This window comes from Brachypodium distachyon, chromosome 1 (genome assembly GCF_000005505.3).
Source record: "Brachypodium distachyon strain Bd21 chromosome 1, Brachypodium_distachyon_v3.0, whole genome shotgun sequence".
NCBI lineage: Eukaryota > Viridiplantae > Streptophyta > Magnoliopsida > Poales > Poaceae > Brachypodium > Brachypodium distachyon.
In genome coordinates, this window is record NC_016131.3 from 44,077,206 (window position 1) to 44,196,871 (window position 119,666).

The window sequence follows — 119,666 nt, forward strand, 5'->3', positions numbered from 1 at the left end:
TGTTTTGATTTAGGTTGTTATGGTAACATATCTAGTTACCACCTCACAATTTTTCTTTATTTATTACCATGCGACACAAAATTGCCTAGTTGGCAGTTATGTTACTATCCAAATTAATCTCACTGTGAGTAGCCCCAATACTATACCTAAGAGGTAAATACACCCGCGGTCCTACTTTTATTGTCGTGGTGTCAGTTTAGTCCTAAAACTATGAAACTGAATATTTTAGTCCTAATTTTATGATAAGTGGTGACGCGAGGTCCTAAGTTCGTTCGGGCGCGTCTGACTCGCTTACGTGGCACGTTGACCTCGTACACGTCGGCTCACGGGTGTTTGGCAGGAGTTTTTCCACCGTGGCGGTTGGGATTTTTTTGCAGAAACCCCCCTAACAGAGGAGGCATCCATTTTATTTCTCCCCGCTCCGTTCCTCTCCCTTCTCTCCTTCGTACACGACGGCGATTCTAAGGCAACGTAATGGCAACTCAGTGGCAACCGGCGGAGGGATAGGTGACGAGTCGGCGAGGACACGCGGTCAGGATAGCCCCTGCACGGAGGAAACAGAGAGAGAGGAAAATGGCCAGGTTTTTATATATATTTTTTAATTTCCCAACCGTCGTGGCGGCAAAACTCGCGCAAAACGTCCCTGAACCGTCGTGTATGCGGTTAACATGCCACGACCGAGCAAGCTTAGGACCTCGTGTGCACCACTTATCATAAAATTAGGATTAAAGTGTTCAGTTTCATAATTTTAGGACTAAACTGACACCGCGACAATAAAAGTAGGACCGCGGATGTATTTATCCAATCATTAGGCTTCTCCCAATGGATATATTTTGACGCAATATCTTAGGCATTTTACTGACATCTCATACTCATTAACGAACAAAGAGAATAAAGTTGTCTCTTACTGGAGATATCACACTTGCAAGTAGACATAGTCAAAAACATTAACTCCAATCGTACGCAAGCATACCTCTAAATTAATTATCGCCAATACAGAAATTTGCCACATGTGCTTCGACTGCCCCTGGACGCATGCTATCTGGGACCGGATTGGCCACTGCTAAAACTTGCCGACCCTTAGGCTTCGACCTTGGTCTCCGACGGGATTCCTATTCGACTGGTTCTGCGACATGACGAAAGGGACGCGGCGCGGAGCAGCTTGTGCAAAATCCATCGCCCTCATTGTCATATGGACGATTTGGCTGGAGCAGAATTGGCGCATCTTCAAGGAGGTTGATCTTCCTATGGAAAAATTCCTCCAGCGCGTGATTGAATCCGTTTCTGTCTGGAACATGTTCCGTGGTGTTTGTCTGATGCAGTGAGAGTAGGCATGTTTGGTTTTTTTCCTTTCTCTTTTTACTTCTAATTTTTGGCTCATCGAGCTATTGTATCTCTTTACCCTGTTTTTTTCCGTCCATTAATGAAAGGCACTCCCACCTGCCCATTTCTAAATAAAAAACAGTAGAAAAGAGAAATAATAAAAACCATGATAATTCCGAGCACACAAGATAAAACGTTTATATCCATTTTAGGGATTCCATAATTTTACAGGCATACAGATATTTTAGTACTAGATACATTGCTGTGGTAGTTCATTATGTTTCTTTAGCCTGGCGACGTGAAAGATCCAGAAAAAGACCGGCCTAGCGAACACCGTGCGTGAAATCGTGCATTAGCGTCACTGTTCTTGTTTTCTCATTTAGCTCCACCATACATGCCCGTACTCAGCGATACGAGTCGACGTGTGCATATTGGATCGGAGCGAGCCCGTGGCTGGACCTGGAGTCACTCATTCTCGCCGTCATACGTATCGGTCCTTTCTTTCCTCGCGAAGGGCGTTGCATCCGGATAACTTATGCTGGCTCGTTCACCGATACGGACGCATCGGCCCCGCGACGGGCACGGCACGGCACCCTCGAAATATAGCCGTTGCCCTTGTTTGTTGGGGTCCCACGGGCCACGGCGCAATCCCCGGAGACCGACGTTGGGTCGAGAACACGAGCCGACGCGCGGGGAGGAAGCAACCGGCTGCGGAACCCGGCAGAAGAAGCCGCCGCAGAACTAGACACGTCGGGGGATGTATGCATGCCCTCCGGACCGGTGACGACGCCGCGCGGACGGCGCATCATGGGTCGCCTGGTCGGCGTCGTCCGCATCGCTCACGGCCGAAACCGCGCAGGCGCGACACGGTAAACACCGTCTGGGTCCCTCCTGACCCGTCGCGATCTTTGACACGTCTACAGCCAAAAACAGCTGGGTTCCATGCACCGAGTTCGTTTCATAATTCAGCTGCCCCGTACAGGCGATTGATTGTTGGCTGGCGACTGGCGTATGACGCGTGCCCGGCACCTCCAAACCATGAGTTCCATCATTTTACCAGCGCTGGAGTACGAGCTACAGAGCCGCAATCATATGCCCCAGCTCCTTCGTTCCCCATTTTGGAGTACCACTGGCAGTCTAGTTGCCATAGACTGAGTTTCTGGCAGTATAAGATCGCAATCATCGCATGGGCAGAGAGCGCCTAGTTTATTGCCCATGACCCGATTTGTGCGCCGCGAACGCATCAACCGTCCCGGGATCACCGCATCGCGGCCGGGTGCCGTGCCGTGCCCATCGCGGCGCCTTCGTACGTGTTCTCGTAGATCCGTGGAACGTCGCCCGGCCCACGGCTCGATCCGGCCACGTGCTGCTTATAGTAGGATCGCAAACATCCCATGCCTTCTGTGCCGTGTGATGTGTTGACCTTTATGCGTGCTTTGTGCCGTGTCATCGAAGCGTACTGGCATGCCTGCCCCGCCGAGGCGTATACCAAGTGCAGATGCACGTGACGCCGTGTGGGGACTGGGGAGAATGCATCACCCACAGATGGACAACGACACGGTCCTCTGCTGTATTTGCAGACCAGATCATGATAGGGTATAGTCGGGTGAGTGGAGAAGTTCTCGCAAAAAAGAAAAGGGTGTGTGGAGAAGTTCACGTTCTTCGCCAGTGATGCATCTCCGGAGTACTTTTGGTCTTTGGATCGGATCAGGTGAGCACACGAGGTCACGATTATGACCCTTAATAAGTGTTTGGGTAAATCGAACATCGGTGAGTTAATTAGTACGGATAGGGTTAATCCTCGGCAGTAAATTCTACAGCATGTTGCTGACCACGACCGAGAATACTCCGCACTTTGATTAACGGTCAGCGGCAGGCTGCGACCTTGCAGGGCATCGGAGCAAATATCCAAGCGAGTCTCCGAGATTTGCACGGCTGCAGGTGGGATTTATTAAGCAAAGCACCACCAGATACTATATTGAGGGGAGAAAAGGAGCAAGTCACGTGACAGCTTTCGAGCAGCCGCGGCAATAGGTGGCGTGCGTGCAGAACCGGCCGGGCTGACCGGAGAGGCCAAAAGATCGCCATGATTGGGTATTCTAGAAAAACAGATCGCCATGATCATGGAGCTTATTCTTTGCTTGCGTCGCGATTTTTTATTTTTTATTTTATTTTTTGGGAATGTATGAGCTGCGGCGAAGCATGGGAGGACCCGAGGGGGGATTTGTTTCGCGGGACGTAAGTTCCAATCAATGCGCGTCCAGAAAAGGCCCATCTACGCTTCCTAGACCTGGGCATACCCTGGACCAGGCCGGGTCTCGCCATCTCGGGCTGGGCTTCATCACACATTTTGGGATTACCTAGCACCCAATGAGGCAATAACCCAAAGACCAGAACAGGGCCAGAATACTGGATCTTTCTCATAGACCTTCATGTAGCGGGCAGTGAACCTGGTGGACTTGTTTCAGCCTGTTCCAATTTCAAAACTGATGGGCTTTAGGCTCGCGGTGGATGCTTCAAATGAAAATTTTGCTTCATGTCATGACAAACCCCATCCAGAGCTATGCCAGTAAACTGTAAACACATCTCAACCCCTCCTCAAAACAAAAAAAAAGCACATATTTATAAGAAAAAACACGTCTCGACTAAGACTTCGAGCTTTTAAATCTTCATACTGGGTTTGTCTGCTTGTAATTGCTATTTTTAATCGCAGTTGCATTTCTTATCCTCTATAATTAAGATGCAACCATCGTCTCATTTTGCGGGGTTTTCAAAAGTTTTTTTTTCCGGGAATCATTTTCCTTTCAAAAGTCCAGGCAACAGAGAATTAGCAAAATGTTTTTTGTGATCTCTGGATGATTATAATAGGGGCCATATCCTGTGAATCCACCATCTTGGAGTATCCATGTATCCATCCATCCGCTGCCTCTCGATCTGAATCCTGCGTCTACAGCGCCTTGGTGGCAATTTTCTGAAAAAACACCCGCCTCATCCAAGTTAGGCTTCTCCAAATTTTTGAAATCCCCCCAGCAAAAGGCATCTTCCCCAACTCCCAGCCTCCCTCTGTTACGGCCAAACTTTCTCGTCTGATACGCTGAGATCAATCTGCAACATGGCGGCAACTAGGGTTAGGGACAGCGAATTTGCTTCAACAACGCCTGAGGCAACCTGCTTGCCCTCGTCCCCTCCAAGACCACGATGCGGCGATCCTGAGATTCATGGCCTTTGCCATAGTCCATATCTCCAAAGCCCTACTGCTATAGATCGTGGCTTCATGACTAGGAGGACGCACACAGTTTCAGGTAAAACACAACAGGAAGAAAATCGATGTTAATTAGTATACATTGTGTATATGTGGGTGCTTCTAGTACTTTTTTCTTTCGTTGTTGAACTGCCTGTGCATATATTCTGTAGATATACATGTGGGCGCTTCAAGTCTAATTGCCTTTATCATGTAACTGCATGTGCAGCTGGGGAGTCACTCAATTGCTTGCAATTTGAGACAAAAGAGGGAGAGTTTTCTACACCCATAAAGCAATCAAACATTCCTCTGTTCATAAGTTCTATAATCTTTCACTAACCATGGTGCTATTCAGTTTAGTGAGCTATGCATAATAGTGCTTCTATGATCAATTCTTTATATTTCAGTGTTCATCTTTTACACCCAAATGTGATGAGAAATTGAAGCCTAAAGTTGGGATGACATTCAAAGGACTCGAGGCTGTGGAGTTCTACAAGTCTTATGCACATCATGTGGGTTTTGGAGTTCGTATTGGACAGCAAAAAAAGTTGAAGAATGAGGTGGTACGTACTAAGCGCTTCGTGTGCAGTAGGGAAGGATTTCAGTCTGAAAAGGGCAAAGATATTGAAGAACCCTCAATGAAAAGGCGTAAAAATACAACCACGAGATGTGGTTGCGATGCTCATATCTTTGTTAAGTTGTGTGCTGATAACACGTACAAGATAAATTCATGGGTTGAGCGCCACAATCATGGTCTTGTATAACCTGATAAGCGTCACTTGATTAGATCAAATCGTCGAGTTAGCGAGAGGGCAAAGAACACATTGTATACATGCCACAAAGCAAGCATAGGCACATGCCAGGCATTTAGGCTCCTCCAAGTCAGTGGGGGTGGGTTTGAAAATGTTGGATGTACGAAGAGGGACTTGCAAAATTACTATCGTGACCTTAGGTATAAAATCAGGAACGCAGATGCTCAAATGTTTGTGGCACAACTAGCCAGGAAGCAAGAAGTCAATTCAGGTTTTTTCTATGATTTTGTTGTGAACGATGAGGGAAAGTTAGAGTATGTGTTCTGGGCAGATGCCACGAGTAGGAAGAACTACAATCACTTTGGTGGCAATGGTGTGGTATCCTTTGATTCAACATACACCACTAATCAGTATGACATGATCTTTGCACCATTTACAGGAGTCAATCATCACTTGCAAAGCGTGTCTTTTGGTGCTGCATTCTTACTAAATGAGAAGACTCAGTCATACATTTGGTTGTTTAAGACCTTCCTTAGAGCAATGGGAGGGATAGCACCTAGGCTCATCATAACCGATGAGGCCGGTAGCATCAAGAATGCAATTGATGAAGTTCTTTCAACCACCGTACACAGATTATGCATGTGGCACATAATGGATAAGGTTCCTGAGAAGATCGGACCATTGATAAGAGAAGAATCTGAATTTTGGAAGAGGATGAACTCATGCGTTTGGGGTTCAGAAACTGCAGCTGAGTTCGAGTCGCAATGGAATTCTATTATATTAGACTTCGGCTTGGAGGAGAACGAGTGCTTGACTAAAAGGTTTAGCATACGAGAGTTATGGATACCGGCCTATTTTATGGATATATCACTAGCAGGCATTCTCCGAACCAATTCTCCGAACCACTTCAAGGTCGGAAAGTGCAAATTCCTTTTTTAACCGTTTCATCCATCGCAAGCTTGCTTTTGTTGAGTTTTGGCTTAGGTTTGACACAGCTTTAGAATGCCAATGTCAAGAGGAGTTAATTGCGGACAACTCGAGCATTCATAGAATCCCAAAATTGTTGAACCCGTGGACAATGGAGAAGCAAGGAAGAGAAGTTTTCACATATGAGGTGTTTGCGAAATTCCAGGAACAGATTGTTGCTGCAAGAGATCATTGTTGCATCCAAGGCTTTGCACAAGATGAAGCAATAAAAATTGTGACCTTCAGAAGTAAACCTCATAAAATTAGGGAGGTCCGTATTGACAAGACAACCATGATAGCTAACTGTTCTTGTAAGTTATTTGAGTCACATGGAATCCCATGCCGCCATATTATACAAGTGTTGAGGGTTGAAAATCAAGATGAACTTCCTGCCCACTACATTATGAAACGATGGGAGAAAAGATGCAAAAGGTATTAAAGAATTTATACCAAAATTAGTATTTCATTTTATTAAATCAGTTGCCTGACATCATGTGTTGTTATTTTCAGGGAGAGTGTTTTTGATGAACAAGGAAATTTACTTGATGAGAAAGCCACCAACTCCTTGGATGCGACTATGAGGAAGAAGATTTCTGCCATACGTAACAAGTTCGAAGATCTACTTCAAAAGGCCAAGCACTCAGATGAGAGCATGCAATTTTTTACAACCAGAGTATTGAACATTGAGGCGCCCTTGGACCAAATGGTTCCTACAGAAGCTGCGAAACGCACTAGGCGAGAGGAATATGAGGCTTTTATTGGTTGTAACATTCCTACTGAAGTGGATATACACCAACCAACTAATGTTCTTACGGTGGGCAGATGCAAAAGAATAAAGAGAGGAAAGGAAACACAAGCCGATGATCAGAAAAAGAAGAAGAAAGAAGTGAAGGAAAAGGTTGCACGTATGTGCAAGACGTGCAACCAAACAGTGTTTCATGATAGTCGCAATTGTCCAAGCAAGAAAGCTCAAGGAAAATGAATTTCGGTTTGCTGCAAGAGAAGCAATAGAATAGTATTCCGTCATGGCGTTCGGTTGCCAAGAACTCGTGACTTTATTTATACATCTTATGAGTTATTATACCAATTTAATTTTTAGGGACCATACCAGTTCTTTAATGTACTGAATTCTTCTAATGGATGAGAACTTGTGTTTCTTTGAAATTGGTTCCATGTTATTTTCTGTTATTTGCTTCCAGTGGAATGGAGTTTACAACCCGGTACCATAGCATGACCTTATTCTAATCGCTAATATATTGAAAGTACCAATTGGCACTTGGGAGAGAGAAAATTATGCCAAGGAGCAGCAGCTAGCACACGGGTGAAAATTATACAGTTGTTTGTATCAGGTGCAAAGCATTAGCAACAAAACATAATTACTTCTAAAAAAATCAGCAGCTTTTCATTGATTGGGCCTCTCTGTTACATTAGGAGCTCAGATTAACTCTAGAGCTTCATACAGCAAAACACACTAGCAAACTGATCTAGCTCATTAAAACATTGATTAACCAAGACAACAGAAATACAATCAAAGCTAGCTGAAGTTGACTTGGTGTCTTCGATAATTGATCCTGCAAGAGATCTATCGATGCATGAAGACCTGAAGTTCTGCACGAAGTTCAGACAATTTGATCTATGACCACTTTCCTGTGTATCGCATGACAACCTGAAGTTCTGCACAAAGTAACAAAGTGCACACCAAACAAACTGCATGATAAACTGAACACCTCAGATCTCAGATAACACAAGCACATCTGCCTCTTGCATTCACCACAAAGAAAGCCCAACAATTGTTTCTTTCGGATATTTTTCTCCATTCACAAAACAACTTGACGTTCAGTACATTCTCCTCCTTGACAGCAGAATGAGGGAGGTCACCTCGCCGCGGGGATGTGGTGGCCACCAAACACGGACCTTAGTCACAGGCTAGTGGTTGCCATCACATCTTCGTCTGGTGGCCGCCTACACTTGTCTCCGCCGCAGGCTGCCATTGCTGGGATGCCGTGGCCGCTAGGGTTCTCCGTCGCTCGAACATGGGTACGCTGGTCGTCACATGTGGGGATCTTCGGGGTTGCCGCAATCGTGGGGATGCTCGCGGGAGGAGCAGTCATGGTGGAGGGATTGGGGATTGACTAATCGACGAGTGAATGATTTGGGGAATTTGGGGAGTCAGAACTCACGAGGTCTGAGAATTGGGAAAGATGCCTTTTGCTGGGTTTTTTTTTTAAAATTTGGAGAAGCCTAACTTGGACGCGGCGGGTGTTTTTTCAGAAAATTGCCACCGAGGTGTTGCAGACGCAGGATTCAGATGAAGAGGCAGGGGATGGATGGATACACGGATGCACCGGGACGGTGGATTCACAGGATATGGCCCCATTATAATACTAGATTGGGCTCCATATCGAAGTTTTTTGCATTAAGAAATTATTCGTCTGAACGAGCTTTCTATCGACCAAGAGAGTGCTGACGGTTGCAGTCTATCTACAGGACTCGATCGAAGTCGTCGCTTCTTCCTGACAATGATAAGTAGGTGAAACCAACTTGACAGCGTCTTTACATACGGATCCAGTCTCTACACTGAGCATGCGTTTCGATTTGTCAATACATGCTCGGCGATGATGCAAGCAATCTGCAGCGAGCAGCCATAGCATGCATGTTTTCCCCTTGACGCGGTCCGTGTTAGCAAAAGCGCTAATTAATTGTCATGCCAAAACCCGAAAATGACCGCACGTAAGAAGATGACAGGATCAATACGGTTTTCCCTGCAAGTTTGAACAGGTCGAGACATCTGCTCGACAGTTTTTAACATTTTTAATTAATTTCGCACACGGCAACAACTAAATGATACTACCAGTAGGCAGGAGTAGTTAATTAAGCCCCGTGTCGAGACTGGGAAGAGGTCCAAACACTCCAAGTCCAACACGAGCGGACGCAAAGGGCCGCGTGTGCTTACGTCTCCAGGTAAAACGAGTGAATTTTCTTCGAATCGGTCCCTTTGTGTGACAAATGTGACAAAATTCACAAGAAGTAGCTATTTTTTAGAACTATACCCACAATCTAGCCTCAAAATTCGGCAGGAGCTGGTGTATTGGCATCACTGGCTTTCGCCGCTTGGCCGCCGAACGTGGCAGCTTACTAGCATACTGTCGGCCTTTGGAATCGATACAGGTCTTCCGCACCTGATTTCCTCCAATTCATATTTTCTTTTTAGGAACGGGAAGAGCACTGTCTTTTCATTAAGAAGAGAGTAAAAAATATTTACAGAGTGGTGACGTTATTTTGGAAGGGGGAACGCACAAAACTCTGACACAACACAACCGAGAAACCTAGTCGGGTTCGGGTGGCAGACCGACGACCAGGAGGCCGAAGGCCAAACTCCGATTCATATTAATTGTCTCAAATTTGTTCAAACATGGATCCATCTAGATACATGTAATATTTCCAAAACTAGTATGGATCGAAGGGAGTAAAAAAGGTTCATTTGTGTATTTGGCGATATTTTTCCTATTTTGACCAAAATTTAAACAAAAGAAACGGGTTCCGTCACTCGGGCCCACCTCCAGCCACGTAATTACGTAAGCCGCTGATCCGGTCCGGCCCGGCCCACCCACTCCCTTCCTTCCTCTGCTCCCCGCAGCTCCGCGCTCACGCTTTTTAACCCCACGGCTCCTTCCTTCCTTCCCCGCCACACCGCGCCACCTCGACCCTCCCCATTCCAGAGTCTCCTCCTCCCCCCATTGCCGCCGCGGGCGCACGACGAGGCGGCGGCGAGATGTGGGTCTTCTACCTGATAGCGCTGCCCCTGACGGTAGGGTTGGTGGCGGCGACGCTGCGCTACTTCGCCGGGCCCGCCGTGCCGCTGTACGTCCTCGCCACCGTCGGCTACGCCTGGCTCTGCTCCCTCTCCTTCGTCATCCTCGTCCCCACCGACATCTACACGGTACGATCCTTGCCAGCCACTTCGTTTCTCCCCGGCACCACGTTTCCATCCCGATTCGCGCTGGCTTTGCTGCTCCTCTTGCTTAATGTTGCCGTGCAATATCATTTTGGGCGTAACTGGAAACTAGGTTGTTCGCGCGTATGTGGATTCGGAGTTAACTGAGATCCTGGGAAGCGCTATGGCCTATGGGGTTGGAGACTAAATTGTGAATATAGATTCTAATAAATCGCGTACGTGAAGTTGTGAACCCGTTGCTCGTGGACTCGTGGGTGTGGGTTGCAGAGTACAGAAGTAAGAATGTGCGGTGTAGAACTCTGTTCGGAATGTGGATGCAAAGTCAATCAAGCTTGAAATAAGTAATCACAAAAAGCAACGGAAATGGAAGGATTTGATGGTGTAAGTCGCTCCATGGCCTGTGGATTCAGTAGTTCGTTTGTTCCTCCAACTTAAGAAATTAATTAACTACGGATGGGTACGGGATGTATATTTAACACAACAGACTTTTAATGTGAAGGCTGACATGTTGTTATACTGGTTTTACATTGTACGCGTGCAAGGTCAGTGAATTAGTTTGCTTCTTCTCTTCCACTATTCTGAGTTCTGACCTCTTATTTTATTATCTGACCTACAGACAATTACCGGCAATCAGAAAAGTGACGTTGGATTCTTTTGGAGCTGGTCTTATTGGAGCACGTTTACCCTTGGGTGGTATGTCGCTGATCATTATAGTTTGTGTTGATTTGTGTGCTAACTGGCTAATGATGAGATGAAAAACTGGAAATGTCCTTTTCATACATGTAAATAGTCTGAAACTGCTGCCTCGGTTTTCAGTTGAGCAATTGGTCAATGATACATATGTTTCGAAAAGAATTGGTCAATGGTACTACAGATGCTTAGCCTTCTTGAGACATGTTGCTTCGTTAGATAGTTTAATGATTTGACCAAACATTTCAGTCGACTTAACTAAGTTATATCCTATTCGACCAAGACTGTATATTGTATTTAGCTTCTCTCAAATTATATTGTAGTCTGTAGACAACATAAGATCGTGACATTTTTTGTAGGTGTTGTTGTTCTTTCTTTTTCCCCGAGAAAACACAACCATTTGGGCATCAGATTTTTTTTAGGCAATCACCGGGTGGGGGAGAGAATCCCCACCTGAATATGTTACTTCAAAGAACCAGAGTTTTACATAGGGGGCTTGGATAATGATTTTCTGGTGGAACTCCTTATTCTTTTCTTTCAGAATTCTCTTTCGACTCTCAGTTAGCTTGTTTTTCTAACTCCATCATTTCACCCTATCCCCATTTGAAATTCTGTTTATTTGAACAGGGCTATCATTCCTACTATTAAAGGCTATGAGGATGCTGGAGATTTCACAGTTAAAGAAAGGCTGAAAACCAGTATCCGAGCGAACATGCTCTTTTATGAAATTGTGGGAGTTATTGGCTTTTTAGGCATTATTATGCTTATAATCATACATCATGATTGGTACGTACTCATGTTTTGAATGCCTACTGAGTTTATATATTGTATGACACATGTTATATGCGCATGTAGTTCAGTCTTAGTTCTGTTTTTTTAGGCAAGGTTTTTATTTGATCTGTTTGGGTGTGCTCTAGTGTATTGTAACCTTTATTACTTGTCAGTCTGAACTTTGTCCTGTTTCAACTACTTCAATCCTTCTCACATTTTTTTCTTTTGTATTCAATCCGTTTTGCAGTAGCTGGAGAATAGGTTTCTTGAACCTTTTTTCTTTTCTTTTCACTACAACAACTTGAAACAATGCCATTGTTTGCAGGCGTGGCGCTATCTTGGGCTTTGCTATGGCATGCTCAAATACCTTCGGACTAGTGACAGGTGCCTTTCTTCTTGGATTTGGCTTGAGCGAAATTCCAAGGAATGTATGGAAAAATGCTGATTGGACTCGCCGCCAAAAGAATCTATCTCGCACAGTTGCAATGATGGCTGTAAAACTTGAATATGCTCACCAAGAATATTGCAATGCAATCGCTGTATGTACTTTTCTGAGTTCTTAAATTGTCAATTTTATGATCATTGCATTCTGCTAAAGGCCTATTTAATTTCCTTGTCTAAGGTTGTTCAAGCCACATCGAAGCAAATGTCCAAGCGTGACCCAGTAAGGCCTTATATGGATATTATTGATAATATGCTGGCTCAAATGGTATGGATGTTCAGATACCCACCCAAGTTGACATTTAACATATTGTAATTATTTGTCCTGACCCATAGTCGCACATCTATTTTCTCAGCTGAGAGATGACCCATTGTTCAATCTTTGTGGCGGCAAATTAGAAGAAAATGATATGGATTATGATACTGACGGAAAAACAATGGCTGCACTTCGACGTCGACTTAGGAGAGCACATGAGGAGTACTGTAGATGTAAAAGGTACGACATGCTAAACTACATGTTGACATCTTTTAGCGTGCATTTATTAGTAAATGTTTTTCACTGAGAACTGTAGAAGATGATCCGGCAGTATATATATTAATAGGTATGAAGTTACAGGGAATGGGGGGGGGGGGGGGGGGGAGCAAAGAAAAAGAGAAATATACAGAAGCCTCTCAAGGCACAAACGAGAACGAAATTTCTTTATAATGCAGAATCATTATTTGCTGCTCTTAGTTGTTAGTAGTACTATTTAACTCTATTTCATTATTTTTCAGCAAATATGCGAATTATGTCATGGAAGCCCTTGAATTGGAAGACACTATTAGAAACTATGAGCAACGTGATGCAGATGGATGGTGCGTAATTGACATTTATTTTTACAGATAGAATGGTTGTGTCAGACTGTCAGTTCGTGCAGAAAGTCTATAGTCAATGTCTTTGGTACACTTCCAGGAGAAATCTCTGATTTTGATGTGTATTTTGTTTTGTGCAGCCATGCAATTATCTAATTGCGGGTATTTTTTGTGATTTATACTAGTGCTAAATGTTCCATTGATTTGATTCCTCGGTCCAGTAGAATGATACATACATGGTATTGCGGTATTGCATATTCAGGAAGCAGGTCTGGTGGCCTTTGTTATCATGTAGGAGAAAGCTGCGAATAACGTAATAACAAATACTTCTGTGACGTTCGTAAAATGTTAGCCTGATTTAGCCATTGGATATACTTGCTCGAATAATGGTAACACGGGTATTTGGGTAGATCTAGTTCCTGGTATTTCAAAACTGTGTTTGTCTATATCAAGTGTATAGTCGATAAACAATATCTCTCTGAACGAGATATACTTGTTAAGTTTACCCAAACTACAACAATGAACATGCATTGCAAGGTGGTTTTGAGTTATCCCCGTGCCAAATCTTTTGAGAGATAAATTTCAAGCACTACTACTTACTTTATGTTTGTTCTTACAGGAAATATGTATCAGGTTTCAGGGAAAATCGACCAGGCACATTGGGGTCCTTCCTTGACTTCACAGGTATGTCCCTCCAATCTAGATTGGATATATCTATTGATATATCTTTACCAATGTACCAATTGAAAATGCCTTACAGGAAGCTAATAGATGAAGTTATCATGCTCAGGAACTTGATATACATTCATGGAAGTGCCATACTGCCAATGCATATGAATTATGCCTTGTTATGGAACTCCTTATTAGCTGAAAAGTTCCAACCCTCATGCATGTTTTTTAGGCCTTTCTGAATTCATCATATAGACACGTCAACAGTTTTAAGTTAATATGTCTGATCTGTCCATAATTGATGGTACTGACTCGCAGACACATTCACATTTTCAGAGTTCATTTGGCGTTGTATACTGAGAAGGCAACTTCTGAGAGTTCTTGCTGTTATCCTGGGCTGCATCTCAGCTGCCATACTATTGGCTGAGGCCACTTTGCTTCCAACTGGTGTTCATTTGTCACTTTTCTCCATTCTCATAAATACTGCAGGAAAGAAAGAAGTTCTAGTGCAGGTAACTAATAAGTTGGCATTGAACTATGTAACATTACCTTCTTGTGTTTGAGTAAAACCTGTAATATTTCCTCCACCTTGCAGCGCAATTAGATGGGAATACTTTTTCTTGTATCTGTACCTATTCAGACAATAATTAATCCTTTAGAAGGTATAGTTGCCATTAATTTTGATGCAAACATGCACAATAACTTCATTTCAAAAAGTAAATGTTCTTTTGTGTAAGCATAACTTATTTTGTGCGGATTGTTTAGTCACATGCATCTCCCATTATTGCTTATACATTCATCATATAAGAAATAAATTTTAATATTTTTAATGTTTTGCCTGCTAACGTGAGTTACCACTTGACAGGTTGTTGCATTTGCTCCATTGATGTATATGTGCGTTTGCACATATTATCCGCTCTTCAGGTTAGGGATGATGGTGGTCTATTCACTGACCCCGGGACATACTAGCTCAGTCAGCTTGCTTATGATCTGCTCGTAAGTTTTCCCATTTCCTATCATTTGGTGTTTCAAGTCCACTGAACAAAGCTTTTTTTGCACGCTAATGTAACTTTTGTATCAAATGCCAATTTTTAGAATGGTTGCAAGATATGCACCTCCTATTTCGTACAACTTCCTGAATCTCATTCACCTTGGTGGCGATGCTAAAACTACTTTCGAGAAGGTAATAGTTTTGATGAGGCACTTTGCGGTATTCTGTGTACTACTTTGTGATAATAAAATCCAGCATGTAGATTTTAACCAATTTCCACGTGAATAGGTTTCCTCCAGTCACAAGGTGAACAAAACCAACAATAATCCTTTAGTTGCATTTTCTATTTTTGAAGGGAAAAGAAATTGTTATCAAGAATTATTTGGGGCATGATAATTGTTCGAGAAATATCTATAGCACAAGTCTGAGCCCGGTATCAGGAAATAGCACAAAAAAGAAGCCACATCCTCTCTCTAGCACAAAGCAAACCCGGAGTTTTCATGCATACCACTTTTGTCCAATTAGGTTAGCAGTTTTTGTTACTATTCAATCTTTCACTCACAGGAAAAAGAGGATCCGTAACTGAACAGAGTGACATATTTGAATAGAGAAGTTCTACCGCTTCATTTGTTTAAGTATACTGTTTACCAGATAAATAAGTCCTAGTTAACTGCTGGATAAATAATTCTTGCATTATTTTGTAGAGGATGGGGAGCATTGATGATGCTGTTCCTTTCTTTGGGAGAAACTTCAACAGAATCTATCCACTCATTATGGTTGTTTATACTCTGCTGGTCGCCGGTAATTTCTTTGGGTATCTTTTTGAGTTCTTTGGAAGCTGGAAAAGGTTCAAGTTCTGGACTGAGGAAGAAGAAGATATGGATGGGTTTGATCCATCTGGAGTGATTATTCTGCAGAGAGGTAAGAACTGCATATATGGGTATCTTTTCTTTTTTTGATGGGAAAATATGGGTATCTTTTCTTGTTACTCCGTGCATATGCTTGTTTTTCTCGTACCGCCTGGTCTTATTTTTCTTTCAAAAAGGAGGAGGTGCCTCCGACCCGTGCATCGACTGATGCACACAACCACATTTTTTGGTCTTATGGGATTTGGATGTAGTTTAGTTTCGTGAATAAAAAGTTCATTGAACTGGCAGCAACACATATCAGGTTCTCACTTTACATGAAAGTTATGATTTACTTTCACATCAGTATTTAGCTGTTCTTAAAAACCATTTATAAAATCATAATTCGAAGTTGAACCATGGCTCTTGCTTTCAGGCCGTTTGATTGTTCTAGTCTTTTGATCCATCTTTTTTGTTGAGACAGATCCTTTTGCTCGTTCACTAGCTTTTCCTGTCAGATATTGCTTAAATATGCTGTATTTATTCTGCAGAAAGATCTTGGATTGAACAAGCACATAAAGTCGGTGAGCCGGTTACCCCATTGGCAAGAAACTTCAGATCTGTAAGCAAAGACGTTGAATCTGGAAACGTTCTACAGGTGCAAATCTATTTGCTTGCATGATTGGTCCTTGTTCATGATGTCTTTAATAGTCTTCTCTCTTTTTGAAGCAGTATCATATTCTTCTTTCCTTTCTCTAGACGTCTGCTGTTTGCTGCTGTGGCTGTATTTCAGCTAAAATTTTAGGGCTTGGAGGTCTCATTCCTACTTCATTCTTCAATTTGCTTTCCACAGGGTGCAGAAAAGGTGGCAATGAAAGAAACAGTACATACTTCCAAAATGGGAGGAGGGGCCCAGTCGAAATCTGGTGTCAACGTTGACCATAAATATTCTTCTATTAGAGAACAAGCCAGCAGTCATCTGTCAGTTAAGCAAGTGCAGAATGAAACTCATTCGACCTCTATTTTGCTTGAAGCGGGGAACTCTGAAAAGCCATCTCCTCTTAGTGTAGCACCAGATTCATCAGCTGGAACCGCATCAACATGGACCTCGATGAAGACGGGATTTCAGAGTTTCAAATCCAACATGAGTTCCAAGAGGTTTCTTCCTTTGAGCCTATCGCGCACAAAATCATCTCCTACAGGATCACTTGATGAGATCTTTCAGAGACTAAAACGGCACCAAAGCAATGCACGTGTGGCTTGCCTTGACGATGACGACGGCACTCATGAGATGAACCAAACAATTGGAGGATCAACATGATAGTCTGACGTGTGACGTATCCAAAGTTAGAAAATAGGATATGAACATGCACGTGTGGCTTACCTTGACGATGACGACGGCACAGATGAACCAAACAATTGGAGGATCAACCAAAAAAAGAAAATAGAAGCTCAGGTTGTAGAGAACTGGGGATCAGTTACGTGAAGAAGGGGAAATACTTTCGACACAGAGTGTATAGTTCCTCAGAAATGGTACAGAAGGCATACAAAGACTAAGGTACAGTATAGGATCTCAATAGAAAACGAAGGCCCACAATGTATATAGGTCACAGATAAACAGTCTGTGTATCAAAGATTAGAACTTAGAAGTTCGCCTCGAAGGGCGAAACAAGAGCTAACAGCTTCAAGGCGCAAGAAATCCTAGGACTACTGTTCTCAATGGCACAGTGTTGTACACCCAATTTTCCGCATGATAGTCTCAGTAGAGGCTCGGAATGGTTAGCTTGAAGGCTCATCCTTAGTTTAGAAAAAAAAAGGCTCATCCTTGGTGTTTAGGGAAACAACCTAGCTCCAGACAGTGATGTATGTTGTCCACCTATGCAGCATTATGAGCTAATATGCCCATTTGCCTGCCTGTTTCTCAATGAAATCAACTATTGCCTCAGTGCCTGCCTGCCCATTTGCCTGTCTGCTACTCCAAAATTTCAAAACCAACGTGCTTGTTCCATGTCAACTTTTTAGTTCCCTCAAGTATCGAGCTTGTTCGGATAATTCCTCATGGAGCTCTTTTACGGTACCTCGAAATTACTGTGGACTGTCTATTCAATCAAATCTAATGGCTAATACTACATGGTACTCCATCAGAAATTTTTAGGAGCACGTGCTAAAAATAGGTGGAGTACCTTACTTACTGTGAAGGGGCAAAACTGTGCCAATGAAAACAACAAAAGTTACGCAACGACGAAGCATGGGCGATCTCGCAACAACAAAAGACTAGCATGTGCTCCGAAAATCCCGGAGTCCCGTTGGGGCGCTTCGCTGGGCGCTTCTGGGCGATCTCGCCGGAATCCGATGAGGACAAGGACGCGGTTACGTTCGAGTCGTCGGAGGAGGACGCTGCTTCGTCTAGGGTCTCCCGTTTCTTGGTCGGCACCCCTTCGCCGGTGAGTTGTAATCTGAATATTTCTTCTTCGTTTTCTAAGGAGGAGAAGAGGAGGCGGAGGAGGTTGGAGGCGGCCACGGCGGTTGCTTCTGCTTTTCTGCAGGTTTCGAGCGAGGTGTGTTCGTCGTCTAGGGATGTCTCTTCGTCGCCTGGATCGGTGGCACCTCTGCAGTGTCGGAGGACTGCTGATCTGGAGCCGAGGGCGGCTGCGCTGGAGCCGACGACATTCCTGCTCGACCAGTTCGATGAGGCGGACTGGACTTTGGTGCAACGCCGGCATCGACGTCCGTCGGCCAGAGGCCGATCGAAGGTGAGTTTTTCCGGTCGCCGTTCGTCGGCGCGTTTGAATTCCGTCCGTTACAGATCGCATGGCCATACGGGCCGAGGAGGTGGACTGGTACGTGCGAGTTCTGTGAAGGCTTCGCAGGCCCATACGGGGCCGGCGGGCCCTGTTCGTTTCGGTTCGCATGGCGATAAGGGCCTTGCAGGTTGTGCGCTTCGTGCGAGTCCTTCAATCGGGTCGCAAGCCCATACGGGGCCTGCGGGCCTTGTCAATCGGAGTTCTCTGTCAGACGGCCATACGGGCCTGGTAGGAACGGCAGGTTACGCGATCTCAGGGATACGTTCTGCTGGGATTGCGTTCAGGCGTCTTCTCGGCCGCGTCTGGTGTAGTTCGGCTCCGCGTGCGCCGACCGTCTCACCTGCCGAAGCCGTGAATGCGTACCGCGGAGGTGGCCGTGGGGGCGGAGAGTTTCAAGGTGGCGATCGATTTTATGATTGTGATCGGCTACGGTGGTGGTGGCAGCCGGGGTAGCTTCAACGACGGCTATGGTGACGAGGGCTATGGTGATGCCCGGGAGGACTTTGGTGGCTACGACAATGGCGATCGCTTCTCCGGCGGTCGCGACGGTGCTGGTTTTCGTGGTGATTTCCACCCGGGCCGTTGGGTTGCTGGTGGCACCGGAGGACCGCCGCGTTACGGAGACGGTGGTGGGAATCGGCGGCGCTATGAGTTCCGCGCTGGTCGTGGCTCTGCGGGCCGTGGTCGTGGTGTGCCGCCGGCTCGCGGTCGTGGCAGCGGTGCTGGCCGCGGTGGAGGTACCGCTGGCCGCGGTGGAGGTGGCGGTACGGGCGCTGGTGCCGCTTCTTCCTCTGCTGGTGCGACGGCCGTGACGGAGACAGGAGCTGCAAATGCCTCTAAGGCAGTGTCCGGGGAAGGCCCAGTTGCAGCGACTGCCACTGCTCGATCCCTTGGTCGCTGTTGCCCCTGCTTCGGCTGCCCTTGTGGCGAAGTCTTTGGGTGCTGCTACGACCTCTCAGACGGGGTTGCAGCAGCCTGGTGGGGGAATGCTGCAGATGGCAGCATCTCCTACTGCTATCGACGCTCCCGAGACGTCAGGGGCGTCCAAGCCGGCCAAAAAAGCTAATAAGGTGAAGTGCTATAGATGCAATCAATCGGGTCATTTCTCTGCTGATTGTACGGCTCTAGTGTGTGATATTTGTGAGTCTGCTGCTCATATTGAAGATGGGTGCCCGCTGCTATCGGCGCCAAAGCAATGCATGGTTTTGGTGAGGAGGCTTTGATGTTTTTTGAGTTGCCGGTGTCTGATTCCTTTAGGCCTCGTCGTGAGAATGGCAGAGTTGGGTCAATTTCTGTGTCAGGAGGGAGTTTGTCTATCGAGCAGGTTACCTCTCTTCTCCAATGGCTGGTGCCGACTGAAACTTGTCGTGAGAATGGCAGAGTTGGGTTAATTTCTGTGTCAGGAGGGAGTTTGTCTATCGAGCAGGTTACCTCTCTTCTGCAATGGCTGGTGCCGACTGAAACTTTTCAACGTGAACTTGTATGAGAAAGATGTATTCAAGGCTGTTTTTCCTTCGAAGGCTGAGCTCCTGCGCTTGACTCGGTCTGGCACCTTTTCAGTTCCTGCTAGTCCGTGTGCTATTACTTTCTCTAATTGGAGTGCGAAAGTTGAGCCCGAATGGAGTTTATAGGAGGTGTGCGTGCTGGTGTCTGGTATCCTGCCTAATTACTTAGACGATTATGTCACTCTTTGGGGAGTTGGATCTCTGTTGGGCAAGACCAAGGATGTCGATATGCCCTATACTCGGAGGCATGGGGTTCTTCGAATTTTGGTGTCTTGTGCTGATTACAGGAGCATAGCTCATGAAAAAGATGTGCTTATCAAAGGCAGTGGCTATGTTCTAGCTTTTCGAGTGGAAGCACCTGCAGGTTTGATTGATCCGGCTGACACTGATATGCTTGATACCCATGATGATTCGGATGGGGGTGAAAGGCCAAGCAGAATGATACCGACGTTAATCAATCTGATCCCAAAGGCAAAGCTTTAGTTCCCGATGTTCATGGGTCCTCGTCGTCATCAGTGCGGGAGGTACAATCCCTGCTGGGACACAAGTAGCTTTTACGGTGCTTCCAGCCATCCGTTTCGGCTCCTTTGCTTTGGAGTCGACTTCGCGGGTCTGTGTGTCGGCTCCCCGTTCCCGCTGGGCTGATATGGTTGAGGAAGAAGAGAGAATTTCTTTGTCCGCACCCCTTTGTGCTCGTTCTCATGGGCTGCGTCGTCAGAGTAGTTGCAGTGGACTGCTTGCTAAGCTCGATGCGCCGACTGGGGGCGGTGTGGCTCCTGCTTTTCAGCAAGATCTGAACGGGCCTGCTGTGGGGCCGGTTCAGCTTGGTGTGGGACTTCAGCGGCACGATGTGATGGCGGTAGCTCCGTCCGTTGGGCTTGTGAAGTCGTACGTGGCGTCTCCTGCTGTGGCGCACCTGCGTGGTGCTGCTCCTGTGTGCCTGCAGCTGCTGCATGGCGCACCGGGTGCTGGCCCAGTGGAGCCCTCATGGCAGGTGGCTATGGGGTCGCCGCCTCTCTCTCCCGGCCTTGCGCCGGCGCCTCTCTCTCCCGCATGTGGACCAGACGGGTCCACTGTGGGGGGTTCGTCGCTGGATGCGGTGACCGCCTTCGACGGGATTCCGGATGTTGCTACGACTGCAGTTCGATCCAGTGTGCGCATCCGTGCTCAACCGGATGCGGATGTGACTCAGCTGGAGCGTGACTCGTCGCGCTCAAGCTCGTGATCCTCTCCCTGTTCCAGGTAACACGGCGAGCTGTCTCTCGTTCACTACTCTTTCAGATTCTGAAATTATTGATAGAACTAGTAGATTAGGGATTTCTCTTGGGAAGTCACATGATCTTAAACGAATTTCTGTTAATTTACTTAAATCGACTGAATTGGAACGGGCGGCTACTATTATTAGAAAGGATGTTGTACCTTCATAATCTTGGGGGGGGTGGGGGCCTGATCATACGGATCTGGTTCCTGAGGTTATCCCGAAGCAGCGCCGTAAGAAAAAGACTTATGACTTGTCTGCAGTCCGTCGTAGTACGTGACAGCATAAGCAAATTTTTTTTTCCTAATGAAAGGTTTGTTTTGGAATTGCGAGGGGCTTCGTGACCCTGCCAAACATCGCCTGATCCAGGAAAACATTCGTGAGCATCGACTTGACTTTATTGTCTTATTTGAGACATGACGTTCAAATTATGCCGGTCCTTTTTTGAATCATCTGGCCAGTGGTTTGGACTATGAGTGGTATGTGTTACCGCCTCGTGGTCGCTCCGGTGGAATTTTGGCTGGCTTTAATACAATCAATCTCCAAGTCAAAAGAGTTGATACGGGAGATTATTGTGTTAAATTTCACTTACGCTCAAAGCTTGATGGATTTGAGTGGGTGCTCGTTCCGGTATATGGGGCGGCCCAAGACGCTCATAAGCCAAATTTTTTGGCCGAGCTTGTTAGGATGTGTGAATCAGAATCGCTGCCCACGGCGGTCGGGGGTGATTTTAATATTATCCGTCGTCAGGAGGAGAAAAATAATGATAATTTTAATGCCAGATGGCCTTTCATTTTCAATGCCATTATTGAGAGCCTGGATTTAAGAGAAATCGTTTGTGGCGACCCCGACCGGAATCTCTGTGTATTCTATACTAGTCCCTGGATCAATAGCTAGTACACACAATCCAAGATGAAATACCAAAAACACATGTCTTAAACGATAAACAATAATCCAGAGTGCATATTTTTACTACATAGCGGAAAAATCACATTGAACACGAATGAGTCCATCAACGCCACAGGCTTGTTGAGTATACCCGCGACCCTGCGTAACCTTTCTTCATACGACAACATCTGCACATGATAGGTGCAGGTCAGTACATTGAATGTACTTGCAAGTAGATACCTGTGTGGTTAGGAGAAATGCAAGCACATGCTTAAGGATAAGTCCTAAATAGGCTTCTACGGTTTCTTTTGCAAAAAGCCAGTTTTGGATTTTGAAATACTCATAATACTTTTTCTTTGGAAAACTCTAACTCTAGAATTTTGTAGAAAATAGTTTTTGAAAACTAATATGTCAAGTGGAATCTGCACCACAAGACTTAACTCTGTGATCTGCCATCAGTGCTTCGATGACTCACAAAGCTTTCCCTTACTATGCATTCTGGGTCAAACTGACACTCACATAGTAACCCTGACTCATTCTGTGGATACTTCCATCGATTCAAAACAGTGAGTTTTGAAAACAAAACTTAGAAAATCTCCTCTTGACCAGACTTAGTAGCTAAAAATTCGCCGTAACCAGGGGCATGGCTAATCGATTAGATTGACACTCTGCAGAGGTTTGTACACTTTACCCACTAGACACAATCAGTCCAAAGTGTTGCCTAACGACAAGCGTGCGCAACAGGTAAAGATTGTGACGAAGTCTTTCACTAGAAGTGCCCTATACTTAATCCTGGCACCGCCCGTTCCAAAAAGCACATTGGCCCCTCTCCGGATGACGATACCCAAGTAAGGGTTTCCCGCCAGTTACTCGACAACGCCAGAGCCATAATAGCAAGTGGTTGTATAGGTAAGCTTTTGGGTTCCATTGGAAAACACTCGAACTTTTTGATACTGGACGGCGGTCCCCACCGAAATCCTGAGCATCTGCAGAGCCAAACTGGATGCTGCCCTTGTCGACAACCAAAAATGATCTCAGACATACCACTCCGCCCAGTGGAAAACATTTTTGGGTTTTATTTCAAAAATATTTTTGCAAAACATATATCGGCTCAAACTGAGCATTTAATACTTTGAAAGTAGTTTTGGGTCCCTCCCGATACAATAATGTAGCAAGCACTTTGCAAAAACATACAAGTAATAACTTAGGGTAATTGGTGGCATTGCAAACAACCTGTAGGCATACTACATAGGTCATAACTAATAATTTGCAAACGCATTTTGAAAATACTTTATAGAGAATAAGACCTACACATGCATTCTTACACTTTGTAGAACAAAGTAGCTTATGCAAAATATTGGATTCTATATGATCAAATGTATCACTTGCCTTGGCCTGTGTTGATACAAACTTCTTCTTCACGACACTTAGCACAATCGCACTCCGAATCATCTATCGCGAAGAACAAATAACAACAATAACCACAATGTTCGATAACTCCAAATAAATCCAAATGAAGAACCAAAAGTGGTAATCAACGATTATCGTTATTGCTAAAGCATAGGATAGGGTTTCGGAAAAGATGGGAATAGTTTGATAGGAATTATGACTAAAGAATTATACTATCCCCTTAATATCCCACATGTTTTATTTATGAAAACATGAACAATGCACAACTCACGATTCAACTAAAGTTAATACAAGATATGCAACATGACAAAGTTATCATGCAAACTATGCATCTTAGGTGAACATGATAGATAATAAAAAGCATCAAGTTAACTATTGTTCTAGCATGCTATGCTACTGTTATTTAGTTAGAGTAATTAATTTCCATGCATCAAGTTCATCTATGCAATGCAAACACAACTATACATTTAATCTATCAATGCAAATTGATTAAGCTACATGAGATTAAATTTTATTAGTTGTTGCTCATTAACATGCAAAGCCTACCTATGACATAAACCTCATGATGCAATTTATAGTTATAAAAATATTTTTATACAAATACTTTAGTGATACACAAACCTGGAAAAGATAGATAAGAACCTAGGGTTTATGACAACAAGATTGAGAAAGAATCTCTAAGTTGTTGGGACAAAATAGAGAAGGGAAAAACTAATCTAGGTGAGTTGAAACATTGACATATTTGATCGGATCATAACATGTGATAGATGCAAAGGGAACTTGGATTAGAAATCGATACAAAAGGCTATAATTGAATTGGAGTTGAAACGGTGAAGTTCTGGCTGTTAACAGATACAAAATTCTATGGATCATGGATACCGTATATGGACATGAAAAGGTTCAAAAAGGGGTTCAGAATGTAGGGTTGGATGGATTATTGTCAAAACAGAAAGAATAATCTAATTTGGAGCAATGGATCAAAAGAAAGGGACTTCGAAATACAACTAATCAATGTTTCAACACAGATAGCATGTAACAGTGTTAACAGATTGCAACTTTGGTTGAGGATGAACTAGTGTAGATGAAATAGAAATTGTGCAAACAGTGCACTGATGTGTAGAACATGATCTGATAGATGATCTGCAGAAGGTTTGAGACCAAACGGATCTATGGAATAGTCTGCAAGAATTGGAAAGGTGGATAATCCAGAAGCAACATGTTGTGAATAGCAACTTCAGATAAAGATTAACTACTGAAGATAATCCAGACGGGGCATGAAAACTGATCTAATCTGAAGAGCACGACGTGATCTAAGCATAGCAGAAGGAATCGGCTAAATAGGATGTACGGTTGATAATCTACAAGCTACAGAAGTAGGCTAATCAAAACAGACTGCAGCTCGAAAAATAGAACAAGAAAGCTCACCGGAGAAGATGAAGTTCGCCGGAGTGGATGAGAGTCGGCGAAACAGAGGTTTCCGAGGCGAGGCTGTGGTGGATGGTGTTCTAGGCGTCGATAGGGATCTAATGGTGGTGATGGCTCGGGCTAATTTGAAGCGAGGCAGTAGGAATTGCTTGCCGGAGTTCGCGTGAAATTGGCGACGAAAACTTGAAATTGGATGCGGGATTGACAGCGGCTTCGATCTCGGTTTCGAGGGATAGGTTAGGGCTCTCGAGGGCGTCCGAGGGGAGGTTATAGGACGTAGGGCGCTCGGGATAAGGCCGGCGTCGGTGGAGGTTTAAACGAGTTGGTTTTGCTTAAAATTCGGAGGAGATAGAGTCCGAGTCAGTTTGATTCTTGTTTGGATAGATTCCTTGCCGTGTGGGGCACGAACTAGAGCAGAAAACGCGGAGGAAAACGGTTCGGGTGATGGAATCCGTGGTGGAGGCGGCCATGGAGTCCGACAGGAGCTTGGGCTCAGGTTGGGGGAGGTTGGGCGCGGGGCAGGAGATGGCTGCGGGCGGCTGGGATCGGCAGATGTGTCCAGGGGCGAGCCAGGCGCTGGGCTTGGCGGCGGAGAGCCGGAGAGTAGCAGCGAGCGGCTAGGGGCTGGCGGCCATGACGCTGCACCCAGGAAGAAGGCACGGGCTTGGCAGCCACGTGAGGAAGAAAGAAGAAAGGAGAGAAAAGAAAAGAGAAAAGAAAAGAAAGAGAGATGGGCCGTTGGATGAGAGATGGATGACAGAGATTAGAACTTACCCCTTCGGGGCACTTAAGTGGAGACAGGTTTCAGCGGAATACGCTTTCACGAAGGGAAAGTGTAGTTCTGAAAATACAAAAGAATAAAAGAAAAGGCATATAAAATACTTTTTTGTGTGTATAAATCGCCATAAATTCAAATAAATCAAATAAAATACCAAAAAGATTCAGAAAAAATCCAAAAATTCTAATTACCTGTTTAGAACGCAATAAAAGTAATTTCCTCATGGAATAAAATATTTCAATAGGTTTTATAGCACATGAACCTCAAATGAATTCCAAATAAATCTAGAAAAATATGTCAAAGATCCAATAAATTTCCAAACGGGATTCGAACACCAAACGAAGCTTATGTGTACCAAATTATATGTTCTCCAACTTTATAATCTGGAGAGTCACATTATTCCTTCTCATTAACAAATAGGCATGTGTTGGAAAATCATATAATTAATTTTAACGCCAAACCAAGAACATGCAGAGTTTTGAAAATGTTTTCTCAACTATAGAATTAGGAAAGTCATGTTATTCCCACTCTTGAATAAATGTCGGAAAATCATCTTCACGTGAGGATGTCAAGTTACCCTCTTCTCTTTATTTGATCATCTCATTTTGAAATTAAAAGAGTATACCAACATAAGAATCAACCAATACATAAATGAAATATTTAATATGTTTTCCAACTGTATACTTGGGAAAGTCATATTATTCCCTCTCTTTATCATTTAATAAATGTTGGGAAACTTCTGAATTGATTTATAAATTCCAATGATGTTCTTGAATGGTCATGGCATCCAAATTGGAAATTTGGGATACCATAAATCCTTTGTAGGATCCCCAAAAAAGGAATAGGACTCATTTAGGTCCTTGAAATCCCATACAATAACATAAGATGCAAAAATAGATCCAAATTAAATACTTTTGAATTTGTAAAAATCTTTCAACCATGTGGTATAATTTGGATAGTCATATTAATCCATTCTTTTGTTATAAAATTCAAATATGGTGAGAAAAATTGAAACAAGTCCTGAAAATTTTAAATTCTTCAGAAATTCACATAACAAAATATGTTCAAATCAAAAAAGTTAGATAAAATAATTAATATTAATTAAAATTCCAAAATGAGAAAATTTTGGGATGTTACATCGTTCTCTCAGGTCGTCAATATACTTGGGCGAGTCGTCAAGCCACCCCAACTTTCGAGAAGTTGGATCGTGTTCTGACTAGTGTTGAATGGGAGCAAAAATTTCCCTTAGTGTCGGTTCATGCACTGAGTCATGTGTGTTCGGATCATACTCCCCTGCTTCTTGACTCTGGGGATCAAGCGCACCTAGGTAATAAAGCTCAATTTTCGTTTGAATTATCTTGGTTGAAGCTGGAGGGCTTCCACGAGATAGTGGCTGCCGAGTGGGTGGTGTGTCGTGGAGGCTCCTCGCCCATTGAGAGATGGCAAAATAAGATTAGACATCTTCGTCGCTTCCTTCGTGGTTGGGCCAAAAATCAAAGTGGGCTTTATAAGAAAGAGCGAGATCGCCTACTACATATCATTGATACCCTCGTATCAAAGCCGAATCCTCTGCGCTTTCTGTGGCTGAGCGGGAGGCCCTGCGTGATGCCAATGATTTTGTGTCCAAGCTACGTCGGGACGAGGAATCTAAGTGGGCGCAACGGGCAAAAGTCAAGTATGTCCAGGAGGGTGGAAGCAATACTAAATTTTTCCATCTTATTGCCACTGGTAAACATCGTAAGAAAAAAATATTCCAACTTGAGCATGATGAAGATACTATTGTGGGGAAGGATAATCTACGTGTCTTTATCACTGAATATTATAAGAAACTATTTGGGACACCGGTCCCGAATTCTTTCTCGCTTATGGAAGACAATTTACAGGGAATCACTCGGGTCTCTCTGGAGGAAAATCATGTTCTTGTTGCCGAATTTATTGAGAAGGAGGTTCATGATGCGATTTTTCAGATGAAGAATAATAGGGCTCCTGGACTGGATGGGTTCCTTGTTGAATTCTATCAGGTTTTCTCGGATGTTATAAAGGTTGACTTGATGGCCCTGTTCGTCCAACTTCAACATGGGGAGCTTCCCCTGTTTATGTTGAACTTTGGGGTTATTACCCTTATTCCAAAGAAAGAGAATGCGGTCCAGATTCAGCAGTACCGACCCATTTGCTTGCTTAATGTTAGCTTTAAGATTTTCACGAAAGTCGGTACAAATCGCATCTCTAGGATTGCCCAACGTGTGATTCGTCCTACTCAAACAGCCTTTATGCCTGGTTGCCATATTCTTGAGGGGGTGGTTGTTTTACATGAGACCATTCATTAGCTTCACCGGAAGAAAATGAATGGTGTTCTCTTTAAGATTGATTTTGAGAAAGCCTACAACAAGGTCAAATGGCCCTTTCTCCAGCAAGCGTTGCGGATGAAAGGTTTCGACCCTAAGTGGTGCGAGTGGATTGCCCAATTTGTGCAAGGGAGGAGTGTGGGAGTAAAGGTTAATGATGATATTGGCCATTACTTCCAGACTCGGAAAGGGCTGAGACAAGGCGACCCTCTCTCCCCAATTCTTTTTAATATTGTTGCGGACATGCTTGCCATTCTTATTGATCGGGCTAAAGATGATGGTCAAGTGGAAGGCCTCATCCCTCATCTGGTGGAGGGAGGAGTGTCCATCCTCCAATACGCTGATGATACAATTATTTTTATGGATCATGATTTAGAAAAGGCGGTTAATATGAAACTGATCCTGTGTATTTTTGAACAACTCTCGGGCCTTAAAATTAACTTTCACAAGAGTGAAATTTACTGTTTTGGTCAGGCTCAAGAGTGTGAGGCGGACTATATATATATTTTTTGCTGTGAATGTGGAACTCTCCCTTTTTGTTACTTGGGGATTCCGATCCATTAGAGGAAATTGCTCAATACGGAGTGGAAAGTGGTTGTGGACCGCTTTGAGAAGAGGTTGGGTTGTTGGAAGGGAAAGTTACTCTCATACGGAGATCGACTTATCCTGATTAGCTCTGTTCTTAGGGGTATGCCTATGTTCATGTTATCCTTTCTTGAGATACCCGTTGGGGTTCGGCAACGATTGGATTTCTACAGATCCCGTTTCTTTTGGCAATCCGATAACCAGAAGCGGAAATATCGGTTGACCAAATGGGATATTATCTATCGCCCTAAAGATCAGGGTGGACTAGGCATTGAGTTGTTACACCTCAAAAATAAGTGTTTACTTAGCAAATGGTTGTTTAAACTACTTAATGAAGATGGTCTTTGGCAGTAGCTCCTTCATAACAAGTATCTCCATTCTAAAATCCTCTCCCAAGCCAAGTTACAGCCAAATGATTCCCCTTTTTGGAAGGGCCTAATGCGGGTTAAAGACGAGTTCTTTAGCAAAGGTATATTTATTTTAGGGGATGGTCGTGGTACTCGGTTTTGGGAAGATACGTGGCTGGGGGATAGACCTCTTGCGCTTCAACACCCATCATTATTTAACATCGTGTAACGGAAAGATGTTCTTGTTGCTGATGTTTTAGCAACGGTCCCCCTGAACGTCGAGTTCAGACGACTTCTTACTGGCAATAAGTGGACATCTTGGTTGCACTTAGTCCAGCGATTAATGATGGTTAATCTATGGTTAATCTATCCGCCACACAGGACAGATTTTGGTGGAAGCTAACCCCCTCTGGGGTTTTTTCGTTAAATCCATGTATAGAGTTATGATGAATAGCACTATGGGTTTCTCGCATAATTATCTTTGGAAATTAAAAATCCCCCTCAAAGTTAAGATTTTTATGTGGTTTCTTGACCGAAAAGTGTTGCTTACGAAAGATAATCTGGCTAAAAGGAACTGGACGGGATGTATGAAATGTTGTTTTTGCGACGTTGAGGAGTCCATTCATCATTTATTTATCTCTTGTCCATATGCCCAACTTGTGTGGCGAATTATTTTTTTTGCTTTTAATTTGCCGCCCCCTACCAATATTTCTAATATGTTTGGAAATTGGTTAAATGGGATTGACAAAAAGACTAAGTCTCACATACGGGTGGGAGTGTCTGCTGTCTGTTGGACTATTTGGAATTGTCGTAATGATGTTATCTTTAACCGGTCCATAGCTATTCACTTTTTGCAGGTTATCTTCAGGGCCACCGTCTTAATCCGCCTTTGGTCACTCCTCCTCCCTGTGAACAAGCGGGAGCTTTCGGCTTGTGGGTGCACGCGGTTGGAGACGGTCGCTCAGGATATCTCCAACCTGGCTGGCTGGCGTCCTGTTGCTAGATTGCAAGATGCATAGAATTGTTTTTCAGGATCTTTGCTTTAGTTGGCTTATTTTTGTTTCAACTTTGTGTGATCCTTGATTTGTGTACTAAGATGATATAATTTTGCAATAAAATTGACTTTGTCCATCATTTCGATGCAGAGGCCGGGAAGAACCCCTTTTTGAAAGAAAAAAAAACTATGCCAATTGGGAGATCGTGTAGGAGATCAGATTTGTTTGTTTCCTAAATTACCGGATGATCAATTTGGAAAGCCAATTGGTAGATCGCATAGGAGAGGCCACTGGCTTGCCGTAGAGTTGCCGGTGTGGACGGAATTAGATCGCTCTGGCCATAGGAATTGAAGAAGAGTAAGTTCTAGAACTTTTAAGCGGACAACACGGTCGATCTAGGCTAAGGAATGAAAGAAATTGCAGGTTGATGTCTTCCCGCCGGCGAGGATCAAGAGAAAACTAGAACTGCGGACAGCGGTGCGTGGCTGCCAGGGCGAAGGGAACACCAGGCCAGGTCGATTGGAAACAAAAAACAGCTGAAAAGTCTATCGTTCCCATATGGACGGTTGGATTTGTTTGCTCCGTTCTGGACGGTTGGATTTGTTTGCTCCGTTCTATACAATGCAGTGGGTACCGTAAAAACTCTCATTTCTTAATCGAAGTGGACACTTTCAAAGTATTAATACTTGAAGGGGTACTTTTCTTTACCACAACGCCATCTGAGTTAGAACTACAAAAGCGACAGACCAAGTTACAAAGCCAAGTTACATCACAATAATGTCAATAAACATAACAAAATACATCGACAGGTTTGATCATGACGGGGAAACAAACGCTGCTATCGAGTCGAGTGCAAGTTATTTCCTCGGTGATCTGTACAAAACTGGACAAGCCATTAGGCTGTCCTTCCAACAACCGCGCACCAACAGGCACAGACCAAAGGAAACAGAGAACTACCGAAAAGGTGTCAGGGAATCCAGCAATGTATAACGTTGGAAGGTTGGAACAGCACACGACCAGAACCTCTCGTCGCTCACTGCACGTCGTCCTTCGCTCCCCGCGGCCCGCGCCGGAGTTCAGAACAGCGGCGCGCACTTGGGCGGCGCAGAGCTCTTCTCCCCGGGCGCCTTGGAGTGCGCCAGCGAGCACCCGTCCTTCCTGTACCAGCTCCCCTGCTGCAGCCTCGTCCAGAAGTTGGCCTTCTTCGTCTTCTTCCCCTCGGTGGGCGCCGCCGCCTTCTCCTCCTCTTGGCCGTGGCGGCCCGCAGCGCCGAGCGCCTCCGTCTCCTCCTGCCGCATCAGCAGCCCCAGCCTCGCCCGCCTCGCCTCGCGGCATGACGGCGGTGCGGCAACGCTCACGCTGCTCGCCTGCCCGGACGAGCGCGGAGAGGACGCCGACGACGAAGAGGCCGAGGTTTCTTTGGCGGCGGTGCCTGTGACGGAGAGGCGCGCGAGGCGGTCGCTGAGGCAGAAGGGGCACACGCCCGCCGCGTGCCGGTGGCTCGGGTGCCTCCTGCACCGCGCCGCGGCGTCCGCAAGTTTCGACTTGCCCCCCGCAGCGGCCATGATCTGCTTTGCTTTGCTTGTTGTGCGCTGGACGATGGCTGGATATTAATGGGTGCCCGTCCGTGTGATCGATGCTGCGGGCGTGTGCAGCCTCGAATATATGGTGGCGGTTCGGGCAGGATGTTTCGCGGATGGTACCGTACCGGATGCGCCGTGCCGTGGGACTGTGTCGCCTGTGGGCGCGGGACGTGACATACCAGAGGGTGGAGTGAGTAGGGATTGGTGTCCGTGTGCGGTTGGAAACCTTGGCTTCGGCGTTTATTGTGGTTCCGTTGGACGCGGCAGTTGGGGGCTACGCCGCGCCGCCACGTCAGGAGCAACGCACCCTCTGCCGACCGCCGTCATTGAACTAAGAGCATCACCGGCAGCAGACCGACTGAAATGTGAAATGTGAGCCACTAAATTTTCATACGGGGGCTCCCTAGTATAAATTGCCTCTTCAAATTTGTCATCTCCACATCAGACTGCCTAAATCTCACTCCCTATAATTCATTCATCCATATTTTATTCATATGCTTCAACCGTTTTTGTAAAAAATCTATATTTCAAACTACTTGACTTGAAATTATATATTTGAAACGCTTATAATTTAAATTGAATAGTTTTATTCTTATATTCATTTAAATACATATCTATACCAATATATTAAATTGGAGTTGGTGGTGATGGTACGGTCGCGGCGATACGTCACTTCACCGAAATTACGAATCTGCCATCAATGTCTCCACATGTGTTTTAATCCCGGTTCCTGCAGTACTCAAGCGAAGAAAAAACACGTACCGCCAAAAAAACCCAAGCCCTCCTGGTACGGATATAGATTTGAGGAGGGTGAAGCAGGGGCTCCTGGTGATGCTCTAAGTACCGGTTTTCACGGTTTCGATGTAAGCCGTTTTTGAACACCCATAGGCCAATCGATCCACGCTGAAACCCAGCGTGCACAGAATCGGAAGGTTCGTGCGTGCAGTGCACAGAATTCAGAACAGTCTTAAACCCAGCATCGGAAATACCAATGTGCTGGTTATCACACGTATCCATTCCATGCACGGCACTTCCCCACGGGTCGCACACTCGCCTCGCACCACCGTGCACGGCACGCCGCAGCGGGCTAGTGCCTGGGGGGAGTTCTCGGTGTCCACCGGCCATCGACGGCCCCCGCGGCCCGATAAAGCGCCGCTCTGCGCGCGTACGGTGTCCCCTCGTTCGACTACCGCGCACCCGAGGCCCCGAGGGATATGGCGTGCGCTCCCAGTCCCAGTCTCCCCCGTCGGTCTACCGGTCGCGGTAGCCGCCGCGACTCCGGCCGGGCCGGCGCATCGAGCCCAGTCCCCAAAACATTCGCTGATTCTGATTCGCCTACGTGCACGCCTCCGTTTACTCTGCGGCATGCACCTGCCGTACGTGCTCGCCCTGATCAGAGCCGGCACGCAGGGCTGGCGCGGGCGCTTTACATCGCCTCCGTGTCTTCCTGTCGCTCGAGCTGGTCTGGACAGCGCTTTTCCTGGTGCACTGTGCCACGGGTGGCCGCGCACTGCGCAGTACAGAGTGGCAGCACGACAGAAACCGCCAGGCGATCGAAGGGAGGAACGGACGGACCGCCTGGTCGCTCGGGTGCTTGGCAAAAGGCGTACATGCGTGCGTGTCAGCGCTGGCTCGCGGAGCTGTGCGTGCGCGTCAGGTTTGGCTGGTCGTTTTGTCCGCGCGTTTCTGTATCTAGCACGGTAGGTGCGTCTAAAAGATGGTTCCCCCAAGCTTTCGATTTTAAAAATGGTGCTCGTGTGAGGTGCAGGGTTCGATCGGATATTATTCGGGTGTCTGATGGAGATTGGGGCATGATTGTTGTTAGATTGGTTAACAGTACTTCATTGGATGGTTAACTGTAACTCATTGGATCGTCACGCGAGGTGTGGTGAATTCTTGAAAAATATACATCAAGTTTTTGTGTGCAATGAGATCGTAACGAGTCTCATTGATGAGATCACGTCTCTACATGGGCTATGTGATTGGCTGCTAGGTGTGAACCGTGTAACCCACACAAAAAATAGTGTGATTGGGAGTCTGAATCATGCGTTGAGTGTAGTCAGAAATCGATAAGCGCTGAAACTGCAGAGGCAAGATCAATGAATTACGAAAGACAACAACTCAAGTTTAAAGAGGTTGTTAAAACTAATCTTATGTACAAGAGCCTAATTTGTTTGTTAATTAGTTCCCATGAAGCAGTAGTTGTGTGGTGTGTTTGAGGCAGTCCTAATCCAGAGGATAGATCTTTTGGTGACTCTGAATCCTACTAGAAGTAGTAGTAGTCCATAGCATATGTTAGTTTTCTTGTTTGGCTGTGTTTGGTCGAGTTCAAATCAATTTGGACATCAAGCAGATTGGTTTGTAACTGATTGCGTGTGAAGTGTTCTTGGCAAATTATTTGTGATCGTTTTGTACGCTTCATGTGAGTCTCAAGGCAAAGGCAACAAACAAGAAACAACGCACAAAATGTAAGTGTTGTGGAGATCGAGTGCAGCAAAAACGGCAGAGGGAAAAGGCACGCGCTTATTGTTGGGCTCAAAATATGGTCAATGTACAGATTCAGTGGTGGTGTTGAGCCGCGCGCAGGAAGTCGAAGGCCACGGCGACGCTGCCGTCCGTCCTCTTGAGCACGAACCTCTCCACCGGCACCGACCGGCCGGTCCCCCGGGCGGCGTCGGCCCGAGCACCATTGCGCTGCTCAAATCGCATCCTCTGCCACACGCTCGTGGACACACCCACCCTCTGCCCCGCAGGTGCCCTGAACGACACGTAACCTGACCACCCGACCGAGCTCTCCTGCCTCGCCTCGAGGCTACCGCCGATGAGCGCCCTAAAGCTGGGCAGCTTCTCCGACGAGACCGGCTCCTCCCAGCGCTGCTCGAGCGTCACCCCGTAGTACGCGGCGCGCTTCATCTGCTCCGCCGGAGAGACGCCGCCCTCCTTCACGTGGAAGAACGGGCAGTACCATCTCCCCACCGCCCGGAAGGCGTCGTCGGGTTGCCGCGAGCGGATGAGCGCAGCGTTGAGGCCTATCGCCTCGCCGAGGTCCAGCGTATAATTCATGGGCCTGGAGGCGCGCGCGTGCCAGTACTTGTTGCTATAGAGCGAGTACGGGAAGCCGTCCGCGGCGACGGCCCTGGCCGTGAACTGGCCCCTCCGGCGTTGGATGATCTCCATCTGCTGGTAGACGTCGGCCGGGTCGAACGCGCGCGGCTCGGCGTGGTTGAAGCGGGTGAAGCAGCCGTGGCTTAGCTCCGACTCGCGGCAGCAGGTCCTGACGAGGCCCTTCTTCCTGCCGGAGGCGATCACGGCGTAGTAGCGGTTGGAGGACAGCGGCTGGTCCAGGACGGGCATGAACAGGACGGTCTCGCTGCTGTCGGCGTCCGAGATCGTGATGAGACGGTTCTGCGGGAACGGGAGGTCGTGCACCGCCGTGCCGCCCATGCCCATGCAGCTCATGCCCTCCTCCTCGTCCTCGCCGTCCGTCGCCACGAGGTAACCCGAGTTCCCGCCGTCCGGCGGCGGCCACGACGCCGCTTTCGGGTTGCTCTTGAACAGCTGGAGCGGCCAGGTCGCATACATGTCTCGGATAAGTCTTGTGCTTATACACGCTGTACACGTTAACATGGTGACTTGGTGTGAATTTATATACGGTTTTGCGATGACGTCTCAGGTATATTTGCCATGGTTTTCACGATATACCACTTTGGTGGATTCGCCAAAACATTTGTCGCTGGCTGATATAACCATTTCGTCAGCACAAAATACTTACGTACGTGCAAAATCAACAAGATTGTCCTCACAATCAACGAAGGATAGCGTAGGTTGAAGTCGGTATTGACATATACATTGACTATCACTCTCCCAATACTAGTATCTAATTAAAGTAGCAGAAAATTAACGGTGTAGATAGTTATCATACGACTGAGAATAAATCAAACAAATGGCTTATCAAGGTATGGGAAACCAAAAGAACAGTGCAAGCGTGGACGTGCAGTTCGTGTCCCTTTTCGATTTCTGACTAAAGGGTTTTCACAATCCAACAACTCACGTATAAGCTATGTCCAGTCTTCCTTAACCCTGTAATCCAGGTGTAGACTATAACATGCAAACGTAGGAAGAACGGACTCACGTACAAACTAAACGGACTCTCGGGCTATCGCAATCGGCACAGCCAATTTGAAGCAAAAAACATGCTCCCTTCGATTCTAAATTCTTAACTCAAATTTGATCAATTATGGATGTATCTATTTTTAAAATACGTTTAGATACATGTAATGTTTCGACAACAAATTTAGGATCGGAGGAGGTATTCCTTAACGAACTAATCAAGCCACGCCCAATTTACGGACTCCAGACAACCAACTCACCATAGTACGCGTACGCGGCCGGGACTCCAATTCGACCAGGACTAAGCATACACGTATTAACAAACGTAAAACAAAAAAAAACTTCAATTGATATTCGTAGCTGGATCTGTCGAGGCGTGCTTCAAGCGTTTCTTCGAAGGGTTTGCTTCGGGCGTTCGCAGCTCTGCCGGCCACGCCGCGAGAGTCGCACGGTGCCGCGCAACCATCTTGCCGTTTCACTCGCATGGGGCCGCGTCGCCGCCAGGCCTACGCTCGCCGCCACTAAGAACCTGCCATCTCGCCGCTGCCGCCGTATGCCGCTGCAGTACTGCCACACCACAGCCCGTTGCGAATATGCCGTCACGGCCGACGTGACCTCAGCCACCCGTCTTCCCCCAACGACGCTGCGGTCACGACCCAGCCGTCCATCCTTACTCGATCGGAGCCGCCGCCGCCTGCCCTCGACGTTGTCAAGGTCAGTGTTTCTTAATGAGATCTTCTATGGTACCTCCAAGTTGATATGTGCCGGCAATTTTCGTTGATCCTAAGGTCCAGAACGATCTATATTGCATATCAAACGCAAGCAGTATATCCTGTTCCAAGGGCAAAACCGAAAAGAGAAGAAATAACATGGCGTAAATGATATGTGTATCGGATGAAAAAACATGACTAGCTAACACATTCTGACTCCCATACATCCACATGTGCATGCACAGTCAGCGAATTCATGCATGCGTCGACATTTGCCGGCCAAGTGTCAACATCGGATTGAAAAAGATAGCACGCTTGCAACGAAAACGCAAACTAGAAGCCAATTTACCAAAGGCACACCCAAACTCATGATCGCAAATTCAGACACCTAAAGTCGACCATCTATACCAGTCGGCCGCCGGAAGCAAAAAAATTACCAGAGACAATATGACGAAATAAGAAGAATTTTCATGTCAAACAAAAAACTCCAAAAAAAGTCATAAAAGCCATCAGATGATGGCCCTGATTGATACAAATTGGCAGATAAAAATCGGTGCATACTGCATCATCCATTAAAAAAATCTAAACATCTATAATCAATTTCTAAAATGGCACTTTTGAAATATCTAAAATAAAAATGTAAATTGAAACAGAACTAAAAACACATACGTTCCAATATAAGTCAACACTTTTCTATTGCACACGATGTTAATAAAATAGAACTCTCTCAATAAAACCTGTAATGAGTATCTAATCTAGGGTATATTGTGTTATGAATTTAAGCTCAAATAAGCATTCGGAACATTTGATTATCATTCTGAAGATATATATCAACAAAAACAAGTAAAACAATTATATACTTTTGTACGTAAAAATATAAAGAAACAAATTTTCAAAAATAAAAACAATAAACAGTTCCAAATACAATAGGTCTAAATTGAATACAAAATGAATCTCTTAGAGAACGAAAATATAAAACGTTACATTATACAAATCTAGCCGCTCCCATGAAAATCAAGGTCTTTTCCTGGTTGTTGTTGAGTGATAGACTTAACACTAGAAATATGCTCAATAGAAGACATTTCAATGTTGGGGATGATTTGAAGTGTGTGCATTGCAACAGTGAGGTGGAGGAAACTTTAGATCATCTGTTCATTAATTTCCCTTTTAGCACTGACTGCTGACTTGAGTTGGGAATTCACTGGCCTTTGAATGCTCACTGTGTGGATATTCTCCATGAAGTTAGATCAAATTTTGGCAACACACTTTTCTTTGAAGTTTTTGCCTTGGCTGCCTGAAATATATGGAAAATCAAGAGAGAAGCAGCATCAATTCAGCTCTGGAGATCTAAATTGAAGGCTTCTTTGATCTTGCTGGGCTTTCGGGTACCTCAAAACCTGTCTCCACATCCTTCTGTTTTGATAGACTCTTTATAATAAGTTTCCTGGGGGATGTCCCAGTTTGTAAATATGTAATTGTAATCTTTTTCGGTATTAATATATAGCACAGTAGGAGTCTCTCCTACTGTTTTCGTTCCAAAAAAAAATCTAGCTGATTGCGCGGGTCACCCCGCTAGTTCAAATGAGAGTATCTCTGCACCTTGCGTCTCGGCTTTGCAAGCAGAAGCCTATCTCATTCTTGCAATATTCACAGGTTTCTAGGTGTATGTTTCGTTTGTAACAAGAGTCGCCCTACCAAATTACCCAACCATGGTTAGCCAAAATATTGGTCGAGAACCACCTGAAGCAGACTCTCTGAAGCTTAATGTGGACGCCAGTTTTTATGCTGCTGATAGCTTGGTTGGGTGAGGCGCCGTGCTTCGAGACCATAGAGGCTGTGTTATTGCTTCAGCCTGGAACCAGATCGACCATTGCCCGGATGCAGAGACCACTGAGGCTATTGCTTGCCTGGAAGGTATCCGTATGGCCCGAAATTGTTCTATCCTTCCTATCATCATTGAAAGTGATTGCGCCTCCGTCGTCCAAGCCATCAACAACAAGTCTCCAGGTTATTCGTCAGTCTGTGGCATTATCACTTATATTCAGAACCTGATGGTTTTTTATCCTGGCATTCAAATTCATAAGATCGATCGCATATGTAATGAAGCGGCCAACGGCATAGCTCGCTTGTCTATTAGAGCGTCGAGTGGTGGTGTTTTGCATGATTCTGTGCCTGCCTACGCGATGAGCCAAATTATGCATGATTGTAATCAAGACATTATTGCTAATATAAGTAACACGTAACCACTATTCAAAAAAAAATATTGGTCGAGAATTTTTGAGCCTTGGATAGCCAAAAAAGGGGAACATTTGTGAAGTGATTGCGATGTGAATTGGCAAGATTCAACAGGCAACCAAAAATTTGGTACCAACCAAACAACACCAAATCGTCACAAGCCGTCAAAATTTCAGTCACAAACCAAACATGCCTTCTATCTCCAGAGAGAGTGCCCTACTTTGCTGAAGCAACCAACTTTAGGAATCTTCAAGTTTATCCTGAGCACTGGATTATCAGGCCGCGACTTGACATCCTTCTCTAGAAAAAGAATAGCAGAACTAAAGTCAAGGGCCTCTTTGGATTTGGGTTGAAGGATTTCATAGGAATTTGGTAGGATTCTAACTTTTTTTCTCGCGGAAATTCTTTTGTTCATAGAAATTCATCCTTCAAAATTCCTCGTCTGTCACATATCAAAGCACAAGTCTATGGCCGGTTTTGATTTCACGTGGGGATATGAGGTTCGGTGATTTTCTAGACCTATGTGAGAATATCTTCTTCTTCAAACGATACCCGGTTTTTTTTTCCCCCACATGCCTAGTTTTTTGACATCTTATGCCTACATTTTAACTATTCTCATATTTTACGTTTTCTTGGAGAATAGTAGTAGTACAAATGTAATAAAACGGAGACGGTACCACCGGGGTTATCTACGCCACCATGTTGGCCACACATTTGCCCCTCTCTCTCTCTCTTATTAATTAATATAGTATTCTTTTAAGTTAAAGGTAGGGATTAACGGGTGTTCCAGTGACAACTTTTTCTCTTGTCTCGCCCTCTCTTTCTTGTGTCTCTTGCATTTTCTCTCCGACTTTTTGCGTGCGACGTGGTACCACATTTTCTCGGTAGCGGTTTGTTTGTGAGTATATTCTAGCATCTGATAAGTACTTTATCAATTTGTGAGTATATTCTAGCATCTGATAAGTACGTGACAGATATATTAAAGTACATAAGAGTACATCAAGGTACATTACAAGTACATTAGGTTAGATCGTGAGTTCATTAATGTATATCACAGATACATCACATGGAAAATACCTCATCGGTTGTGTGTAACATAAAATTAGTACATCATCTCAATACATAGTACATTGTCCGATTCTACATCCTAGTACATAACAAATACATCAAGGTACATGTTAAGTACATTAGGGTACCAAAATGCTCATCGACTACAATTACAATTAAAATTACTAAGTATCTTCTCAAGCATACCTCATCAATTTTTGCTAAGTGCTTACAGCATGGAGAGCCCGAAGAAGGTGTTCATCTCAAAATCCTTGTCAGAGGTGAGGCGTGGGTGCCAAATGAAGAAAAAGATAGAGGTGGTGCCTGAGGCGTCCAACGCCGTCGGGGAGCAATGCTTGAGGCCACGACGGAGGTACCAGGAAAGCGATAAAAAATAGCAAAATAAAACCCCAAGCTTCAGTGCCCAAATCCCTGAAAAAGCCCACCAAATCGTCTCCCAAAACAAAAAGCAACACCTCGAAGATTCAGGAGCCGCCCGCCCTGCTAGGCGGCGGCGGCGGCGAGGGCCGAGATTGCGCCCCGTGGCAGCAGCGGCCTTGCGTCATAGCCACCTGGAGCTTGCTTTGAGAGAGGGGGAGGGGGGAGAGATGGGAGAGCCTGCGCTACGCTTTGAGAGAGATGGGAAAGAAGACCCGTGTGCCAGAAAGAATAGGTAATTAGATGGCAGAGGGATTAAATATGAGGATGGACACGTGGTAGGTTGGGACGGTGGATGTACATAGAGGTGGAGTCACCGGGAGGTTTGGCACAAATGTAGAATGTTATTGCTCATGAATTTGGTAAGAGAAAAAAATTACTATTGCGAAGAAAAAAGGGGTCAGGGCATGGAATTTAGTCCAAAGAAAAAAAAGGAAAAAGAAGGCATAGCGTGAAAACTGAAAACTAAACGCACCGCCGTCTTCTTCCCCTTTTCTGCCCCGTCGTCGGCCGTTTCCCGCCCATACCGCAATCGCCGCCCAAATGGCGCCGCCGCATGACGTGTTCGCCGACGCCGACCCTGACCCCGAGGCTGAAAAGCGTGCGGAATACGTCGGCAAGCTCGCCAAGTTCCTCCGCAAACTCCACTCCGACGACGTCCGCCGCATCCTTCTCCACCCGGAGCCGAACCTCCACTTCCCCCTCGTCATCGAGTGAGTCCTCCTCCCAACCCCGCACCTCACTGCTCCCCCAAACCCTAACCCCGTCCACTCTCGCAGCTTCGCGGACTTCTTAGAGTTCGACCCGGGCTTGGCCAATATACTCTACACCAACCCCAAGGGCTTTCTCCCCTTATTCGAAGAAGCCACTCAACTCGCCCAGGCTAGTAGACTAACTAACCTGCTGTAGAACCTGCATCTCCTTTTTCTCTTCCATCCCCGCTTTGCCCGAGCTTTAATTTTCTTCGCAGAATGTGGAGTTGGGCGTTCTCAATAAGATTGAGGCCTTGGGTAACCCGGACGAGTTGAAGCCCGCAGCCGTGCAGAAGGACTTCGTGCACGTGCGCATCGACATCACCGGGTCGCCACTTGAATTCCCTGGTGTGCTTCCGCATGCTACATTTGTGTTTATCGTAATGCCTGCACGATTGTTTGGTCGTGTGATTTGCATTTGCTAGTCGTTTACAGTGATGCTGTCAACTTTTGCAGAATCGTCGCCCAGCATTGGAAAGGTGAGGGTGAAGCACAGGGGGACTCTGCTGACTTTGAAGGGTACTGTAATCAGGTCAGGTGGTGTGAAGATGATCGAGGGCGAGAGGAAGTACCAGTGCAGGAAATGCAACTACAGGTTTGTGATGCATGTTAAAATGGTAGCCCTTGCGTCTGCAAGTAGTAGTGGTACACCTTGTGAAGCATAACTATGGACTACATACTAGTGTAATTCGGTAAATTTATATGGTCATTTACTGACTAAGCTGGTTAGGCAGAGCCTTTCCTTAAGGAATCAAAGATTTTTTCTTAAGGAATCACCCAGGTTTTTTCTTAAGTAATTAAATATTTTTAATTGTGCTAGCAAAATCATCATCTTCTGTTACATTGCTGGAGACACTGGCTTACTTGGGTGGGCAGTGGCTTAAGCCTCTAAGTCAAAAACCTGGGTGAGCAACTTAAGTCTACCATATGTCTGCAATCAGAGCTTAAGATTCTATTGTATGTAGTTGAAAATCATGGAATATGAGAGGCTTAACTTCTTCAAAGCAGTAGCATAGTTTGAAGAATTGAATGTGATTCGATCAGAGATAGAATCAGTTTGTTGCTTGCCTTGATAAGAGCTTCAGATTTAGAATTTTGTACACCCTTAACATACGATGTTCTCATTATTTTTTACCAAGTGCGTTGAATGTCATGACCAGACGTTTATATCATAAACACACCAGACCTTATTTTATCTGCATCTTCAATAGGTTCACCTGCTATCCTGAGCTAGAGGCTGGGAATCGTATAACTCTTCCTGCATCTTGCCCATCCATGGTATTACATTTTCTTTATTTTTTTTCCTTTGAAACAAATATATATGATTATCTACCTATGGTTTCATTGAGTAAAAAATAGTTTTTATTTTTCTGGTTCTTTCTATATTCATCCACCTTTGGTATTATTCTCTGATGGCCCATTTTTATATTATTCCTTTTTACACATTTCAAATTATAATTGTTTGACACTGTACTCAAACATCTGTGGAAATAGCCACTAATAGTTTTGTATTCATCCAGAGTTCACGAGGTTGTCAAAGTGCTTCTTTCCAACTAATAGAAGATAGCATAACCTGTCATGATTATCAAGAAATAAAAATCCAAGAAAGTGTACAACTTCTGGAGGTTGGGTCTATACCTCGTTCAATGCCTGTGATTTTGATGGATGACCTTGTTGATATTGTTAAAGCTGGAGGTAAGAGCCTCTTGGCTCATCCATTTAATAGGATTCTGTGAGAAGTTGTGTTTTGATTATCTTGAAAAGAAAATCAGAGTGCCTAGTCTTCATATCAGGAGCTTAGCCTTTACCAGATAAGTTAGGAACTTTTTTATGTTGATTTCTCATTGTTCTCAAGCTGAAAAGTGCTTAGTTTCTTTTACATGAATTGCAACCTATGTGGCTGTCTATTGTTGATTTAGCTTGCTTTTCTGTGATTTTAATGTTAAGTCAAGCCTGTTCTTTCTTCAGATGATGTCATTCTTACGGGTATATTATCTGCAAAGTGGTCCTCTGATGTTAAGGATGTGCGTTGCAACCTTGACCCTATGTTTATTGCCAATTATGTGAGGTAATTAACAAGCCGCAATGTGGTTGTTCCCATTTGTGAATCTTTGATTTATGCACATATCATTATGGTTTTACCATCTTTTAGAGGCTTGTTCTTTGAAGCATTTTTCATCACATAGCATGCTTGTTAAGAATCTGCATGTACTCATTCATTCTTCCCAAGATTGATCATGGTAATACCAGTAAGCTTTATCATGTTATTGCCACTTAGGGAAAATTATGGAATAGCTGTTGGTTTTTTGTCGTGCTAGTATGCTGGGTTTATGTTGAAAAGCTGAAAACTTTTTGCGTAACAGATTGTCAATGTCTACAGAACCATATGGTCTCATACTCTCATGTGTAGGGAAGCCTTCCTCTAAAGTTTGTGACCTGAGTCAATGATTTATTTCACCTCCATTCATGGAATTGTAGTTTATTTTTGGATCATCTAAAAAGCTAGTCTGTTGTCACCATGGGTAGCATCTTCTCAGCTCTTTCTGGTTGCTGAGTTCTGAAGTTTGAACAATGTCAGTGTCTTCACTGTTTGCTGATTTTGTATGAATGTCTTAAGTCTCTGCTGCGTTCTACAGGAGAACTAATGAGTTGAAGTCTGGTATAGACATCCCTGAGGAAATTGTCAAGGAGTTCGATCTTTTCTGGGCAGAATATGGGGCTACTCCACTAAAAGGTGCTTAAGTTCCAATTTTTTTTGCCCCCAGGTGTTGTTGTCTGGATTGGTGATTCAAATCTTGCCATACAAAATCTCAGAAACATAATTTTGGACTCAAAATCTGTTTGGCGTGTATTTGCAAGAATTAAGTTGGGCATGCATATATCCAGAATCTCCCGATTGAGATGCACCTGTGTTTGCCTCGTGTGAAGACATGATATCAACAGGAGAATGACTTAGGGTAGAAGGTGTTCCCTATCTGGGTTGCCCATTGGCCCCCAAAGGCAAAAGTTTAGAGAGCTTGGAATCTGGGTTCCACGTGAAAGAAGATGTTAGTTCTGTGTGGAAGGAAAAGAAAAGGGAAAACACTGTAACATCGTGGGTGCATGAGTGGGGATTGAACCCCATCCACATCTTAACATTTCTCAAGTAGCGTTTAACATCAATGGAAGAGTATATTTTTTTATAGTGGATGCCAATCCTTTCATACATAACATAAAAAATTGAATTCAAATTCACCAAAACTGTTTTGGCTGGTTTACTGGTAACTGGATGTCGCTGGGAAATCTGGTCGTGTAGTCGTGGCCTGCCAAGTGTGCTGTCGTTCAACATAATGCATGCCATTACTTCTGACATTGTAAAGCTTCCAGCGGAAAGCTCTCACCTATCCATGCCAGCTATAAGACCCCCATCTTCTTTCCACATGTCCAATTGCATCCTAGAGGTTTTTCGTTGCTATTTAATCGCTACTATAAGTTACCTACTCTTTTGTTTTTGGGTACATAGGAAGAAATAAGATCCTGGAAGGCATTTGTCCTCAGATTTATGGGTTATTCACGGTAAAGCTTGCAGGTATGTTACTTTCTGTCAGCAAGCTATGTTGTTAGTAATTCAGTGCCTTGTCTGACATCCACCTGTCCTGGAGAGTTTTCTAGAAAGAAATCATGCCCTTAAGTATTCCTGTGTGAATACCATTGTTGTATTGCAACTGTTTATGATTCATCTATTTATATTTCAGTTGCTCTTACATTGATTGGTGGAGTGCAGCATGTTGATGCTTCTGGAACAAAGGTTCGGGGAGAACCACATATGCTTCTGGTTGGTGATCCAGGTACTAATGTTCCTAATGACATGTTTTATTGAAATAAGATCAGTATATATGACAATAAAAATGTATATACAAATCTACAAAATTTCAATTGTATGAACATCGTAAGCATGCTTTGCCTAAAGTTATATTTAAGGATCAATTGATATCTTAAAACGATTTCCATCTGGTAGAGGAAACAAATAAGAGCAAAAAGGAAAAGGGTATGTGTCAAGTCAGCGAAAAGAGACACATACTAGCTATGCCAGCATTTAATTTCAGTAAAATCCGCTTTTGGACCTCAATTGACTCACTTATACGTATGAGATTCCAAGCTTTTCTTGAAGTTCAGATACCTACTTTGACCGCATATGCAATTTGCTCACTAAGTTTAGATTAATGTTGTGTTAGTTATCAACTAGGGAGTGATGAGGTAAAGTAGACTGTATCTGCTTGACATTTGGTCATCATTGCATGATAGCTGTTTTGCAACTTATTGCTGAAACATTAAACTATTACACTGTTCGTACACACAAAATGGTAAGCAAAATTAGGTGTGTACGTTGACATTTTCATGTTCATAGTAACCCATACTGTGTACGCTGTACAATATTGTAGACAGCCTTGTAGCCTACAAGCTACAACCTACTCCCTCTGTCCCAATTTAAATGTCATTTTAGGTTTTATATTATTTTTTCCCAGGTTAAGTGTCGTCTTAGCGTTGGCAAAAAGCTAAAGTAGAGTTGGTTCGCTGCATGCTGGAGAAGTAATTAAATGAGAGCTAATTACAGCTGGCAAATAATTACTGTATGTATGGAGAAGAGGTAATTATGGCATGCATGCGTCAGCTGATTGGCTGCATGCAAAACAGACGCAGTAAAAAGTGGTGACCTGCACGCGTTACAGTTGAACCGAAGAGTTTCTGGCCAAGCTAGGTGTCTATTTTCCAGAGCTGTTAACTCCTTGGTATTAGAGATTTTTCTAAAACGACATTTAAATTGGGATGGAGGGAGTACTTGATACATCCTACAATCTTTATACTGTTAAAAAATTAAAGTACGTCCTAAAGCCTGATTGTAATAGTTAATCTTGTATACTGTATACCACATCTAAGATTGCTAAATATACATTTTATGCAACTTTATTGTGTTCCATTGAATTTCAGGTACTGGGAAATCCCAGTTTTTGAAGTTTGCTGCTAAATTGAGCAACCGTTCTGTGATTACAACTGGTCTTGGAAGTACCAGTGCCGGTTTGACTGTCACTGCTGTCAAGGATGGAGGTATCTATGTTTGACATCACCATTTCCTGTCAGCATTATACTTTATCTTTGGTGTTACTACTAGTAATGATTTTCTTGGTAGCACTTTTCTTGTGATAACTTCAGTGCTATTTACTATTGCATTTAATGAATAGGTGAGTGGATGCTTGAGGCTGGTGCTCTTGTTCTAGCTGATGGTGGTTTATGCTGCATAGATGAATTTGATAGGTTCGTCTGTCTCTTACCAATTTGCTGCCCAGTACCTGTATTCGATAATGCAATCAGTGCCCTTGTTTTATCTGAGACGCTTAGCCTATGAAATAAAACAAGCAAGAACAGTTATAATATATCTCCCTTTACCCTCTTTTCTACCAAGCCGACACCCCCCGTAGCTCTAGGCCACCGCGATTACAAGCCCTGGCCTCCCATCAAGCGACTGCTACCTGCCCTAATCCACAGCACACAATCTCCCAGATAATGTGCCTGTACATCTCAATTGTTTTATTTGATGTATTTTCCATGCTAGAGGGATAACTTTTTTTTTGGTGCTGCAATACATGATATGTTATTATTTAATGCTCTTGAACTTCTGCTAAAATCAAGGCCATGTCTCTGAACACCTCAATTTCTTGTTTGATACCCATCTAACATTCTCATCAATAGTATGCGAGAGCATGACAGGACAACAATACATGAAGCCATGGAACAGCAGACGATAAGCATTGCAAAGGTACCATGCTTCTTTTACTCAACACAATCTCCATTTAATGAGCCGTTCACATTGACTAGTGTGCACTTTGATCAAGCACTATTTGTATTCCAGGCCGGACTGGTGACGACGCTCAGTACGAAGACTACTGTCTTTGGTGCCACTAATCCAAAAGGACAATATGATCCTAATGAATGTACTGCACTTACACATCAAACAGTATAGCCATGCTACTTATAGTATCAAAATTCAGCAGTACATTTTCAGACACAAAGTATTTACTTCTGCACTTTTCTGCGATAATAGCTGAACATGTAATTTGTTTATGTTGGGAGGCACAATTCAGCTGTGGCATAAAGCCATAAACACTAGACTGCCACCAATACTGTAAATGCCTTTAACAGCACATATTTGATGGTGCAATTGGCGCAATGATAATTTGGTTCTTGTATCTATTTAGATTCATTTAAATGAATTGTCACGTGCTTGGGGAATTTGGGAACTAGAGGAAGATCGCAGGAAGTAGGGGTGCTCTACGGGAGGACGAGGCTTGTAACCTCGTCGCCCCGTGGCAGGGAGTAGGGGGCGCCTGGGCGTAGGGGAAAATAGGGTTTAGGTTTTGATTGCTTAGTTTATTGATTGAGTAGGGGGGCACTATAAATAGTCCTTACAAACTTGGAGAACAAGCTAGACTCTTACAGAATTGGAATAGGACTCCTAATCAGATTGGAAATAGTAGGAAAAACCTTCTACGGGACGAAACCTTTCTACCTCCAATCTGGACTCTTAATTACTCAAATTAACTAAGCCGACCTAGACAGTGGGTCCTTCTCTGCCCTAGGTGGCCGGCGCCTATACGTGCGCCCCACATGACATCTCCCCCTCCATTCTGAAACAGCTCGTCCTCGAGCTGAAAAGCTGGGTAGCGCTCCTTGAAGGCGGGAACATCCTCCCAGGAAGCTGCTGAAGCCGGTTGTCCTGCCCACTGGATGAGGACCTGCTGTACACCACGGGCAAGGCGAGCATGCAAGGCTTTAGTTGGCGTAGGTTGGACGCGTCCTTGAAACATAGCGGGCAATACAGGCGGCGCATCAGGCGGAGGCCCATGATACTTCTTCAAAAGGCCAACATGGAAGACATCATGAATACGAGCACGAGGCGGCAGCTCCAAGCGATAAGCCACCGAATCAATCTTCCCAATGACTTTGTATGGACCATAAAATTTTGGTGCCAGCTTGCCCTTTGCTCCTGTGCCCAGGAAGGCTGCTGGACGGTGGTGTAGGCGCAGCCAAGCCCACTCGCCGACGTCAAAGGAAAGCAACCGATGCTTGCCATCATAATAGTGCTTGTAGTGCTGGGCAGCCTGGACAAGACGCTCACGAACGTCAATCAAAAACTGGTCACGGTCGTCGATCCACGGCTTGATTGCGGATTTCCCCCGATGTATACGTCCGCAAGGACGGAGGGTCTCGACCATAGACCACACGGAAAGGCGTGTCCTTCAGGGTGGTGTGGAAGGAAGTATTGTAGCAATATTCCGCCCAAGGGAGCCAATGAAGCCACTGCCGAGGACGGTCGCCAGTGAGGCAGCGCAAATACATGCCAATGATCCGATTGACCGCCTCCGACTGGCCATCTGATTGAGGGTGAAATGCCGAACTCATATGCAAGCGAGAGCCGGAAGCTGCAAATAGGGCTTTCCAAAATCCAGAAGTGAAAACCACGTCACGGTCCGAGACGATGGAGGCCGGAACCCCGTGGAGGCGAACAATGTCGGCAAAGAAAGCCTTGGCCACTGACTCGGCTGTGTAGGGATACGCCAACGGAATAAAGTGGGCATACTTGGAGAAACGGTCGACGACGGTGAGGATGACACTCTTGCCACCCACCTTTGGCAGCCCTTCGATGAAGTCCATGGAGATATCTTCCCAAACACGGGATGGCACCACAAAGGGCTGAAGTAGGCCAGCCGGATGGGGCTGCTCTGTCTTGTTGCGCTGACATACTGTGCATGCACGAATGTAGTCCTGTAGAGCAGCGCGGGCCTGCGAAAGGTGGAAGTCGTGGCGAAGCCGGTGAAGTGATTTTTGAATGCCTTCATGGCCCTCGTCGTGTGCTGCCAGCAGAACATCGGCCACCAATGGAGACGACGGAGGGACATAAGCGCGGCGCTCGAAGGTGACCAGTCCATCCACGAGGGCCCAAGGGGACCCTAACTCGCCGGCCTCCAACTGCTCACGCAAGGCGACAAGAGCAGGGTCAGTATGGGCTGCTTGGCGAAGAGTGTCAAAGAGGTCGAAGGCAGGACCCGTGATGGCACATGCACTGGCGTCGGAGAAGTCGCGCCAAGAAAGAGCGTCGGCCACCGTGTTAAGGCGGCCAGGCTTGTACTCGACGGTGAAGTCAAACCCCAGAAGCTTGCCAACCCAATGATGTTGGGGTATGGTCGCCAAGCGTTGGTCGAGGAGGAACTTGAGGCTGTAGTGGTCCGTCTTGACGACGAAGGAGCGTCCCCATAGGTACGGCCGCCAATGCCGAACTGCCTGGACCAGGCCAATGAGCTCACGCTCGTAGGCTGCCAGGGACGCATGACGAGGAGCGATCGGCCGGCTGAAATACGCAATAGGGCCTGCGCCTTGGTGCAGCACGGCGCCGAACCCTGAGCCCGAGGCGTCACACTCCACAGTGAACGGGATGGTGAAGTCGGGAAGCTGCAGCACGGGCGCCGTGGTGAGCGCGGTCTTCAACTGAAGGAACGCCCCCTCAGCCTCCTCCGACCAGAGGAACCCGTCCTTCTTCAACAACGCCGTGAGGGGCGCTGCAATGACACCAAAGTCACGGATGAACTTGTGGTAATAGCCCGCCAACCCCAGGAAGCCACGGACTGCACGAACGGACCGTGGTGTGGCCCAATCGATGACGGCCAGCACCTTCTGGCCATCCATGGCGACGCCATCTGCGGAGATAACATGGCTGAGGTAAGCCACCGATTCCTCCCCAAAGGCACACTTGGAGCGCTTGAGGTAGAGCTGGTGTTGCCGCATGAGCTCCAGGACAGCCTTGACGTGGCGGATGTGGTCTGACCAAGACGAGCTGTACACCAAAATATCATCAAAAAACACCAGCACGAATTGGCGTAAAAAAGGACGAAGGACGTCGTTCATCAAAGCCTGGAAAGTTGCCGGAGCGTTCGTGAGGCCAAAGGCCATGACGAGAAACTCAAAGAGGCCTTCATGGGTGCGGAATGCGGTCTTGTGGACGTCCTCCGGGCACATGCGCACTTGGTGGTAACCAGAGCGCAAATCCAACTTGGTGAAGAAGCGGGCGCCCTTAAGCTCATCGAGTAGTTCATCGACAACGGGGATGGGAAACTTGTCTTTGACAGTGTTGGTGTTGAGGGCGTGGTAGTCGATGCAGAAACGCCAAGACCCGTCGCTCTTTCGGACAAGGAGCACCGGGGAAGAGAACTCCGAGGTGCTACGTCGAATCAGCCCACGTTCCAGCATGTCTGCACATTGCCTCTCGAGCTCGTCCTTCTGGGCAGCAGGGTAGCGGTATGGGTGGACACCTACCGGAGCGGCTCCCGGTACCAAACGAATGTGGTGGTCATGGGCGTGGGACGGCGGCAGCCCCTTGGGCTCGGCGAAAACGTCTGAGAAGTTGGCGAGGAGGTTGTCGAGGAGGTCGCGAGCCGTGCTGAGTTGGACATGGTGGAGGTGGCCCGTGGCTGAGAGGCCGTACCACTCGACGCGATGATCTGTCCGCCAGAAGGACATGTAGAGCCGCTCAAAGTCCCATAGGATCGGTCCAAGAGTCTTGAGCCAGCGAGTCCCTAAGACAACGTCGAAGCCGCCCAATGGGATGGCATACAGGTCCACCACAAAGCTCTCTTGACCGATGGCGATGGCAATGTGTCGAAGCAGCCCGCCGCAGGTGACGTGGTCGCCATTGGCGACGGTCACCCGGAGTCGACGATCGGTAGAGAACGGGGCGCCAACGTGTGCTGCTAACTCCTCACTGATGAAGTTGTGGGTGCTGCCCGAGTCGATGAGGGCGAGGAGCTCACGCTCCCCAACCCGCACCACCAGTTGCATGGTGTCACTGGTGCGGACGCCGGTGATGGCGAGGAGTGAGATTTGGAGGTCCTCCTCCTCCTCCTCCTCGGCGACCTCGATATAAAATAAGCACTTGCAGCGGTGCCCACGGACAAAATTCTCATCACAATTGAAGCACAGCCCCTTGGCCCGCCGTTCCTTCATCTCGGCAGGGTTCAGCTTCTTGAAGACGGGTGCTGCTCCTGTGATCGCATTGGTAGCGACAACCTGGGCAGTATTGGACGGACACGGCGGCCTGTTCGGGCGTGTGGGGACTGCTGCCGCAGTTACGGAGGCAAGATGCTCGAAGGAGACAGCCATGTCCATGGCAGCCTCGAGAGTGGTCGGGCGAAGCATCTCGACCTGGGTTTTGAGCGGCTTGCCGAGGTTGTTGGTGAAGATGTTGCGCTACGCTTCGTCCGGGATCCGCTTGACGCGGGACACCAATTGTAGGAACTGCCTGGTGTAGTCAGCCACCGAGCCCGTGCGCCTCAGGGAAATCAGCTCGCTGAAGGGGTTGGCGCGTGTAGGAGGGCCGAAGTGCTGGGAGATGAGGTCAACGAATTCTGTCCAAGAAGGCCGCCCCATCTTCTCTTCCAGATGGCCGTACCAGAGGGCAGCGACATCAGTGAGATGGTAGGACGCCAGCCAGGTCTTGTCAATGGCCGGAGTCCGCTGTCCGATGAAGAAGACATTGCATCTCGTCAGCCAGGGTCGAGGGTCACCGGTGCCGTCGTAGGTGGGAAAATCGAGCTTGTAGAGGCAAGGTGGCCGGTCTTCTCCTGCCCCAAGCGGCGCGGTCGGGCGGCAGAAGGGGCCATGATGCGCGGCTGCCCGCGGCGAATCCTCTGCGTCGAAGGAGGGACCACCATGGCGGTCACGTTCCAGCCGGGTGATGGCCAAATTTTGCGCCCGTTGCTGCTGAGATAGATCATCGTAGTTTAGCTGCATCTTCCACAAAGTTTCGTCGAGGACGTCAAGGGTCGATGTAACGTCTTTGCGGAGGAGTTCGATGCCCTCGGCGACTTCGCCAAGGCTCTGAGTGACACCTTCAAAATCTTCGTGCTCCTTGGTGATGAGCTCCTCTAGGGTTTTGGGTGGATCGGGCTGTTTGGGGCTGGTCGACATGGCTTCAGGCGCAGCGGAGATCGACTGCTCTGATACCAAATTGTCACATGCTTGGGGAATTTGGGAACTAGAGGAAGATCGCAGGAAGTAGGGGTGCTCTACGGGAGGACAAGGCTTGTAACCTCGTCGCCCCGTGGCAGGGAGTAGGGTGCGCCTGGGCGCAGAGGAAAATAGGGTTTAGGTTTTGATTGCTTACTTTATTGATTGACTAGGAGGGGACTAATAGTCCTTACAAACTTGGAGAACAAGCTAGACTCTTACAGAATTGGAATAGGACTCCTAATCAGACTCCTAATCAGATTGGAAATAGTAGGGAAAACCTTCTACGGGACGAAACATTTCTATCTCCAATCTCGACTCTTAATTACTCAAATTAACTAAGCTGACCCAAACAGTGGGTCCTTCTCTGCCCTAGGTGGCCGGCGCCTATACGTGCACCCCCACATGACATGAATCCATAAGACCATAACCTTTAGAAATTCTTTTAGATCTACATCAGGATAATAGTTTAGCAAGGCATCAGAAAGCAAATGTATGCTTCTAAAAGTTGCCCGTGCTGACCCTTGCATTCTTGGACAAGTGGTTATCCAATCTGATCATTGTATTTATGCTTTTCCTTTTCAGCCTTATCCGTTAATACAACACTTTCAGGACCATTGTTGAGTAGATTTGATATAGTTCTTGTTCTCTTGGATAAAAAGAACAAGGATTTAGACGAGATAATTTCATCTCATATATTAGCTCAGGTACATTTCATTGTCTTTACTCTTTGTGTTGAGCTCGCTCTCTTGTCTGACTTTTTTATAAGCTCACCCTGTTTGAAAACATGAACAATGGCCAAATCATTTCTCTTTATTGCAAGATGTGGGCTTCATAGGGCTTGCTACGCTATGGACTAAAGGATATATACATGTACATTAGCATTGCTCTTAACAACCCTATATGGATGCAAATAATATAGCAGATTTTCATTCTACGATAAACTGCTTTATTAAGCAGGCACTATCGTTTTGAAATTATGCAGAACACTAAACCAGACAAAGAGAACATCAGTGATTCTGGCGTAAAGAGCACCCTCCTTCCAGTCATAAAAAAGTGGACACTCCCCTTGTTAAGAAGGTACATATATAGCCAACATGGCAAGGTAGAGCTTAGAGACTTCTGCTCAGAGACTTGATACATGTGTTTCATTATGTTTTGCTGAATACTCAGACCTCTTCTGTTGCCTTAGGGCAACTGTTATTTTGTCAGACCATGCATATAAGCAGCTGAAATTTTCAAGTATATTATGTTTGTCTGATTATGCTGTTTACTGTCCAGACTTCCATTTCATTGTAAATGCTGTATAATGATGTTTGATTATTGTAAAATCCCAGGTATATACACTATATAAAACAGCGGTTTAAACCAGTGCTGACAAAGGAAGCAGAAAGAGCTATCTCGGGCTATTATCAGCTTCAGCGGAGATCGGGAACACAGAATGCAGGTTAGCCAAAACATTTATTTTTTCATAGAGTTTTGCAGCCTCTAAAAAAATGATTTTATGCAGCGAGGACCACTGTACGTATGCTTGAGAGTTTGATAAGGCTAGCACAAGGCATGTTCTTTCATCTTCAGTGGACCTTTCCCCCTTTCAGACATGTTTTCTTACTCGCATCTTGCCTTATTCGTACAGTACTTTTTTTTTTCTGTTGTAGCACATGCAAGACTAATGTTCAGAAATGAGGTTACGCAACTTGATGCTATTGCTGCCATATTATGCATAGAGTCCTCTATGACAACATCTTCAATCATAGACGGTGCTGGAAATGCCCTGAACTCCAATTTTTGGGAGAACCCTGATCAGGAATGTATCCTTACATATCATCTTATACCCTATTTATTCAAGAATATCAAAGATTTAACCAATAAAAACTTGAATTGACAACTTTAACTGCTCTTTCTTTTCTTTTGCTATGTCCACGGGAGTTCTTTCCTATATCTTGGGTACACTCGAATACTTACATCAGGAAATGTATTCTTGCAAGTGGAGATTATGTAAACTGCCATGCATTGTTCCCTGTGTCTTTGTTTGTTTTGACATGATATAGATATCGAACAGGAGAAGATAATACTTGGGAAGCTCTGAGGACTACCCACTATTCTAGGACATATAGACAATTAATGAGCATGGACACATATCATCTGCAGCCCTGGTAACGGCATGCCAAGGTGATCTACTGTTACTTGGAATCATCGACTTTTATGTGTCTCCCTGTCTTGGTAGTCAATCACAATTGCTAGGTTAGGAAGACTGACTGATACTCAGCATGACTCCTAAGTAGACTACTGGCACAAGGATGACGTCGGTGCTGAATCTGTGTTAGTGGGTGGTCGAGTGTCTTTAGCTTTACATAATTTAGCTGTGTGTTTCAATATGCAGTAAGCTAAAAGAGTAAAGTAAGAAAAGCTGTTTCTAGAAGAACAAGATAACTGGATAGGTAAGCTAAAGCACGCAGCTCAAGTCTTGCGTTGTTACATCGCCTAAGTTGATGCGTAGGTTTTTTGTTGAGGATGTGAGATTTGATGACTTCTTGTAATATTGAGTTTGCGTCAAATTAGCATTTCTAATTATGCAAGATTTGTGGTGGAACCGGGGAACAAGGTCTATGGCGCATGGTGTATTTTCGTATGGACACGAGTTTCTGTCGTCTTTCCACAGTTGTATCAGATATGCCATTTTTTTTACCACTGTGAGCATCGTGCATAAAGATGATATGTTCACACCCAATTTGCAAGAAACGGACTTACTGAAATGTGGCAGTAGTACTACTGATGTTTTTGTTTCCTCTGCGAAGCACTGTTCACTTCAGAATGTCCATCTTAACCAGCCCTGGATGGGGCATCTCGACCTTGGCCTGACCCCTCCCACTGGCCAATGGCCATTGCCCATCTTTTGTTCAACTGCCGGTATATTGGGAATCTCGGCCGCTGTCAGCAACTGGTTGGGCGCCAACATCGGCTTGCCTCAGTAGTCAGTAGTCAATGGCTTGGTGTTGGAGCGAGGATGGAATAAATGTTGCGAGGGGCCTTTCGATCGATGCTACTGCTTTATCGCCTGGAAAACTTGGAAGGACCTATAATGCAAGGGAGTGTCGAAGCACCCTGCACTATGTCGGGCGTCTTGGTAGCCAAGATCAAGCCTGTTATCGGGCCGTTGCGGTTATCAAAAGAAACCTCTCAACAACCGATTGTGACATGTTCCATGGTTTCATATACGGATATGCGACTAGATTATCTTAATATATTAAAGCAAATAACTGATATGGTTTACTAGTCACGTGCAAATCTGCCTACATACAAAGCTTACAAAGTAGGCAAAATGATCCATTACACAGACGTGATAAAAAGAAGACCATAACATAGAATCCAAGTATCCAACCACCGCCGCCAACAGCTAACCACAGCAAAAGCTAGTTCCCTCTGCCAAACGAAACCTCGGCTCCTCAACAAACGATTGACACGACGATGAGTTGATGGACATGCAACCTAAACAGTAACAGCACTGCCTCCACACTGGCCTCGGCCCCTAGAAGAGGCCCAGCTGCACGGCGGCCACAAGCCCGGCCACACCCAGGCCGGCCAACGCTGTGGCCCTGAGCCCGGTGGTGCCTGAAGCGGACTGCTTGGCCGTCGGGGGCGCGAGCACGGTCGCCGGAGTCTTGGGCGTGACACCGCCGGAGCTGGACGGGGTTGTCGGCGTGGTGTCTGGCGTCGTGTCCGGCGTTGGGGATGCCTTCGGTGCCGGGGCCGCTGCCGCGGCGGCGGCCACGTCGACCGCGAGCTTCATGCCGTTGCTGCAGTGCCCGGCGACGCCGCAGATGAAGTAGTGCTTCCCCGCGGTCTTGAGCGCGACGGTGGTGGCGCCGCTGGCGTCGCTGCTGAGCGTGTTGCTGGACGAGCAGGACGCGTAGTCCGCCGCGCTCACCTCGGCCACCGTGTGCGCCCCGCCGGCGTAGGTGAATACTGCATGCCGAATTGCAGATGCAGCAGAGATTACAACGAAATTCGCGCTGAGGGCAAAATGTGAGCTGGGAATGGAATAATGTGACCGGTGATGGCTATGTACTGACCGAGGGAATCGCCGACTTTGAGTTTCTTGTCGCTGGCCCAGGTGGTGTAGTCGGTGCCGGTCGTCCACCCGGAGGTGTCGCCCACGGTGTACTTGGCTGCGGACGCCGTGAGCGCGCAGCTCGCGATCACCAGCAGCGCGGCCGAGGAGGCCAGCAGCCACGCGCCACCAGAACCCATCACGCAGCAGCCAACCGTTTACTTCAAATGCGTTTCTTCTCCGTTGAGATAGATCGGTCGATGCGCAGAGAGGCTTGCAAGCCAGGGCCCTTATATAAGACTCCACGGCAGTATCTATTGGAGATGGCGACGAACGGACGGGTGCGTCGCGGCAGCTGGGAGTTGGTGAAGTGGTTTCCGTTGGAGTTGGTTGGGAGTAGGAACACCGGCCGGTCCCGTCCCGTGTCCGCTTTTCCAATACCTCCGCGACTCTCCGACGTCCAGACACAAAATGCCTTAGAAATGACTCTACTCTAAGCTGCTGTACCGTTCAAAGATTTTGCTAATCAATACGTGCCTTCTGGAAAGCAGAAAAAGAGTCATGTTTTTCGTGATCGCAAAGCTTGCCTGCTGGAGTACCAATGCTTAGTTGATGATTTTCTTTCTGTTGGCTTTTTCAGCTGCGACATCTTTGTCATGATGAACGCGCGTCGCATGCATGGTATTCTTGGGAAGATCCAGAGAAGAAAAGAAACATACTGTAGCTGGTAGCTAGCTTGGCATTGTCACGAGACTCGCCCTTGCCATATCAGAAAATTTCGGAAAACCACACTTTTCGGGGTACTCACGTCGTCGACGCACATTTAACGCAAAACCTTCCGCAAAACCACAGTTTTTTAGGCCATTTGTCTCACTTAGCCCGAAACCGGCTTCGGAAGCCGTTTCACTTGAATCCCGACAGGTTCGGCCCACCTATCGGGCGCCACGTCAGCCCGCACCCGTATCCGACCCGTTAGCCTGAGTCTTAACCCCTCCCGTGCCCTTCTCCCCTTCTCAGTCCCGCAGAACAGAAATTCCCCGCGTAGCCAAGAACCCTAGGTTTTGCCCAGAGATTTGAGGGCGATTCGGACGTAGCCCCTTTGACTGGACCGTCTGGTAGGTCGAATTACAGCACCGCATCGTCGCCTAGCTTGATTTTGTCCGCCTGCGCAGTCGATTTGGAGATGGGACGAAGTGGGTACACTAACGACGGCGGCGGTACTTCTCTGAGACTCAAACTGGAGTTTGAATTGGCATATCAAGACCAAGTGATAGAGGAATTGGAAGCCAAGATTGAAGCCGAAACGAAGAAGACGGATGAGATGAAACTGCAAGCAGAAGAGAACAAAAAGAAGCTGGAGGAGCTTAGAAGTTTAGTTGTAGCTTCATTCGGTGTTGCTGTGATGTTAGAAGCAGTATTCTTTTGTCTGTATGACAAGATGTAAGCTGTTGTATCCAGATATGTAAAACTGCAATATGTATCCCTAGTTTATCTGAAATGGCACCATGGTTCAGTTTGCATTTTGAGTACTGAGCAACACCAGAATAAAACACAACATTGCATATAAGGTTCAGAAGTGCATTTCATATAAGGTTCAGAATACCACTTCAGATTACATGTCTCAGAGAAGTAGCAAAATATAGAGTTATGTCTCACAGAACTACCACTTCAGATTACATTTCTCAGAGAAGTACCACATCACACTTCATAACAGTTCAAATTAAAACAGCAAAATAACTTAACATGGACATCTTTCAGTCACTCAGCATTTGCACCCCTTGAGGCTGTGAAGTACTGCATAAACCTGCTCCCTTTTGTTTTCCCTCTTCCTCTGACTGGTGTCAATTTGCTCCTTGAACTCTGGCCCTGGTCAGTTCCTTGAGTGTACCTTGCTAGTAGTGTACCTGCAGTTGCTCTAGTTGGCCTAACAGATGGCTGTGGTGCAGTGCTAGTAGATGCCCTGGTTCCTGGAGCACTTCTAGCAGGTGTTGGGGCTCTCGTACCTGCTGGCTTTGCCGATGGTGGTGGTGCAGTGCTTATAGATGCCCTGGTTGCAGTAACACTGGTCCTTGGAGGCTTGAATGCAGTAGCTCTAGCTGGTGGAGCAGCAGTTCTAGCCCTTTTTGCAGCTCCTCTGGTGCCAGTAGCACCATTTCTTGCACTGCCTTCGGTTTGAGTGATATGTTGTGATGGAGCTGGTGGTGCTTGTCCTTCTCCTTCAACTGGAAACCTCCTATTACTCTAAAACAAATGAACTTAAATTGAAATTTTCATATGTTCAAGAAATGGGACTAGTAAGCAAAATAATATAAGCAACTAGAGTTTAGGTAGTACCCTGTGATATGTCTTTCTCATGGCTAAGTTAGGTCTCAATGGTACAGCACATGATGTGTACCTGTGGCCTTACCTTTTACAATTTGAGCAAGTGACGTAGTGGGCTTGACTTTTCCTCTAACTTCATCCTTCTCATCTTTGCTCTTCCTCTTGTTCTTTTTCTTTCTTCCAGGGTGTACTAAGAAAACAGGTGGGTCAATGTCTTCATATTCAGTTTTGACCCAGTCATGTTTGCCAGGTACAGGATGGACTATCTCATTGTGTGTCTCAATATACATGGACTTCTTGAAAAAATCTGCAACATAATCTTCTGGATGTCCCTTTGCCTTATAGATTGCACTTGAAAAAATCTACAGTAAAAATGCTGATTTTTGACCCCTCATTTTCGTCACTAAATTCCCTGGTGACGCTCTTATGACGAAAAACGGATCGTCAAAAGGCAACCGTCGTTAATGACATTTTATGACCATTTTAGTGAAAAAGGTCATAAAGTTTATGACCAAATGAGATTGTCATAAATTTTTGATGACCAAAAATTTTGGTCATTAGCTGTCCGGCTTGACACGTAGGATTTGACGTGGCAGTCTGATGTGGCAAAATTTGTGACGAAAATAAATGGTCGTAAAATGAAATCAGCCCAGTCCAATCTGGTCGTCTAAATGGGCCGAGCCCAACACATATTTTGGACAATTTAATTTTTGTAGCCCACCCATTAATTTTGGCCTTTTTTATTTAGTGTATTCTCAGATTCAGTCCAACAATATTTGGGCCAAGACCTTTTTACTTGGTTTTTTTATTTAAATGTTCTTCCGACAAATAAGTCAGCCCAACATTGTTTTGTGCCAGGGCTTGTTTGCGTCCAGTAGTAGGCCCGATAGCATACATTCAGCCCATACGTAAAGTTGTTGAAGACATGCCTATATATAAAGTTATTCAAGAAATGCCCACATACAAAGCAGTTCAAAAATGCGCATATATAACATACAGCTGTTCAGACTAGATGCCATATAAATAGACAATTGACTCGGATCAAATTGACATTCGGTCGATATTCCTTGTGGGCTCCTGGTGCTTGGCCTTCCCTCGCCGCAACTCCTCGAAGCATCCCCACGCTGGCTGGCTTCTCCGGTCGCCTAAAAGAGAGCTGCTTCAGGTGGCAATTTGTATGACTATTAAGCGCAGAACAAAATAAATACAGAAAACAGCATTTTAAGAATATATGCACACCTTGAAATACAACGGTCGTAATCAGTCAACTTGCACTAATCATGTTTAAACTATCTAAACGGCTCACGAATTGTTTGGAATGCTAGATTCATGTATTCATGTCGTTGACATATACCAATGGAACATCACAAAAAGAGTACATTAACTATAATATCCAAGTTCCCAAATGGAAATAGATGGAAATGCAAAAAGGATTACAGGAGAATTACAGTAGTCGTCCCCAAATCAACCTCCCGTTATACACCAGATATTATAGGCTAGCGTTGTTCTAAGCCAAATTTCAGTCCCATTTTACTTTTCAAAATACCAGTGCTACAAAGCACAAACAGTAAACATCATTACAGTATAGCAGTGCAAAAGTTGTGCCAGTTGCCCATCGTGGGGAGAAAATTTTCAGTTCTAGAAACTACAGTAGCTATCATTATATGAAGTTCTACTCTCCATCACCCTTATCATATACTTTCAGTTTTGTTATTGAATTAAAAGAACATATAATTAAAAGAACAATCTGGAGAGTAGGCCACCGTACATTGTTTAGTCCAAAAGATGTATGCAAGAGCGTGAACATTATAGACTAGAGTCTAACCAAACACATGAAAGTTTGAGTATAACCTGACACTTGAACATTATAGCAATGCATTGGAAACAACGGAGGCACGAATATATGCATACCCTGGCATCACAGATGTAGACGTCGATGAGGCGGATGGAGGTGAAGGGGATACTGACGTGAACATCCATTGCCTGCAGAGGCGCCAACTCCACCTCCTTCGTCGACAGTGGCTTCACCGCCTCCCATGCCAACAAAGCTGCAGAGAGAGGGGCTGACCACTCGCAGATGATATCATAAGGACGAAAAGAGAGAGGGGCTCACCGCTCGCCGGAGATGGCGCCGTCTCGCACAAGTGCGCGAACTCGCCGGAGCAACCTCCACCATCGTTTCTGGTGACGCCAGGGACGGCTAGATCCAGCAGCTTCAAGGCACGGGGCTATGAGATCCAGTGACGTCAAGGTGGCGGTTGCGGCTCGCGTACCAACGCTCTGTCGCGCGCAGCTCGCCGTGGATGCCCCGTCGCCGAAGCTCGTCGAAGTCACCGGCGGTTGGCCAACCTCGAGAGAGAGAAAGAGGGCGCCTGCTTGGCTGGATCGGGTCTGGGAAGGAACAGCGCAAGGAGAACAGAGGAGAAGCACCGAAGCAGTGGCGGCGGGTGATGGTGGGGAGGAGGCGGAGGAGTTAGGTTTAGTCGTCGGGGTCGTTCTTCGGTATAAATAGGGATAGGAACTGGGCCAAGAAGACCCGCTGGTCATGGGCCGACCCAGAAAAAACAGCAGGCCGATTGATTGATACGGGCACGAGTCCGGTTACTGTAACAAAAGCGTGTTTTGGCCCTCCTCCACATATACGATTGCATGCTGTGGTGCGCAGTGCTGAACCTGCGAAAGGGATGTCCCGGTATCGAATCAGAAATCCCTCATTTTTCAATAATAATTCCATTCGCATGAATTGGTCCCACTTGTAAGTAGGACCCCATGTGCCAGGTCCACTGATCCAGACGCTGCTCCATCCCACGGCCAGCCTGGGGCCCACATGTCATGCGCGTTGATGGGTCCCACAGGTCAGAACAGGGGTCCAGTGTGTCCAGGCCCACTGGTCAGAAGGCGGTTGCTCGGTCCCACTGTCAGTACATGGCATTTGCCCTTTCAAAAAAAAGTACAGGGTCCCACCAATCCGGGGCCCACTGGTCAGGAGCCGATTGTGGGTCCCACAAGTCAGTATTCCAGCCCGAGGAGGCGACTGGGTTCCTCAGGTCAGGAGGCCTGGCAGAAGTTCTTGTAGCCGGACACAAGCAAAATTTGACACATGCGCATGACACCTCAGCGAAATAGGTGATGTGGCTGCCTAGTCATAGTTTAGGACATCATGACCATCTAAATTGGTCATAACCAAATAGAAATAACCCATTTATGACCATTTTGCATGAGAGAATTATGACCTTTTTGACATAGAACGTCATAATTATTTAGAACCTTGTTCATCCAGAACACTTTATGACCATTTGGTCGGAAATCGTCATAAGTTTATGACCAATTTAGACAAGGTCATTAAGAAAAGGTCACAAATGAACACATTTCTTGTAGTGATGCTTGCAGGGAAGGCCAGTGAGATCCCATTTCCTACACCCACATGTCCTAGCTTCCAGGTTGACAGGATAGGTTTTAATCCCTGAAGTGATCTGCCATAGCCCTTTTGCAGCACACACAGGCCTACAGAATTTAGAGTTTTTCTTCTCCAGTTCTAACTTTTCTGCATAAGTTGGAGTAATTTCCCACTCTGCCTTCTGTATCCCAACTCTTTTGGCCTCAAATCTAGCCATTAGCTTGGTCCTGATTCCATCAATCATGGTTACAATGGGTTTGTCCCTCACAGAAATTATGAAGTTGTTGAAAACCTCACTCAAGTTGTTCGCTACTAGATCTGTCTTACTAGCATGTCTGGCCCAATGTTTAGGTCGAATTTTGCTTAACCATTCCCATGCCTCCCACTTTCCTCCTTAAGTTTACCCACTGCAAGATCAAAATATACTTTGCTAAATGAATAAGCTGTTGCATCCATGTGTGATTTCAAGTCCCCTCCCTTGAACCCAGCAACCTTAAAGTTGGCATAAATGTGCCTGAGGCGGTATCTTTGCTCACATTGTGGGAACACAATTTTGAATGTAGTGAGTAGTCCCTAATAAATATAACATAATTAGCACACTGTGATAGCATTAACTACGAAGAGCATAATGCATATAACATAATTAGCACATTGTCATAGCATTAACTACCAAGGCCACAATACATAGAACATAATTAGCACATTTATGATAGATGTACTTACCTTTTTGTCTATCTGACATAAATGTCCACTTGCCAAATTTCCCTTCGTCACCACCAAGGCAATACTTGAGCTGCTGAAGGAACCACCAACACCAAGAATTATTATCTTCTTTTTCCACAACAGCAAATGCCAGCGGAAAGAGGTTGTTATTTCCATCTCTTTCACTGGCTGCAAGCACTTGGGCTCCTGTAGTGAGCTTCACAAAACAACCATCAACTCCTGCAGAAACATGAACACATTAAATAGCAGTTCATTGTAGTAACTAACAAATTATGTACGACTTAAGTGTAACAAATAATTACTTACCGATGAATGGTCTGCATCCATTGATGAACCCCTCCTTCTGTGCATTCAGCATGTAAAAATAACCCATGAAACCTTGGATTCATTTGTGGACTTGGGTTGGGAATTGTTCTGACGATTGCTCTGGAGCCAGGGTTTGTATTGATAACTGTTTTAAGGTAATCCCTGATCCTCAAGTATTGTTCCTTGTGATTATCAAGAACAACTTCCTGTGCTCTAGCCCTTGCTCTATAAGCCATCTGTTTGCTTATGTCTACTCCATACTTCCTCATTGTTGTGTCCATCATTGACTGCACCTTGTATTGTGGATCACTTCTGACATTTTCCTCATATGTCTTTGCAAGCCAAGAACTGTTAATCCTTGATATCTCCTGAGTAATGCCACATGTATGGGGCTCAATGCACACTCTCAATCAGTGGGTCTGCTCGCCTTTGATATGAGAAGATACCATATAGAAAGGGCAAAGGGCCCTCAGTCTTGCAGGAAACCATAACTCTGTCCTTGTCATTTCTGAGATATTGGTAGTCTCTTCTATTCTTGATGTGATAGTTCTTCAATGCTGCTCTGAACTGGTGAACATCTTTGAAACACAACAACTGAACAAACTGTTTATGTGGCATTGGCTTCTCCTCATCATACCATTCTTGTCTAACAACTTCTTTGCTCTGCTCTTCCTTTTGAGTGGCAAATGAAAGCTCACTGGTTCTGCCCCATCATCATCACTAGAAAACTATGGCTCCTTGCAGTCATCACTGCCTTGATCACTCAGAAATTGGTCTTGCAAAGCTGATCTGGCTTTCTTTTCTTGAAATCTACTCACTCTATCCCTAGATGCCTTTGTCTTCTTAGCATACTCCTTCTTAGGTTTCTTAGATTTGCAACTTGTGATAGCAGCCACCTCCATCTGAACATGCTTCTTTACTGGAAATAAATCTTCCACGTCAGTATCACCTTCAAAGACATCTTCTGGATCAGCTATATCTGCCTCATGCAGGTAGTCCTCATCATCTGAATCATCAGCCTCACTTGACTCACAATCGTCCATTACAATTTGCTTCCCCTTACATGCAGCACTTGGTCCAGCAAACTCAACACTCTTTCCCTTATCTTTCATCACATTCAAATCTAGCCTTTCCACTCCACTGGTACATTGATTCACACTTTGTTGTGTGCCTACCACCTCAACATTTGCGAACGACCTCTTTCTATTCTTTCCAGGAGTTGGCACATCAGAATAAAAGTTTAAAAACCTCTTGTCAGGTGACACATTTTCTTCATTGTCAAACCTCTTCATTATACGTAAATTCAAACATCTACTTCGCTTGTACAACTACAGGAGGTTGGCTAGTGTCTCATCATTGTCTAACACGTTCAACTTAGTAAGCTCTGCACCTGGTCTACTCCCATAGTACAAGTAGTCTTTCTCTGTGTAACCACAGGCAACCATTAAAGACACCAAATTTTTGATTTTCAACAGAGACCGTGCTACAGTTCTCTCAATACGCGTCAAACCGAACTGAAGATGAATTGTCCACAACTCATCCTCGAAACTAACAAGACAGAAAACGGAGAATAATGTCACTAAACTATAAGCTAAATGCATCCACCAATCTAATCAATTTATGCCGCAAGTTCTACCAAACTGGGTACCGGGGAACCAAAAGCACAATTTTGGAATCTAGACTGCATACGGCAAGAAATTAAGAACACGAACCGCAAAAATATGAACTTTTCCATCCCCCACGACCTAAATCAGCACGAAACCCCAAGAAATCAACGTCGATCATACCCAAATTGTGAGACAAGAAAACCCTAGTTGCAATCGTCTCCCCACAGAAACCCTAGCCGGAGTTGCGGAAGAGGGAAACAAACGTTAAGGGAGAAAACTTACTCCACTCCGGCCGTGGGATCCGTCCAATCGATCTTCGACCATGGCATCCTTCGCCGGCAGCGACGGCCGTACTCGCCTCCCACCCTTCGGCCTCTCCAGTTCGAACCGAGGAAGACGAAGTGTTGCTCTGCGGGAATGAGAAGGGGCACGGGAGGGGTTAAGACTCGGGCTAACGGGTCGGGTACGGGTGCAGGCTGATGTGGCGTCCGACAGGTGGGCATTCAAGTGAAACCGCTTCCGAAGCCGGTTTCGGGCTAAGTGAGACAAATGGTCTCAAAAACTGTGGTTTTGCGGACGATTTTGCGTTAAGTGTGGGTCGATGACACAAGTGTCCTAAAAAGTGTGTTTTTGGAAATTTACTCAAAATTATCTGCAACCTGTTTGGATGGAGAATTTAACTTCGGTTACGAGCTTACTCTGCCCAGCTGTTCGCACACAATCTAGGCGTGTCAGATCGATTAGCTACATGTATCGAGATACAACAGATGTGAAGGGCATGCACCTACCCCGTGGAAAAGGACTTGGCACCAGGTACTTTCAGATGTTACAGGGCCTAGCTAGCTCATGACTGTTCAGAGAAAGCGCCTTGACGTGGATTACCCAGATGAGGCAGAGCTAGCGAAATGTGGCCAGCAAGAAAATCTCCAGCTGGTAAGCTAAGTTGACAGAAGCGAGACCGATCATACCTTTAGGTGTGTATAAATAATGAAGTGATATCAGCCTTCTCTAAGCGATGCCACGTAGGATAAAATCTGACGTGAAAGAGAGAGAAATGAAAAAAAGGCACAAGCTTTCTTTTAATTAAGAGATGATCTCTTCACAAGAATGATAAGGCAAAGATAAGACAAATTTCACATTGTACTAGATTTTGCCTTTTCTTAGAATTTATTTAGTTAATTTTATTCATTTAAGAATTAATTTTAAGATATAACAATAAGAGATAACTCATTGTATAATATGTTTTGTTGTCTTTTCTAATTGACGTGTTACACTAAGATAAGTCAGTCTTGTCGACCATTCCTTGTGTACTCGCGGGATTTCTTCTTATCCGGACGCCGGGCAGGAAAAGTAGAGAACAAGCTAGCTAGCTAAGCGGCAATGCAGTTGAGGTCTATCTCCAGTATCCGGTTGGTGGTCACGTACCTAACATGGAACGATTAGGTTTGTTTCTATGTTCGGTACAGGTATAGCTGTTAAGTACTTTTGTTTGTTGGGACGTAGGGTAGCCTTTAGTATGCTCATTTGTCAAAGTGATAAATTTTGACACGCATACAAAGTAACCAACATAGCATGATCTTTTATTCTTGTGTAATCCAATGGCTAATTTTGACTACTACAGTACTACGAATACGGTTATCCTAGACACTTAATCGCAAATGGTTTACTAAAACCATACACTATATGGTTAGCCCTCGCCGCAGACGTTTTTTTAACAAAGTATCACTGGCGGATTTTGGGACACCAAAGAAAATTTTCGTTAATAATCGTATGTGATAAAACAAGCCCAAATTTGCCCAAACCAGACATGAGAAACTAGAAACGATTTTCGAAAAATGCGATTCTGCAGATTCTGGGCTGAAAAGTCGGCCCAATTTGATTTGTGGCCGAACAAGGCAGCCCGTCAAATGGGCCACCAACGGCCTAGTAACAAGTCCTAGCGGCGGCCTAAACGAGCTCCTGGAGGCTCAGGGAGGCCATGCTCATTTCATCTTCCTTTTTCCCCTTTTTATGTCCGTTCTCTTATACTCACAAAAAAATGTACGTTCTCTTAAAAAAAATCACCTTTCGTTTACTTTATAGTTTTTCTTTTCCTTTTTCCATTTATCATTTTATATTGCAACAAAATGCATCAGCATCTTTTTTTATATGCATGAACACTCCTTTTGAGAACCCTGCACGTTTCAAGTTATGATAACCTTTTTTGAAATGCATGAATTTTTTTTAATTTTTTTTCTAAATTTATGAAGATTTATTTAGAACTATAAACATAAATATTAACTTCTGGTATATGTACAAATTTTCAAAAATATAAACATGTTTTAAGAAACATGAACATTTGATTGAAAATGCATCAATCTTAAAATTATTTACGACTAATGCACATAAGTTTTTTTTAATCATCTTTATCAACAAGAATGTTCCCCTACAATATAATATATAATGTCCAAGTAAGCAAGTATCTAGAACTTTTCTTCTGGGCCCCCCAAATGTATAGATATTAAGAAATGTTGGGAATAAATAGTTAGATTGTTGCATTTGCTAAGAGTAGAGTTCAGACGGTGGACTGTATTCTCGAAGTAATTCCGTCAACGAAGCGTAGAATAAATTGTACTCCTTTCGTTTCATAATTCTTGTTTCGAATTTGACAAAAATGGATGTATCTATTCCTAGTCTACATACATGTAATATTTCGACAAGAATTATGAAACGGAGGGAGTATTTTTATCTAATAAACTTCGCTTGCAAGTTTAGATACAGAGTGAACATGTGCATGACCTGTGTGAGTTATCGTTCTTATCCTACTTATAGAATTTGGAGCAGTTATTCTCTTCTCGCCATTGATATAGACCATGAAAACCCATGAATTAGAGAAGGAAGCAATAACACTATGACACGGGATACTACTGTAGTATCTAGGACATGTGGCCGAAATAAGAAAGAAGTAGGTCGGAAACGGAGAGAAAAAGAACCTTCGACCATGAGCCAAAAACTCATCGCACATTATTCATACGAGCACATTCTCCATGTATCTTGTCATTTCTTTCTCTCCTGTGGTTTTTCCGGCAATGTGTGTGTGCCTATGATTGATAATCTCCGCTGCAAACGTATCTGTGCACCTCGATTCGAACGTACCATCCCGCTACCTTTGGTCCGTTAGCATATTGTAATGGCATGTTTCCTTGATTAATTAAGACGCGTGGCGTGTTTTCATACACAAATGCAGAGACGACGCAATATGGTCGTGATTCGAGCTCGACCACGTGGAGTGTGCATTTCTGTCTTTTTTTTTTCGAGGCGGAGCGTGGACTTTGGTGAGTGAACTGGACTAGCGACCTACCCGTATGATACGGTAGACGGGGTGGAGGGGTAGACCCGGTCCCATGGGTTAACGCTTCCCCCGGTCTTGGTGCGGTCTTGGCACGCTGCAGCGGCGGCAAATGGTATATAACCTATGTTTCACACGGAACGTACAGTCAAAAAAATAAATTGTTTCACAAGGAACGGATCAATTGGTGGACCGGTGGATAAGATTGATCCGAGTTAACAAGCCGTCAGCGCTAATCTGGTAGCCGCACTTGCTATTTTCGTGCTTCATGAACGACGTCGATCGAGACATTGGGTGCATCACTGGGTTCGTTACGAGCGGGCGACAGACATCTACGTCGTCGCTAGCTTTGTCTGATCTTCGTTCCAGGCTCTGCACCACCGGCCGTACGATATGGTACTCCAGGATCGATCTCTTCTGTCTCACGTATCTGTCGACCGATCTCTGGCCACAGGAATGCAACGCACGCCTCTCCAAAGTCCAACCCATGATGCATCGGCGTGTTGGCCGCCCTGCTCTCTCTAGAGTCTAGACAGTAGACACCTGGACGGACGGTCGCGGGCCGCGCCAGGAAATCCCTGAGCCCAAACCCAACAAATCTGACCGGCGACTCGCGTACGCCGACGCTCTCACCGCCCCCCACCAGACGCCACGACTAGACCCGTTCCGGGGCGCTACACTACCATTTGGTTCCCTCGTTTTTATACCTCCGCTCCCCGCGCTCCCACGAGCCCACGACGACCCTGTCGTCCAAACGCAAAACAAAAACGGCACGCCAATGCCGACGACGAATACGAAGCCGAGCCGCCATGCGCTCGCGCTGCCGCTGCTTCTGCTCCTCCTAATCGTGGCCGGCGCGGCCGCGCAGCCGAACGACTGGCGGGACGACAGGAGCGACGACGACGACGACGGCAGGAGGCAGCCGCCGGGCCCGAGGGCGAGGCAGCCGCCGCCGCCGAGCTTCAGCACACCCATGGTGGTGCTCCTGGTGGCGCTCATCGCCGTCTTCTTCTTCATCGGCTTCTTCTCCATCTACATCCGCCAGTGCGGCCGTGGGGGCGCCTCCTCCGGCCCCGCCATCCCTGCCGCCGCGCTCCTAGCGCTGTCACGGCAGGAGCAGCAGCAGCAGCAGCAGAATCAGCTGCAGCAGCGCAACGGGCTCGACCCCGCCCTTGTAGCCTCGTTCCCCACCATGACGTACGCCGAGGCCAGGGCGCTCCGTGTCCGGGACGACGGCAAGGGCAAGGACGACATGGCCGTGCTGGAGTGCGCCGTGTGCCTGAGCGAGTTCGACGACGACGAGGAGCTCCGGCTCCTCCCCAAGTGTAGCCACGCCTTCCACCCCGACTGCATCGGCGAGTGGCTCGCCGGCCACGTCACCTGCCCCGTCTGCCGCTGCAGCCTCAAACCCGAGGAGCACGAGGAAGTGGAGCCAGCAGCCGCGGCTGAGGCCAACGTGTCCTCGGAGCAGCAGCAGGATCAGGATCAGGTGGCCATCGACATGAACGGCCAGGAGGAAGAGAGGAGAAGGGAAGAGGAGGAGGAGGCGACGGAGCTGGACAGGATCGGGAGCCAGCGCCGCGCGATGCGGTCGCGGTCAGGGCGGTCGATCTCGCGCGCGCACTCCACGGGCCACTGTCACTCCCTCTCCCTCTCCGCGCGGCGGCCACGCGAGCTCGACCTCGAGCGGTTCACGCTGCGGCTCCCGGAGCAGGTGCGCAGGGAGATGGAGGCGGAGAGCATGCGGCGTGCGGTGGCGCGGGACGCCCGGAGCGCGCGGATCGGGCGGTCGGACCGGTGGCAGCAGCAGCAGCAGTCGTTCATCGCCAGGACCTTCTCCTCCTCCAGGGTGCTGTTTTGGGGGGCGGCGGCGTCGAGGAGGGCTCCGCCGGACGCCGAAGCAGGAGCAGGAGGGGTGCTGCCGGCGGGCTCTACGACGACGATGACGCCTGCAGCGACGACTACGGGGCAGGGGAGAGCCGTTCGTGAGAAGACGGGCGATGGGTCCGTGGGTTCGGCTAAGATGGGGAGCGTGCGCTTCGACTGCCTCGGCGGAGGCGGCGCCGTCGCCGACGACGACAGCGAGAACGAGGCGGAGGAGGAGAAGGCGATCGTCCGGCGAGTCTGAGCTCAGGAGTCAGGACTAGGAATTACCGTTGGAATTATTCGCCGTCCACAGTCCAATTGCTCGGATGGGATGGTCGGCCGATCAAACGGGCAAGACGCAGCGGCGCCGGCGCGGCACGTGTGAGCGCGCGGATCGTAATCAGGAATTAATGCGTGAGGAGGATTGAAAATGAGACGCCGCGGACTCAACACGGCCTCCTGCCCATGTGACCTTTCTTGGAAGGAGCTCATGCGCGATTGCGCTTGCGCGTACGAAAAACGCGCCGCTAGAGAGAAAATAAGAAGATGGTGATTTCGCCTTGTTGAAAATGGCAGCCGACTTGTTCCTGTCCTTTTTCTTCTTCGTACATTTATTTTTTGGAGGGAGACGGGTAGCGTACAAATTGTGCAAGGTGCAGTATTTTCTTTACGGTTGAATAAAGGGAGCGGAATTGGTGTTAGTTTATACAGGAGCAGCTGACCAATGGAGCTGGAAAAAAAGATGTATTCGAACACGCTATTTTAATTACGGTTTTGCTAATCAGAAGTCATCTGATTTTGAGTTAGAGATAAGTCCGTTAGATGTTGAATTTGTAGATGAACTTGGAGTTTTGTCGATATGGCATGTGAGCGTGCTTGAAACGTATTTTTTAATGGAAAGACGGTAAGGGCATGTACAATGGTTTAACATTTCTTTAATGTGTACGTCGTTTAGAGAAGACAAGAAAATATATTATACAATAGGTCATCTCTTATTGTCTTATCTTGCAATTAATGGTTAGATGAATAAAATTAAATAAATAAATGTTAAAAAAATGTGAAATCTACTACTCTCTCCGTCCAATAAAAGATGTCTTAAGTTTGTCAAAATTAGTATGTATCTAGACATGACTTAGTGTATAGATACATTCAAAATTAGTCAAAGTTGAGACATCCTTTGTTGGACGGAGGAAATACAATGAGAAATTTGCCTTTTTTTTTGCCTTACTCTTCTTGTGAAGAGATCATCTCTTAGCTAAGAGAAAGCTAATGTCTTTATGCATTCATCTCTCCTCCACATCAGCAATTATCCTATGTGGCATCGCTAAGAAAAGCAGACTGCTTATTTCTTAGTATTCTGATACCAAACGTGTAAGAATTTCAACATCCTATACAAAAGAGCCCCCATTTGCTTTTATTTGCAAACCCTTTTGTTTAATCGAAAATAAATAAATAAATAAATAAGTTCTTTCGATTAGATACTTTGTTTCTTTTTTAGTCAATTGTTATTTGTTTATGGATTTCCAATTATATCAACACCTTATTTAATTTACTCCTATTTATTATTCCGGGAATTTTTTATTTATCGGGACAGAGAATATCCCACCCTGTAAGGGCTGAGATGAGTATGATTAATTTATATTATATGCTCGCCTTCTTCGTTCTCCTGGCGTTCTCATTGTACACACACTAAGGAAAACCTCCACATCATAATTGTGAGCATCAGGTTAACTAACTACTAACTACTGTTGATGCAACTTGTTTTTTTTGTCGTTAATTAACTTGTTTCTACGTACTATCTTCAGTAATCCGCCCTTTGTGAGTTGAATGATCCATGCATGCTGCAAAACAGCAAAAGCACCCAACCGTGTGCGCCTCTGTACTTGTGCTGGATTTTGTCCCTGTGACGTGTCTAGGGAAAGTGCATGACCGTTTATATGTTTGTGTGAGAGAGAATGTGACTGAGTTGAAGACAACATTTGTAGCAAAGAAAGCTAGCTGGTACAAATTACGGCATCTATTCTTTCGACCAGGATCGATCAATACCCAACACAACGACATAGGTTGGTTTTGAATTGTGCCCGAATGTGGATCCATGGTGTCCCCTAGCCACTGTTTTTCAGCAGCAACTGATCTTCTTCTTCGTCATGTTCTTCCTGCCTCCACCCCTTCCCCACTCCTCAACTCCACTTTCCCGCCTCAACACGTCCCGGTCTACACATCCCCTCCTCTTACTGCTCCAACAACTCACCGACATGACTCGCAGCTTCAAGTTGGTCCACCTACCGTGATTGGATGAGACGTTTCTCAAAGCCCGACGAGACGGTCATTAGCAGTCAGTTCTCATCGACCTTGTTGATATCATCGACATCTCGCACACTCCTCCTTTCCCCTCCTCCCCAACCCTCATGCTAGTCTGCCGCTTCTTCGTCCCCATCCGGCATCACTCGATTAGTCGGGCAATCAACATCATTTACCTGTGGTGGTGATGGTGTCCTCATCTCCACATTTCAAAAATGGAAGTGCATGGAATCTAATATAATCCCCGATTCCAAATATTAGGACCCCCAAATATAATAAAATTAAGCACGATCCTTACGTATTTACGATATCAGCTTTTTCGAAAAAGGGCAAAGCAGACAAACAAATATATGTTCACAAAACGATTAAGCACTAGCTAGCTCCCCCATTTCACTAAGACAGAAAAAAAATGAAAAGAAACAACAAGGTTTGAAGAACCTTTATTTTGGCCTGTGAACAAAACCAACATATAGTAATATATCTGCATTGCAGAAAAGAAAAGATCAAGACCAATATATATACTCCCGGGTTAATTACAACTAGCGGGTCACCCCGCGCAGATTGCGCCGCTAGATTTGTATAATAAAGCGATTTTTTAATGTTCTTGCTTTTGTTTTCTAATAAATTCAATTTGTACCCAATTTAGATGTATTGTATTTAGAATTGTTAAATTATTTTTGGAAACATTTTATTCTTATTTTATTAACATCATGTGAAATACAAAAGTCTAACCTTTGGTAGGTAACATATGTTTTTTGTTGCTTCTTTGTTTTAGATATTTGAAAAGTTTCATTTTAGACATCGATTATAGATGTTTAGATATTGTTATTTTATTAACATCGTGTGAAATACAAAAGTCTAACCTTTGGTAGGTAACATATGTTTTTTGTTGCTTCTTTGTTTTAGATATTTGTAAAGTTTCATTTTAGACATCGATTATAAATGTTTAGATTTTTTTAATCCATAGTTAATTTGTGAGTGGATCGTGCAGTAAGCATTGATTTTTATACAGCCCAATTTGTACCTATTAGGCCCATTATCCATTAACATGTATGACTTTCTTAGAAAAACCTTCGACACGAAATCTCACTTATTTCGCCCCGTTATTTCTCGTGTTGCTGCTGCTTTTGGTTTCCGGTCGCGAGTCGATTTTAGGTGTCCGGTTTGCCATCGTGGTCATGTATTGGGGTGCGCCATTGGTAGATTGGCTTCCGGCCGGCATTTTTGTTTGTAGGATGATGCTAACGGTCGACGGATGTTGACGCAAGCATGTATTCAGCGACTGTGCATCTACAGATGTATGAAAGCCGAATGCACTGGCTAGTCATGTTTTTTCATCCGATACAAATGGCATCTTCGCCACACTATTTCTTTTTCTATTTTTTTAGTCTATTCCCTTTCAGTATCAAGTCATTTACTGAACTGCCATGTGAGGTGTGGTTGTCGCTTGCCTTTTTTGCTCGAGTCTTAAGGTATCAAACATATGATCGATAAATTTGCATCATTTATAATTCTCCTCTTTTTCGTCGTAGTTGATGCATGTCATTTCTTTAATTGGTTCATAGATTGTACTTGCTTTCATGGATACATCCCGAAGGCCGTGTATCGGCGTACGATGCCGTCGGTTCCAATATGGCGGTACACCTGGTTATGGTTAATAATATATATATATATATATATATATATATATATATATATATATATTATCCGTATCCAACGAATTTCCTATTTTCAAAACAAAATTTATATACAAATTAGAGTTTTCTTTATAGATCCAACTATTAAATTTTCCAGTCCCTCCCTCCAACAAAAGATGTCTCAAGTTTGTCAAAATTTGTACGTATCTAGACATGACATAGTGTATAGATGCATTTAAATTTAGTTAAAATTGAGACATCTTTTATTGGACGGAGGAAGTATATAAAATCAAATGTAAAAAGGTTTGTACGAAGCAAATGTATCCTTCGGAGGATCTGGTTTAAGGTAGGGTTTTTTGTTTCCTATTTGTTTTGTCGTTGAAATTGAGTAGGTATACATGACTTGCAGGTATATCAGTTTGATGCCTCCGATAGAACTACAATCGGAATTGTTGTACTCCTTGTATACCTGTACCGGCTGTACGGCTGTACGTGTCTTTGAGTCCTTCCAGCAGACGTGATTTGCATGCCGAAAAAAAAAAGGGTCCTTGCAGCGTCCGTACGTATATATGCTGGCTTCTCCTCCGGTGAGATCGATCATGTAATTGAATCGGACTCTCTCCCGCGGTCCCGCCGAGCCGTGGTGACGCAAGAATGTGCATATGCACGCACGGAAGGAGGAATAGGTTAATCCCAGCCATCCGTTATATTTGGCATAATCTCCACCGTAGATCTTCTGTTCTATCAATGGATTTGATTTATTCTCAGCAGTACGATAACTTTGAAATAATCTACACCGTATAATTTCTGCTATTTTAATTAGATATTAGATGCGCATCACAAGTTCAAAACCACAAAGTATAGCAGACTGATCAGGCGCTACGCACATGTATCCGGAGGCCTTCAGCACCTCTGACGGCGACTCCAGGGCCTCGGTCGCGGCTTTGACATGCATCAGGGCGGAGTGGCACCTGTGCAGCGCCATGAGCACCTCACCCTGGAACAGCGACCTCCATTGCTGACTCGGCTCTGGCTCTTGCTCTGGCTCAGCCATCTCTCTCTATCTCTATATCTCGAACACACACGCAGGCTCTTCTCTGTTTCCCTTCGTCCCCCGGCCTCGGCCTTGTCCTCCCAGAAAGAAAGAAATAGCTAGCCTGGCCAGGAGAGATGACGAGCCTAGAACTCAGGCAGTTACCAATCCCGTGTCACTATCATCTTCACCGACAGGTGGGTCGCCCACACGTGGGACCAAAAGTTCAGAGAGACAAAGTGTATAACGGCGTGTGTGTCGTGTCCCGTGATGGATTGTGACGTGGAAGCTGAGGTCATTCTGCACGACGCCGCGTGGTTCACTGACATGTGGGTCCGACCTTGCGGCAGACCCCACTCCCGTAACAGAATGTTTACCTGTGCCCTACCGTCTCCAGCTGGAACTACCTCACCGGCCCGCAGTCCGTAACAGAATGTTTTTTTTTAAACTAACCGTAACGGAATGTTTACCTCTGCCGGGCGCAGTAAAAATATGGACCTGCCGATCGAGGGTAAGAAATTAGCTTAAAAAAAAAAGATCGAGGGTAAGAAATTATCTACCGCTTCCATCGAGCGGGCCTACAAATAGCGCCTCATAGACACATCCGTCTCTGATTACTTACAACGCAGCACCGCCAGCCAGACACCCGCAAAGGCGCCGGCAAGGCAATGGAGGAGTGGAGGTGGACGGCGAAGGCGGCGGCTGTTGACAGCCTCGACAGCGTCCGCATGGCGCACGCAGAAGTAGCCGGTCCCATGGACGGCGTCCGCGCGCTGTTCCGCTCGGCCAGCGATGCCGTCCCTGCCACCCGGACCGCCACGGCCGAAATCCGCGACCACGGGATGAAGCGCATCGTCGGCTTCCGCACGGCATCCGGCAACATCCTCTCCTTCTGCGCGCCGCACATCGGGCTCCAGCAGGGCGTCATGGCGCCGGGCTGGCACGCCTGGGGACAGCACCTTGTCGCCGCCGACGACCACGTGAACACGGCGCTTCAGAGGCTGCACTCCGCCTGGACAAGCGGACGCGCGGCCACGGGAGTCCTCTCCATGCTCAGGGACAGCCCGCCGCCGTCCCCGGTCTGGAACGATTGGGGGCCCGCGGCCCTGGATCTCCTGCGCCAAGCCACCGACGAGCTGGAGATGGCGATGGACGCGGTGCGCCTGATGCAGCATGCCCTTCTCGTTAAGTTCGTCATCGCCCGGAGGCTCCTGCTCGTGATCAGCGTGCGGCATCCCCAAGCATAGCACGGACTCCCGCTCGGTCCATCGAATCACCAGTAAGCAGTTTCTGCTAGTCCCTCTTCCTCTTCTCTGGTCGCCGATCCTTGCAGGAATTGAGTTTTGATCGCCGCATTTTTCCATCGACGTTACGTACCAATTGCTATGTCTGAGTACTGATTACGTAGAGAGTTTCAGTTTGTAGATGAACTTGGAGATTCTGTTGAATAATTAGGTGATTTCGATAAATATTTAATCAAAAAGACAGTGTGTAAAACATGTAGCACATTATATCATGCAAACTAGACAAATTAAATAGCAACTCACACCAATAAAACTCATCTAATTTCATGGCATGAATAATAGAACTACTAATCAAAATCAACGAGAAAGAGCAGATTACGTACGGTGCTGTGCTCTTTTCTTGTGTTTGTTTGTTGAGGTCGGTGACGAGTCCGGTGGCGTCGATGTTCACGCCGGCAGCAGCTGCAGCCTTGACTACCTCCTGAGCAGCGGCCAGTGCCTGCGCTTGCGCCTGTGCAGCAGCAGTTGCCTGGGCTTGGAGTTGGGCAGCCTGCTGCTGCTGAGCTAGAGCGGCAGCCTGAGCTGCGGGATCTCCGAGGTCGTCGGCCATTGGTGATGAAGATGCCGACGAAACAGAGACGTGAAGAAGCGAGCAGTCGCGTGAGAACGCTCCCCAAAAACTTTATCGACCGTCTCCCGGCAGGATCTCGAAGGTCGGGGTTCCGGAGGCCTGCTCTCCCGGCGATCTGTGCACGCAGTCGACGGGATGGAGTAGCAGTTGGCAGCGAATAACGGGATTGGATCGTGGGCGTGACGGCTAAGGTTGTGGCGTCGTCCGTCCGGAGGCCGGGGTAGTCTTATTATATAGGCACGCATGCGGATTTCGGTTCGGTTTAGAAAACCAAAACCAACTCCACAATTATCGAGATTTGTTACGCGTCCGCAATGGATTCCGACTGCCAAAAAGATAAGCACGACCTGGCTCAAACTCGATCCATGAGATGCGCGTCGTGCCGAGGCGAGGCGAGGCGAGCGGAGGAGGAGGAGGAGGAGCGCGCGTAGAGATTTCCCTTGCCTTATATATTGGTCCAACTTCCCCTAAACTAGCAATGTGGGACTATTGCCACTTCTCCATCCCACTACATGAATAGGTTTTTGAGATTTTCCAAGAATTAATTTCAGATTGGGCCTTGGACCTAACCTAAAATTCCAACAGATTCGAGCACAATGTTCGGCTTGATCAATCAACTCAAAACTACTCTTGGTCATCAGTTTATATAGAGTGCAGAATATTGCTGCTTAAGTTTGTGCTACGATTTGTTTCTGCCATCTTCTGTAATCTGATCCCTTTCTGAGTTGCGCGATCCATTTAGCTGGTCAATCCATGCATGCGTCCAACTACAGTTGAGTTTCTGCAATTCAATTTGTCATGTGTTGTTTGTGAGTGCACAGACAGTTTCGGTTTGTAGATGCACTTGGAGCTTCAGTTTGTAATGCTTGGTTTAGCAAATCGACTCAAAAGTCGAAACTAACTCTTGATCGCTCAGTTAGATATATACAGTGCTGCAACTTGTTTCTACAATCTTCAGTAATTCGACCCCTTTCTGAGTTGCATGATCCATGTGGCATCACTGGTCATTCCATGCTTTGGGTTACGAAACTGGTCGATCACGGTTTGCTGGCGTTGATCCATATGCCCGCAAAACTTGTTGCATGCACAACTCCAAACAGGTTACAAGTTCAGGAGTATATACTTCTAGCAGTAGTACTTGGTATAAATCATGAGACACAAGTCTTAATCCCCTTGTCCATGTTCATATACTCCCTCCGTTCGAAAAATGTAGCGACTATAACTTTTGTTGGTTGTCAAACTTTCTAAAAACTGATCAAACTTATAACAAAAAATATCATCATATATAGTGCATGTAAACCAACATACTATGAAATATATTTCACAATATGTCTAATGATCTTCATTTGACAGTTTGTGTTGCAATTTCTTCCACAATCTACGGTAATTGGATCCCTTTGTGAGTTGCATGATCCGTGCACGTGGCATCACTGATCGTTCCATGCGTGTAGCAATAGCTGGCCAAAGGGGCCCGGCCCCAAAAAGCACGCAAGTCTAGTTCCTAGGCCAACTAAACGGGCTGGCCCGGTATGCAGAGAGTTTCAATTTGTAGATGAACTTGGAGAAAAGAAGTTCAAATTTCACCCTCAAATGTGACTCTATAGACAGATAACCCTCCGAACTGCAAAACCGGTTATTTAAACTCCTGAATTCCGTAATACCATTTAAATCACATCCCTTAGCGGTTTTGGGGCTGACGTGGCACATTTGTAGCGGTTTAGAGGCTGAGTAGGCAAAGTTGGCTCTTGTTCTGCGAGCTCCCGCTGGCTCTCCCCGACCATGACCGCATCTATGACGACGGCGTCTACCGTCTTAACCAGAATTCTCAAAGCCGCCCCATCTTCTTCTCCTCCCCACACAACACAACCCATTCTCCTCCTCCAATTCCCCACTTGACTCCCCATCTCCGGCGACCTCGAGCCCGTCCGGGAAGCAAGCGCGTCCTCAGCTGTAAGCTCCCCGAGTCTCCGGTCCGCCCTTCTCTTTCTCTCCTTGTATTCTTGGTCCCAAACAGACGCCAGCGAGAGCCCTGACCTAACCATTCCCCTCTCGTGTTGCCTCGTGCCCAGCCAGCGCCATGGCCACGCGCTCCAAAGCTTCTAAGAAGGCTCCTGGGGACAACAAGGACGCCACCCCCGCGCGCCCCTCGCGCCTCCGCGTCATGCGCCCGGATGTCGAGGAGGTTCTCAGGAGCCCTCGCTGATATGGACATGCTAACCATGGATACGACCTTTGGTACCCTCAATTCTATAATATTTGACAAGATTTATAATCAGGTGAATTCAAGTAGTAATTGTTTCAATGTCATATTTATGAAGAGGCGGAGCTACTACTATCTTGTCTCGTTTTATTACGTAGGTATCTTGTCGAGCTTTTCAAGTCCAAGGTCAAGATGAGATACGATGGAGGCGAACATGAGGGCCAACAAGAATCAAGCATTCATACAGCTGAGAGGGAAGGATTTCAAGTGTACTTTCCAACAAATCAAACGGCACATGGTTCGGAGCTTGCTAGAGAAAGATATCACGAATTAAAGTTGAATCCGATTCGGGTCCGAGCTGCCAGGAGACCCGAATTTGTTTTAATCACCCAAGCCGCATCCGGAGTCCAAATCAAGCAAACAAGTACTTGTTGGAAAGGTAATTACAAGACCTTTCCAATGGATCTGGCCCCATCAAGAGATTCGACTCGTGCTGACCGTGACGGACAAAACAAGCTGACGGATCTGTTTTTCTGTTTCCTAAAGAGTTGTAGTTTGTTAGGAAAGTTAGAGATAGAGTTGGATTTCGGCCTCCTTACTCAAGGTGGACGAAAATATCTCTCCCTCCTCCTTTATATACACCATGAGCCCCCCTTAAGGAGCCTTGGGTTTTGATTAGATAAAGTTTAGCCATCTTTGCTACTTTCGTGTAATCGCGTGTGTCGGTTAGACCACCTGTTTTACCGTCGTCAAGACTCCAACTTATCGTCTCGTTGAGACATTGGTTTGATATAGTATATTCGTAATTTCAGATTGCATCCGCTATTTATCTTGTTCTTGCTTGTTCTTTGATTGCTTGCAGGAACAAAGACCTTCGTGGTCAGGTTGATCGTGCCCCCGCGTGATCAATAACCCTCTGGAGTTGGTGTATCGATTGCTAAGGCGCTGCCTCCTAGGCCGTAGTCGGATCGTCAACGTCTCCTCCTACCCAAATCGAGAGTTACCAATCTCATCAAAAGATCGGGCCACCCCGACCCACATCACTCGCCGTGGCCGACCCAAGCTGCAGCAGCAGCACAAGGAAGGGGGCGGCGACGAGGCGGAGGACGACGGCTGCTCTCTCGCACGCTACGACTGCGCTTTCCAGCACAGGGGCGAGTTCGTGCCGCCGGAGATGGTGTGGTGCAAGGTGCGGAGCCACCCTTGGTGGCCCGCGCAGGTGTTCGACGCCGCGGACGCTTCAGAGCTCGCGCTGCCGCACGCCAAGGCAGGCGCCCCTCTCGTCGCCTCCTTCTGGGACAAGACCTTCGCTTGGACCGACGCCTCCGCGCTGCTCCCGTTCCACGCAAACTTCGTCCGCCTGTCCGGCCAGAGCACCATCTTCAACTCCGTGTGCCACGTCATTGGTCAAACAAGAGCCAACTTTGTCTACTCAGCCTCTAAACCGCCCCAAATGTGCCACGTCAGCCCCAAAACCGCTAAGGGGTGTGATTTAAATGGTATTATGGAATTCAGAGGGTCTAAATAACCGGTTTTGCAGTTCGGGGGGTTATCCGGCTATAGGGTCACATTTGAGGGTGAAATATGGACTTCTTTATTCGTTGATGCAGCGCGTGACACGTACGTTCATCTGTAATGCTATAGTTAGATGTACACGGTGCAAAAGATTTATGTCTAGTTTGTACTTTGTACTTCCAATTACTCCCTCCGTTTTTATATATAAGGCGTGTAAATTTTCAGACGATTTTTCATAATGTAAGGCGCGGACTTAGCACCGGCCAAGCGAGCGTACGGTTGGAGAAAAATGAGTAGACCGCTGCATGGGTGGAGGAAAGATCGGCACTTTCTTAGACTGCATCGCTTTCAGTTTCCCATGCGTGGAGCAGTTTCTTGCACTGGACTAGTAGCAAGCAGTTGCTCTTGGTGCTGGCCGTATGCGTTGATATTGGTGCTGATAAATACACGCCTTCCATTAAAAAACGGAGTGAACTGTTTCTAGAATATTTAGTAACCCGGTCAGTTAGATGTTCAGTTTGTAGATAAATTTGAAATTTCGTGATACAACGCGTGAGTGTGCTTGACGCGTATTTTTATATGTAATGCTCGGTCTAACTAATTGGCGGACCACGTCAGGATGGAAGTGGGAGGACGAAGGGCTGTCGTTTTTTTAGTCTTTTTGGCAACGTTTTATTTTCTGTGTTTTGATCAAAAATAAATTACACAAAACCATCACATTAGGGGTTAGGCTTTCACATTATTACCAGTTTGCGTTTTGGTTGCAAAAAACCACCGAATTAGTCTAATCCCTCGGTCGCTAGCGAATAAGAGTGTTTCTGATAGTTGTGACCCACATGTCGGGCCATCGTGTCGTCCAGCTCATCATCCAGCGTGCCCAAAATCTCTCAGTTAGCCGGACCGTGACTCTCTCCGTGTCTTCTTCTTCCTTCGTCCACTCTCTCTCCCAGGCCGAAGCTTAGAGACGCTCCTCCGGGAACCGCGCCCGCGGCCTCGCCGCTCCAAGCTGCCGCTCGCTCCCCGCGCTGCTCGGAGCCGCTCGCGCCCCCGCTCGCGCTGCTCGCTCCCGCGCCCTGCTCCCAGCCGCTCGTGCCCCGTTAGCAGGGCGCCTCGAGGGCGGACAGGGTGCGTCGGATGCTCAACGTTATCTAGGGCCTCGAGCTGCACACCGCCGTCTTCTCCCCCGACGAGCAAAAGGCCCGTCGATGCCTGAGTTCTCGACCTCCTGGACAATCCGCGACCTTCAGGACATCAACATGAGGTGGCTGGAGGCGACGGCGACGGTGCATAGCAGCGGCCGCATCCGCGTGCGGAGGCGAAGGGGGCGGCTTGTGTGGGGATGAGCGGCGACGGCATGCGGAGGAGACGACTTGGTGAGTCAAATAGCCCACGAGCTAACGTGGCGCCAGCTAGGACCTGACGTGTGGGCCCTTCTTGTCAGTTTCGGGATTATTCACTAGTAGCCGGATGTTTAGCGTAATCCGGTGGTTTTTTCAAGCAAAACGCAAACTGGTATCAACAGCGGTGGTTTTTTTAATTTACTGTTTTGACCAATAACGAGACACTCTGGTCGCCATGGAGGAATCGCATGCCCAATAACGAGACACTCTGGGCCGGCCCGATATAGCCCAGAAGGCGGAACAGGGTTGGGACGAGCGCTGGAAGGGTGCGGAGGTGGCCGACGGCGCGGAGGACGGGGGCGGTTAGGCGGCGGAGACGTACGACGAGATTTCCCGTTCCGGCCGCTCGCCGGCGCTCCAGGACGCCAACCAAACGCCCTCCAGGCAGACCCCAGGGTTGCTCCCGGCCAGGCACGCATCCAAACAGCCACTGCTTTCCGCAGCCCTTTTCCTGTTTCCTCCCCAATCGCCCCCTTCTCCTACGGCCTCCTGGGACGAATCTTCTAGAACCCTCCGCACTTCTGCGACCATCCTCCTGCCTCGCTAGCCCGGGGCCTCTCCTCGCGCACGCGGCTGGAGGGCTCCGCTGACCATCACCCGGCCTGACGCCCTGACCACTCGCCATTTCTCGCGCAAAGGGTAAGGGGCACGCCGCTCGCCACGTGCGCCGCCGTCGATGGGCCGGTTCGGCTGGCTCCGGCTCGCGTCCAGGCCCCTCACGCTCCGCTCCAGTGAGGTAATGCGAGGTCGCGTTCATTTCCCATTTCCCCTATTTGTCTGGGGTTTTAACGAGGTTGCAGTTGTTTACTTCATTTCGAGTTCTACCTGCAGGTGTCTGAGCAGAGAAGCATATTGATTCGGCTGTGTACCCGTAATTTCCTTCCATCTAATGTATTTTATTTGATCTCGTATTGGTTTGGTTTCTGCAAAAACTGCTAGTGCCCCTTTCCCAAGTTATAAAGCACCCTTGTATTTCGAAATAACTTGACCATCAACTAATAATTAATATACGAGTTAATAAAAAAATTATACCATCTGAAAGTTCTTTTGAATGTGAATTCTGGTAAAAATAATAGGCATGTAACTCAGATTTTATTGCCAAAGTTGAATATCAAAATGCATGTGCTCCTTATAATTTGGCAAGAAGGGAGTTTTGGTCTAACACTGATTGATAATTTGATGGGCTGGAGGAGTTCAAGTAATCTTTTGATTGGACACACATGTTAGTTTCATTCATCATACGCTAGGTTTTTGCTTTAATAGAAGGTAGACGCAGTTTATGACAATTACATATCCATGTAACAAAGATGATTCACACAAACAGGTGTTAGGATGTCAGCACTTGTTATGGGCCATACCTACTCATTTGGTGCTCGCTATAATTTTATCACTCGCGTGTGCTGTAAACAGTGAACAGTCGCTTTCCTACTCGTAACTGCTAGTGTTAGTGCCTATCGAGAGCAGTTTGGGTTCTAAGGTGGACTCATTTGATCAAAGAGGAGAAACAACCAGATTCTGGAAGAACTATTTATTTTTCTTATAAATTTGGGGTGATCCAGGTCCAGGGTCATACATAGTGTCGTATTCATTTGCTGACTTGATTAAAGTACTATTTGATATTTGACACCTTGTTGTTTACTTGTTAAAACACTGTGCGAGTAGACAATCTTATGAATTTGTGGTATGATGGCATTAGTTTTCTTTATTCATATTAAAATTATAACAGATGTTTAATCTTTATTCATTAGGTGTGGTGAACGGCGAACTAGATCGCACACAATAGCTTTGTAGTACTTCTTACAAATGGTTTGGTGGTTGTCATTTTAGGAAAACAAGAACCAAAATAATGCAATCATTAGCATGGGGGAGAGAGAGGGAGGGAGGGGATATAGGTGGGCTACTAAGTGTAAGTGGTAAGCAGAAGAGTGGACTGAGAAGGGGAGGCGATGAAGAAAATAAAGGCATCGAGCTCTACCGCGTGCTTGTTTAGATGTGTTGCTTGACGGCACAGTGGTCAAAGCAAGGCCGTTTCTTCTTTTTGTATCTGAAACACTAAAAGTGAATCCAATGGTCATGAAATTAGAGGAAATTTAGACTTCTTAGCGATCAACCAAAGGCTGACAATGTGATGGTGTAGCCTTAAACCAGAAAAATTAAGTTGGTGTGGACTAGCTGTTTAGTTATATAGGATAAGTTGCTGATCTTGATTTGGCCTGTATACTGATGTGGATGCGTATGTTCATACTGTATGGTTAGGGAAAAATTTGCTATGGTAAAGACATCAAACAAACTGTTCGCCCACCACAAAATAAAAATGAGTCTTTTTATATATGCAATGGTGGTGCAGATTTAAAGCAAATATATCCATTTACTAGATACTTATATCGTTCAAATTTCATTAATTTCTATATTGTTGATCTTGTGTCTTTTTTTAGTACTTGCCCATCTTGTAATATTTGTTTTGTCTGGAGAATGCGCACAGCTTGCAGCTCCAGTGGCACTGCTGATAGATGCTATGGTCGATCCACGTTGACATCATCTGTACCGAGCAGGTTCTTTCATTCAACAGGTTGATGTCTTAGATGAATGAACCTTAATATGATAATATCATGCTGTTATCATCATCAATTTGTTGCGACCACACCCACCCACCAAACATTTCCGGGTGCATCTGTCAGGTCAACATTGTTCGATGCAGAAGGACTATTACAAGATTCTTGATGTTCCTAAAGATGCCTCGCAGGATGACATAAAGAAGGCTTTTCATTCTGTGAGTATCACATCTTAGTTTAGCAAATCTTGAAACCTGAGTAGGCTTGCTCGTCATTTATTTAATATGGCAATGTCATAAAGTTAACATCCATTTATCAGGCGGTAGTCTAATCTATGTTCTATCATTTATTCATAGTGGTGCTGGTTAACTTTAGAAAAAGACACTAGATCTCTGAGCTTTTACCTATTTGTGTGAACTGTGAAGTATCCTTATGAAATGGTTTTGGGGTATATATAATTGATAACGAACAATGGATCCACCAATTTAAAACCTTTTTGTACTTGTGCGTACATTTTAAGAACTGAGACCACCTGGGATTGGGATGAGATAAACTAGATTTACTGATGAGTGAACTTGGTAGTTAGGTTTACGTTTAACAGATATATTATGGAGACAATTAATCTTGTATGCCTGTGTGAACTATATTGTTCCATGTTTTGGAATTTTCTTTTTCTTTCAAATGGTGACATTCTCATGGTATTGCTGCTTAATTTAAATCCTTACAGTTTTCTGCTTCTAAGCCTCAAAACAACTTTTTCTCCAGCTTGCAAAAAAGTACCATCCAGATACAAATAGAGGAAATACTGCCGTGAAAAGGACATTTCAGGAAATAAGAGATGCATACGAGGCAAGTAAGTTATCACCATGTGTTTAGCTTCGATGTTGGGTTATCATGCCTAAATTAACATTTTCATATGTTGTTAATGTTGGACTCTAGACTTTGCGGGATCCTTCAAAGAGGCAGCAATATGACATGGTAATAAGTTACCACCTGCTTTGAGCTATTAATATTTTTTTACCATGTTCTGTTTTTGTTTTTTAGTAGGTTTTTGTATTTATTTATTTATGGGAATACAACATTCCGATTTCCAATATCCACTAATTTTAAGACCCTGTGGAACATTCTTGCTCAAGCTCTCTAAATTGTACAAATTGAAGTGTGAGATCCAGTAATGTGTTTGCTAAGTTTATGTTGTTGTAACACTACAGCTACTTTCGAGAGGTTCAGAAGAAAATTTCTCAAGGGGTAGGGGGGAATTCTATGGATCATCTCAAGATCCATTTTCAGGATTCAACAAACAGAGCCAGGACCCTTTTGCAGAATTCTACAGACAAAATAATGGTCCTTTCTCTAGTAAATTTTACAAAATATTCTCTGAGGTTATTCTCTGTTACACTTAATACCCTCCCTCCTTTATGTTTACTTACAACATTTCACATTAGAGTATCACTAATTTTCTATGTTTCAGGTTTTTCAGCATGATGTAGATGTACATGCCAATGACATTGAGGTTCACTCTTTGGATTCTTTTTCTTTCATGTCCAAGTAACAATATCTTTAGTCAAGAACTTATTTTGTCTCTTCACTTAAGTAGGTAGAGGTGAATTTGTCTTTCAGTGAAGCTGCTAAAGGATGTACAAAGCAAGTTCCCTTCAGTGCAAAGAATTTGTGTAACTCGTGTGGTGAGTACCTATTTATGCTGGAACTACTACTAGTCTTATTTAGTTATTAAATATCTGTTGCATCAAGCAAGTTTGTAGATTATTATGCAGAAATCATTTTGCTGCACATACTTGGATGGTTGGATGTGAACTTTCTGCTACAGAACTATATTTTGATATTTCCTGAATATATCTGTTTTATGTACTCCCATCTCGCTGAGGTTTTTAGTCTTTTTAAAAGGCACTTACACAACGATCTATTAAATCTCAGTATAGTATCGAGACAAAAAAAAACAAGAAACATGTGTAGTTATATAGTCTAGAAACCAGTAATGTAATTTGAATCAATCTAATAACTAGTTGTTTTTATGGATCTGATTATAATACATGACAAACCTGAGATTTAGGTCTAGCTAGACGTGAGTTGTGAGATGAGATATCTGAGAATCTGAGTTGAAGCGGCCGGCACGTCGTCACATTGATCAACAAACGTAGCACCCAAGAGGCGGCAATGCCGTAGCATCAGTTGCAGCCAGCTATCAGTGACTTGTATGTGAAATTGAATTGTTGAAGGCTCAGAAATCATTCCGTAGGACGCGCATCTTGGCGTGACTCACATGAGATATCCATCTAATTCCTTCGGTGAACAACAAATTATGGGTTGTGTCCGTTACTGTAGCGACTAGGCTTTACCACGAGGGAGCACTTGTGGGCTGGCTTGTTGGATTGGGCCTTATTTGAATGCTTCGGCAATTAGGCATTCTAAAGTTCTAATGCCAAGCAACTAATGAAGGTTCAAGGCTAATCTAGTAGTCCTGCCTATTAGGCCTCCTAATGGAAGTAGCTAACTAGTATTGTTTAGGGGGGGGGGGGGCGGGGGAGGGGGCCTAGCCCCCCTCGCTCGGCTCCTGCAGTTAACAGTTTTCTTTATGGAAGATCATATTCCATTTGGTCTTCCTGGTTTGCATACAGTTCTATGCCATATATGATATAAAATAGAGAGCATCATCATTGATATCATGGTCTCCTCTTTCCCTCTTACTCTTTCAAAAGCATGTTCCGATATCAGTAGAGAGCATCATCATTGATATCATGGTCTCCTCTTTCCCTGTTACTGTTTCAAAAGCATGTTCCGATATCAGTTCTCAGTTGTATCGGAATTCATGCACGCATTCTAAATGAAAAACTGATAGGTTAAAATGAACTGTAAGATAGGCAGGTATGTATGTGTTTTTTGTTCTCCCATCTGAAGACTTTATCACAGAGGTATGTAAATTACTACTTCTATATCAACAGTAACCAATTTCAAAATTTCCAACTGTGGAAAATAATGTGGGTGAACTATGATTGCTGTGCATGCATGATATAACCCCTTTCCAGTAATCAATAAGAAGATGATCTTTTTTGTTGGACATGGATAGGGCATGAAATGCTAATGTTGGCGATGACCCGCTGAATTTTACTGTTACAATCAGCAAATATTAGGATGGCTACAAATGCTTGACATAAAGTACTCTTATGCATAAGTTATTGTTGTGGTTTATCCCATGCTCCTCTTTTCTTTTTTGAGAAGAGATCCTCATGTATATTTTATGTAGATGGGAGAGGATACTTGCCCAATGCAAGGAAATATGTTTGTCCTTCTTGTAAAGGTGAAGGAAGGGTAAGTATTTGCTTTATCATTTAGATTTACCTTGGTAGAGATACTTTCTAAATCTGAACCGATGGTTTTTGCAGGTTTCTATGTACCCGTTCACATCCATTTGTACTTCTTGTAGAGGCTTTGGGAAAGTAATTAAGGTATTGGTCCCTGCAAGTAACATGTAAAGATTGTCATTTTTCTTATCTATCTCACATATGATGATTTTTACAGGATTACTGTCTGACATGCAAAGGTTCAGGGGTGCTGGATGGTATGAAATATGTAAATGTGACCATTCCAGCAGGTGCCGTGCAACTAAGCTTCAATAGTTCAATTATCTTTTGCCAGCCCTCTTCTTTCCAGAAATGCCATAATTTAGACTATTTGGGAGCTACCTTATGTTCTAATACAATCGCCAAGTATGTTGAAATTCTAGACTATCCTGGCATTATTTCGTTCAGAGCTAGAGGAGCAACCACATGTATTCTTGATGTTTTTACCATATTTAATACACACAAATTAGGCATACCAGTTACATGCCAAAATCTGGATGCCTTGCTGCAGTATATTCATATCTGTTGCCCCATATTAGTCCTTTTGAAACTTGAATTCATAATCAGTTACATTCATCTCTTAGATTTTAGTTTTGCCAGTAAGAATGGTGTTGCTTCATAGTTCTTCTCAGCTGCTGCATGCTTCTTGTAGGTGTTGATTCCGGTGATACAATTCATGTGCCAGAGGCTGGAAATAGTGGTGGACATGGAGCCTTACCTGGAAGTCTATACATTAAGCTTCGAGTGAGAATACACTGTCATGCATGTTTTTTATTTCGTATTTCCACTTATCTGTTCTGTAAGTACCGCGGTTCATCGGTTCACCACTTCACATATATCCAAGCTTAGTTAATTGTTATCAGCTATATTTAATTGCTTAGTACTAGAAAGCGCCAACCAGGAAGCATTAAAAAAATTAGGGTTGTAAAAGTAATCTGTTCTGCTGTGAATTTTTTCCATGACATTCTGATCTACATGGGTATAATAAAAAAAAACATATCAGCTGATTTGGTTAATTGAACTTGTGAACTGCCTTAATCCTCCTTTGTTTATTTGAAGATACTAAGCATAATATTTTTCCCATTATATTGCCTATAAAAATCAAGTATGTCTTAGCTGAGATGAGCAGTAGGTCAGTAGGTGTAGCATGTCCTGCATTCCAGCATTTCTGTTAGGCCATGATTGCAGGTTTCCTCTTGATTTTGCTAAAAACTACAGGACCCACAAATAGTGCCTATTTATATCTCGCTAGGTATGTTTTGGAGTGGTAACTGTATCTGCAGTGCTAACATTGCTAGGTGTGCCTAGTGCTGCAGTCTGCAGCACATTTACTTTTACTTAATATCACTTAGCAGATTAGCCTCTTTAAGAGATCTTTAGTACTCCCTCTGTCCCATTTATAAGTGACGAGATATTACATGTATCTAGACGCTTTTTGGGTATAGATACATCCATATTTGCACAAATTTGAGTCACTTAATATGGGACGGAGGGAGTAGGTAGCCCCACAACAAGCACCAGTTGCTTTTCGTCTGTCTGAGCATATGAATGTTGAGGGATCTATGAGCAGGGTATAATGGGGAGCAACTACAGTGCAGTCTAGCTCTTAAGTGCAATCCATGCAATCTAGCTATTTGGAGATAGAATAGGTCATGACATATTTCAAATGAAATGGATAACATTGACCTAAGATGACCATACCACAAAATTTGAAGTCTAAATTCGATCCACATATTGGGAAACAAAAGAGAGAAATTCTCTGTCCATAGCTCCGGAGAGTACAGTTATTCACATCATCGGTAATATTCAAGTATTCATAGCCGAATTTGTCTTTTTTGTTTCTCAGCGTGTGAAACAAACTTTAAATACTCCCTCCGATCCATAATAAGTGTCTCAGATTAAGTAGAAAGTTAGTACAAAGTTGTACTAAATCTGAGACACTTATTGATTGGAGGGAGTACATTTTTTGTGGCATGATAGCCATATCTTAGTGTGAATATTTTATTACTTTTTTCCCTTCTTTCATGGTTGATTGCACCTATGCATGTGCACCTAAAGAGTAGATTGCTTTGTACTTACTCCTGGTATAATGGACATCTGTTGTACTGTGGAATTCCTCATCTTTGTGCATGGTTTATGCCACCGGGCTTGGTATGCTCCTGTATAAGGTGGGGGGTTTCCTTCTCATGGCTATATCAGATTGAGATCATAAGAAATAGACTGTTACTTCACCATCCAATAAGTGGTTTGGTGTACTGATGAATCAACATTGTTTGTACGGACTCATCTGTCGAAAACTTGGAGAATGCTGCTGTTCTATCAGCCTTCTTATCTCAAGTAATCCAGCTTTTGATTCTTCCATGAACCATCTATATTGTAGGTAGCAAGTGATCCTGTGTTTGTTCGAGATGGTGCTGATATCCATGTGGACAAAAAGATAAGCTTCACACAGGTAGTAGAAAAAATCAGGGACTTTTCCTGTAGTTAATGTATTATTTGAGCAAATGCTAGTTTGTTGAGATTTAGGAGTTAGGAAAGATCATTATCATGACTACTGGCTGTCAAAGTTGTAAAGCCGGTGCTCTAGTATCAATTTGCATTTGATGATGTGTGTGAACATTTGAATTTCTGTAGTTAATTGCTATTTTGTTTTTGCTGATATTTTCTTTGTTAACTCCTCTAGGCAATGCTTGGTGGAAAAATTGAAGTGCCTACTTTAGATGGTAAAACACAAGTTAAGGTAAACCACCGAGAAAATATCAGAGGCACTCCAGAGTTCACACTTCTTGTAATTATAGTATCTTTTATCTTATAAGAGTTTAACTGGGCAGTTAACCTCACCGTCCAAATTTCAATGCTTCCTAGAGTAGTAGCATTTTTGTAGTTAAAATGCCTGGGCCTGGTAATAGCTCAATCTCTGAGACGCATGTCGCCATGTATTTGTTGAGCAAGCAGGCTGTCGAGTTTTATATAATAACACTCTCCCTTTATTTATTGTTTCGTTAGTTGACAATTGTTATAATTTTATTCAGATACCCAAAGGAGTTCAACCAGGGCAGGTCGTAGTTTTAAGGGGGAAAGGTCAGTTATACTGATACACAAATTTAAGAACAGAGTTTGCTTCTGGTGAAGTGCTAAGGATAGTAATGTTACCAGGTTTGCCAAACCAGGCAGGATATACTGGAGATCAGTATGTCCGATTCCGAATACATTTCCCCTTGTGAGTTGCTCTTTTTCACAGCATACTGCATATTTTTGTAAGTTGCTTCAGTTTGGTTCGTGACAATTACAATTCTCAATCTGCAGGGTGGTTAACGAACGTCAGCGTGCACTGCTAGAAGAATTTGCAGTAGAGGAAGCCATCAAAGAACAGAGTTCTTTTGCAGCAGGAAACTGGTAATGAACCGCCTCGCTGTCCATTATCTTTGACCATCATGGGAACTACAGGACATATAACTGAAATCTACATGCTTTTATTAATGGCCATGCACTGATTGATGTGTCGACTTTACCTTATTTTGGTCATTGTAGCTTGGTGCGCAAGCAAAGTTTTATCTGTGCCATAACGTTCGTCATTAGTCTTTGTTCTGGTTTTATAGCTTGCATCATATGGTAGTAATAAAGATAAAATTTTAAACAGGCTTTACGAGCAGCTATCTACTGGTTGATACTTACAGGTCGGAGTTAGTTGTTGAAACTATGAAGAGTCAAAATTTCATGCTCGGGCTTGGCTTCGTCATTCTGATTTACCTGATGCTGAGGCCGTGAGCTAAGGCTTTGAAGCTGCATTTCGTTGGGATGGTGCGGCTACATGAAGCAGGATAAATTTTCTGGAGAATGGCCTAACAGCACGCGAGTATCTTGTCCGGGTTTTTTCGGACACGAGAATTCACAATTTTGGAGGCGTGGAGTTGAGGATTTCTGGTTCCGATAGAGTAGATAATTCATACGAAATGAGTTGAGTCCTTAACACACTCAAATCAGAAAAGTTGTGCTATTGACACTTCGATAAATTATCTAGTTATTGTTGGAGCGTTCCTTTTACCAGTATGGTGGATGCTTTACCTGAGAATAGTTGCATGGAGCCAAAAGTATGTTATCTGTGCACGCCGTCTTGGACACCTACATTTTCTTTGCACATCTTTGATTATTAGTTTTCTTATTATATTTGCATGTTATTATGATGTTTTTTTGTATAGTAGTTCATCTGCAGCATTTTTGCTCTGTCTGCGATTCACTGTTTGTACTGCCTTTTGACTACACTGCATTCTTTTGACGGATAAAAACTACCAAAACTGTAGATGCAGTACAATTGCTTGTGCCCGTGGCAGGAGGCAGTGCGAAAATATATTGCCTGAACTGTAGGTCAATTGATCGTGTCATGGCAGGATAAATGGTATTGGAAGGCAATGCAAAATGAGTTGTAGAATGGTAATACTCCGTACCTATTATGATATAAACTGGTTGGAATATAATTTTGTGGAAGCATCTTGAATGTCATATCTTCCTTTTTTTTTGTATTGGAAATAGCTAAATATACTGGTGTTTCTTTGTTCTGAAAAAAAAACCCCAAGTGTTTCTGGTTGTATGATTGAAGTTTTGAAAATATTGGCTGCAACAAAGCGGTGTCTATTTACAGTAGATGTTTGTAACACGTGTTCTTTAACGTGCCAGCGCTTTGAAGGCTCAAATGTCTATTCAAAACTTATCAGGTTGACCTAAATATCTGAAACGCGTTATTTAGTGAAAGGTTGTTATGTGAATCTTCTTTTTGTTTTGACAGCAGGTTATGTGAATCAATCACGCAAGCATGCATGGCATCTCACCAAGCTAGCTAAGGCCTTGTTTGTTTGGATTTCTGTTTGCTAGCCCTTTAAAAACCAAGCCAGCCAAGGCCTTGTTTGTTTGGATTTCTGTTTGCTAGCCCTTTAAAAACCAAGCCAGCCAAGACCTTGTTTGTTTGGATTTCTGTTTGCTAGCCTTTTAAAAGACACTTCATCCGTTTACACGTGGAACCGAGAAGCACCTGGCGTGGCGACTAAATCCTGACTCACCATCCCAGATGTTAAGATTTTCACGAAGCAGGCAAGCAAGCACATGCATTGAATGCACCGCCGTTTGACATTGCTTTGTTCATGCAACATCGCCCACTCGGATCCTTTTTGGCAGCTTAGTAGTAGTACGAGGTAGGAGAGTAAATTAGAATGAGAGTCAGGAGGTGGAAATTGGCCTGTGGGCTTTGACAGGATGCTCTTCAACCGATTTGGAAGAGTCGGACTGCTTTATTTCTTGAGTTTCGAAGCTGGTGATTCCATTGCATGCTGAATTTACGAAGTTAAGCTCAATCGGTACACACGAATTTACCATCCTGGTTTGTGCAACATTTCTTCTATTTTGTTAAGAATTGCCATCTCAACCTGCAGTTCGACCGAGCGATGCCAGGCCCTGGGTGTCTACCAGTAAACACCTAACACTATCACATTTAAATGTCGATGACAGAAGCATTAAAAATGGACAGCTCCAGTATTTTCCCCATATATGCTATCATCATTACAACACAGGGATGTCAAAGAACAAGAACAAACATTCTGAACCCGTATACAAGCTAGCGAGGGTGCCAAATCAAAAGCTCCAAGGAGCACTGCCGGAAGGATCTGTCTTAATCAAGACACTCAGAAGTGAAGATATTGAGTGGAAAACTTGCGATACCCCTGAGGATGTTTTACAGGTTGACGCAACTGAAACTTCCATCTGATACCTATGGTTGCAACTCACGAGAACAATCCAGAGCTTCTTGAAGAGTGGCTACGGCTTTGTCATACATCAGAAAACCCATAAACCAGAACTCATGACCTTCAACTGAGACAACCTGTATATACTTTTCTGCAGAATTTACTTTGCTCACTGAAGGATTAGCACTTCTTAACTGATGCAGAGGAATGACCACCTGTTTTCCAGAAAGGGGATAACAACATTTTAATATGAAGATGTTTCCACCAGCAATTAAACATCAACATGCGTCATGCTAGTAACATGAGAAAGCTATGAAAAAGATACAATAAGCTAGCAAGTACTCTCCTAAATAGAGCAATGACAAAGTACAGCAGATTGAACTTGGAGTTAAATGAGTATGTGTTACCTTCCTCCTCACCCCACTAGTATGGTTAGGAGTAAAAGTCGCCAACAATTATTACCTTACCCTCTTAACCAATGGTGCTTTCCCCACTTCATGAAATACATAAATACAATAGTCGTTTCTAGTAATGGACTAGGCAAGAAATGGTAAGGATGAAGCGGTAAGGAACCTGATTGATTTCATAATCCTAAATAGATACTACAAGGAAGTGAGTAACCCCTACCTTGTAGTAACTCCATTCAGTTTTATTGCCAGCTTTGTAAGAAAGAGGATTGTCACTGCAGAATGCGATTTTAGCTGTAGAGATGTACATAACTCCCATGACAGGCCCAGCAGATGTTGATAGATAGCACGCGTAAGATATTTTCAGCTGCTCGTCCGGAAGAACCTCAAAAGTCTGTTTAAATATTTTGTCATAGCCACCTTCCGCTAAAACTTTAGTTCCTTGAGCAAGCCGGCCCATAGCAGCTTCGGTAAAACTAGGTCCTGTCTTGACTGTTAAAAAAGGCATATTATCAGACATACAGGACACCAAGTTAACATTGAGTTAAACGATAATACAAATATTATACTTATCCTATTGGCTTAGTATGTTATGCATGTCCAACCCGTGTGTATATTCTTTGGTGAATACAAGATCCAACACTGGGTTGGTCATGTAGGGCATGCAGTTTCTCACTTATTATCTGCAAAGTGCCTAACTTTATCATTCTATATACAATATACCAAGCTATCTGAAAAATTGGAATTTTATTCACAGATCAAGGATCCCCTTCTTCAATTGCAATAATAATTGGTTTAGAAGGTATTGAAACTAAGGGCACATGCACCCACATGTATGAATTCTTAAATCTTCTCCTTCAAATATATCTTATGTACACAAAAATTCATCGGTTCCACGACAAACCAGCATGCAAAATTTATCACTGGTTCTCTGGAGCTAGTTGTTTACCACTAAGCCCCTAATTGAATCGTGGGTACCCAAACGTAAGTTCAAGTTCTGACGTAAATATGTCATAGATTCTCAAAAGGTAACATCCGGTTGTCCTGAGGAGTTGTGCTAGTTGCACGAAACAAGCAAGCTACACATGCATATGCTGATCTGCATAGTTGAATTGAGTTGTTAAATATCCATCTAACATTTAGTTTGGTCATTCCATCAACAAACAATGTTAATGCCCAAAAGCTAGCTTCTTCCTCTGCATTAATGATTAAGAATGCTACACACTGGAAATGCACTATTGTTCCTGACTTATTTGAGAAAGATGAATAAAGCTGACCCAAGAGTTGTACGTTTTCAGATACGATACAAATCGGCATATACAATGGCCCTAGAGGCCTAGAGCAAAGGGTTAGTACCTAAAGGTAGGAGCAAATCCAATGTCAATATGTCATATGTTTCTCCTATGGTAATTTTCATTCTTTCTGAGGATTTTGCACTAATTGCAGGAAACAGCAGTCTACTCATGCATATGCTGATTTGCCTAGATGAATTGAGCAGTTAAATCTCTGAGGTTTAATGCTTCTGCGACGTCACTATCTCATTAATAGAAACATCCCAATATTCAGACACATGCAGTGAACAGATGAAACGCACAAAACATAGCTTGTTCTTCTTCTGCGTGAACGATTAAGCATACTTTTTACTAACGATACTGAATTAACATTTTTTTGAAGTGCGGATATTGAATTAATTGAGAACCAGAAGAAGAACATCAGTAGAATTATAAGTTCTCAGGTAATTAGTCACAAGTTCAACATTCTAAAGTCCAAACACTGGAGTAGTAAACTTATTATGCATGCCAAACCTATAAGATAACCATGAAAAGCTACATCTGAAGTTCAGGTACTTTCTTTTCTCAGGCCAAGGATACTAATCCTGCTCCGTCAGCTATTCCAATCCCCACAACTTCTCGAAAGAATCTCCTGAGGTTTTACTTTACAACTTTATTTAGAACACATTATTGAAAAAGGTAAAAGCCTGGAACCTTAGCCCATAGCGCGCATTCCCTGCTCCTCAAGAAATGAATCTTACAAACAAAGGGAGCAGGGAGGATTCGCTAAGAAGTAAGAAATGTAAGGGATTAGGGTGCTGAGATCTCACAGTGCTGCCACGTGTCGCGGCTGAGGCTCTCTACCATCTTGGTCGTCTCCCCCATCGACTTCCCCCACCTGGACAGCGTATCTTTCATCGCCTCCACCGCGCCTGCAGCATACCAAACACCAAAGCACAATCAGAACGAAAACAATCTCGGCCCCAAAACAGCATAAAACTGAGCCCAGCACGGCGAATCAGCGGGTTTACCCTTGGAGGAGGAGGAAGCGGGCCCGCGGGAGACGTACTGGCTGGCTTCCGCGGCGGCGGCGGCCGGCACGTGCGTCGGCGACTCCGACGTGAGCTTCTCGCTCCACGTGACGCTCTTCTGCTGCGCCTGCAACTGGACCGGCGCTAGAGCAGGCGCGGGTGCGGGCGGATCGGCCGCCTCGGGAGCCGGTGCCGGCGCTGGAGCAGGCGACGGGGGCGGGGAGGGATCGGAAGGGGGAGGCGGCTGCGGGGTGTCGGATTGGGAGGCGGTGGGGGAGCCGGCAGGCGGCTGCATCTCGGCGGCCGGCTGCATCTGGAGGGTTCTTCGGGGGGTGGCTCTGCTCTGGGGCTCCAAGCGAGGAGGAAGAAAGAGGAAGAGGAAATGCGTTGCGCGTTTGGGGTGTGCGAGGTTGGAGGAGGTTGGGCAGTAGTGGTGGGGGTCAAACCTTTTCTCTTTTTTTTCTTCTTCTTCTTCTTCTTGTACGAAGTACGAAAGTCGCAGGACGCACGCTAAGGGCGAGGAGATGCTGTGAAACTTGCAACGGCCGGTGCGACGGTTCTTCGTTGGCGGGTTCGAGAAGCCCGCAGAATTGGACCAGCTGTCGCTGTCCTCGCCGATCGAAGGCCCAACCTTGTAGTTTGGCCCCATTGTGGGATGGCCATGTTCTTGCTAATTTTTAGGCAAAACAAGTTCACAGCCCGCTAAATATTGGTTAGTGTTGTCTATTTTACTATTTTACAGAACAAATGTAATACCAAGTTGGTACCACAAGCTGTTAAAAAAGAAAAAGTTGGGTACCACAAATTGACATGAAGTTTAACACTATGGATGAGGCTTGGAATTTTTGGCAGCATTATGGGGGTAGGATTGGGTTTAGTGTGAGGAAGAGATACTCAAACATAAGCAAGTTTGACAGAACAATTACTTCAAGCAGATTTGTGTGTCGTAAAGAGGATCTTCGGGCAAAAGACAAAAGAGATAAGCACGTTAAGAAAACTCGAGCATAAATTAGGACCAATTGCCAAGTTTGCGTGAGTCTTACAATAGACCGAGAACTTGAAAATTATGAAGTTTATGATCTTGATCTTGTACACAACCACATGTTGCAGCTGCAAGAAACATGCCACCTCAAGCCATCACAGCGAAAAATATTTGAAATTCAAGCTATCGAGATTGACATTGCTAATGATTCAGGCATTCAGCCAAAAGTGCACATGAGGCAGCTAGCCGGCCAGTTGGTGGATCATCCTTTATTACCTATCCTCGCCAGGATCACAAAAATCAATTGCGTACTAAGGGCCAAAGGGAGCTAGCATATGGTGAAGCCAGGAGTATGTTGAAGTATTTTCAAGATAGAATTGCTGAGAACACATCATTCCAATATGCTATACAATTGGACTGTGAAGAGCAGATCACAAAATATATTTTGAGCTGATGCTAAGATGATAATTGATTATGCTCATTTTCGGTGATCTTTTAACTTTTGACACTTCTTTTGGAACAAATAAAGAACATAGGTCGTTTGGTGTATTTGTTGGGTTCAACCATTTCAGAGAAACGGTTATTTGACACTACTTTTGGAACAAGTAAAAATAATGAAGGATGTGATACACAAGTGATGCCTGAAACAAATGAACTTTTATCAGCTGCACGCCTAAATAAAGAAAAAAAATCTCCAAAGAAGAAAACTACAGAGAAAACTAAGTCGGGTTGACAAGTTTCACAAGAAGAAGACGGGACGAGCTACAGGAGCACAAGAGTTACCAAAGGTATGTTCTTATGCAACAAATTAATTTCTTACATTTTATTGGTTCCTCACATAGATAGAATAATAATTTGCTAGAATTTTTATGCTCTGTTTGGTTTGCAGCAACAAGAAAATAGGAAGAAAACTTCCCAGCAACAAAATGATAGGAGGAAAAAATCCCAGCAACAAGAAAATAGACCAAAAACTTCCCAGCAAGAGGAAAACAGGATGGAGACATCAGAAAGTCAATCAGAGAGTGCTCTTGGGAGCATTAATTCTCTGAAGGTCATGGAATCCTCAAAAGTTTCACTGATTTGCTGACGGTATGTTTTAGTTAGCACAAGAGTTTTGAGCCAGTACAGTAAATCATGTACTCTCTCCGTCCAACAAAAGATGTCTCAAGTTTGTCAAAATTCGGATGTATCTAGACATGACTTAGTGTATAGATGCATTCAAATTTAGTCAAAGTTGAGACATCTCTTATTGGACAGAGGAATACCAATGTTCTAAAATATATCAATTGTTTTTAACACTGCAAGTTGGGAGTCTCGACATTGATGCAGAAGATTTTTTTTCTATCGCATGGAAACTTCAGTAGTTAGTCTTGATCTCGAGTTTCTCTAGAGTTGCATGCTTCATTTAAGAAAAGTCATCAGCCGTGATGTATGCTTCAGTTTAAACCTGAACCAAGTACCAAATCATCCAGATTACACATGCATGTCTTGGTTTAAACCTTAGCAAAGTTCACCTGTTATGATATCTTCTGTGCGCAATAGAGAACTGGCCGACAACAATTTGTTTTTACCTATTATACGTACTCTGATTTTGGGCTTCCTCAAAAAAAAAAAAACTCTGATTTTGGGCCACAACTCGTTTTTGCGCGCAGCCGTTACTCTTGTATTTGGGTGACTCGAATTGGAATTGATGGGGTTCGTGGGATGGCTCTCACCTGGAGGCAACGGTAGATATTAGGCCAAAAGGCAGTTCTGACTTGCCTCTAGGTTCCTCCTCGGGCGCATGGATCTCCTGATCAGGTGGGGGCGTTGATGCAGCTTGGTTGGCTTGAGCAGGTGCAGGGGTTTGGTTGGCTAGGAGTGCATTCAGCTGGTCATTCTGTAGTAGTAGAAGATCCCTCTCGTACTTGGTCTCCTGCAGTTGATCAACAATGCGCATCACCACATTCTCCAAGGTAGTCCTCTGTGCCTGGAGTTCCTCCACTTGGTTCCTCAGGTTCTGGACTTCATGCTTTGCCTCGCCACTCCTGATCATTTCATCCACCAGTAGGTCTTCCACGTGCACTGAGCAGCATCTAGTGAGTAACCCACACAGAGGCACTTGTGTCGATTTGGGATTTGCTTTGTTGCAACAGACATATGTTGCGACCGGGGGATGGATTCATGCGTAATCGGACGACGTTGTATGCTCATCTAACAGCCCTGGAGGCGGCCGAGCAGCCCTTTGTTCAACGCCCCATGGTCGTTATGTTCTGATGTCATGGTAATACCCCCTGCTGTATTGGGAGGAAAATTATCTTCAGCTAAATCACTTGGATACTCTTTAATTTTCTGGTCCCTTGCCGCTAAAGCAGCAGCGTTTATATATAGGATTGTGACGACTGTTAGTTAATTTGTCAGCTGTACCGTGAGATGCATGTTGAACCGTAAGTCAACATATTTTGTCTTTTCGCTAGATTATTGCTCCCGCAAAACAATTTAGCTCATGAGACACATATTTCCTCCGTCTATAATTCTTGTCGAAATATTACATGTATCTACATTTTTATTCAAATTTGAGACAAGAATTATAAAACAGAAGGAATACATTGTAGGAAGCATCCGTTGGGAGGACATAGCCTGACACAACCAGCCCCAGTGTTTTCACTCTACGACATCTCTGAACCTGCGTAGGTTATCTTATACGCATGAAAGAGAACCCAGACACAAATATAAAAAAACATAAATTAGATGAAGCATCGGCATTACCGGCAATTAACACAGCTTGGATCGATCGGTAGCATACTATGAGATATTCAGCATCGACCCTAGGAGTTCGTCCAGATCGAAATCTTCCATGCCTAAACAAGAAAACTGGAGCCAGCCCACGGAAACTAAATGTTTAGCAAACAGAACAGCAAAATTGAGATCAAAAGTTCAAGCTTGTAATTAATTAAGAACGATCATTGATGATCCTTCCCCTTCTTCACCTTATTCAAGAATTGCTCAAGGTTGAAGGGGCCATCTTCCTGCTCGGGCGGCTCATCGAACTCGGCCGGCCTCTCCCTCTTGCCGCCCGCCTTCTCCGGAGCTCCGGAGATCCCTTTGTCGGATTGGGACTTGTCCTTCTCGGTAACCTTGTCCTGCTGTTCCTCCGCGTCGCCGTGTGACGTCGACTCCGCGGCGAAGGGCCTCCCGGAGTAGACGTGGTCGTCGCTGGCGGCGAACACGGAGTGCGTCCCCTTGGCCTGGTTGAGCAGCTTCTCGTCTTGGGTGCTGCCGGCCACGCCTCCGGTGCTCGCCGTGTCCAGGGCGGTCCTCTCGCCGTCGCCAACCTCCCGGTCGGCCGCGTCCTTGGTCTTGCTCTTCTTTCTCCTCATCGCCTGGAGCACGTCGTCGAGAACCATCTTTGCGGCCTTGTCTGCGTGCCTTCGCAGCATTTGCTCCCACCGCTCCTTGAACTTCGTCATCAACCCCGTCAGCGCCACGCCTCGAATCCGTGCGGCCTCCCTTGCTTTCTTCTCCGCGGCGTACAGCGCCGCCTCGAGCTCGGCGAAGTGGCGGCTGATCCGAGCGTGGTCGACGGACGCAAGACGCTTTTCGATGGAGGTCGTCGAGTGCCTGATCAGTGCTTTATTTTGCATGTTTTAATTATATGTTGTGTATCTTTTGGCCACTGGTCAGTGTTATTTTGAGCATAATTGCATCGAAAAATATACAATTATCTAAAAAAGAATGATTTACAGCTTGTTCTAATTTATTTTGCAATAAGTGCGAAAAGGCACAGTCTCCTTATTTTAGACGAGCTGCTGATGTAGCAATACAAAGTAGAAGGACCTGAATGTGAAAACAAAAGTCAACAAGTGCCGAAGTGTGAAGAGGAAAGGATCAACTTGTGTTATAAGAGGAAAAGGAGAGGGGCAAAATGGAAAAGGAGGGGGTTAAATCCCTAGCTTCAATCCCCTTCGAGCCTGGCATTCCCTCTCCCTTCCCCTAGCCTCCTGCTCCACCGGCGGCCAGGCCAGCGTGGCGGCGCGCCACCGAAGCTGCTGCTGCCCTTCCCGAGATCCACTACTTCTCCTCCTCAAGACCGCCTCCGCCGGGCAGCGGACTGCTGTGCACCTCTCCTCCAACCTGAAGCTGCAGCCCATCAAGAGAAGCTCGCCTCCAACTCAACCTGCTGCTCACCTCTGCCCCTGTCCCCCGGCGAAGTCAAGGACGACGCTTGCTGCCTCCTCTTCATCAACGTGTGCAACTTCTTCCCTTCCCCAACTCCTGCTGCTCTTCTCCTTGGGTGAATGCCCATCAAAATCTCTCTCCCTTTCCCCCCTGTTGCTTGCTGTTTGTATGGACTAAAAGTGAGAACATGTGTTGATTTTGTGTGCCTACAAGCTGTTTGTTTAAATGTCAGTGAGAAACCTTGTCAATTGTTGAGTTGTTCTACTGTGATATTTGTGAGCTATAAATTATATTTTGTCCTAAGATTTGTGTGATATCTACTAGTGTGTGATTTAATTTTCTGTGATATTACATATGTTAGTTGCCCTGTTATGTATTCTTTCCCATACCTAAACAATTTGCTTCTCTCTCCCATTCTTATATGTTTGCTCGTGAATATTTATTATGCCTAGTAATCGTTTCTGTCCAGTGATGTTTGCATAAACGAAACTACTAAAAATATTTGCACTGTTTGTTACAAATTCCAAAATCTGTTCCTGTGATCTAGCTTTAACCGAGCATTGTTGTCGCTGCATAGTCCCTGTGGAGAACCTCGACAAAAAAACTACTGTATTTGCATTGATCAGTGGCCCTCGGGGTTCTTCCAGGTGTTCACAACATTGGGAATCTTCCACTCGTCTTGGGGCCCCCTCGGCCGAGGCGGCGAGCTCATCACCGGCACCGACGGCGACCCGGCTGGATGGCTGGGCGCTCGCCTCCACATGATCTTGGACGGACCGGTCGGGTCGGACGAAATCTTGATAAACCCGCGGATGATCCCCGTCCGTCCCATGGGCTGCTGCACCGGCCGTGGCTTGGAATTGATGAAAGGCTGGTGCGGCGGGGTGCTCGCCGCGGCGGGCTGCACTTGCACGGTGGCGAGGCGGGCCGGGGCGCTGATCTTCTCGTCGGCGACCATCGGGACGGCATCGTCGGGCTCGATCCCGCGATCTTCGGTGTGGATTCTTCCATGGCGGAATTAGGGTTTTCGTGATTGTTTTGGGTTGGGGAATTTTACTGCGTCGTAAACCCTAAACCCACGCAGAGGTACGTGTGGCTTTATGAAGTACTAGCAAGTTGGCACGAGTCAGGTTCGAGTTCTCAGCCCAAATTCGAGAACGACTCATGTCGCACCAGTGGCACCCGGGGTACCACCGTTGCTCGGGCGTGGGTCGCCTCGCTTGCTCCCCGCAAGGACAGCACCCTGGGCAGCACAGTGCGAGCTGCCCGGGAAGCCGCCAGCCCGGCAGGAGCCTGGGAAGGGGGTCGCCCTGGAGCAGGACTAGCCGGGCTGCGGGGGTTACCCCGGATGACAGCGTGAAGATCCCAGTGCAGGCACTTACGTCAGGGCCAGTGCAAGTAGAGTATCGACGCCACGTGGGCGCCTGACAGTCTCCTTCTGTGCAGGGCTGGTCAGAGCTTGAAGTGTGGTGCAAGTCGAGCATTAAATGCTCCGACAGGGAAATGGTTTCCTGTCTAGTCAACCTACAGTGAGTAGCTCGCAGTGAATCTAGGGCACGTATCGCCCTAGCTACAGTGTTTTGTACCGTGCATGCATGCCAGCGCAGCAAAGGGAAACTGCCTAGGGTCTTTGTTCGGCGCGTGTCCAAAAGCGCGTCCCCCATGCAGACCGAGGCACCTTTGGTATCCCCTTGACTATAAAAGGAGGACCGAGGCACTGGTCAAAGGGTTTGACTCTAGCTGGATTACGATCCCTAGAGATTTAGTCCAGAAGTAGTAAGTAGCCATTTAGCAGAAAGGAAGAGAGCGTCCGGGGACTCCCCCGGCAACCTGTGAACACTTGTTCATTGGCTAGTACATACTCAGAAGCAGGACGTAGGGTTTTACACCTTCGGGTGGCCCGAACCTGGGTAAACTGGCTTGTACATTGCAACGCTCGTCATTGGCCTCGCTGGCGATCGCCGGAGCGATCCCCATCGCCCACTGCCGAACCTAAAAGGGGGTGCCTAGCATCCCCGATGTCTAAGCCTCGGGCTACGACATCTGGCGCGCCAGGTAGGGGGCGCGTGCGGAGAGCTCGCCGGTGACCGCCGGCGCCATCGTCTTCAGCTACATCAGCTTCGCCTTCTCAGACGACAGTACTCGTTGCTATGCCTCCTAAGCGGGCTGGCGACTCTTGGATCGAGCCGCGTGGTGCCCCAGCGGCGAACACGCAGTCACACGACGTGCAGCGCACGTCGCAGGATCAGGAGAACCCTGAGCCTGCCCGGGTGCAGCAACAGCAGCATCAAGTGATACTTCCTCCGCCACGCTCCGTTGGAGACCGGCCGAGGCTAGCCCCGCAGCCTAGCACCGGGGCCGGTCATAGCCGGGTCGTCGCTCGTGCTTACGAGCCGCACGTCGAGCAGCTGCAGGCCAACGACGAACTGCGTCCATCTCAGCATCCTTCTGTTGCTTCCCAAGCAACTCCCTCCGGCTCGCGGGATCGTCCGCGAGGCACCGGAGCCGTCCCAGACGGCATCACCGGGCAGGAGCACGCGGTGCCTCCTGTCCGAACTAGGTCAGAAGCCCTCATGGTGGCTCAAGCCATCATGCGCTACGAGCCGCCGCAGGGAACACCGGCGCACGAGGCGTGGACCGCGGAGCTCGCCGCCCTCCTCGTTGCAACCAACCGCCGGTCAGGAGGATCGCGTGGCCAGTCTAGGGCTGACACTGACCCGGTCGCGGGGCCTGGTGCAGGCCCTATCCCCCAGCCGGAGCATGGGGTGCCCGGTGGAAGCCGTCGCACGGGCGTGGAGCCCGGCGACAACTCCGTCGACTCGTCATCAACAGTCCTGCCAGCGGACGTGCGGGGGATACTCAACGCACGTCAACAGGAGGATCTGCGCGAGCGCCTTGAGCGGCGTTGCCAACTTGCACGTGACCGCGCCAACCCCGGAGTCCAAGGCGAAGTGCTCCGGGGGGCTGACGACGGTTGCCCCGCGTTCACCCGTGAACTGTGGCAGGTGGAGTGGCCCCGCAAGTTCTGAGCCCTGCCAACGCTCGGGATGTACGACGGGACCACGAACCCTAAGGATTTCCTCCTAACCTACTCGTTGGGCATGAACGCCGTCGGTGCCGATGAGAAGGTTAGGGCCAACTGGTTTCCCATGGTCCTGAAAGGATCGGCGAGAACTTGGTTGCTCAACTTGCCGGCAGGATCCATCTCCTTGTGGGATGACTTGCGCGAGCATTTTGTCAGTGCGTTCCAGGGCGGCTACAAGCGCCCGGGAACCATGGCGGAGCTGCACACCGTGGTGCAGAAGCCAGGGGAGACGTTGTGGAGCTTCATCAACCGCTTCTCGAGTCTCTCCTACTCCATTCCTGAGGCGGAGGCTGCCGCCATCATCAACACCTTCGCCATCAACGTCCGTGACCCCAAGATGCGTGAGAAGCTGAACACGCACCGGATCTGGACAACGCATGAGCTCTACGGCTTGGCGCACAAGTGTGCCATGGCCGAGGACTCGCAGAAGAAGGGTTCCCGGAAGCGCGGCGGGAAGCAAGTGCTTGCCGTGGAACCGTGGGCTACCTCAAGGCATGCGAAAAAGGCATCGTCCGCTGGCAGGTCTGGTGGCAAGCCGGGCGACGCGCCCCGCTGCCCCATCCACGCCAACGCCACCCACGACGCACAAGATTGCCGCATCCTGCAGGGTATCAAGCAGAGGCGCGAGCAGCGCCACGAGGAGCGCCGAGCAGCCGACGCCTGCTTCAACTGCTGGGATATCGGGCATCTCTCCCGCGACTGCCCGGATGACTCCATAGCTGGAGCGAAACCTGCCGGCAGAGAGGAAGCCCGGGGGGTCGAGGCCTAGCCCGCGCCGGCAAGGAGCAGCCTCCCCGGGGACGAGACAAGGCTCGTGCTGAGGAGCAGCGCGAGTTCGATTACAGTGAGGGCGACGACCCCGGCTTCTAGGAGCCCCGCGGCGTCGCATGCATCCATGGGGGAGCTTATGCTCTCTCAACCTATAGCGCGGTAAAGCGCCTCACCCGGGAGGTGTGTGCGTTGTTGCCGGACCTGGAGATGCAACAGTCGTTGAAGTGGTCGCACGTGCCGATCACCTTCAACTCCGACGATCACCCAACCTGGCAGTTGGGGTCAGTGGTTTTGCCCTTCGTGGTCTCGCCGATCATCAACAACATGACGGTGACCAAGGTGCTGGTGGACGACGGAGCGGGCTTAAACCTCCTATCCGCCAAGTTGGTGGAGAAGCTTCAGCTGCCGCTGGAGCAGATGAAGCCCACCGACCCGTTCTGGGGAGTGAACCCTAGGATCGTGCGCCCCCTGGGGCGCATCACGCTGCCGGTTACCTTCGGGTCCCGGGAAGCGTTTAGGACTGAGCACCTCATGTTCGATGTGGCTCATACCCCGTTGCCGTACAACGGGATCCTTGGTCGGCCAGCGCTGATCAAGTTCATGGCGGCAACCCATTGCGCCTATGGCGTGATGAAGATGCCGTCCACGTATGGAGTCCTGTCCATCAAGTGCGGTCTCAAGGACGCGGCTTGGTGTGTTGGCGAGGTCGTCATGGCTGCCGCCATAGTTGATTCCGGTGACGAAGGCATCGCCCGAAGCGAACGCTCGCTGCCGGGCGATCGCCCCACAGCGAAGAAGGCTCGTGTTACCCCGCAGCAGCTTGCCGGGGGAAGCACAAGCTCGAGCTCACGCCCCGGCAAGGGCCAGAAGCTCAAGGAGGAGGCTGCCAAGGTGAAGAAGTTGCCCCTCCAAGTCGGCAACGAGGAGCGCACCGTCAGCGTCGGTGCGAACCTCGATGCCAAATAGGAAAGCGCCCTCATCACTTTCCTCCGGGAGAATGCCGACGTGTTCGGTTGGGAACCATCGGATCTTCCCGGAGTCCCTAGGGAGGTGATCGAGTATCGACTTGCGGTGCGTCCAGACACCCGCCCCGTCAAGCAGAAGGTCCGCCGGCAAGTACAAGAGCGTAAAGACTCATCAAGCAAGAAGTGGACAAGCTAAAAGCTGCGGGGGCTATCAGGGAAGTAATGTACCCCACTTGGTCAGCAAAACCAAGTTGTAGTACCCAAGGGGGAAAACGAACTGCGCATGTGTGTAGATTTTACTGATCTAAATCGTGCATGTCCCAAAGACCCCTTCCCTGTACCCCGCATTGATCAAATAGTAGATTCCACTGCCGGTTGCGATTTGTTGTGTTTTTTGGATGCTTTTTCCGGCTACCATCAAATTAAGATGGCAGTCGAGGACGAGGAGAAAACGGCGTTCATCATCCCGGTTGGCTGCTACTGTTACACGTGCATGCCTTTTGGGTTGAAGAACGCGGGCTCAACATTCCAGCGTGCCTTACGCGAGTGTTTGGGACCCCAGCTAGGCCGAAACGTTGAGGCCTACATGAATGATATCGTCATCAAGTCAAAGCGCGGGGACTCGCTTGTTGATGACTTGCGGGAGACGTTCGATAACCTCCGCAAGATCAAGCTCAAGTTGAACCTTGAGAAATGCACTTTTGGTGTAGACTCGGGGCAACTTCTGGGCTTCTTGGTTTCACATAGCGGGATTCAGGCCAACCCAAAGAAGATAGAAGCTATCGAGAAGATGGAGGCTCCCCGCAAGGTGAAGGACGTCCAGCGCCTCAACGGCTGTGTTGCCGCGCTGGGGTGTTTCATTTAAAGGCTGGGCGAACGCGCCTTGCCTTTCTTCAAGGTAATGAAGAAGACGGGCCCAATCGATTGGACCCCCAAGGCTGAGGCGGCGTTCCAGGACCTGACGCAGTACTTGAAATCGCCGCCGATCCTCGTTGCCCCCAAGCTGGGCGAGTCGCTGCTACTCTACCTAGCAGCGACTGACCAAGTGGTCAGCTCGGTGCTTGTTGCTGAGAGAGAAGAAGATCTCCCGGGGGCTGGGGTTGCGGGGCAGGGACTGAACCAGCCCCTGCAACCGCCTCGAACCCGGGAACCGCCATCGAGCCAGCGGCGCTGATACCTCGCAAGCGGCTCGTACAACACCCTGTGTACTTCGTCAGCACCGTGTTGCGCGACGCCCGCGTACGGTACCCGCAAGTACGGAAGCTCTTGCTGGGGATTCTGCTTGCATACCGCAAGCTGCGCCATTACTTCCAGGCGCACCGCATCACGGTGGTGTCAGGGTTCTGCCTCGAGCGGGCCCTCACCAACCGTGAAGCCACCGGGAGAGTGGCCGAGTGGAGGATGGAGTTGTCGGAGTTTGATCTGCACTTCACGAACACCAAGAGTATCAAGAGTGCCGGTCTGGCTGATTTCGTTGCAGAGTGGACCTCGACAGGCATAGAAGAAGAGGAGCCGGAGACCAGCCTGCCCGGCAGGCTGGACGAACGCCACTGGGTCATGTACTTCGACGACGCGTTCAGCCTGCAGGGTGCTGGCGCCGGAGTCGTCATCGAGTCACCCACGGGGGACCAGTTGAAATTCGCCATCAAACTCGACTTCCCCAACTCCACCAACAACACGCTGAGTACGAGGGGTTGCTCGCCAGGTTGTGGGCGGCAATCGCCCTCGATATTAAGCGCCTTGTTGTCCGCGGAGATTCCCAACTTGTGATCAACCAGGTTAACAAGGACTACGACTGCCCACAGATGGCAGCGTACGTGGATGAAGTCCGCAAGTTAGAACGCAAGTTCAAGGGTTTGCGATTCGAGCACATCAAGCGCAAGGATACTTCGCGGCTGATGAACTGTCCAAGTGGGTAGCAGAGCGCCGGAAAGTCCTGACGGGAGTGTTCTGGCACAGGCGGACTACGCCTTCAGTCACTCCCAAGACGGCTGCCGGAGAAGCCCCCCCGGCAACCGAAGGAAACCCCGCAACAGCGGAGGTCCATGCTGCCGATGTGGTAGCATGCATGAGTAGGGAAACCCCGCCTTGGGCGGTGGACATCGCCCGCTACCTCAAGGGGGAAGCCCTCCCTGAAGACGACTTTGCGCGGAGCGCATATCCCGGCAAGCCAATGTACGCTCTGGTAGACGGGAATCTCTACCGGAGGCGTGCAAACGGAGTAAAACTCCTCTGCGTACCCCAAGACGAAGGGCGCGCACTTCTGGAAGATATACACCGAGACACATGCTCGCACCATGTGGCCTCCCGGGCTCTAGCCGGCAAGGCTTTTCGGCACGGCTTCTACTGGCCTACAGCACCAGCCGATGCCGAACAACTAGTCAAGACATGCGAGGCGTGCCAATTCCATGCAAAGAAGAGCAATCAGCCGGCGCAAGCCTTGCAAGTCATTCCATCCTCCTGGCCGTTCGCGGTCTGGGGGCTGGACATCGTTGGCAAGTTGCCAAGAGCAGTTGGCGGCTATGAGTACTTGCTCGTGGCCGTCGACAAGTTCTCCAAGTGGGTGGAAGTGGAACCAGTGCGGAAGGTGACCGCTCAGGCGGCCATCAAGTTCTTCAAGGGCATTGTGTGCCGGTTTGGTGTGCCTAACGGCATCATCACCGATAATAGCACACAATTTATGAGCGCCGTGTTCCAAGCGTACTGCGAGGATATGGGCACCAAGATCCACTTCGCCTCTGTTGCTCACCCGAGGAGCAATGGACAGGCGGAGAGGGCCAACGCAGAGGTGCTGCGGGGGCTCAAGATGAGAACCTTTGACAAGCTCAAAGGCCACGGGAAGCACTGGGTTGAAGAACTTCAGCCCGTGCTGTGGTCGATCAGGACCACACCTAGGCGGGCAATGGGTGAAACTCCATTCGCCCTTGTCTATGGGGCAGAAGCAGTGCTGCCCCTCGAGCTCAAGCATGGATCCGCTCGGGTACGTGCGTACGGCAAGCATAGCCAACATGAGCAGAGGGTTGACGATCTTAACTTCATTGAAAAACTTCGATGCCGGGCTGCTATACGAGCTGCACGCTATCAGTAGGGGCTTTGCCGTTATCACGACAGGCGAGTCCGTACCCGGGAGCTCGAGGTCGGAGACCTTGTCCTGCGTCAGATACACCAGAACGAAGGCCGGGAACAAGTTGACTCCGAAATGGGAGGGCCCCTTCCGGGTAGTGCGGGTGACCAGGCCGGGGGCTGTCCAGCTGGAAACCGAAGAAGGCTTGCCGGTGCAAAATAGTTGGAATCTTGAGCACTTGCGCAAGTTCTACCCGTGAAGTGGCGGAGCCTGACCCACGGGCGATGCTGCTGCAGCATGCCTCTCAAACTAGTGTAGCCGGGCAACCCCCAATTGTAATCCGCTAGTTTCCATGAATAAAGTTGGGTGTTTCCTCCGCATTTAAAGTTGTCTCGTTATTGCATGTTCTTTCTTCTGTCTCCTGCTCTAGGTCCACAGAAGTCTCTTTCCATCCTTGGCTGTGAGCAGGGGGCTGCCGAGCCTCGAAAACAGAAAACCCATTGCCGGATCACTCCGGCAACAGGTCGTGCCATTGCCGGGTTCCCCGCACCACGCAGCAGCTGCGTCTTGGGAATAAAGGAATGCTCACAACCAAGTTTGGTATCGACCCTTCTGTGCCCGGGGGCTGGGAGGCAGGAGGGCTATCTGTGATGTACCTTTATTCGTGCATTTCGATTTTTTTTTGCAGCATCTCGGGCTTGTTAAGAATCTGACATGCAGGATAAGGATAGGAATCAGATGCGCTGTGATACTCGTGGAGTACTCATGGGCCGTGTCGTCTAGCAGGTAGCCACTAGTGCGTGGCGACCGCTTCAAGGCTCTTACCACAGGAGGGTGTCGCCGCATGTGCCGCGGTAGCTCGGCGCGCGTGGCGGCAGAATTCTCCACCGTGCCTATAAAAAGGCATGGTGGCCACGGGGCGACTCAAGGTTAAGAAGATGGCGAGTGATGCAGTAGAGAAGCGGTGGTGGTGCATTCCTCCGCACGCAAGCGCCGAGGGTGTTCCCACCATTGCGTCCCTGCCACATCACTCCTCCGGGCATTTCCAAGGCGAGGGTTGCCACAAAGACGCGATGGTGGTGCATGCCATCAGTGCTCAACACCGATGGGTGCACTACCATTGCGCCCTTGCCGCATCCCTCCAACAGGCGTTCCAAGTGTAGAACCGATACGTTCGACAAGAGAAGAGACAGCTAAGTGCATTATCCTAGGCGCCTAGCTTTCTAATCTCGACGCTGGCTCGTTGGTGTGGGTCGGGTCTTGCGTGTGGCTGGAGTTTTAGAAGGACGCTTGCGGGGGGAGTGCGCTCCTCATGCGGCTTGCGGGTCCGTCCCGTAGACGCGTGCTTGGGAGTAGCTAACCCGCAAGTGGAGTGGCTCGCCGTTTCTACTTAACCCAGGTTGGCACTGTGGGTCCGTCCCTGGTCCCTGGTCTGGTTAAGTGAGTAGCGTGCAAGTCCCCGGCAACACAAAGCATAACACACGAGGACAGGAAGGTCCACCCCACAAGTCAATTTCAAGAACAAGTACCAAGTAGAACCAGAAAGCAAAATTTCTGAGAGTAACGAATGATTGCATGGGCTAATAAAACCATAACTGTTCAACGGCGCCAAGCGCCACTTGCAGGAAACAAAGGTAAAACAAAGGGTAGCAGGGGACTACGACGACTAGTTGCCGGGGTCTTCCGCCGAGGGCTCCGGCTCCGGCTTCCTCTGCATCTGCTCCACCACTTCGTCGATGAACTTGCCCACTGCATTGGTGTGGGAGGGACTGTCCTCGCTGTCCGACCACGCGTCCAGCAGTACCTCGAAAAGGAAGTCGGGGTGGTAGTAGTGCACCCGGGGGAGGATCGTCTCGGTGATCTCCTTGGCGCACGACGGTATCTCCCCGTCACAAAACTTGGAGATCCACACGTCCAATGCCCCAAGCTTCCCCACCATGTCGGAGAAGAATGGGATCAGGGTGCTGACGTCCGTGCCGTCCACCTTCGCCGCCTGCAGCTCGAACCTCGGCAGCAGCTCGCGTACGGCCGGGGCGATTTCAAGCAGCTTCTCGGTCTCCTTCCGCCGCTGCTTCGCCAACTGGTCGTGGTTGCCGCGCGAGGACACAACCGCAAGCTTGGCCTTTCGGAGGAGTTCCGTCGGCCGCACGATCTCCATGGCCTTGCTCACGTTGTCTTTGCCAGTCCTGAGGAGCTCGCCCTGGGCGGTGGTCAGCTCGGACTCGAGAGGGAAGCTCCTTTCCTTGGCGGACTTGAGCTCCCCCTCAAGTTCGCGCTCCCGGGTCCGGAGCTGCTCCCGCAACTCCTTCTCTCGCCGTGCCGATGCCGCTGCCGCGTCCTCCGCGGCCTTGGCCTGCTCCTCCAGCTTCACGCGCAACGCCTAGAGTTGGGAGGAGTAGCCACTGACCAGCTCGCTCTTCTCATTGAGGCGAGCTTGAGCTGTTGCTAGCACGTCCTCGTGCTCCTTGTTGGCCTTCTCCCGCGCCGTGGCCAGCGAGTCCAATATTTGCTGGTGCTCAGCGCATTGGGCCTCCAGTTGCCGGTGGAACTCCGCCTCGGGGACGACTGGGGTTGTGGCCTCGTCCCTGGCCTGCCGGGCTAGCTGGGTCTCCTCCCTTAGCCAGGAGAGCTCTTGCCGCTCCCTCTCGATGTCCTGCTACACTTCACCCAACTGAAGCTTCGTGAGCTCATGGTGCTCCCTCACCTTGTCGAACGAGGTGATGAACGCCAGTTGCTGCTCCTTGATGGCGTCGAGGAACTGGTGCCCCTGATTGTAGATACTTGGGTCCCAGGTGATTGGGTTCCAAGTCGCCCCGGCAAGAATGCCGAGGTCTGGGCTGGAGGTAGCGGCGGACGACGACAAGACCCCCGCAGCCATGGTCTGGCCGTGTGGAGCATCGTCCCCATGCAGGGGAGCCGCCTGCTGCTCCCCTCCCACGTCTTCCTCCACACCCGCGCCCGTGAGTTGCGGGTCTGGTGGAGGGGCCGCGCCCCCAGCAGGAGTCGTCTCCTGCTGGGCAGCCGCGGGACCCGCGCCCCCGGCCTGCGTGGCAGGGGACGCGCCGCCAAGCCCCACTCCGGTAGCGGTGGTGGGCGCCACCACCGGCGTGTCTGGGGCGGTGGGGCTTGGCGCGGGAGCCACTCCGGCTCGTCCTCAACCTCATCGACCTCGACGTCAGATCTGAGGTCGTTCACCGTACCATCCGCCCCCGTGGTGGGCGCATTGGGACCTGCGACAAGAGCAAAATAAGTTACTTCAAGCCAAGCTGAGGCACTCGACGACGAGCGCAAGGGAGTTCTGGATGGATACCTTGCGGGGGGAGATTTGTTCCCCTCTGCCCCGGCTTCTGCTGCCGGGCTGCCCCCTGCAGGCTGGGTTTCGCCTGCAAGCCAAGGTAATCGCACGGTTAAGGGTTAACGTGCAGAAGGAGCATGTACAATGGAGTCAGGGGAGGGGTCTGTACCTGTTGCGGGCTCCTCCCCCTCTGAGACCGGGTCGGCGCCAGGCGTAGTGGCGGCGTCGCTGGTCCTCGTGCCGATCTGACTGGCACTAACGCTGACCCGGGTGCGCGGCTTCTTGGATGGGCGGGACCGCGGACCGTCGTAGCGTTGTCGTAGCCCCAGTTGCCGCGGAAGCCGTCGAGGCGCCTGTGGTCGCTGCGGAGATAGCCGCTGCCATCGGCGCTGCCGACGCTGCCGGGGCCGCTGCGGCAGCGGGACCCGCGGGAGATGAACTCCCGTCGGGTGCTCCTGCCGCCGACGCTCTTGATCGCGGCACCAGCGGCACATCGTCCTCGTCCTCCACCTCCGCCTCAGGGAGGACCGTCTGGGCTCCAGTAACGCCGCCAGCCTCGTCGCCGGAGGACTCGTCTCTAGGCCAGCTGGAATCCGATCACCCCTCGCTCTCCTCGGCCACTTGCTTCCCACGGGCTGCATGTGGCGGAGGCTGCGGGGCTGAAACCGGGGGATCGGACATCAGCCCCCACTCGTTGCAGGGTGGGTAGCTGCCGACAATGTCGTGGAGGCCCGCAACGCCGGCTTGATGGGGTGGTCCCCCGGGGGCAGCTCCGTGAATGGGGCGTCATCTTCGCTGATTCCCTTAACCCACCCCCGGATCACCTTCGGCGTCACGCCCACGCTTTGTAGGCGTGTGGTGTCCCCCGGCCTCGTGTACATCCACGCGGGGCGAGACCGCAGCTGCAGCGGCATGATGCACCGGCTAATTTAGGTGCGTGCCACGTCCAGGTCGGTGAGCCCCGCTAGCCGTAGGGCCTTGATCTTCTTGACGATGGGAAGGAGCTCCGCGTCTCGGCTGTAGCGGTCCAGCCAGCTGTCGTTGGTCGCCGGCAGCTCAGTGGGCGTATGGATAAACTCGTCGGGCTCGTCCACGCGAACCCAACACCAGTCTGCGCACCACTCCTTCTCGATCTTCTTGTCAGTCCGCACGATGAACTCCGATTGCATCTTGTCGCGGGCGCGGAACGAGACCCCCGACGACATCGCTCCTGTCTGCTCGACTCACGGATAGAAGTAATGGCGGAACTGGTCGGAGCTTGAAGTGTGGCGCAAGTCGAGCATTAAATGCTTCGACAGGGAAGTGGTTTCCTGTCTAGTCAACGTACGGTGAGTAGCTCGCAGTGAATATAGGGCACGTATTGCCCTAACTACAATGTTTTGTACCGTGCATGCATGCCAGCGAAGCAAAGGCAAGCTGCCTAGGGTCTTTGTTCGGTGCGTGTCCAAAAGCGCGTCCCCCATGCAGACCGAGGCACCTGTGGTATCTCCTTGACTATAAAAGGAGGACCGAGGCCACTGGTCAAAAGGTTTGACTCTAGCTGGGTTACGATCCCTAGAGATTTAGTCCAGAAGTAGTAAGTAGCCATTTAGCAGAAAGGAAGAGAGCGTCCGGGGACTCCCCCGGCAACCTGTGAACACTTGTTCATTGGCTAATACATACTCAGAAGCAGGACGAAGGGTTTTACACCTCCTTGTGACCTGAACCTGGGTAAACTGGCTTGTACATTGCAACGCTCGTCATTGGCCTCGCTGGCGATCGCCGGAGCGATCCCCATCGCCCATTGCCAAACCTAAAAGGGGGTGTGCCTAGCATCCTCGGTGTCTAAGCCCCGGGCTACGACAACTCGGTTCGGCGTGGTCTCACCAAATTGATGATTCGCCGGTCAGCCTGTGTATATGTCTTTTTGTCTTCTTTTTTTGTCGACAGGGAATTCCGTATTTATCGACCAAAATTTGCTCACATGTATGTGATTTCAAGTTTTTGGTTTTCAAATCTACCACTCAAACGTTTCTGAAATCGGTAGGTCGCACATAGAAAATCAAGGCAACACTATCTTTTCATCAATAACTTGACGGTCAACTGATGTAGTAATGCATTAGTACAGAAAGGCTTATCAGTAACGGTCGAAAAACCGCATCAGTAACGGGCGGGGCGACCGTTACTAACTTCCTGCCAGTAATAATGGTCATCATCAGTAAGTCGGAGCGACCGTTACTGATGTACAATCATCAGTGGCGGGAGCTCCGACCGTTACTGATGATGCAATCATCAGTGGTGGGCGGCCCGACCGTTACTGATGATGCCCATCATCAGTGACGGTCACGTTTCCGCGCTCGTCACTGATGATAGTATCATTAGCAACGGTCGTTGTGTTCCATCAGTGTCGGGCGAGTGACCGACACTGATACTTTTTCAGTAATTAAAAAATAATTAAAACCACAAAAAATACACAGCATTTATACACAAAAAATACACAACACATATATTTCGAATACACAGAAAATACACAGCACATCACATATATTTCGAATTAAAACCACAGCCACATCATTTAAAGCATACAAATGTATATAAAGCCGCGCCATTTAAAGCATATAAAGCATACAAATGTATCTCACTTCACGACATTGATTACAAAGTTTCAAAATTTCATAGCAAAATCAAGTTTGAAGCTATTATTGTGGGTGAACCCTAGTAACCACTTGTTCCACGCGTTCGTAGAAGTCCCCACTAGGCTTGATGACCTCATTGTTGATGAGATGGCCGAACTCCCTTTGAATGTTATACAAGATCCATTTAGGTCGGTGTGTCATTGTCATTCGGGGCCCCGCGAAGGACCCCTGGCATTCTCCATAAGAATGTGACAACAGTAGTAACCACAGTACACAGTGTCGGGCGGCTGTTGATTGCAAGGAAACCTGTGGTTGTGGTGAGGCTCGTCTTTATAGCCTTTACCAGCTAGTTTTCCCTTGCTCGCAACTTTCCAGACAGTGTTAATGAGTGATTTGATGGGTTTCCAGTACCGACCTCGAGCACCCTCCTTGGGAAGTAGTGAATCGAAATAGTATACCGCGGACCAAGGCAAACAAATGAGTAGTGTAACCCAATGGTCTCTGTTTTCAAAAGAAACAAACTTTAGTAACTAGGGCTGTATAAGAAAGACTGAATTAGAAAAAACAAACGGTTCCATATATAAAATTCAACTTACTCCAAATTAAGGAAGAAGAGGATAAAGTCGTGGTTAGCGTATTTCTCCAGACATTCCAGCAAGTATTTACACGCCAGAGTTCTTGAGTGCTCCTTTTCTGTCTCTAGACCGATGTCACCGTAATTGAACACCGCAGGGTCTAGAATGGCTACATTTTTTACCTCCATTCGCCGCATTTACCTTATTTGGTAGGCAGACCACAGCCTTAAGAGGTTGATATCAAGCTTTTGGCGGTTGAAGAGATGGAACAGTTCGTTCTCCACACCAAAGGTTATAGGACGTTCCTGAATGCCCCCAGTTTCTTGGTCAAAGAAGCCATAGTCTCGTGGGGTTCGAACATTGATTTGTTGGGCATGCTGTTGAGAACCAGCTGATGCTTGCATGTAGAATTGATGAAGCTCTTGCATCTCTCTCGACACGGCACGCAGGGAAGCTTCGGTGAGCATAGGTCTTCCAGGATAGTAAATAAGCACTCAGTCAAACTCCCTAGCCACGAAATAGGATCCGTCTTCGAATCTCTTGCCTTGAGGGGGGTTCTTCATGAGAACGTCAGGCCTATTGTCTTCCCACACTCCAGTTATGTTAGGCACATAGTGCATCTCATCTTGGTTGACATTCGAGGAGTCCTTGCTGGTCCTGCCGCCGTGCCCCCTCTTTTTATGCCTCCTCTTATTGTCCCAATCCTTTTGCTCCTCTGCCTCGTACTTGTCATCGATCTTGCGGCCACACATGGACTCAGCAGCACCCAAGAGAGAGAAGGTAGGAGCGACGCTACCAGCCTGTGCTGTCACTGTCGTCTGGCTATCTTTAAGCTGTGGTCTTTAGCATCCAACCACTTTCGGTGGCCCATGTAAACAATTTTGGATGAAGTGGGCAACTTCTCCGATGTCGTGTTTTCCCCGCACTTTGTACAGGCCTTGTAGCCATGTGTCACCTGGCATGAAGTATTTCCATTCGTGGGGTAGTCATGCACGTAGGTCAGAAGCGCTGCTCTCATTGTGAAGTACTCCCTCCTGTCTTCGTCCCAAACCACTCTGCCAGGGTTCCAAAGCTGCTTCAGCCCATCCTTCACTAGCTGCAGATACACATTTAGGTCAGTCCCCGGCTCCTTTGGACCCTGTATGAGCATGCACAGGTGGATGTACTTTCTCTTCATGATTAACCATGGAGGAAGGTTGTAGACAAACAAGATCACTGGCCATGTGCTGTGCTTGTTTTTCATGTTTTCGAAAGGATTTATCACGTCAGTGCTGAGACCGAGCCTAAGGCTTCTGGGCTCCTCGCCGAAATCTGGAAATGCCGTGTCGAAGTTCCTCCACTGAGTCCCATCAGCAGGGTGTCTTAGGACCCCAGGTTCCTCCACACGGTAGTGCCCGTCAGGATCGAATGCTGCCTGCGTCGGATCGTGATGGACGAGATACCTCGCTTCCTTAATGTTCTGCATCCAACGCTCAAATCGGTCACCTGCCGTAAGATACCAGAAAGTCTTTGCCGGCCTACCCTTCATCACTTCTTCCCCATCATCTTCGCCAGCTCTGGCGTTTTTCTTCTTGTATCTCAATGCACCGCATATGTGGCAACTCTCATGGTTCTCGTACTCTCCAATGTATACCATGTAGTCGATTGGACATGAATGATGTTTCACACAATCTAATCCAAGCGGGCATGTAATCTTTTTCGCCTCGTATGTGCTCTTGGGCAACTTGTTTGGCCGTGGAAAAACCGAAGGAAGGTAACTCAACAAGTCCGTGAAGCCCTTGTCTGACCAGCATGATGCTGCCTCCAGCCTCAAAAGTTCGAGCGTTACTTCGAGCACGTTGTTTTCTTCACCAGCTCCATCATACAAGGGTGTGTTTCTGTCCTCTAACAATTTTTTGAACTGAGCACACTCTGCCTCATCTTCAGGGTCCTCCAGCTGGTCCCGTAGGTACGGGTCATCTAGCATTTCAGCAATCTTGCCACGTGGAGCTCCTTCACCTTCCACATTAGCCTCCTCATCGACCCTTATTTCTTCCTCGGAATCATTCACCAGATCATACTGCAGGACAAGATCATCTTCGCTACTGCTACCGACATCAACCGCATCCTCCCCGTGAGAAGTCCAGCGTGAATAACCTTCCACAAAACCCGATGCCAGCACGAGCATCTGAACATCTTCAGGCTTCATCCGGCATGTGTTTCCATATTTGCGACATGGAGAACACATCATCACAAGACCTTTTCCTTCCATATCACCTTTGGCGACTCCAAAAAAGACCGTCCATTCGGTTATCCATCGAGTATTGATTCTTTCCGTGGCGTACATCCAAGAACGGTCCTCCGATCTACAACACAATACACAAGAAAACATAGTTAGCCTAATAGTTAACAAGGCGATTAAGGTGTTAATTAACCGGGGTTAAGGGGCTAACTAAAAATTTGAAATTGGGGACATTCGGAGAGAAATTGGCGGCCGGAGAGAAAGATCAGGAGGGAGAGAGAGCTCACAAGGGAGAAGGAACCTCGGGGCTCGAAAAATGGAGCTCACTGGCGGCCGGCGGCCGGATCTGGAGATAGGGGCCGGCCCGGGGAGATAGGAAGAAGGGAGAGGGAGGAAGGAGATACCTGCAGCTGGGCTCGTCGGCCGCCATTGGAAATTTCGGCAGGGCTCCGCCGTCGCCGAAGGAGAAGGCGCCGCAACTGGTTAGGGAAGACGTGCAGCACGACCAGCTACGACTCTGTCCAGTGCATTTAAACACGTTGATCATCAGTGTCGGTCAGGACACCTGCGACCGTTACTAATAACAGGGGCGACATCAGTGACGGTCGCTGCCTGGGCGACCACGAGTGATGTACCACTCATCAGTGGCGGTCGGGCTACAACCGACCGTTACTGATATCTATGGGGTATTAGTGGCGGGCGCGTTCGGGCGACCGTTAGTGATGTACCACTCATCACTAACGGTCGACCATTCAACGACCGCCACTGATGACTCTCGTGAGGAATGATGGTACATCAGTGGCGGTCGCCTCGCGTGACCGTCACTGATGTATGGCTGGATGGGGACGGGCAGACCCCCGTCTGTTCATCAGTGACGGTCGGGGCCACGGCCGACAGTGATGTTATTCATCAGTAACGGTCGCGCCCGACCCGTTACTGATGGGCCGTGAGATATAGACCGTTTTGTAGTAGTGATGGTTAATTTGTACCCGATACAAAATTTGAGCGGTAGATTTGGAAGACAAAAATTTTGAGTGGCATTTAGACATCTTGGCAAATTTTGGATGGTAAATATGAAATTCCCTCTATAACAACATGGAGATACCATAAATCGGTGAAATAATTCATAGCTCAAAATATCATTTTTGCCGATGGATTACAGAGGATTGTTTATATATGGAGAGAACGATATAGAGGTGGCATGCCCCGGTGGAGGAGAGAAGCGGCGGCGACGGTAGGGAAGGCTGCCAGAGGCCGGTTGGACCTAGTGGCACCACCCCCTCTTCTCCTTCTTATTCTTTGGCCTTGCTTCAAGGTTGTACATGTATCCACCTTATGTAGATGACAGCTATGGTGGTGAAACTTTCGTGCAAATGGGCGGCTGTAACATCCCAAAATTTTCCCATTTTGGAATGTTAATTAATATTAATTATTTTATCTAATTTCTTTGATTTGAACATATTTTGGTTGAGAATTTCTGAAGAATTTAAAATTTTCAGGACTTGTTTGAATTTTCTCACCATGTTTGAATTTTTAACAAAAGAGTGGATTAATACGACTATCCAAATTATATCACATGGTTGAAAGATTTTTAGAAATTTAAAAGTATTTAATTTGGATCCATTTTTGCATCTTATGTTGTTGTATGGGATTTCAAGAACCGAAATGACTCCTATTCTTTTTGGGGTTGATTATTATTTTGATATACTCTTTTCATTTCCAAAGTAAATGATCAAATAAAGAGAAGATGGTAACATGACATCCTCGTGTGAAGATGATTTTCTAACATTTATTAAGAGTGGGAATAACATGACTTTCCTAATCCTATAGTTGAGAAAACATTTTCAAAAGTACGCATGTTCTTGGTTTAGTGTTGAACTCTGTTAAATGATTTTTTCCAACACATGCCTATTTGTTAATGAGAAGGAATAATGTGACTTTCCAGATTATAAAGTTGGAGAACATTCAATTTGGTACACCTAAGATTTATTTTGGGTTACATAGCCATTTGGAAATTTATTGGAACGTAGATATATTTTTCTGGATTTATTTGGAATTTATTTGAGGTTCATGTGCTATAAAACCTATTGAAATATTTTATTCCATGAGGAAATTACTTTTCTTGCATTCTAAACAGTTAATTAGCATTCATGGAATTTTCTTTAATTTTTCTGAATCTGTTTGGTATTTTATTTGGCTTACGTGAATTTCTGACGATTTGGAGACCCAGAAAAGCTAATTCTTTTATTTCATTTTCTATTTCTTCCGCGGAGTACG

General features: G+C 46.8%; 9 protein-coding genes, 2 long non-coding RNA genes and 1 pseudogene across 18 annotated transcripts; 4 read left to right on the forward strand and 8 right to left on the reverse strand.

The window, feature by feature from the left end:
- Positions 1 to 7,658: 7,658 nt before the first annotated feature.
- Positions 7,659 to 8,662, reverse strand: LOC112269880. Its single transcript, XR_002962109.1, has 2 exons — positions 7,949 to 8,662; positions 7,659 to 7,882 (listed from the first exon to the last, which is right to left on the reverse strand). It is a non-coding gene; the product is annotated as an uncharacterized LOC112269880 (long non-coding RNA).
- A 1,306-nt stretch (positions 8,663 to 9,968) lies between these two features.
- Positions 9,969 to 17,456, forward strand: LOC100846056 (LMBR1 domain-containing protein 2 homolog A). 2 transcript variants are annotated; one of them, XR_002961858.1, is made up of 15 exons: positions 9,969 to 10,222; positions 10,854 to 10,930; positions 11,555 to 11,713; positions 12,024 to 12,237; positions 12,321 to 12,407; positions 12,496 to 12,635; positions 12,914 to 12,994; positions 13,611 to 13,675; positions 13,997 to 14,172; positions 14,526 to 14,656; positions 14,756 to 14,843; positions 15,007 to 15,176; positions 15,356 to 15,572; positions 16,048 to 16,154; positions 16,350 to 16,385. XR_002961858.1 is itself a non-coding variant. In XM_003560864.4 (14 exons), the coding sequence occupies exons 1-14, from the start codon at positions 10,055 to 10,057 to the stop codon at positions 16,815 to 16,817; spliced, it is 2,178 nt and encodes a 725-aa protein (XP_003560912.1). In that variant the 5' UTR covers positions 9,969 to 10,054; the 3' UTR covers positions 16,818 to 17,456. The 2 variants fall into 2 exon arrangements, 1 of the variants encoding a protein (XP_003560912.1); XM_003560864.4 differs by lacking the exon at positions 15,007 to 15,176 and having other exon boundaries at positions 16,350 to 17,456.
- A 13,059-nt stretch (positions 17,457 to 30,515) lies between these two features.
- Positions 30,516 to 31,618, reverse strand: LOC100843441. The gene has a single exon (XM_014896455.2). It carries the CDS (start codon positions 31,399 to 31,401, stop codon positions 30,913 to 30,915), a length of 489 nt encoding a protein of 162 aa, XP_014751941.1. The 5' UTR covers positions 31,402 to 31,618; the 3' UTR covers positions 30,516 to 30,912.
- A 2,271-nt stretch (positions 31,619 to 33,889) lies between these two features.
- On the reverse strand, positions 33,890 to 35,008 carry LOC100846363. Its single transcript, XM_003560865.2, has one exon. The coding sequence runs from the start codon at positions 34,999 to 35,001 to the stop codon at positions 33,979 to 33,981; it is 1,023 nt and encodes a 340-aa protein (XP_003560913.1). The 5' UTR covers positions 35,002 to 35,008; the 3' UTR covers positions 33,890 to 33,978.
- Positions 35,009 to 40,403: 5,395 nt separating this feature from the next.
- On the forward strand, positions 40,404 to 54,433 carry LOC100846668 (probable DNA helicase MCM9). Of its 5 annotated transcripts, XR_001405991.2 has the most exons (21): positions 40,406 to 40,672; positions 40,739 to 40,841; positions 40,930 to 41,059; positions 41,168 to 41,306; positions 41,923 to 41,989; positions 42,232 to 42,406; positions 42,680 to 42,779; positions 43,348 to 43,445; positions 44,214 to 44,279; positions 44,446 to 44,538; positions 45,680 to 45,796; positions 45,931 to 46,003; positions 46,439 to 46,505; positions 46,599 to 46,680; positions 52,331 to 52,452; positions 52,731 to 52,825; positions 53,083 to 53,192; positions 53,256 to 53,303; positions 53,404 to 53,556; positions 53,797 to 53,917; positions 54,129 to 54,433. XR_001405991.2 is itself a non-coding variant. In XM_014898641.2 (20 exons), the coding sequence occupies exons 1-20, from the start codon at positions 40,503 to 40,505 to the stop codon at positions 53,832 to 53,834; spliced, it is 2,046 nt and encodes a 681-aa protein (XP_014754127.1). In that variant the 5' UTR covers positions 40,406 to 40,502; the 3' UTR covers positions 53,835 to 54,433. The 5 variants fall into 5 exon arrangements, 3 of the variants coding, with proteins under 3 accessions (XP_024313394.1, XP_024313395.1, XP_014754127.1); XM_014898641.2 differs by having other exon boundaries at positions 53,797 to 54,433; XM_024457626.1 differs by lacking the exons at positions 53,797 to 53,917; positions 54,129 to 54,433 and having other exon boundaries at positions 40,404 to 40,672; positions 53,404 to 53,779.
- A 536-nt stretch (positions 54,434 to 54,969) lies between these two features.
- LOC100843750 (blue copper protein) lies at positions 54,970 to 56,077 on the reverse strand. Its single transcript, XM_003564032.4, has 2 exons — positions 55,819 to 56,077; positions 54,970 to 55,711 (listed from the first exon to the last, which is right to left on the reverse strand). The coding sequence occupies exons 1-2, from the start codon at positions 55,994 to 55,996 to the stop codon at positions 55,275 to 55,277; spliced, it is 615 nt and encodes a 204-aa protein (XP_003564080.1). The 5' UTR covers positions 55,997 to 56,077; the 3' UTR covers positions 54,970 to 55,274.
- A 2,950-nt stretch (positions 56,078 to 59,027) lies between these two features.
- LOC100844052 lies at positions 59,028 to 60,611 on the reverse strand. The gene is made up of 2 exons (XR_729651.2): positions 60,030 to 60,611; positions 59,028 to 59,274 (listed from the first exon to the last, which is right to left on the reverse strand). It is a non-coding gene; the product is annotated as an uncharacterized LOC100844052 (long non-coding RNA).
- Positions 60,612 to 61,471: 860 nt separating this feature from the next.
- On the reverse strand, positions 61,472 to 63,050 carry LOC100820861 (annotated as a pseudogene).
- A 4,922-nt stretch (positions 63,051 to 67,972) lies between these two features.
- LOC100821163 (E3 ubiquitin-protein ligase ATL31) lies at positions 67,973 to 70,245 on the forward strand. The gene has a single exon (XM_003560867.4). The coding sequence runs from the start codon at positions 68,258 to 68,260 to the stop codon at positions 69,605 to 69,607; it is 1,350 nt and encodes a 449-aa protein (XP_003560915.1). The 5' UTR covers positions 67,973 to 68,257; the 3' UTR covers positions 69,608 to 70,245.
- Positions 70,246 to 81,083: 10,838 nt separating this feature from the next.
- On the forward strand, positions 81,084 to 91,382 carry LOC100844350 (chaperone protein dnaJ 1, mitochondrial). 3 transcript variants are annotated; one of them, XM_010229550.3, is made up of 19 exons: positions 81,452 to 82,042; positions 82,138 to 82,177; positions 83,789 to 83,875; positions 83,985 to 84,076; positions 84,624 to 84,707; positions 84,798 to 84,836; positions 85,070 to 85,240; positions 85,330 to 85,371; positions 85,456 to 85,543; positions 87,121 to 87,185; positions 87,260 to 87,322; positions 87,396 to 87,468; positions 87,870 to 87,961; positions 89,598 to 89,669; positions 89,901 to 89,957; positions 90,250 to 90,298; positions 90,374 to 90,437; positions 90,524 to 90,613; positions 90,858 to 91,382. In XM_010229550.3, exons 1-19 carry the CDS (start codon positions 81,983 to 81,985, stop codon positions 90,883 to 90,885), a joined length of 1,356 nt encoding a protein of 451 aa, XP_010227852.1. In that variant the 5' UTR covers positions 81,452 to 81,982; the 3' UTR covers positions 90,886 to 91,382. The 3 variants fall into 3 exon arrangements, with proteins under 3 accessions (XP_014753019.1, XP_010227852.1, XP_003564082.1); XM_003564034.4 differs by having other exon boundaries at positions 81,461 to 82,042; positions 90,895 to 91,382; XM_014897533.2 differs by lacking the exons at positions 81,452 to 82,042; positions 82,138 to 82,177 and adding an exon at positions 81,084 to 81,279 and having other exon boundaries at positions 90,895 to 91,382.
- A 1,295-nt stretch (positions 91,383 to 92,677) lies between these two features.
- LOC100844857 (GLABRA2 expression modulator) lies at positions 92,678 to 96,110 on the reverse strand. Its single transcript, XM_003564036.4, has 4 exons — positions 95,659 to 96,110; positions 95,458 to 95,559; positions 93,577 to 93,848; positions 92,678 to 93,164 (listed from the first exon to the last, which is right to left on the reverse strand). Exons 1-4 carry the CDS (start codon positions 95,969 to 95,971, stop codon positions 92,976 to 92,978), a joined length of 876 nt encoding a protein of 291 aa, XP_003564084.1. The 5' UTR covers positions 95,972 to 96,110; the 3' UTR covers positions 92,678 to 92,975.
- A 3,016-nt stretch (positions 96,111 to 99,126) lies between these two features.
- On the reverse strand, positions 99,127 to 100,287 carry LOC104582212 (SNW/SKI-interacting protein B-like). Its single transcript, XM_024459721.1, has 3 exons — positions 99,610 to 100,287; positions 99,389 to 99,493; positions 99,127 to 99,305 (listed from the first exon to the last, which is right to left on the reverse strand). The coding sequence occupies exons 1-2, from the start codon at positions 100,261 to 100,263 to the stop codon at positions 99,425 to 99,427; spliced, it is 723 nt and encodes a 240-aa protein (XP_024315489.1). The 5' UTR covers positions 100,264 to 100,287; the 3' UTR covers positions 99,127 to 99,305; positions 99,389 to 99,424.
- Positions 100,288 to 119,666: the final 19,379 nt, after the last annotated feature.

What these genes read in the sequence shown, in the direction of transcription:
- LOC100843750 (XM_003564032.4), bottom strand. Translation starts at nt 55,996, where the DNA reads ATGGGTTCTGGTGGCGCGTGGCTGCTGGCCTCCTCGGCCGCGCTGCTG. An exon ending in CAAAGTCGGCGATTCCCTCG is followed by an intron (nt 55,712 to 55,818) that starts GTCAGTACATAG and finishes TTCGGCATGCAG; the next exon opens with TATTCACCTACGCCGGCGGG.
- LOC100846363 (XM_003560865.2), bottom strand. Translation starts at nt 35,001, where the DNA reads ATGTATGCGACCTGGCCGCTCCAGCTGTTCAAGAGCAACCCGAAAGCG.
- LOC104582212 (XM_024459721.1), bottom strand. Translation starts at nt 100,263, where the DNA reads ATGCAAAATAAAGCACTGATCAGGCACTCGACGACCTCCATCGAAAAG. An exon ending in TTGAGCAATTCTTGAATAAG is followed by an intron (nt 99,494 to 99,609) that starts GTGAAGAAGGGG and finishes GGCTGGCTCCAG; the next exon opens with TTTTCTTGTTTAGGCATGGA.
- LOC100846668 (XM_024457626.1), top strand. Translation starts at nt 40,503, where the DNA reads ATGGCGCCGCCGCATGACGTGTTCGCCGACGCCGACCCTGACCCCGAG. An exon ending in TGGGGCTACTCCACTAAAAG is followed by an intron (nt 43,446 to 44,213) that starts GTGCTTAAGTTC and finishes TTGGGTACATAG; the next exon opens with GAAGAAATAAGATCCTGGAA. An exon ending in TGCATAGATGAATTTGATAG is followed by an intron (nt 46,004 to 46,438) that starts GTTCGTCTGTCT and finishes TCTCATCAATAG; the next exon opens with TATGCGAGAGCATGACAGGA.
- LOC100844350 (XM_003564034.4), top strand. Translation starts at nt 81,983, where the DNA reads ATGGGCCGGTTCGGCTGGCTCCGGCTCGCGTCCAGGCCCCTCACGCTC. An exon ending in ATTGATTCGGCTGTGTACCC is followed by an intron (nt 82,178 to 83,788) that starts GTAATTTCCTTC and finishes GAATGCGCACAG; the next exon opens with CTTGCAGCTCCAGTGGCACT. An exon ending in AAATAAGAGATGCATACGAG is followed by an intron (nt 84,708 to 84,797) that starts GCAAGTAAGTTA and finishes GTTGGACTCTAG; the next exon opens with ACTTTGCGGGATCCTTCAAA.
- LOC100846056 (XM_003560864.4), top strand. Translation starts at nt 10,055, where the DNA reads ATGTGGGTCTTCTACCTGATAGCGCTGCCCCTGACGGTAGGGTTGGTG. An exon ending in AGCACGTTTACCCTTGGGTG is followed by an intron (nt 10,931 to 11,554) that starts GTATGTCGCTGA and finishes TTATTTGAACAG; the next exon opens with GGCTATCATTCCTACTATTA. An exon ending in AGCTTGCTTATGATCTGCTC is followed by an intron (nt 14,657 to 14,755) that starts GTAAGTTTTCCC and finishes GCCAATTTTTAG; the next exon opens with AATGGTTGCAAGATATGCAC.
- LOC100821163 (XM_003560867.4), top strand. Translation starts at nt 68,258, where the DNA reads ATGCCGACGACGAATACGAAGCCGAGCCGCCATGCGCTCGCGCTGCCG.
- LOC100843441 (XM_014896455.2), bottom strand. Translation starts at nt 31,401, where the DNA reads ATGGCCGCTGCGGGGGGCAAGTCGAAACTTGCGGACGCCGCGGCGCGG.
- LOC100844857 (XM_003564036.4), bottom strand. Translation starts at nt 95,971, where the DNA reads ATGCAGCCGGCCGCCGAGATGCAGCCGCCTGCCGGCTCCCCCACCGCC. An exon ending in CGCTTCCTCCTCCTCCAAGG is followed by an intron (nt 95,560 to 95,658) that starts GTAAACCCGCTG and finishes GGTATGCTGCAG; the next exon opens with GCGCGGTGGAGGCGATGAAA. An exon ending in CCGCGACACGTGGCAGCACT is followed by an intron (nt 93,849 to 95,457) that starts GTGAGATCTCAG and finishes CTTTTTTAACAG; the next exon opens with TCAAGACAGGACCTAGTTTT.